The sequence below is a fragment of the Tubulanus polymorphus genome, chromosome 1, assembly GCF_964204645.1.
Source record: "Tubulanus polymorphus chromosome 1, tnTubPoly1.2, whole genome shotgun sequence".
Taxonomy (NCBI): Eukaryota; Metazoa; Nemertea; class Palaeonemertea; order Tubulaniformes; family Tubulanidae; genus Tubulanus; species Tubulanus polymorphus.
The window spans coordinates 29,598,605-29,731,123 of record NC_134025.1 but is presented as its reverse complement, the minus strand read 5'-3'; the positions used below and the strand labels follow the sequence as shown (position 1 = coordinate 29,731,123).

Sequence of the window (132,519 nt, the reverse complement as noted above, 5' to 3'; positions counted from 1 at the left end):
ACGACTTAAACAGCGAGTTTCACTGTATTTTATTTCTGCGATCAGAAAAATTAATCATTAAAACAGGTGTTAATCAGTTGCAAGTGCCTTCAATATACGTGTGTCTATAATCGGCATCAGAAGCATGAGAGCAAGCATTCGATGTATCCAGGGCAAGCACAATATTCCGAAAACTTCTGTTCTGTTATTTATCTAATTACTGAAGAGCTCGAAGCAATGCAATATCTTTTTTAAGCGGAGATAGAAAAAAAAACGATCTCTTTATTTTTATGAGTTTTGACAAACTTTTATTTTACACAAAGTCAGTTAAGATACTCAAAAAACGAAACATCCAATTTTAAAGGGATTTTGAATGAATCGGTGAGATTAGATGTATGAGGTATTTTACCCGTGTATTTTTACATCCGTGTACAAAAAAAAATTATTATTCTAGCTACGCAAGACTAGGAATGATTTAATGCCAGTGAGTCGTGATGCCTGTCCAGTCCAATACTTTTATACCAGTTTCACACACAGATAAAGGTCCATATTGATATTATATTGTGTCTGTACTAACAAATTTGCGCAAAAAATACACACTGGTAATTTATGATCAACTTGAACAATCAAAACTATAATAATCAGGTTTACTTTCTATGACGAAGGCAAACAAATATATTATTAGTCAGTTTTATTGCTTATTTTTTGCTAAATACCAATTATACGTTCACACTATCGCCAGTTGTTCGTCCATTCTAATCTCGAACAGATCGATTAAGAATGGCTGAGACCAGACATGTGCATTCACATACGATTTTTTGTCATCACTGATCCCTCTAGATGCAACACGGTGATTGACAGGCAAAATTTATATTCACACTCACAGAAATGGTCTGTTAAAAAATTGAAACGGACGAGTTTAGAACGGATGCAAGTGTAAACGCTAGAACCGAGTTCTAGGGAACGTAGTGTGAACGTTGCAGCTATTGCGTCATGTGGATAGAGAGGAGAGGTGAAAAATACTACGAGAAATATCAATCGGAAAGAATGAAATATTTAACGGCAGGGATGATGATGATGAAAACATCTTGTCGGTTATAAATAAAAATGATACAAACCATTCCTCAGGAATATAAAGCCTTCATATTCCATATATCAGTATGGATAAATATATAATAACCATAATAATAATAATCATTCTTATATTTCTAATTCATATTGTATATATATATATAATTGATATTACCATCATCATGCAACATTTCTATTAAAGGCATCAATTACGGAAAAAAATACTTCTAAATTTCTTATCAATAAATGTTTCATCTCTGGATGGAAAAGTATGAAAATTTTAACCACTGATGAAACACTCAGAAAGTCCTAAATGTTTCCTTGAGCTTATTGTTCATTCAACATTTTGACTTCATTCTGATAGTCATTTTCAGGAGAATATAATCATCTTCATTCCTGAACATGACTATAAAAGTGAATCTAAGAATATCGTTGAAATGTTTACTAACTGAAGGAAACTTCCAGATTCTTTAATCCTTGATACAGGATTTTTATCGTTCATTGAAAAAGATAGAACTGATATTTATAGATGATTTTGCCATTAATCACATCAGGCTCTCGTATAAAAATCATCAATCATCTTCGACAATCGAGTTATTAATTCATGTAATGTTGATATCTCTTTTTAAATGTACATTCAACCAATAGGTAGATGATAATGTTAGTTAGGTCGTAGAAGCTCCATTTCATTGTTTTGAAAATGATCATAGGTATTACGTTAGATTTCATGAGAATTTCTCATCAAAAAACTGAAATTCAGAGTATTGTAACATTACGATTACAGCCAAATAGAGACTATTTTGAAAATCAGTTCAAAATGATTAGATTTAAACATACAATTTCAACAAGCATTGTGATGCGTAGAATTCTGTTGTTTGTGGCTTTGATGATGGCTCTTAAAATGATCTTTACACATATATTAAAACCCGCTTTTAATTCTGTTAGTTATTATCGTAATAATTCTATATACAAAGTGTATACGCACTGTACACGTTTCTCAAAGTGGAAATTAACATTATATTTTTGTATTTGAATAATTGCAGTAAATGGTCTTATTATTAAAGAAAGAAATTGTTGTCGAAGATTCGTTGTCATTAGAAAATATCAGATATATAAATATTTAGTTAAATTGTACAGAGTATTGCTCAGAATGTGTTAGTTGTTTTGCTACAAATTATAATCTATTAGAAAAGCCATACTAAAAGGTAGAATACTTGATTTAATAGTTTAATAGTCGGTACATGGATTATTTTTGTTTTTCGAACTGGCACAGATTTCAGTGACATTTCAGATTTGTTTGAACAGTAGAAATTCTACCTTTTATATAAAGATACAAAACAGATTCTTTCACTTCAAGTTGATTTATTAGTTCAGTTTTAGCCTGAATGTTGTTGCGTAATATCGTAAAACGAAGCACTAAACATGTACTCTGAAAGTTCTGAATATTTCCAATAGTGAACAAGTGCCAATAATTCTGACGGTGTTGTAACAAAAGTAACATACCATTAAATACTTCACCGTTATTTTAAATGGATCACATTCAAAAGCACTTATTTCACCACACGATATTCGTTTAATCATGATTTTACTGATTTTTAAATCTTTGTTTTTTAATCCATCGAAGTTCCACCCGAAATGATAAATGGAAGTTTTGCACTAAATGTTTGAAGGAAATTTGATATTTTACTGTGTTTAGAAAATAGGATCTAAATTTTCCTAAGCTATAAAACAATTGGTGCTCAAAGTGTTTAGTGTAAAATCAAGAACACTTTTGTGTGAGTTTTAGATTTAAGGAACTTGTTATACACGTGTTTTAAAAACTAATTGTAGATATGAATAACTGTACTACAAATTCTACACTTAAACAATTTTTCTATTTCATTTGTGCCATCTACTACTAAAGGCTGGTTTTCACAAACGGTTTCAGCTAGCTTTTTCCAGCTAAGTGAAAATGTACCCTGGCCGGCTACTGGTCACCTGGACAATCGAATTTGAATACCAACCGCAAGCTTTTTCAAGTGCAGTTTCAGCGGAAGCAGGAAAATGCTAACTGGAAACCGTTCGCGAAAACCAGGCTTTAACGCTACTAATAGCTCTTTTTCAGATGATAAGATCAATGTCTCACGCAGTCCTTCCTTCATTATTTACATAGATATTGAAAATGGCAGCTATTTAAGAAAATAAGAAAATGATCATTAATTCTGGCTTGTCATATTTACTTGCGCGATATCAATTATGTAAAACATTGAAATAGATACACGTTTCATTGTAAAAATGTGTTTATCTGAAATATTTCAGTCGCAAATCATTTATTTTCCTATGTAATAAAATCAGCAAAACTGACTATGTATGGTATGTATATCGTATAATGTGAATAATTCTAAATTGTATATGTTTTTTATGCTTATATTATATCTATATATATACGTACTACAAGTGTATTTTGCTTAAGGAGTATTCATGTGTTTATTTTTTCAATGAATTGAAAGATGCAATAATCACCAGTGCAAAACTAAAACCGAATATAATTGTAATATTTACGATGACGCCGTAAGATGATGATGTTTTCGTTTTTCGTATCCTTCCGTAGTAAATCGCGAAGGTCTCGCAATATTCGAAAGGCTAACAATGCTGCAACTGTTTTACGAGTGCATCGAGTGATTGTACAAATACGGTCCATCTGATATGAGAAAAATACAGTCGAATTCATGAAACCCAGGGTTCAGTTTCATGAAAATGTTTAACCTTAAATTTATGAAGTTCGAATAGTTGTACTCATTGTAAACATGAAGTTGCCTATAGGAATTAAATCAAAAATTTGAGTTTATCTTTTTCATGGAACTGGACGCCCTTCAAAATCATCACAACTAGGATGACTTCATTTTGACTGTATTTGACTATGGTAACTTGTGAGTTGATCTAATATCAGTTAAAGGCTGTTGTTTCGGGTTATTTTGTGTCATTTTCGAGGCAGTGTTAGCTGTTCGCTTATTGGCTGTTGTATAAACATGATATAGAAATATTGAGGCTGTAAAATGAGCGCAACTGAATTATAGTCTCGATCAATAATAGGACGATGGTATGATATAGGATTGTTTGAATGATTATGTGCTCTATCAGATTTTGCAATCAGGAATTAGATCCAATTATGATGATGTTGATTCTGTCAGATATTTGAGAGAAAATAAATCATGAGTTTTTGATAAATCATGCGCGGGCTCAGATCCAGGGGTGGTGCTCCTAAAAACCCTTCATGTAACATTTCAGAAGTTGCTATCAGCTCTTCTCACTCGAGAGATTTTACATTCTTATCTGGTTATTGTCTCATGTTGCCAGCTTATTAGATTGTTACAGCCCGAGAGGCTGTGAATTGCATCTGAGGTTGTTGAAATTAAACAATTTAAGGGAAGGACCAGCGAACTCTCTGATTAATCATGCCGGGTAAGAGAGGTAATAAATATAAGGAGTGCCACCCTCTCCCTAAATTCTGGATCTGTCCCTGATAACGTGCGCTGTCATTCAGTTGTCGACATGTATATAATAATAATGGATATTTATATTGATATTTTCTGTGATGTCTGGTGATCCAGTAAAACAGTTAGAGATATAATAGTAGTAACGCGTAGTAGAGTCATTGTGAATGCGTGTGTCACTTGTGAGTTGGCAGCTTTCTTCTTCTCTCTATCATCTCTCTATTCATATTTCTGTAAAATGCTGTATAAATTCGCTTTTAGAATTGTTACTTCAATGATTGATATAAAAATGGCGTTAGAATCTTTAAGATAAGTTCGCACTTTTAGTCTGAAAAACCAGATCAGCGCACGAACGCTCGAATGGCAAAAAATGAACAAATATAAAATTTGTGTTATGCAGCTGTGATACTGCTATATTTTATTTTAGTTTTCAAGAAATTGCTGCGCTTGAGCATTTTTAGACAGGGTATCACTTGCTAATTCGAAATTTCAGTATTTTTTTAGGATTTTTGACTGGGTAGTGTCGTATACAATATCATAAATTTAAAACAATATGACATGGCATACACGATATAGAGAAAAAAATTCAGTGTATTCGGTTTTGTTTTTCTGTGTAAAACTGTTGTTTTAATCGTATAAAACTTTCACTTTTATAAATGAAATCTCTGGTGCCTGTTCAACATAACATCAAAAAAAGACATGTGAACATTTTACAGCGATTTCTATGGATTTTGAGCCATTAAAAACCTTTTATAAAAATTAAAAACGATTTTAGTCATCGTATTATAGGGTTAACTGCATTCGGACGATTGTAAAATGAAGGATTCGAAACCACCCCTTCATCATCTTCACCAGGTCAAGGGATTCGAAACCATTACGCAAAAGCTGTTCCCCCAACTGGTGGGAATCTAGACTGGTTGCCTGTCCCATTCAATAAGATAGAGACCGGTAAACCAGTGTACATAATGTTTGGATGCTAACAGGGAAGCGCTCCTGGTTGGAGTTTCTTGTCAATACTAACCTAATGGCTTTGCTCCATTGACTAGAAATACATGAAGTAGCCTTTTCCTTCCACTTGTAATTCTCACACGCTAGACATTTTTTCGGCAAATAAAGATCTTAATCAGTTTAAAGCCGTGAACGCATTCGCTCCCATGTGACACGGAGCATGACTGACAAGTAGGTGCAATGGACAATTCTACTATGGAAGACGGCATGCCAGTTGCCAGTTGCTAGTTGCCATTTGCTAGTTGGGCTTGTTGCCAATTGCTAGTTGTCAAATGCCACTTGCTAGTTTAAGATTTTTTCGATCCGTTCACGCTAGCGCCACCTCAATATATGTTTCCTTAAAGATATTTACCATAAGGCAAATCTATCACGTCAAATTAAATTTGATTTTAAGTACACAAATATTTTCGAAAAACTGATAATAACTGGTCACAACTTAAAGAAAAACTAAAACTCATTCATAGGAAATAATATTTCAGTAACCGGGGTAGTATTTTCTTGTCAGCCGTTTTGAACAAGTCGTCAAATTCATCCTGTTGTGCAAATCTTAGGCGAATTTATCACGTCAAATCAAATTTGATTTGAAGTAAAATCGTTTTTATCTTGTCATAATCAAATTTGATTTGGTCTAATTTTTTAATTTAACACGGCATCAAATTCAAATCGATTTGTCAAATCCTCAAATCACCACCGGAGGCGATTTGATACGATTTGAAGATGGTGGACTCACAAATTGTCAAAATGTCAAAACTGAAAGAGAAACCTGATACCCATTCATGGGAAATAATATTTTGAAAAGTGGGACAGTATTTTCTTGTCAGCTGTTTGGAACAAGACGTCAAATTCATCCTGTTGTGCAAATCTTATTTGATTAGATTACACGTGACTAGCAAATTATAATTAGGCAAATCAAATCTGATTTGACCAGATAAATTCGCAAACAATAATATCAACGCGGGTCGGGGTCGGGCTCGGGTTCAGACGGGCTTGTCACAATTTGATGGAGGAGTGGATGATACCAGTATCCCTATATAAAAAAAGATTCTTGTTTATATAGGGATATTGGCCCATCATCCATCCTCCATCAAAATTAATTGTGACAAATTGTGGCAGTCCGGCATTGTATCAACGGTGGTCGTGATTTTATTGCTGTCATCCACTAGGTTCTGTAAAACTCCCCACCTAGCCCTGGTGTTACACATGGTCCGGTACTACAAGGTGGGATTCTGGCGCTGGCAGCGCGACTCTCTCGGGTCGTGTCTCGATCTGCGGACTGAGAATGCATGAAATTTTTTATAGGCGGACCCCTGACTCAGAGATGAAAGTGGGGAATGTTTAAGACTATGATTTTAGACATCTAACACCATTGCACTAAACCCGGGACACCCCTGTACATCCTCTATTCAGCATCTGGACCACTCTGAATCAGTATCAGTAAATCCTGGGTTCGAACCCGGGACAACCCTGTACATCCTCTATTCAGCATCTGGACCACTCTGAATCAGTATCAGTAATTACTAGGTTTCAAACCCGGGACACCCCTGTACATCCTCTATTCAGCAGTAAATCAACCATGATCCCGACCTTCCAGTTAATCACCCCATAGCCCGAACCTACCAGTAAATTACCCATAGCCCGACCCTGCCAGTAGCCCCTGACCTGCAAAAAACCTGGGACAACCCTGTACATCCTCTATTCAGCATCAGGATCACTCTGAATCAGTGTCAGTAATGACTAGGTTTCAAACCCGGGACACCCCTAGTGTACATCCTCTATTCAGCAGTAAATCACCCATGATCCCGACCTTCCAGTTAATCACCCCATAGCCCGACCCTACCAGTAAATCACCCATAGCCCGACCCTGCCAGTCGCCCCTGACCTGCAAATTTTGCTCTCCTAAGCTCAGAATACGTTCATTTGACGAATCTGGTTATGAACAAAATATAAGATGTTGTGCTTCATTGATGTATCGTTTGTTGGATTTAGACGCTGAAATCACCACGAGCTCTTCACTTGAAGTTGAAAGGTAGAGGATTTTTGCCCATCCTCCCCCAGGGAGGGATGAACCTGATGGCATCGAGATTGCTACGGTATAGACTGGTTGCCTGTCTAATTGAAATAGAGACCGGTAACCAGTCTAGTGGGAAGCGAGTTCGGGAGTGATACCGGATCCCTGGCAAGCGAGGATACCCCTTCATTAACTTTAAGCCATTTTATGAAAATCAAAATCGATTCTTATTCTCCTGACCTTGTGCAATCACATGCCCTGTTAGTAAATGAATCGTCCAGGATTAAAGAGGAATATGCAGGATTCGAACCCTAGTTAGACTGGTTACCGGTTTCTACCTGGGAATATTGGACAGGCAACCAGTCTATCTCTTTTGTGTGGCGCCATCTGTCGTATGTTAAACTCTCATCATGACCGACGCAGGGTTTTTCAAAGTGAGTTTTATGCCTTATTGCTATTTAAATCGCTCCTCAAATAAGATTCTCATATATTTTCCTACTGGTGCTTGAAGTGAAGAATACTAAGGTGTATTTAATATGTATCAGTCATGTCTACATTCTCAGGAATTTACGGGTTTAAAGCGAGAATTTTTGAAAAAAGAAAACAAAATGGCCGCCGTAAATTGAGCGTCGTGGGGAGATTAAAGTGTTAATCAAATCGGTTTCATTTTTGATTGATTAATTTCTAGGGCACTAGTGCCGATCAAGACAACCGATTCGCCGATAAACGGAAGAAGTTACTGAAGTCAATGAAGTTTGGAGAAGGTGTTGACCGTAAGGTAGGTAACAAAGTAAAAGGAATAATAGGATGGAATGGAATAGGCAATAGGCCTAGGGTGGGTGTAGCTAGCTATAAGAGACAGAGGAATCAATTGTTAGCATATAATAAAGAGAATATTTGGATTTTAGTGCTGCAGTCCAAAATAAAATGTCCTCCTCAGTTCAGAATTAACTCTCAGTCATTAGTTTAGACCAGTTACAAATGTAGGTAAGAACCTGCAGTTGTCATTCTTTAATCTTTCACAACGCATTGATTATGATCTTATGATTTATGCCTTCACGGTTTAAGTCACCTCTCATCTATATTGCTCTTCTAAAGGGTTATGGTTCATTTTTAAGGACATCCCTGATATGACTGCATTATGAATATGAGATGTAGGTCTGAAAGATTTCAAGTATGACTAGATAAGTTGTTATGTTTCTCTACTAGAGTACTGTAAAAACGATAGAACTGTAAGTGAATAGATTTTGGATGCGATGAGTTCTGCAACGAGGTGTACTCCGCCTCTGGCTCTAGTAAGGGAGCGTTCACAAATTACGTACCTCAAAGCCTCCGGTTTTTCTGACCCCCCTTGTACCACCTTTGTACCAAATTCACTGACCCCCCTCTTAGGTACGTACCATCGAACCCATGACCACCGCCCCCCCCCCCCAATTATATTGATGCAAAGAATTAAGCAAGTATTGTTGTTTATTGATTTTATATACCCGGTACTAAAAGCCGATAAAATACCAACGCCCATTTTCATTTGAGTTTGGTACATAAAGTACGTACCAAGATTGATTAATATCCCCCTCCCTCAAAGTACGTACCTTTTTTGCTGACCCCCCTCCCCCATGTACCACTTTGTACCAAAATTCAGTAACCCCCCAATGGAGGTACGTAATTTTTGAACGCTCCCTAACTTCATAACCCAAATCAAGCCATATTCTGAAACAAGCTAGAAATAGGCTTAAAAATTCCTCCCGTTGGTTGTGAAAATTAAATAATGCTAATTGTTTGTAGGTCGATATGACAAAAGTAAATTTGGAAGTTTTGAAGCCGTGGATCACAAAGAAAGTGACGGAAATGCTCGGATTAGAGGATGACGTCGTTATTGAATATATCAATAATCAATTAGAAACCGATCAGGTAATAAATTCTTTTACTCGAAGCTTTTATTCTAAACTTGTTCACAGCGAAATTGAATGCTATTTTATTTTGTAGTAGTGTGGACAAATACAGCCACCAGAGTTTTACATAACGTTAAAACCTGCTATGTACAAATCTAAGATAAACACTAATTTTACTGAGAATTTCGATTTAAAAAAGAAAAACCTTTCTTACGCTCAAATTGTATGTAATTTTTGGTCTATCGTGAACGTAACTTTCAATCTTGAAATTTGCAAATAGCAGGTTTTAATTACATGATCTATTGACCACGTTGAAGAGTACAGTCTATTCTGCTATCAAACTCCATAAATCATAGCTTCTTTAATGAGTTTGTAGCCCATTTGTTTTGTTGTAATTCATGATGATGATTGAAAATGTTATATATCTCGATTGAGAACGTGTTATTCTGTTACGGGTAAGTGGTTATTGAATATTGATTGAAACGTGCTGCGAGGGGCTATAGCTTCATTAGGCTTTCAAAAGAAAACAACCCAGAAATATGATCCCCTTTTAAAGAGAATATTTGAATATACCTATTTCATAGTTTGAAAGCGGCTATCTTTGATTTTGATGAATCGATGTCAGAGACTCTGGTCAAATGGTTTGAGCACGGCGACTAAAATTCTACCTGAGTCTAACGCGATCCAAGATGGCCGCCTCGATTGAAATGGTGTATCGTTCGGTGAAGGAGCCGAGACCAGCCCTCATGTATGGCTTACTTCCGTTTTATATGTGGGGTTCGTGATACTATGAGGCCTGTACTCGGAGCTTTCGCCGTTTTAAAGATAAACTGATCATCATCGTGTGTCGCCATCTCTACAACTTACCGTACATATTTAGTTTGATAATACTGTATACTTATATATACTACGTTTTCCTTCACAATTAGAGGTAAAATAACAAACGTATGCGACCCATTGAACTGAACACCTCTCACAGTCAGTACAGTCCACTCAAGGACCGATCGAGATTCATGAATGAATGCATTTCCTTAGTATTAGCACAATGACTATATCTGGATGTTCCGTACGGAGAGGCCGGCCGAATTCACCGGCCCCATTGGTCACAGGAATAACAAATAATGGTTTGTATTAGAACTATTACTGTTTTTGTAGTCTGCATCATGTATATTTCGGTGTTGTATAAGTTACAAACTTATATGATATGATAAACGTATTTTAGATTTTATTTATAAGATATTAGTTCTCTTTAAGAAGAAAAAATTATGCAAAATTTACATTGCTGCTAATGCTAAAAGCATTTCATACTTTACGAGAAAGATTTCACATACCACGAGAAATAATTCTGATTGAGTTTTAAATGATTCTGTTCGGTTTAATGCTGATATTTTATTTACTGCTGTATAATACAGGGTTTGGAACTGTGGCTCTCGTTTGGTAAGCAAATCACATCATCAGAAAAAAGTGTGTCTTCGCTATGTTTTTGTGACTATTTTAATTACGATTCATTCGAGGGGAATTAGTCGAATTCCTTAAGTGAATCTATACAAGAACTGTATCGATTTGTGGCTCGGTTAATAATCGGGAATCGTTTGTATTTGTTTTCTCTCTTCAGTATCCCGACTCGAAGCAGTTACAGATCAACCTGACCGGTTTCCTAAACGCGAAGAACGCTCGAATCCTCGTTCAAGAACTGTGGGATCTTCTGTGCAGCGCGCAGGAAAATATCAGCGGTATTCCAGCTGCATTCGTCGAGTTAAAGAAAGAGGAAATTAAACAAAGACAGGTAACTATCGAATTAAGATACACGTCGCTAAAATTTCATTTGAAAAAAAACCTTCGAGTAAATTCAAAGTATCCACTATTGCTCTTGTGTTAAAGGCTGAAATGGAGCGAATGCAAACAAACATCAAGAGAATCGAAGAAGAGGTAAAGGCAAAAGAGAAGGAAAGAGAGGATGAAGATAAGAAGGAGCGGTCACCTCGTAGCAGGTAACGAAAAAAGTCATGTGAATTACATCAGGGCCAGTGAGAGTTAAATGAGTTGTGGAAACTAATCCATTCTTACAGATCGTGGAAACCAGGAATTTAGTGTATTCTGACTGCATTTTGAATCCTGGGTGTCTGGTTCTTCTTGCTGGTGACAAGTGGCACAAGGAACCTCTTTAAGAACCAATCCCCACTATGGATATCTGAAATGATTTGAGCTGGGATATTTTGGTCGAGGGTCTGAAGGGAAATATCAGGGAATTTTAGATTACTTAATCTGTAAGAGAACCATGGACGTTAAAACTGGCCTCTGATGTTGTACCTTATTATGAAATTTATTGGTATTTTGCCATAAATTAGATTTTATGTATGATATAAGGAAACGCAGCAGTAGAAGTAGGAGTCGATCACCGCGTAGGAAGGAGAATGATTCATCGAAATCACCGAAAAATTCGAAATCGAAGAGTCCCGAAAAGGAGAACGGCGAAAAGGAGAAAAATGGCGAAGGAGATGAGAATGGGAAAGATAAAGAGGAAACTGAGTACGTATTGAAAATAGTTTTAAAGGAGTTCATATGTCTTACTCGCTTGATTCCTTTCAAGTGAAGGACCCTGAATCTTATACAGATATGCTTGAAACTCTTTATTTAAATTTTGGTAATGTCCTTGAGTCTGAAAAGTGCTAAAAGTATTAGGGATACGATAAGTACTGATTAGCGCTTAATTTTAGTAAAATCCTGATAGTGCTGAAATTTTTTCAAGATATTTTGCGCCATAACTTAGTCAACATTTAACATTTTCTTTAATAATAGCTATGAATTTACTGAAATTTTAGGGGGAAACCTGAAGATGCAGAGAAGAGCAAAGAAGGTGAGAACACTGGAGAGAGTGAGAAGAAAGAAGAGAAAGCGCGGAGTCGCAGCAGATCGAAATCCCGGTCGAGATCACGCGATCGTAAGAAGAAACGTTCTCGATCGCGTTCTCGTGATCGTCGTCGCAGGAAGTCGCGATCGCGGTCTCCGCGGAGGCGATCACCGGCTCGACGTCGTAGATCGCCCGCGCGTCGTAGATCACCGTCGAGTCCTCGTCGTAGATCGCCGAGACGTCGCAGCAGCGTGTCTCCGCGACATCGCCGCGGCAAACGATCGATGGAGAAGAAATCGCGTAAACGAGCTTCATCTTCGAGTTCCTCGCGTTCAAGGTCACCTTCAAATAAAAATAACGATGGAAAGGTTCGTATTTTAGAAATGACTTCACAATTTGTAGGTGGGCGTTCCCTGTTCTGATGGATCAGAGAAACCACTCAGGAATGAATCCACAGGTGAATAGAGAAATTTCATAGTTTAATATGTTAGTTAAAATTTATTCATAATTCATGAATTGATAAAGAAATGCCTGGGGTCTGTTGCTCAATAGTTGGTTAAACTTAACCAGTGGATAGTTGACGTAGTGACAATTAAAACTTCAATGTTGCTATGGTATTTATCCACCAGTTACAACTTTGAGCAACTGGTCCCAGGTGTGTTTCTGTTTCTTAGTCGATACATAATTCATGGAAAATGAATACGTTTTAACATATTATACCGAGAGATTACTCTATTCTCAGCGGATTCATTCAGGGAATTTTGTGTTCTAAATAAAACTCGGTGGGCAAGTGGCCGACGTCTCAGTCGGTAGGTTCAGAGGTCAATGACTTTCATTTAGAAGCATTACACAGTAAAACTCTGGACAGAATGAAATAATCATTTAATGAATTGTATTTATAGAAATCGGACGATGGAAATGATTCTTCCCCTGATAAACCGGTCTCAGTGCAGAAACGACGTCACTACAGAACTCACAACGATGCCACTAAATCTGATAGTTCAGATAGTTCATCATCTTCTGAAGATGAATCTCCGAGAAAAGGTTAATATTATTCGACACCCAGCAAGCAATGATTCACCCATTCATCAGGAAATTGTGAATTTCAAAATAACATTTCGCAGTTCGGGAATTTTTGGAAATTTGACGAGGTTTAATGAACAATCCAATAGGTTAAGTCTTGGGAAAATAAGATGAAAACAGGCTTTATAACCGGAAACACTGATATCAGGTTGAATATAATGTGTTTGTAGGAGACAGACGTTCAAGGTCTCGATCACCGAGACGTAGAAGATACTCGTCTCCGAGACGTCGTTTTTCGCCACCTCGTAGACGATACTCACCTCCCAGGGGTAGATTCGATAATCGATTGAGACGGTAAGAAAACATGTTACAAATAACTACTCTATATCCAGGATTCTTACGGATCAGGGAATATCTGGGCGATTTCTGACTCTTTCCTTAAAAACCTGGGATTTAGAAATTTTGTTTTCTTGTTGTTCATGCTGGTGATGCATGGCGCGGGGAAACAGCCCCACTGAGAATATCTTGTAATTTAACTGTGGTTGCTCCTTTAAACTTGTCGCGGCATCAGGGAATTGTTCTAGTATTGGGGTCAAAATCAGGCGATGATGGATTCCGTGATCTGTAAGAAATCTGAATTTTCGTTGTTCTGTCGTCGTTTCTAATTTTGGATAAACTTTTAAATTGAAAAGGTACGATTACAGATTCCCGTCACCGCGTTATAGACGCAGCCCTCCGAGAGGTCCTCCGATGAGACGTCGTTCTCCTCCGAGACGCAGGTCTCCTCCGCCGCGTAGGTCTATCTCTCCGGATCGACGTAGACGTCGTTCTCCGTCGTCGTCCCCGGACCGTAGAAACTCTCCGGGCGCGAGACGTCGAGACTCGCCTCCGCCTGACCCGAGACGTCGTCAATCATCACCTCAGGCTCCTCCCCGCGGCCGGAGAATTCCGAGTCGAGAATCAGCTGAGAGACGCAGGAAACAATCAGAGTCATCGCCGGAACCTGTCGCTAGGCGCAGCAGCGCTTCTCCGTCGCCGAAAAAACCGATGAAACGTAGAACGAGCGAGAGTCCGGAGACATCAGACACGAAAAAACGGGTCGCGCATTCTACATCTCCTCCTCCGGCGGTTCCTCGTCGCGCTGCGCCACGAGGAGAATCATCCTCATCAGCCTCGCCGGAACCACCGGCGAAAAAACGTCAGTCCGGATCTGCCGAGCGTCGACCGGTTAAACAACGATCCGTCTCGCCGGCGGCAGCGCCACCTGCAGCGCGTCGTAAACAACGAGATTCATCGGCGGAGTCATCAGCGGCGAGCAGTCGATCACCTTCACCTCAACAACCGAGACGCAATAAAACAACTGCGAGAAAATCATCACCCAAGTGAGTGTCGTCTGCAGTAGACTGCTGATACCTCGAGTCTCACAGGAACGATTAACCTGTTCCTGGTGTCTGGATATCGAGTAAATGTTATATGAATATTTTTTTGTGTTACAGGTCTGCGTCGAGTAGTCCAGAAAAACCCGCTAAAAGACGACAGCCCTCAGGTTCTCAGAGTCCACCCCCACCTCCTCCCTCTCGCGGTCCGCGTAAAACAACCCCTAAACAGCAGCAGCGCGGAGGTAAAACATCACCACCTCGTCGCTCTAAACACTCACCTGCCAGGGGTCGATCGCAATCGGGTTCTCCGGTTAGACGTAAAACACAGCGAGCGGCGTCACCTACGCAGCGTAGAGGCAGCCCACCTCGTAAACCCGAGGTATCCCCTCCACCACCCCCTCGACGTAAACCAGATCAACAACGTAGACCTAGCCTATCTCCTGAACGTGCTCGTTCCTCGTCCGGTTCTCCGCCGCCCCCTCCTCCCAGAGCTTCACGTAGACAACGCGGCTCGAATTCACCTCCCGCCCCGAAACCCAGACGTCAACAAGCCTCCGCTTCACCGCAACCGAGGTCTAAACAACGCTCGGTATCGCCACCTACAGAGCATCAGCAGAAACAACGGTCGCCATCGAGATCGGTGTCACCGCCTCGTGGTAGGAACAGTCGTAAAGAGACGATGGATGTCGACGCGGCTCGTCGACGAGACATCGGCTCGCCTGGTAAACGTAAACCATCGCGTTCTCCGAGTCCGCTGAAAGATTTACCGGTTAAAAAGAAATCGAAGACTAGTAAAGAGGGAAGTGAGTCACCGAGCGCAGGTTCACAGGTCAGTCAGTTCATATATCCTTCTTTACAACGATGGCCACTAACCTGGAACACTCGGGGAATCAAATCAAGGGAAATTCAGGCAATTCCGATAATGCCCAAGCGTTTCTAAATCAATATGTTACTCACACAAAAAAATGAAAATGTTGAAACATTTGAAGCCAAGAAATTTCTCACAATCTCCATTCTACTCGGGGAATTTAGTGTTTATTATATGGGATGCATGGGAAAAGGACTCGCTGAGAGTTTAGCTAACTGAGTGTGATTTTTAGGCATCGGGCGACGGAAAGAAGAAGAAGAAAAAGAAAGAGAAAAAACATAAGAAACACAAGAAGCATAAGAAACACAAACATAAGAAAGATGCGAAAACTGCTGAGGATGGTGAAACAGGAGTAAGAGTTAAAAATTCTTTTCTATTCTTCTACAGTATTAGAGAGAGAGAGTATCAGTAGTTCGTTTTCCTCTGCAGGTTTATCTTTAAGTTGATTTCTTCGGTTTGTATATTATTTATTTCTGGTACGTTTCAGGCTGCGTCCGGAGATGAAAGTTTAGACGAAGACGCTGCAGCTCTGCGAAGGAAAGCTTTGGAAACGCTTAAACGACAAGAAACGGAAGAAATGAGTTCATGAGCGTCCGGTGCGCGTGCGTCAACAAGCAGACAATTCTTATTTGAATCATCGCTACCTGGTGTTGATTAAACGGCTTTCATTTCATAGAGTAACGAATCGATTTTAGAAATGAGATGATGTAAATAATGTAGAAGTTATTTGTGGTTCTGGTTCATTAATTTACATTGAAGTTGCTGGGAATCTGTAGCGTTGTCACTATTATAGCGTGTCTTCTGTCTAAGGTGCAGATAATTGTCGTGGAAAATGTACAGTTTTTATTATTCAGTCAATTTTCTCTATAAAGATGTATCGGTAGTAATCAAATTTAAAAAGATTAACGTTTTCAAGTTGATATCAACAATGTGTCATATGTGAAAACAAATGTGGAAAACAGCATTTATGAAAGCATGTTTGCATCAAGATGTGGCGGCGTCAGATCTAGCTCTACGAAAAAACTTTTTTGAGGTGAACAAATTTTAGCTCTAAGCGTCAAAACAGAGATCAAGATTCATGGAACTGGGTCTGATTTCATTTTGTACTGATTATGATTACCGGAAAATTTACATGAGATGTTGTTTTGTGATGTACATAAAAAACTGATCTATTGTAATCTGGATACATGTAAAATACTAACAATAAACAGTGCTCTTGTCTGTAAATATCTATGGTTTATATTTTATATGTGAATGTGGATTGTTTGAATAACACGATCCCTGAGGAGAGGAAAGGATACAAATCGACTAATGATGATCAACTTGCCTTTGCATTGACCATACTAAGTGAAAAATGATAATTATTTTGGTTCTTGACAACACCATTGGGTACTTAGTGGATTTTCATGCACTGATACAGTACTGGAATCTCGACAGACTACAGAAGTCTACAAAATATGTTCGTCATGACCGATTTCCCGATACACGCCTATCGCTTCCCTGAACCCCGTAAGGTGCTGCCGCTATGCTAGTCGTTAGCGGATTTTTCATACACTAACACTTGTCGACTGTGGCAAGTTTGTAATGAAGCAGCACATTGATTGCCAGAGTCAGTTCGTGTTAGTGTATGCAAATTCCGCTAACGATGAGCATAGCGGCAGCACCTTACGGTATTGATGCAGCACATTGAATGCAACTCAGTGCAATCCTCTATCGATGTATAGGCATCTGTACTGTTGGTGCAAGCCATCGACACGGCGTCGCAAGACCGAGTTTAAGTATAAGCTTTAACCGTGAACACAGTATCCGCAATTTTAACGGGCTGGGGCCAGTTGCTCAAAGGTTGTTTAAAGATAGCCAGTCGTTAAATACCATAGTAACAATGAAATTTCAATTGTCACCATATCAACTATCCACTGGTTAGATCTAACCAACTTTTGAGCAACCGGCCCCTGGTGCACATCGCGCCGCGGCTACCGACCGACCCCGTATCTCATCGGATCCGGTACTTCGATTACAGTCCTATTCTTATTCCTAAAACAAATGCTTCTTTTGACTTTCATTTCATTGTGAAGAATTCATCTCTCGGCTTTAAATGTGAGTATATTTTCTATAAATCTGAATCTTTTCTCTGACGACAAAATTCGAGTCTGAGGCGCATGGATGAATGAGAAGGAATTGAAATCTCTTATGTATCGGAATGCATTGCTGGTGTCGCAAATAGCAATAACGAGAGAGGAGACCGCAACTCCTCGACGCCGCGATACGCGGGAAATGCCGCTTGCATCGCTCTACTGCCAAAGCAACATTTGATATTGACTCAAATTTATCGGGTTGGTGCCGGTGTGTACTGATGATGTAGTGGTACTGATGCAGTGTGTGTGTGATGTGAATGTATTAACAATAAAACGGTAAGAGCAATTTCTATCGCATCAACATCGGTTCGTGTTTGCTGCAACACGATTTCATTCGTTCAGGTTTTTCTTCAAATTGTGATTGATGAAATTAATGATTAAGTACTAGATATATCAACGTCCAGATTGCTTCGTTATTCAGTGCGCAGCAGCGATGGATTTGGATTAAATACGTCCCCAAGAACATGTTTTTGAAATTGAATCGTCGATGCACGCTGCATGCGCTCATTTCTTAACTGAATAATAAAAATAACAAACGAATCATTATAGAGGATGGGAACATCTTTCACGGTCACAATTTCAATCGAATATTTCTGAATTATTTATCGAATCTTCTTATCAAATTTTCTCGGCGAATAGATCTCACACAGAGTTATAGGGTGTATTTTTCTGTCGGTTTCCAACATAGAGTACTTAGGTACCCACAGCGTTGTGTGATAGAAATACACGATAGGTTATTTATTTACACTTGTTTACACCAAATTATCTTACAGCTTTCTTTGTCTTAAAGGGTTTGTGTTACTATTCTCGATACACGGATAATATTTACGCACGGCATTCATTTATTTTCATAAATAGTTTATGACAGGTTGGTTATTATAGATGTTGCATGGGGAAATCTTGAGTTTGCCTCTTGGAAGGTTAACACAGTGTATACGCGACAAGTCTGAGTCTATTGACTGATATACAGCGTTAGATTCTGATTGATCTGCACTGATCTAATGTAATATCGTTAATTCAATATCTATATAAGCTTATAAGTAATTGCCATATGATTACAAGATATGCGTTTAGAATACGATTAGCTGATATTCCTACATGGCCACGCAACCTGGATAAGATATGGATACGACAGACGAGCCTACCGAAGCGCTATTTGCGGCTTATAGATCTTTGGATTATATTCGAAGAAAAACCAGACATCGATATTTAGAGATTAGAAGATATCTAAAAACCACAGAAGCAATTCCCATTTGTTGTTATGAACCTGAATTCAAGCCAGCGTGCGATGAGTGTAGTTATGGCCATTCTGGTCAATCAAGCTATGGCTAAAATTAAGTAGCCCTTTGACTTCTAACTCTGGGGTCCGAGTTGTAGATTTTGTGAATATCGACCGTGAATGGTGACATTCGAAATATCAGTTTGTATCTGATCATTATCTCTGAGATAATACCTCTATGTCCCGAGGACACATCTGTGTCTGTCTCTCCCATATCTCGTTTGCATATTGATCAGAAATCGCGAGCTCCTCAGAAGCGATCGCTCCTCAATAACTGGAGATCAGAATTTTATTTCTTTTCCGCGGACTTTATCGGTTTCACTTAACCGTTGATATCTCAATCGGACCTTTGAAGAAATATGAAATATATCATTCGTCGTTGACGTGACTGATCAAGTATCGCATGACAGATTCATAGATATGAGATAGAGATGCCTCATTGGATTTTTGATCGCCGGAAAAAGACCGCGATATATGGTATCTTACTTCGAATAGAGTAAATGAATTACATAGGTTTCCCTTTCGTGGTTGCGAGGTTAGTGAACGAAGCTCCCTGGAGATTATTGAAGATTCGATCGTCCGAATATCAATATGTACCAGGATTTCCGATTTACGTATACAGACATTAAAGCCATTCTATAATATCGTGCTATACCGTATCTACGTTTTGGTGATACTAATTTTTTCCTTCAAAGTAACTGGGGACACATCTGGTTCCGGTTCCATTGTTATCGGTTAAAAGCTGCGGGTCCAGGGGAATATATATCGAGTGATTTTCTTCATGAGAAATTCCTCAAACTTTGCTCGCATTCATATCTTTATCACCGGCAGTATATCCACATGGACGACATACGTATAAATCTGTTCATATTCTGTTTCAGTATTATTAGATTTTGTAATAAGAATCTGTAGTTATGCAGAGTATAAAGATAAAGATGTTACCTCGATAACCCGAATTCCTACATGTAAGAGAATATTACACTTATATATTTGAATTAAGTATCAACCGTTCTTGAAAAATATCCTCGTTCCACACTCTATATTATACGATTTTATATTTCCGAAATCGTAGAAATGCTACGCGGTTTGGAGATAATGAAGCAATTCCGGTTTCATTCGGAGAAATTTAAGAGATTTATGCCTTGTATTAGCTGCCGTACGTTAATGAGATGGTTATCAGTCAGTCATGAGCTATGTAGCTTTATTCGTATTTCACGGCTTGGTTCCAATAATTACTGGTAATTTCAATCAGCGAGAGACTAATGATTTCTCTACTAATCCTGATGCAGAACACAACAACGGATTTCCCATCTACTGGTGAATAATGCGCAACGCCGAAAACATCAACTAATCTCTTACTATCTTTTTCGGAGAAGGCGCGGTAGAAATTGATTTGATGAGTTATTTTTTACGGGGATCAAACGTCTTTTATTTCTTGACTGACGTCACAGCTTCTTCAATAAAACACGATTAAAGGGCGCATCTTGAGAGTTGTTTTTATGTCTTATATATTAGTGAATTTCATCAAACAATTCATGCTTTATTTCATTGCAGAAACATGCTAGCACCCGACCGGATCAATACGGCTCCCATACCGAGCAAAACTGTATCCCGTCATCGTAATTCAGTAGCGCTCCGAGCCAAGCTTCCGAAAATCCTGCTGAAGTTTCCAAGATGAAGAGATGGTTAACATTTGCAACTTCTGACAACAGAAAATGTCTAATATGGAGCGAATAGTTTATATAGGATCGTGATAAGATAATCTATTACAGCAATCATGAGTAATTGTCCGAATCCGTGCCAAGAACCGATGGACGAATACAAATTTATTGAGAATCTCCATGCTCAACTTACAAACTCTGACGCAGTCCAGCAGGATGGTCGCTGTTGCCACGAATGCTATGTCATTTTCGGTGCTTTAGTGTTCATGTGCGGAGTTTGCCTTATCGCATCAGGGACCATAATGTTAGTAGCGCCCGAATACTGGGCAGATTATATGTGGACAGCATTCTTAGGTCTGGGCGCCTTAATGACTATAGTCGGACTAGCCACCGTTTGCCATTGCTCAAGGAAAAAACAGTTACAATACTGCGAGAATTTTCCAGCAGAATTGATCGGTCAAACTGTTGTATTTAGAAACGAGACTTACACCGTTACGCCGAGACAATCCATATCATCTCAAACACAGAATAACATCATACAATTAACTAGATTGAATAATGATCGAAGAGGGACTCAATCTACGATTCAAGAATCTTTAAAACGGTATGTAACTCATTATCCTTCTTTAATGCTGTTGCTATATTTCCTGGTCGTCATGGTTGAGAGAAAATAGAGTATGCGAAAATAGATATGTTGATGAACTGTTTAGTTTTGAGATATCAATTGATATTCTTTGGGCTTCATCAACTACATCTAGGGGCTCGCTAAGACGCCAACCCCCCGAAATCGCCAACTTCACCCCATAGCCGATGAAAGCCATGTCTGGGTTTAAGAGGTTCTAATGCTTCAAAGAGGCACGTCCGGAATTAATAAACCCTGGGACCAGTTCACATTCCAACCTTACATGAAATAAATGTTTCTTTGCTTCCGTTAAACCATAAAATATTGATGCGGTCTTATGTCAATGCTCCGACTATTCATTGTGGAAAACCGGTCGTGTTATTTACCAAAGTTCACGAATCCCACTTGTACCATAATTGGAATTCTAGTCGCGAACCTCTTGAAATTCAATCTAGCTTGATTGGAGAACTTCAACAACAATTTCAAAGAGAAATGCTGATGACGAAGGCGCGTTAGGTTTTATAAGATTCAAGTGCACACGTAGTTTAGAGTGGATCAGATGCCTTGGATTGCACTTTTTAAGCGCAATGGAGAATTTACATCAGCATAAAACCAATTTTCAGAGATTCTTGTTTTTATGCGGCAACAACTCTTCAGCAAAACCGATCAACGTCACCCTTTAAGCTAATAAGGAGGTATTTTTATTTATTGTATTCATAGGTCAGCATTACTAATGGGTGACCCATCTCATCCGATACAGTTTGGAGCACCATGGCAACCGTTACTGGAAGGAGATTGCTCCCAATCGCCCGCGGTCACTGAAACTAGACTCACTAGTACGAGTGGAACTCCATTATTGCGATCTACCGTGTAAAATGTCACAACAGTCTTCATAAATTCAATGTAAAAGCGTCACCTCTTGCTTACGTGTACCTGGACGCAATCGAGCAAATACCTTAACACTTCATTCAATCAGGTTACAGAAACAGATCGATGCATCATCAGCAGCAGGTGGCCTGGAGGATGATGATGATGCATCTCCGATGGGAACAGAATCCGAGATTCCAGAAATTTTGACAATCGTGTAGAATAAGAACCCGTGTTATAAAATCTGCTATGAACTTGTTGTAAAATGATGTCTAGATATAAATGAATATGTTGGCCTATTATTGCCCTCGTTCTTATAAACCTGCGTGTAATTAATCAGTGAAGTGCCCTTTAAACACCTGCAGAAATGTGAAGTTGAAGGGCATCAGTGTGTTTAATTAGTTTAAATGCACAGGCTTGTAGAGAGCTTAGAGAGTTAATGGTGTTAAGAACTTCCGTTCGATCGAACTTAATCAGAATTTGATTACAGAATGCTTTAGAACTTTCTAATGAAGAGAAATAGCCTACAGGTCCTGTAACGATTCAGAGCCAAAACGTGGGAGCCAGATTCTCAAGTGTAAATATTTCCCATATATTGGGGGATGAATACTAGTAATTCCATTGTGAATTGTTTTTATACGTAACTTATGACAAATTGTCAGAACGTTCTGTTGTGAATTTTACCGCGATGAAATTGACGGAATGCATGTTTGCGTTTGAGACATTGAAAGTCCGCGTGTTAATAATAGAAACAACTTAAAACGATTGATTACTCTGTAATGTGCGATTTATTGATTTAGGCTCGTATGATAGCTACTGCACATTTACAGAGTAATTCAACGTTTACTCGTGAGGGGCGCTACTGTATGTCTGACTCTTTGATACATATACTTTTGTAAATTAATCGATATTAATCTGAAAATTAAACATAAAATTGTATACTATTCGATATAACCAGCAGTTATTTGTAAAGTGTTATTGTATTCGTGTATGAAACATTTCCAGGTTTTCTATGAAAACCTCGTAATGTGACCGTCGTGTATCGTTCTTTCTATCATTGTTTATCTATTAGAAAATTGTTCTGTGAATTTTTGAAATATATGTATATTAAGTTTTAACCAATATAAACTTCAGTTTGATATTTCAAGTAAATTGGATCCTCTTCGACCTTGGTGGACGCAATGTCAATGCTAGACTGAACTCCTTATTCTGGGGCTAGTTCAAGGGGTAGACATTGCCAGGAGGACAATGAAATGGAAAATAAGACTTTTTCTACTGTTAAAAAGGGCAAATATCCACGCACAGCCAAAACAGGGGTTTTAATACAAATTCCTCAAGCATGGGAAAATTTCGACAGGAACACAAGATCTGCCCCCGAGTTCCTTCAGTACACACGCAGATCCAAAACATCCTAATCGAAAATACCGGTAAATGAAACTCATTTCTTTCTTTTTATAGAGAAGAATCTGTATTTCTGTATAATATAGAAAATGTATAGTACATGATGAGGCATTGAAAAAATAGACAGTACAATAAATCATATCATACAGTAATAAATAGTAATCAATATCTATATAATTTCAATGATTATTAGTTCATAATACATTAAGTATGTAATAATACATCAATCATAGCACTTTTCGTAAAAATTCATCGATTCATTTGAAGTATCTAAAACCACAATATGTTTATATTACATATACCCGGTACTATTCACAGCCAGGTGATAATATTAAAAAAAACCCGACTACAGTGGAACCTCGTTACAAACAGCAAACTTCACACGACCAGAAAATATGTTCGTCCGGTATGAAATTAATCAATTAGTCTTATTTGGGACTAAATTCTATATTCTTTATATGGAGTTCCACTGTACTCGTTGTTTCCCCAGTGAGACAGGAATGAATCATGAGATTCACAAAGTATTTTCAAAGTCACGATTGCACAATAAATAGAATAATGAATTCAGATATCTATACGAATAGATAAATAAACGTGTTTCTGTTTGAGGAGCTGATTCCACAGTAACTGCATGAATCGAGTTCAATTAGTTAATTTACAGTCAAACTCCCTTCAATCGTCGTAGTTGGGATCACCATAAGCTGAACACTTATTCAACGCCAACTTATGGCGAGTACGGCTTCAAATAAAATTAACATCATTAACGTTGATTTTCTGTTTTGTTTACGCGGGTAAAATCTGAATCGACAATATTGCAGCATCTCCCCAGAAATATCCGTTTGACTAATTCTTGATGTGAATCGTCAATGTTGTGGGTCTCTTGACTACTGAGACAGTGACTTTTCTAAATTGATTACGATGAATCTGGGATTCCTGAAAATTGAAATTGAGCGCTTAATTTGAAAAAGGGCAGATTTTGAAATGCTCATCTCTTGTATAGACTCAAAACTGTGGAACCGGATCCAACAAACAAATCAACAGTTTTCTGAAAGTCATTAACAAAACAATTGTAAATGCATACAATATTCTGACACGCGGCACTATCACGAGTCGGGCATATAGATGGCGCTATCATCACGAACTGTACGGATCGTGTTACACCATATGTAATTCAATACTAGGTTTAATATCAGCGCCCTCTATCGATAAAGCGCCTTCTTCATCTAAATGAGACTGGTTTAATTCGTCGTCTTCATCAGTTCCGATCGCATCCATTTCACCGATACTTTCACCTTCTCCTGTATCTACTGCTATTTCTAGATCGACACCGGCTGAAATTGGAAAATTTCCACGATCAATGACAGGTCACCACTTTTATTAGAATTGCTTCTTCCTGATGTTGTTTTACCCAACTTGATCTGCTCATCCAGCCAATTAACACAGTCAAATACATAAGACATACCGGTAGATGGAAACTGTTTAACGAAAAGGAGATTCCCCAAGTTTTCCCCGATTTCAAGGTAAGTGGCGCTACCCCTAAATGAGTGATATTCTGAAAAACCCAACGGTCAACTTAGCTAAATTCGTTAAGACCGGCTTAGATGTATATAGATCCCTCCAATAGTATATATAGTATTGTAAATAGTTGATGTAACGTTTTCATTCTCTAAATTTTTATCACTTCAGTGTTGTTTTGTAAATATTTGTATATAAATGTGTAATAGTTTTCCTCCATATACCATGGAAATGGTTGGAGTGTAAATAAATCGTAATCGTACAGGGAATATTGAACTAGCCACGAAATGCTTCTAACTGATCGAATAGTGGCAATTTTGCGACATTTAAGCCGTTTACGAACAGCCATCATCAGTGACCAGTTGCTCAAAGGTTTGTTAAACCAGTGGACAAATACCAGGAGGTTGGTAGACTGATATTAATCTTAGTATTTCAGAAATATGATGTATGAGTATGTTAATGAGTATGCCAGAATAAACTGTTATATAATCAACTGTGGGTTTGCTCAAATGGTATTAACAAAATCTAAATGGCCATTATGTCGACGATCTTCCAGTTAACTTTTTCAACAGGAATTTCAATCGAGCTAGCTTATTGATATCGATGTTTACGGATAGATGGCGCCACGATCGACTCACCTTCCTGGTTTTCACCGGCTGGCCGTTTGTTTTGATGTGTTTTGATATGTTTGGAAAGATGATCGCTTCTCATGAATCGTTTTGAACACTGAGGACATTGAAATCGTTTTTCACCTGAAACGGATACAACGCAATAAACAGTTAAATCCTATTGATAACCGCAGCACAATAGAACACGACGAAACCTCACTTACCAGTGTGTGTTCTACGATGTCTCTGTAATTCATCGGAACGCGTGAATCGTTTCCCGCAGAATAACCAGCTACAAACAAACGGACGTTCGCCGGTGTGCCACCTTTAATTAAACAATCATCAATTAATTATCACCATTCATCGAAAAAAAATGCATTTATTTAACGAAGTCGATCTCGCTTCAGTCGGATCAGTTAATTAAATCTGGATTTTGTTGATCTATCGGTAATTCAGATTATAATTATGGTCGTCCACTTATACCAGGTACATAAATGATCGCATGATGTTTAATACAGATTTCTCATAAACTGAATGAATTTCATTCCTAATGATCTGAATTAAGCGGGTTCTACTGTTTTAATTGTACACGTTGAATGTAAAGTTTAAAAAAGAATTATTCATCGAAGTGGGACATCAATAATAAGTGCAGGTAAAAAAATGGTCACTTCACCCTTTGATACTGGTATCGTAGTTTAAATAAACGGACCAAACTTCAATTCACCCCTATCTATTTATTTCTGATCTATACGTGTATCTTTACTCAGTTTCTAGCAATATTTGCATTTTTTTTCCAAAGAAATCAATTTACATAGGTAGGCTATATTCTACGACTACCCTCACTGAAAGAACAAGCTCAAACCTACCTTAAATGCGCCCTCAAGTGAGAGGTTTTACCATAAACTTTATTACAGCCGGGGATATGGCAAATATGCTGCTTCTTTTTATTATCTTTATTACTGAAAATGAAAACGGATTCATGAGATCGGAATCTCTGCCCACGGGTTATTACGTACGCAGTAAGGGAGGAAGGTGCTAGTACAGTCCCGTCCGTCCGTGCTATTATACTTTACATACAAAAAAAGGTTGAAAAAAATAAATAAATGATCATCTAGTCTAATCTATTCCTGTCTAGGATGTACAGATGTTGAGGTAATGGGGCCTATATGATACGTGGTTTTTGATTTATATATCTGAAGGAAGGACGTATATCTATCTGGTGAAGTAGAGAAAGCTGAGCTATTAACACTGAACACAAATCGGGCAAATAAATATTATTCTAGGCGTACATGCGTATTATCATTATAAACCAACCCTTCAATATTCTATTTCTACTCAATCTATCCATGGACTCGAGTCCATGATCTATCCGACTCCAATACTCTATTTCTACCTTACATAGATTTGAATAAAGCAAATTAATGCCTGCTCATTAAACAGCTATCAATTGAGAGATTGAAATACATGCGACCTGGAGAAGGGGAGGGAAACATTTATAATCATATCATTAGAATTAACAGAGGTTATTTAATACGTGCGAAAATGACAGGCTGCACGAGGGAGAGAGGGAGGGAGGGAGAGGGAGGGAGAGAGAGAGAGGGAGGGAGGGAGAGAGGGAGAGAGGGAGAGAGAGGGAGAGAGAGAGAGAGAGGTATCGCCTGCATGGCTATATATACAGCAGGCTTACAATAAACACTCTTGAATTAACTGAATAAAGGACAGTATAATAGTTTAGTAGTAGACTCGGCTTGTCTCGATCTCGTGGGTGCAATAAATTTGAAATATCGTATTCTTTCTATGAAATATGAATTCAGGGCAGTTGGAGCAGGGATAGGTTGGAGCATGGATAGGTGGAGCAGGGATACAGGTCGGAGCAGGGATAGGTCATCATCATGATGACTTGTAGTCAGAAAATATGTAACATATTGTCAGACGGGGCACGTGATAATCTGAGGCGTCCATCGAATCCATGCAAGAGGATTCAGGGCTGTTGACTCGAGGCCAGTCGCGCATATCCTCGATGTCTCTACCTTCAAATTAATACTGCCTTCTAACCGACGGACGCCAGTAATAAATAAATCATCGATCACTTACCGTCCATCACCGTCACGACAGTTCGGACACGTACACGCAACACGACGCAGCCTACGTCCAGTAGATGGCGTTCCCTGATCGATATTTAAAGCGGGTTGAGAAGGACTCATATTACCGACGGGATTTTGTACAGTCGTATTCGCCGTGGATAAAACCTGCCATTTCGTCGTCCCATCGGCGCTCGTCTCAGGTATTGCCTGTCCTTAATCGAAATAAAACATTCACCTTATTAACATTTATAATTAATTGAAGACTGGTATATTCAGCGGGTATTGAGGGCTGGTGGTGACTTAATTCTATCATTTCAAGAGTTACAAGAATTCTCCCATCAAAACTTCTGCCAGTAACGGTTTCCATATAGACGAAGTGAGACGTTCGGACGAAATTTTATGAACCGGTTTAGTTTAGTACTTCAATAATTACTGATTAATATTCTATATATACTATTAAAACCAGTGAACTGATTTATAGCAGTTTGAGGAAGAATCATGGATCTCACAGATGAATCTAGCCTAGGCTTGATAGAATCTGAATGATATTTTTTTCTTTATAATCAAAGATTGCATATTTACAAGATGTTCATAAAAATATTGGCAACTACGAAATTCTTTTCTTCCGAAAAATGCTAAAAATAATTTTCTAACTTCATAAAATGGGCAAAAGGATTTCGTTCTCAAAAGAAACTGATTATAGAGAGGAAGAGAGAGAAGGGTTCACAGTTTGAAAATCTGTCATTTCATTAGTCACAACGAATTCATAGCTAAGAGGCAGTGTACGCGCTTTTGTGACAGAACGCACTTCGAAAACAAAGAGAACCGCCGAGTTTGCCGGTCGAAATAGGGGAGGACCATTAAGCAGACGGCGTTAGATCTTTGTCGAGTTGTCTGCGTAGCTCGTGGCTGTACACCTCCCCGGTTCTTCCCGACTCATTCAAACATGGCGGAGCTTTCATGAGAAAGGACTGCCTGCCACGAACGAATCCGATTCTTATGATAATGAAGCGTTTATAACGACCACTACACCGAGCAGACAGCCGCCGACTGGTGTAGAATACAGTATATAACATACCGCTCATTGAGAGCACTAGATCTACTGCGTTCGTTCGTTTGATATAACTTATCATAGCAAACACGTTACACTCAAACCTCATACTCGGTATAACATAACGACGTTAATTTCACACGTATAAATTCATGTACAACAATTTAAACAGTTTGGAAAATGTTTTCTGATGAAATCTTTAACGTTTGATAACGATATTTACAACTCGTAATAACAGTACACATAGACGCACACAAATAAAAAGGCCGGTCACCTGAGCTCCTCCCTCTAGACGCCCATTGAAATTTTCAACAAACAATTCTACTTCGTTCAAACTTCACAGTACGCAACCCTTTTTTAAATGTAAATCTAATTTCTAAATGATTTTAATCGAGAGGGTTTCAAGTTCTAACTGCTTTATGACGAGTGACAGCAGTTATTAAACATTCCTTAGACAAGACATAGATTTTAGAGTGAACTTTATCAAAAAACAAACCGAGAGTCTTAAGTCTTAAATGTGTATCGAGTCTAAAATAAAGCTTTTACGTAATTCGTTTTGATTTAACTGATAAAATTATTGAATAAACCTTTTTTTTGTGGGTAATCAAATATCTTTAAAATGGAATGAGGATCTTTTGTAGGGGTTAAAAATTGCAATGAAACTATACGAGCAAAGTACAAAAAAGAAATTTCTGATTTCACTAAAGAAGATGTTAAATTCTTTCATGTATTTCCTTCATCAGAAACTTACAGCCCAACTGCGATTAATATATGAAACTTTGATGCCTTTGAATAGAAAGGTTCTGGATGTATCCCGAGATGATACTCTCTTGAAATATTAGCCTCGATGATACAAATACCGGTAAGCAACATTTGAAAGTGTATAATGAAATAGTAAAATGATCGCGTCTCTCTCTCCCACTATCGCTCCTCGGCTATACATGAATATTGTATTAATCACTAGAGAATTTAACGCACGCCTCCAACATTAGAAACACACGACACACGCTATCACCGGTACCAGCTAGTCGATACGTCCACTGGTTACCATGGTGATAGAGGAGGCTGGAGTTGGCTCGACGACGATAGAAAGGAAAACCTCTGTCAAAGAAACGCGGTTTAACTTTCACAACGTCCGAAGAATCAAAAGATATTTCATCATTCGCTGAAACGTACTTTTTATCGACACCAAAAAACCCTGATTACAGCAGAACTAGTTGTATGAACGTGTGACGATTTGAATAGAATGCAAAGATTTGAAACAAATAATAGCTTTCACTGATCGGGGAATCCAAAATGACCTGATGCTTAACCAAAAATTGTCAATAAATCATGCGAGATATCTTTAATGTCAAAAAGAGGTTCCTCGTGCCACTTTACAGATAGCAAGAACCACAAGACACTAAAAAATTCAAATTCCACATTTTTTCAAGAAAAAGTCAGAATTCCCCGATTTGCCCAGAGCTGGAAGAATCCCAGAAAATAGAAAGATGTATAACTTACCGATGACCGGTGCTGTCGTGATCGTTTGAAGCGTTTGATTCTGACCCGATAACATCTGCACTTGAGGAGTTAATTGCTGCAACGTGCCGAGATTAGCCACGCTACCCGCGCCCGAGAACGGCAGGGTCGTCGTGCCCAATGTTTGTATCGTATTGCCCGCCGCGTTGAAATACTGCGGCGCCTGCGTTAACGTCTGAACTCCCTGGAATCCGTGTAAGTTCTGTAAACCGGCCGCCGCTGCCAGGTTCTGATGATTCTGCATCTGAAAGTTCGCCGCAGTCGGACGCACGTTTACGGCCTGCAGCCCGAACGGAGTCTGCGCGAGCATCTGTCCCTGCGGTATCTGAATCGCGTTCTGTCCGTTAATCGTTTGAATGATCTGCGGAGACGAGAGGATACTCTGCATCGGTACCGACTGTATCGGATTTGATACCGATGACGTGGTCGTGGTATCCGTTTGAGGCATCGAGATCGTTATCACGTTCTGGTTACTCGTTCCCGCCCCCGACATGCTGTACAACAAATTGTTCGCGGGAAATGTCGGTATCGTTAGACCGGTATTACCGCCGGCGCCCCCTGGTGGTGACGTCATGATTATACTACCGCCCATCGGACTGATAACATTTTGAAGCGCAGTGACCTGCGCTTGTTGCTGATTGGCTGCGTTTTCAGCGGATGTCTGCGATTGGTGAACATCTGATTTCGGAGTTGTAGTTCCATTATTCGGCTCAGTTGCCGCCTGCACCTGCTGCTGCTGCTGTTCCGCTGCACCGACTGATGTCACTTGTTGATGATTGGTCGGCGTGGCGACCGGGGTGTTCATTGTTGGAGAGAATATCATTCCGGCATTATTCGCTATGCTACCCATAATCATACCATTTTGAAAGTTTTGAATATTCGGAGGTCCGACTGTCTGAACGGGAACCTGTACGGTCTGTAACACTGTCTGACCAGTCGCCGTTGACACCGGAATTTGAACCGGAATTGTTTGAACTTGCGGAGGTTGCATTTGAATAGTTTGTACTAAATTCCCGCCGGCGTTCATCGGTCGAACAGAGACATTCTGTAAACCGGCCACGTTTAACACATTCCCAGCCCCGGTAAACGCCGCCGTGCCCTGAGCCAGGTTTGAAATTCCGGGAGTCGCGACTTGTTGAATATTACCGAGATTCAATCCGGGTAGACCTTGCATCGTGACCGGGGCTCGTATCACTTGTCCCGACGGGGTTATAAACGTTTGAGCGTTGCTACCTAACATGGCGGCAGCGGGTTGGGGTTGAGGCGCCGGGGTAGGGTTAGCTACCGGTATCAGATATTCTTGTCCTTCGATGTTGACAGTTTGAAATTGAGGAACCTGCTGTTGTTGAGGGGTAGGGGGTACGGTCATACTGAAACTGCCCCCAGCAGCACCACCAGCTGTACCGGTTATCACTTGAGTTTGTCCCGACTGGACAAACTGTTGATGCTGATTATTCTGAGTTGAAGTGACTTGTATCGCTTGTTGCTGTTGCCCGAGTTGAACTGGTTTTCCAGTTATATCTACGACATTAGCCGATGACAACTGCTGAATCCAATTCTGAGCTGAAGCCAAATCATTTGCTTGTAACTGAATAATTTGATTTTGTCCAACTATTCTTAATTGCTGCTGTTGTTGTCCCTGTGCACTGCTGGTATTTTGTTGTTGTTGTTGAGAGGCGTCTTGTTCAGCAGAGGGTGCACCTATTTTGCTACATGTGGCCGCCAGCAACGCTAAAGGGGACGGTTGTATGTCCTACAATAACGCAAAAAGGCGGGGTTAAAAATGAATCGGGTGGTGTGGAATTGAAACACATTTTCGCCGAATACACGCTTTAAATCGATCGTATTTACCTGTGAATTGCTCGATGGAACTAAATACTCCCTCTTTACATTCACTGTCGACATTTGGAAGCTTTTAAACGTCTAAAATGAAGGTAAATCCAGTAAAGTTTACCACCGAGAAGATCAGAGTAGAATGCACCGCCTCTCTACCCGAATAACACTACATCCGCGCGCACTATTTCTACTGATCCGTACAGTTTTTCCGATAACAAGAATAAACAGATATCTCTGACTAAAGGTAATCAAAAATTGATATCAGATTTCAATTTTATCGGTGATAAAACTAAAAGCTTCTATCCGTGAATTCGAGTTTGAACGTTCAACGCGGAACAATTTTCGACAGTGATTCAGCTGGAGGGTTTGTGCTTGATTGACAGCTCTCCCACTTCGATTAGAGCGCCAGCAGTTTCCAGTTCCCTTTTATATTCATGAAAATACAGCAATTCTTACGGCTTCACTTATGTTCCATGCACGAAAGGTGATGCCTTATAATCAGATTTAACAAACTTTTAATTATCATAATCATATTGATATTTCAAGAGGTGCGACGCCCGATGTAAACAAAGCTGGGGATACAGAAACTCTTTAATTGGCTTGGCCCACACAAAAGCACGTGGCTGAATAATTGATGAAGTAACTTTTCTCATTCCAGCAGCTATATTTTTGAGATTTCAGTTACACTACAACCAACTATCTAAAATTAGCTCGCCCGAATGTCATTAATGGGGATCGTCTAGCAGCTGGCAGGCCAGAAACGCCTTTAAATGAACGTTTTGCATGGTATTAGTGTTGAGAAATCACTGAAGAGGGCGCCACGTCCTGGTAAGGAAATAGGTGCCAAATACTGAGCGGTCCTGCAGTGTTTTTTTTTCGCAGGATAACTTTTCCACTGGTCCAAGCTTCATGGCACAGTTTTCCTCAATCAAACCATCACCCTGCTTCTCAATAATAACGCCAATTAAACCAAAAACAGCAACAATAAATTAAAAAGGGCGATATTTTTTCCAATTATTTATTTTTTGCTATTATTCAGAGGTGCCAGCACTTGGATTGCAAACACAGAATCATAGATACAGTCATAGAAGGTCACACCTCTAACTCACTGCCATTTTTTCAGAACTTAATCTAAACTTTAAAGGGAACAACAGAGTCATTTACATCAAATCAATCCATATACATACAGTAAACTTCATTATACATAGTTTTAAAAATACAGAATTTGTGCTGAATTTTCCCTCTCTATTTCATAAAGAGTTCTTCGATCATATTTTTAATCAATACTGAAAATGTCAAACCGAAAAAAAATACATACTTTTCAAGGTTAAAAAAACAGTTTGGTTTTGACGAGGGCCAAAACAGGTCGAAATGGTTAGAAAAAATCAATTACATTTAAAACCCACCCTAAATATATTAACCAAAGCTCTGTTATATCATTTAAACATTTCAGCTTGATACTTCCAGTGGTCCAGGAACATTATGCCCATTTCAATCCCTCTCTCTCAGGGATTGAGGCCACAGTGAGCAGCTGCTAGCTAGTGACATCTATCCACGATTAACAAAACTATCAGTAACTGGTGAAATGCGTATTATATGTCAACAAAATATACAGAAATAAATACTAAATATAAAACAGTTAGTGAAACTAATACTTTTACCATCATGGATTTGTCTTTTTATATGGAAACAAATATATTATATACATATATATGAATCATATGAAATTTCACCAAAATGAACTTTTGACATGAGTTCATTTTTGTTTCGATTTTTTTTCAAATAAACAAAATAACACTCGAAAAAAATACACGCGAAAACCATGTAGACCATGATGGCTAAATAAAAGAACAAAATGTGCATTAATTACATACATTTACATGTAATAAAACATAGAATGATCTGATCTACACCGAGTTTTGTACCGATCTTCAGTTTGAGTTATATTTCTCGATCACAACCAATAAAGCACTAATATTGCCAATACTACAATGAGTAAGTCGTTTGAGTCAGCTGACCAAGCACCGCAGTATCGGAGTCAATAAAGTCAATAGGTCGACTTGCAACGCAATTAGTTGCGACCGGCGGTGGTGTGTGACTACCTACTCTGTCAGTCGCAAGTCATCAGTCGGGATGCAGAAAGTAGCATAGCACATGCACCTCGATGGGTCATCGCGATGCGATCATTGCTGGTAGACGCAACGAATCGTGGTCGCAATGAATCACAAGGCACGAGTCACAAGTATCAGGTACTCAGTTTCATGAGGTCTCAAGGTCGAGTATTTCCAGTCAGATATTAGCTTTTCCCCACGTTGAGCTGATGATTATTTACACATTGTTTCAAATGTCCACAAAATCGTACGGAGTCGAATGAGAAGATTCCCTGAAATACAAACAACATAAATTAAAGATTTAGATTAAAACTGAGGCAGTTTTATTGAACTGTTTTATGGTATCGATATTTACCCGATTTCAATTTTAGCATCTGATTTATAGGATTTTTTATCCGAATGACCAGACTTGTCAGATTTTTCTCGTTTCAAAGAAATTTTCGTGTTGCGACCTTTGGAGTCATTGTCCGATGAAGAGGATTTCTTCTTACTCTCAAACGAATGAGGGCGTTTTGAGACCTGAAATACGCAGATTAATAAAACTTGGGGGTTATTTTCAGTTTTAAAGATTTTTGGCTCGACACTCTACATTGCGGAAAATCAGAAAATCGGGAGTAGTGGAGTACATACTTTTGAACCCGCCCTAGGGATGTGGCTTATCTAGTTATATTTTGAATTTCATATACTGTTTTAAATGTTATAAGTGCCTTTAATAGATATTTAATTTTTTAGTGTCTAGCGCTGAATAGAGCAATAATGATCATATTAATACTCACTTTTTTACTGATTATGCAAACAACATCTTGTAAAGTAAGAAAAACACCATATTCCTTTTTACACTGGAAATAACGTTTTCCATCCAGACATCCGTCATGTCTACCGACTGTTAAATGACAGAAACACTTAATCAAAATCCATCTAATGTTACAAAATTTAAAAAAACTGATGTAAGATCTCTGGTTGTAAATACCTGGCGCGTCTAACTCTAAACCGATGAATATTATTTGAGGTTGTGATATTTTATCTAAATGTCCGATATATCGAATAAATCCGGTTCGATTGCCTCGTACGACAACATGGTCGCCAACTTCAACATTCTCTTTCTCACTAAAAAAACAACAAAATCAAGTTAATGTTGAAATAAACAGTATTTTACGGTGAATTGCTCGAGACCTAGTCTACACAATACTCACTTTATAGGGAATTTCATATCATTATGAACAGATTTACCATCACAGTTCGCACATTTACAACCATGTATTAATACAACACTCTTACCAGGAACAGGTAATGACTCTTTACTGCTCTTTTTCGTAGATTTTGACTTTTTTGAACTGAAATTGAACGGATTTAAAACATTCCGCTTAATTTCATACAACAAACAAGTATAAATAATAATATCGATAATTGAAGTTTCAGAATCCTATTCAGTAGATTTAATAGACTGATTAATCTGAGTTTTTTTAGTATAATATATCTATACATATCTCCCTCCAACTGAATCAGTCACTGTACTCTAATAGTCAGCTGTATATTTTACCTATGTGGATGGTGATTGGAGTGGTCAATTATAGGCAAGATTGCATGGTTAACTTCATCAAAATATGATATTGTAGTTTCGTTTTCCATATGTCGATTGTCTGTATATTGTCGTGCTAAATTATTCATCTAAAATGAAAAATATACCAGAATTCAATAATTATGTTATGTACAGCCCGGGGATCAGTTTCACACAAATGGATTATTCTTAAAAGTCGATTTGAGGTGATCTGAATACAGGAAAAAATTAAATCTATGCAACCCTTTCAGTGCTGACAGTTTTGTACCCTAAAATGCTAGAGATGATTTTAGAATTTTGGAAAATTCTACCTCAGAACGCAGCATAACGGGCATGCCGCTCTGTATAGTGAAACTGAGTCCGGTGTTCATTAAATATTTCATAAATTCGAACACAGCTGAAGCAAAACCAGCAGTAAGTTTGACAATATTACCTCTAATTCTTTCAATCGTCCGGTTAATATTTCTACTTCCATTCTACAGGCTCCTAATTCTTCAGCAAGTCTCGCGTTAAGTCTTACAGCTACAATTTAACAGTGAAAATGAATTAACGCTGATACTGATGAGGTTAGGGTCTCCTTCTACCTGCGATCACACGAGCCAGAGATAAAGCCTCCATCAACCGTTCACACCAGTGCCAAACGAGTCGGCGCCTGTTTGGCCCAACCAAAATGGGTTGAAATTATACCGTATGAATGCTAACTGGTTCTGGAAGTGACTCACCTCACTTGCCACAGCATCATTTTGATAACATTTTACTAACGAGTCAGTGATTTACGCGGCTGTCTAATAAGACACGGGACTAATTTGACTCGAATCTAATCCGGACCAGTTTGACTCGGGCCAAATCATCATTCGTGTGATCGTGGTTGAACAACAAACTGAAGTTGTTGGTGCCAGTACATGAATATTTGCTTACTTTCTCTAAATTGTTCCTCTAATTTATAGTCGGCATCGGAACCAATTATAGTACATTGAACTTCTTTCGACGTTCGAGCGATAGGACTGAAAATATACAAACACAATCAGAGCGTGATGTAATCTTGTATTTTCACACATTTCGTACTAAATGAACTATCGTTAATAGGACGTATGAGGGAAAAAAAACTAATCAAAAAGTACAATGATTATTTCACGAAACGCCTCGGAGAAATGTGAAAATCATCATAAAATCTGACAGAATCGACAATAAAAATCACAGATTTTTAATTTAATATCATGGGAACGTATGAATCGATATTATTATAGTGCGGTCATGTTTTAAACGCTCGCTCTTTCTACAAGTGCAATAAAAGCCATTCAATTAATACATTCATTGCAGATCACACCACGACACCGACAACCAACGACGACACAGTTGAAAACTTACTTCAATTGTCGGTTATTTAGCAATAAAATCAGTGAACCGAACTCTATATACAGATATACATAAATAACGCGGCGTTGAATCGTAATTTCAACTACTTCACTGTGATTCATGTTCGCAAATTTCAGGGCGAAATATAATCGTATAAACATTGTATGAATTCGCTTCGATACTGGCGACTCTGGTCAAGCCTCTGTGAACGAAATCGTAATCTTCTCGTTAAGTAATAACTGACTTTTATGATCTGCCGGGGGTTTGTTTACGCCTAAAGCTGGCATTAATTCTATGAAATGAACTAATAACAAGTCTAAATCAGCGGGTTATCTGTATTAATTCAAACGATACCATTGATTCGAGTTCAGGGACAAGTTTTATAGTCGTAACTAAAATAATGAGAAAAACGAGAAGAACTGGAACATTTCTATAAGACAATTCAGTTAATAGCCATTTCAGTACCAACTTTAACGTTTCTCGGTAAAATTAACTTGGCAACATAAAAACATTGAAAACAAACATATTTTAAGTCTTTATAAGTAGAATTGTGAACAGTGAAACTGGCTTCAGTTACGTAGATCTTCATAAAACTATTTCATACCCAATGAAAGCAAATCATAAAATAGTTTTCCCAATTTTTGAGGCTTAGAAAATATTGAGTTTAATCAGGACTTTTGGCTCTCTACTCATAAACAATGTGAATGAAAGAAATTTAAATATGTTCATGCCAAGAATAACAGCTTTAAGATACGAACACAGCTACGCAGTTACGATGAATTTGGCAATGAAATGAATTCAAACTTTTAAACAGTTGTCAACACTTGATTTCATACTGCTCTGATGCACTTAAAATGATCATAATCACTATTAGACGATTACCACAAATATCTCCACAACAAGCCTATTACTTTTTTTTAAATGTCATAAAGATAAGCTTCAGGTGGCGTGATCTTCTACTCGTATTCAAATCAATTAAACGAGTGTCAATAAAATTCACAATATTTTGGCAAACTCTCAATATTCCATACGTGTTATTCTCTATTTGAGTGTTTACTGAATCAATTATCAATTTAAGGTCAAGAATTAAGTTCAACAATTCTATTTGCCCGACATAAAGATCATTTCATTAACAGCTGAATTCAATGTAACTTTCCAAAATCGTAAGTCTAGACTTGATTTACAAACTATTTACAAATATTTTTGAAAAACTTTCCGACATTCTATGGAAATTTCCATGGTCTTTATTGATAAAAGTCAATTCTATCGTGCTGATTAGAATCATGGGTCCTCGAAAATGTTTTTTCAATTGATATTTCAAGTACATGGTTGCGAGATAAGAAAAAGTGGCGTGATGTTGTCCGCTGATTGTGAAGTCACACGATTCCGAAGCATCTATTGTTAAATCTCTTGAAATGTTTTGTTATTTAAAATCAAGATGATAAGATGCCGGTGGCGTGATCGCAAATTTTACAAATCGAAAACATGTTTCAGAATGTCGAGGACGATTGGTTGAAATTCACACATAAATCATGAGACATTTGAACCAGGTCCATGGTTACAATTTCACTATAGGGTTAAATTACTTACCCTTTGAAAATCAAATTTGTTCATTTCTTAACATTATATAATTACTAACTAAATTACTGCATTTACTTCACAAAATAATAATCTAGTACATTTGGTATGCTGGGATACAGTGAAAATGGGGGTCTATATAACCGGTAGAAATTACCTGACAGTCGCTACAGTATCATTAGTTATATCAGGTAACGAGTGTTTTCTATGATGATGTTTTTTAGTTGATGTTGTCGAATACTGTCGTTGTCGTTGTTTCTGTCTATTTAAACTGTCTATTGAACTGTTTGGCGATGACGCACGCGGCATCTTGTCGAATTGTGGCGAGTTACTATGGAGACTGCTGGAACATTGGCTACAGCGCGAACAAGGACGGTAGCCCTTCTCCTGAAAAATCAAAAACCAAATTTTATTCCTCTCCTCTCGCAGAGGTGAAAGAAGCGTATGAAAATTTTCTGCTTCGAATAAACTTCAATTTCCCATTGAATATACGACTAGCTAAAAAAAAAACACTTTCGCACTCACTATATAGGGCCTATATCATTTTTGGTACTTATTGTGTGATACTCTACATCCATCTGACTCCTGCTTGTTACCATCCTCCCTCTGCAGGGACTCGAACCTGATGGCATCGCTACACTCAGCCACGGCACGAACCCCTGCATCAGTAGACCGGGTGCGCAGGTACATGCGCAGCTTTCCGAACGAAAACTGGCGGCACCAATCAGATTGCTCGTTGTATAATCGTTGAGGCAAATTTCAAGGAAGAGCTATAAATGGGAAAACCCGGGCTAAAATAAAACGGGATGAAATACTCTACCCTGGTTCTGCTACTCTGATCACTGCTGCAGTAATTAGCGATAGTTGGTGGAGTTGGACTGGTTGATTGACTCGTTCGTAAGCTAGCGGTCTGAGATCTGAGCACGTCATTCTCTCTCGAAAGGTTCGTCAGTTTCCTTTCCAAACTGAAAAGATGAAAAAAATATCTATGAAAAAAGATTGTCATCTAAAGTAACCTCTAGTTTCAGCGAATGTCAAATAATCAAAGGGCAAAATTTAAAGGTGACTGAATTTAGTGGGAAAATGATAAACAATAGAAAATAACCAGGACTCAGTCATATAACGCTCTATAAATATACATTTCTGAACAACTAGCAAAACATTAATGATTTTTTATAGGCCCGGTATTTGATTTATTTCCTCGAAAATTCATTCATTCTAAATTTATGTAGCTGCTCGAATTTGTAAACATCGAAACGACGAATATTCAAATGAAAATGTTTGCCATAAATTCGGGACAGTAATGGCCGAAGCGGAAGAAGTGAAATTGACGCGAAACGAGGCACATCACTCACTCACTCGAGGGGCAGACCCGATTCACATGTCTAAAATACACAGCAAATTCACATATTTACATACATTGAAATGCTTACGAGGAATTCGCGCTATTGTATTTGAAGAAGTTATCTAAATAACTAATGTGAACATAATATAATCATGATTCAACCGAATAATGACTGCGGACAACGCTTTCGGGTGATATTTTTTTTCAATACTAATAAACAATTCGAAAATGTACTCTAAAAATAACGTCTGTTTGTATACAATCCAAATACCGATAAAAGCTTTCGATTGAACGAGCGAAACATTGCGTACGATCTTTCGAAAATATTCCGCCGTTGAACGATAATGGATCTCGCGAAGACAAACGAAATGAGGAGAAAAAAACGTACGTTTTTCTGTCGACTAACAGGTTGGCGATATCTGCACATAACGGAACAATGCCCTTTCTCGTGCTGTTCACCACAAATGCCACAGCTTTCGACGCTATTTCTTTATCTTCGATTAATTCGCTTAAATCCGTCGTTGATTCTTCAGTTTCTCTTCGACCTATAAAAATATACGCAATAAAGAATATCAGGATCCAGTTCAGGGTCTGATCTAATATACCCGGGACAAGTAGGTTATCATTATCACTTGTCCGCCGGGCTAGTGAATTTTATGTCACAAAGCTTTTTTTCCCACTCGATACAACGGATGATAGTGCCACCAATTGACTGCCTGTGTAGGGCAAGTAGTTTTTGGAGGGGGCAAGCAAAATTTCAGATATGCTTGCCCCCGGGGCAAGTGGCTTTCATTCCTAAGATCGGACCCTGCAGTTCAACATACAGATATACATAGTTCATTGAAAATGAGAAGGTTGTCACTTTCCCCCATTTGTAAATAATTTTTCGACGTTTAACACACAAAATTGCCTGAGTTCAGGTCAACAGCTTATCCGAATTCCCACAGTTTTCCAGGCTTAAGGATATTTTTTAAAATTCCCTGCATTATTCGTGGATTTTTGCAAGATTTTTCCAGATCAGCATCCACCCTGATCGACTTTCATGAATTTGAACTCAGGTGTCTATTTCTTCAATTATCGGACTCATTGGTTACACTCCAACCTCCTTGGTTAAAAAATTGGAAATTGACTTATTTCAACTCTGAGGAACAGGATGCAGTTCTGCTCTGTGGCTGCATACATTACAGAATAGTGTAATATATGCTATTCTTCAAAGAGTCAATGATCCAAACAGAATGAGATCCTGAAAATATGTCGGTGGTCCCCAAATTTTGAAAGTATCCCCAGATATTATATTTAGCATCCAGCATAGTTTGAATTTGTTCTTATTGCATAATTGGACACCCGAGAAATCTGCACTACCAAACGACGCCACACCACACAACACCGCACCACGCCAAGCAACGCCACATGACACGCTGCCACACCACACAACACCGCACCACGCCAAGCAACGCCACATGACACGCTGCCACACCACACAACACCGCACCACGCCAAATGACACGCTGCCACACCACACAACACCGCACCACGCCAAGCAACGCAACATGACACGCTGCCACACCACACCACACAACACCGCACCACGCCAAGCAATGCCACATGACACGCTGCCACACCACACTACACCGTACCACGCCAAGTAATGCCACATGACACGCTGCCACACCACAACACACAACACCGCACCACGCCAAGCAACGCAACATGACACGCTGCCACACCACACCACACCACACAACACCGCACCACGCCAAGCAATGCCACATGACACGCTGCCACACAACACCGCACCACGCCAAGCAACGCCACATGACACGCTGCCACACCACACAACACCGCACCACGCCAAGCAACGCCACATGACACGCTGCCACACCACACAACACCGCACCACGCCAGGCAACGCCACATGACATGCTGCCACACCACACAACACCGCACCACCCAGAGCAACGCCACATGACACGCTGCCACACCACACAACACCGCACCACACCAAGCAACGCCACATGACACGCTGCAACACCACAACACACAACACGCTGCTGGTCTGTATGAATCATTGTAAACAATTCATTTAAAAATCTCTCTTTAAAACGCGAAGAATAAAAACAATGTTATGACTGTTGCTGATCAAAGAACGAATTCAGACTGAAATTGGAATGATGTCGATAAACAAAGAAAAAATTGAAACAGGGGGAAAGCTAGTTTCCCATTTCAGTTTCAATCATATCAAGTGACGAGACCGATAAAAAAGGCTGCTGATAGATATTTCACTAGATAAACCACTTTTTCACTGTGCCTACTGTGTTCGAAAAAACACTGATATTATCATTAAACATCCGGACGATGAATCAAACATGGGAAAACTGCTTACATTCATGAGGAGCATGGGTTGATCTGAGAGGGGTTGATCAGAGAGGGGTCGATCTGAGAGGGGTCGATCTGAGAGGGGTCGATCTGAGCACTATTTTAGAAGGTCTTTCTACAATAAGATTTATCAGTGAAAAGGTATATTTGGAGTAAGGCTTCGCTTTTGAAGATTTGTAGATGGGTGAGATGTATTTTACATCACTTCCAAGTTGGAATACTTATAAATCCTTTCAAATATGCGAGAGGAGTTTATAATATTATACGTAAGAAGGCAGTAAAGAGTTTATTCAGAAAAGGGCAATTGAAAACATCCGAGGGTCTTGGGCAAACCCCCGCAAGAACAACGGATCAGCGCCAGTACAGAAATTATCATCTCCCGTACACAAAACCTTCAAAATGAGGAATTTCCTGATTTTTTTTCAAGGGATTAAAAAGCAGGCAGTAAATATATCTACAAGTAGCAGGAACCGGAAAGGTTTAAATAACAGATTTATGGTTGCATTATTAGTTATGTACTATATCTATATGGAATGCGTCCAAACTGATCAAAACAAATCAATAAATTGATGATTAACAGTAACGCACAGCAGTGTGCTGGTGCAGTATTCCTAAGTGTTATTTTAAAAATTCTTTTGCTAAAAACCAGTGTTTTCTCCAGCTATATTCAAGAGATATATTATACAGTAACTCGAATGTTGATACTTCGTCCTAATGAGGTCTTACTATTCATAGATTATTGAATGAGTAAAACGAAAAAAACAAGTTTACATTGAAAATGAGATCCGATGAAGAAATACAAGGAACTCGAAATGAATTAATCATCACTGAAAATATAGTTTCCTATCCTCGGAACGTAGTTAAATATATTCCGATAACTCCCAATCCTATAATTAACCCATCCAGGAATATATAATTAGAACATTGCTTTAAACGAGAATAAATACAATTTTGTACAATTGATATAAAGTGGTTTTTGTCACAAGGGTCGGGAATAGACAGCGCTAAGATGTCATTTGCTGGTCACTGGATATCAAACATTACAGGTCACACAGTACACTAATTCGATACAATTTTTTTTAAGTACAGTTAATACTAAAAAAGCCTTAAACACCACGAGTCCGTTTAATAACAATTATATGAAATCCAACACTAAGAATGAAAAAAAGTTTCCTAGTAGGGCTAGTCAATGTTCATGAAGAGGTATATTACGATAGGCCTAGTCGGAACGTTGAATATAGGCCTACAAGCTAGAGGAAACTTTTCAGACTCTATTCTTTCATTTCTAGCGCGGTATTCTATTTCTAAGAGAAGTTTTATCTCGTGATATTAATTCATTAATCGTCTCGAATTTCTACCTGAAACCGAAGGTAAACTGGGTACATCAGACAACGTGCCCGTCGATCTTCCTAAACCGCTCGAGTCTAATCCCTGGCTCATATACGGTCTATTCCATTGTTCCACTAATGTAATTCCTACTGGCATTCTGAGATAGGTCTTCGGTCTATTCGCTCTCAAGATCAACAGCTAAACTGATAAAATATCAGAGAGATAGAGAGAGAGAGTACCGTACATACCGTATGTGACCTAATACACGAACACTTCTCTCCGATCGATCGATACGACTAATTAAATGATTAGCCGTTTATAAATACTAGTTCCGACTTTATTGCGCTTATGATTTAATCGAATCGGATTGGCACGATATAAAAATACCGGGAGCGATAGAAATCGCAGGTTTTAGGGTAGCAACGCTGTGAAAACAAAACTGATCGGTTCACTAACTAATCAAAGCTAACAGAGGTCATTTCCTTACGACAGAGATTCCGATCTTAACCAGAATTTACCCGTTTTCCGCGGGTAACCTACAATATTTTACATATATTCGAATGATTCTATAGAAACTGGCGCTCTACAGATCAGTCGTTCCCGGAGACAACGAGTTTTAAAGGAGAAAGTTTCAAATCTCGAGCAAGCAGCATCACTTTCGTATTCCAATTACATTCCTCCTAAATCGGTAATGTTTATCTCGTTTAAAGGTCCTGTAGGCACATTTTTATCCTTTACACTACATAAACTCAGTTTCTTATTGGGCAACTGCCTAAAAAAGGATAAAAACAATATCCCAACTGTGCAGATTTAGGAGTAGCTATGTAGGCCTATGACTACAAACATTTCTAATTGCCTATTTCTCAAAATTGAAGCAGTTTTGGACATTTTGTTCAAATTAAGGGAGTTTCAAGCACTTTTAAAAGCATTTTCCATTTAGGAGTTTTTATTTTAAAGAAGCAAGGAGCCATAAGGACACAGACACAGAAAAGTTACTTAGACAATCAGTAAACTGGGCCCGAACAAAGATTTAAAAATACCTTTAGTCAACGAGAATCTTACTCTGTTTTTACCTAGGCCTAATTGATGGATTATATAATGAACAGTTGTTGGAAACAATGCTCAACTCATAACTCAGGAATTTCAGGCTAATTTGTTGCTCGTGATTAACGAGATTTTAATGATAAAAATAGAGACGAGCTGTCAATCAATCTTAAGATTACTAACTACCGCTTAAAACAGCATCGTCAGATATTCCTCTACTATTTTGACAGGTATTCTCGGAATGGTAACATTCTTTCCGAGTTGCGCAAGGTCTGAGTTTGATTTTAGCATTTTAAGTAAAAAATGAACTAAAAAACTGATTTAGATCAGTTCGTAGCGAGATGATTGATTACATCGAAAGTGAAAGTCATAGGCATAATCTACATGAGGAGGTTCAAAATGAGGAGGGTTTTTAATAATGTTGATATTATGGAATCGAGATTAAAACCCAATTAATGCGAACAATAGAAATTAATAGAATTCAAAATTGAAAAGGAAATAGGTTGAATTCATACAAAACTTTCAAAATGAGAGGACTTATAATAATACTGAGGATACAGCTTGAAAAGTCCTGTGTTTGATAAAGAAACGTTAGTGACTACTATCACACTAGCATCATCTGATAAGTCATCTTATTACTGAAGTCATCTCCATTTTTAGTCCAGGTCAATATTTCCAATTCACTCTATTCAGTGAAGTCATTATTTAGACTATTGTCACAATATTGAAGTCGTCTCCATTTATCAATTCCAATACAAATTACTAGGTTAATTATAAGTAAGTCATTACTTGGATAAGTCATCCACATAATGATCATGTGAACTAAGACAATGCGAGTTGGACTGTATTAATCCGTATAGCCCTAAACTCACCACTAGAATCGGTAAATCCTGCGTTAAAAATACCCTGTCTCGCCGCGATGCCAGGCAATTGCCTTAACTGTAACGCCGATATAAATCCAGACATTACACATGTAATAATTCCGCGAACATGATATTCGATAACTATTTATTTTCAGGCACTATCGACGCCTAAATCGTTACAAATCACATAAGTTTTCAACCGGGACGTTGTCTTCGCCGGAGTCTCTCATATATAATATTACATTTGGGTCAAAGCTCGTAGACAGTACCCACAAAAACCCTATTTCAAAAAGAAAAGCTCAACGCGCACAGGGTGGCATAGAGCTTTTTGTGAATGTACGCATAAATTTCATAGAAATCTCCATTGAATATTGTCACTGTGTCACTATTGAAAACAACTACGACGACCAATCAAACACAGGCTTTAAGCTACCTTCTGTCAAATTGTAAAAGAACCATAATTCATGTGATATTAAATCTTCTTATCGAACTAGGAAGGGCTGACTGACACTGGTTTAGTTGTTGTTTTTTTATTTGTTAACGCGATATTTTTGGATTAAGCCTCCAGACAATTCATTGTCTGCGGGAACTAGGCCTATGATACTTTTCGTAGACATTTGCATATGTTTTTTTTTCATTTTTCAAAAACTTCAAAACATAAATTTATTCAAATTTTTTTTTTTGGAAAAAAATCAAAATCTTTGAAAATGGTAAAATACATTGCTGGCTAACAAAATCGAGATCAATTTTTCGAATATAAAAATCGAGTGAAAATCCAGCTGCCCTATTTAAGACTGCCTTGGTTAGAAAATATGCGTTGTTTTATCTAACAGAATATAGTTAAAAACATAAGCCTAAACAGGAAGCTAAAAATCAGGAAATGATAAAATTCTTAAATAACATGAAAAATAAACTAGGCCTAATAAAACAGTGGAAAAAACAGAAATCTAAGCGCCTTCGGCTTCCACATTTAAAAATGGAGTACCGGTATCTAGTTTTAAACATTTTTTTGGGGGGCAGACCCTCCACCGGGCTTTGCACATTCTACGCTCGCCGCTCACACCTCTGACCTTTCGAAAAAAATCCACTAATCCCGCTGCCTGGTCGCACCAATTCACTGTCACTGAGCCCAACTAGGCTACTACAATCGGCGGCTTGGCCTATTTCCTCAATAATCTAATCACATCTCTTCCTGATGACTTTCTTTATCTTATCTATATGATATCTTCTAGATATAAGCGTGTGATAATTACTGAATGACAACACACTAGAATCTGAGTTCAATAGATCAAAAACAGTACTAATCTAATTTCTCAGGTGGAAGGCATTTTTTATGGATCATATTTTTCAATCCAAAATACACACAAATCAAATGATTTCACTAAAACAACAGGCTATACTCACTGCTCAGCTGAATGTCTGATAGGTTGATATTATTTTGCCAAATGTTCACCCACGAACTGCCGCCTCCTCCTTCACTGGAGGGTGGACTGCTACTCGAGCCAGTACTGGTTTTCATCTCGATGCTGAACATCCGATCATCCAGGTCAAAACGAAGCCATCTTGAAATATGCGCAGGGTGTTGATTGAAACAGCGACTAGAAACTGGTACTGGCACGTGAGTGTTGGTGTTTCGTGTGTTGGCCAACCTCCCTCTTTCACAACTGAAAACCCAGTACTTGTTTTTCTTCACAAAATCTATCTAGTAAATTGAAACTTCTTTATGTAGATCTGTTTAGTTTATTAGTGATGGTTTGGAATGCTGCACGGTGGCTATTAAGAGCAAGAGCACTTGGTGCTCGCAGTATTCGATATTAAGGGATCGGAGCCACCCGCTATCGAGTTATCATCTGCCGCTAGATGGCGACTACTGACGGTGTCTCTGGGCAATAATGGCTGGTTTAGTGTCTAATTTCGTGAAGTTTAGAGGTCAATTTCGGCCCGTTGCAGCTTCAACTTCACATTTACTGAGCATCAAAAGAAAAAACGAGCAAAGCAGAAGACATAGATATGCGACCAACAGGTAAATATAGACTGACAATCCCGAGGAAAAGAGCTGAAAGTGAAAAAACGCAGCTCCAGCAGGGTCTGGCAGGTCAGGGAGGGAGCTGTCACAATTCCAATTGATTGATAGAAGAAGAGAATCGAATGAATAAAACCAAATAATGACCAGGTCCAGTATCAGTATCCCTATACATAATAAAGAAAACTACAGGGCCCTGTTTTATAGACGGGTATTACCTTTAAACGGGGGCTAAGTGAATTGAAAATGAATTTAGTTAGCCCCGGGTTAAAGGTAATACCAGTCTGTAAAACCAGAGCCCTTACTGGAGCTGGTCATTGATCACATTAGTTTTATTCGTTCACTATCAATTGTGACAGGTCCCTGTTGAAAGAAGCCATATTCCGCTTAACATCACTATCCTGTCTCTGTCACTGCCAGTAAGATCATACCTACAAGAAGTGGATGAACCTCCGGAACAATTATGGTACCAAAAAATGTTTCTCTGTAGTTCCGTTGACAGGTAATTCAATTTTTGGTTGTTTTCATCACTTTCAGCAGCGCAACCAAGAAATCAACTGATGATGATTATGATATTATTATTGTTGGTGGTGGAATCGTTGGATTGGCTTCGGCTCGAGAACTTATTCTTAGGCATCCGAATCTTAAATTTGCCGTCGTTGAAAAAGAGAAACACCTGGGTAAGATTAAACAATCCATTCAAATTATACGGGCTTGTCAGATCAAAGATTTTAGTATTACTATCCATAAGAGGTATTCAATTTCTTTCATAGACAGTGGGAAGGGTATTGATTTTAGATATTTGATTAATATCAAGACCTAAAAGAATTCCATGAATGATTATAAGACATTAGTTGTGAAATCGAGCAGTTGTCCGATGAATTGCTTTTATTTCTAGTGTACTACGAATAAATATGTTTGAATTTTTTGTTCAGCTATGCATCAAAGTGGTCACAACAGTGGAGTAATACACGCTGGAATATACTACACGCCTGGATCTCTGAAAGCGAAACTATGCGTCGAAGGAATGGATCTGGCTTATAAATACTGCAACGAAAATAATATACCTTACAAAAAAGTTGGAAAGGTCAGTTGAAATCCTGAAGAAAAACAATCCGATAATTTGTTTTGCGGCTTTTTGACGTGTTTCTGTTATTGTTAAAGTTGATAGTTGCCGTAGAACCGGATGAAATCCCCAGACTCAACGTATTGTGGGACAGAGCTTTGAAAAATAACGTTAAAGATGTTCGTTACGTTGGAGCTGATGAAATCAGAGAAATTGAACCAAATTGTCTGGTAATTATCATATCATAGGATAGAATAATCGTCAGTAGTTTCTATCCCAAATTTCCTGATATTTCCCGGATTCAGATCTCTCAAATTCTCTGATCTGAAATTCACATTTCAACCAAAAGATTTGTTGTCCAAGAGTTTCAGGGTTTCTCTGAGTGGTTCTTTGAATGCTGTGAAAGTGTCAATGTCACGCAGAGGATGGGGTCAATTTCTGAAATGCCCATCTGTTAAACCTGAATACCATATTTCATCTGAATACAAATTGCTTTACCTCTGGGTCACCGGAACAACAGTTCATTACCATTTAGACTGTCGTTCGAGCTTTAATAGTAAATGATTGTTTAATATGAGATATTTCGTGTTTTTTCAGGGATTAAAGGCGATCCATTCTCCGCACACCGGTATTGTTGATTGGCAGCTCGTATCGCGGTCGTATGGAACTAATTTCAAAGAGCGCGGCGGAAAAATATTCACATCATTCGAAGTTGCTAATTTTAAGATGTCGTCAGACCCGGAATATCCAGTCTCAGTAATCGATAAAAAAGTACGAAAATTGATGATCAAATTTCTAAAAATTGAAAATTACCTTCATTTCATGTATAATTCATTCATATTTCAAGGGTGTTAATTTGAGGTGCAAGTATTTATTAACGTGCGGTGGTTTATATTCGGATAAATTAGCGGAGAAATCAGGCTGTAACTCAATACCACGAATTGTACCGTTTAGAGGAGATTATCTTCAACTGAAGCCGGAAAAGTCAAACATGGTGAATGGAAATATCTATCCTGTGAGTAACTTTATGTTGTAACTTCATATATGCAAATTTTCAACGACCCTTTTCACAATATTAAGGTCTACAGTGCGAACCTCGTTTAACTCAGACATAACCAACTCCTTCAAAAACAAAATCATTTTGTCTTCCTACCGTATTTTCTAATTCGTAGCTCAGTATTTTCAGGCCAATTATTCCCGTCCAATTTTGTCCAAGCTAGGCCAGGTTTACCGGTACTGTGTATAAAGAGAGGCAAATATTTGAATGGCCCTAAGAACATTAGATTTAATCATTGATACTCATTCCAAACATCTGTCTGTCTGTTTCAGGTGCCGAATCCTCAGTTCCCATTCCTAGGAGTTCACTTTACACCTCGAATGGATGGTAGCGTCTGGTTGGGTCCGAATGCAGTCCTCGCATTTCGAAGAGAAGGCTATAAACTTTTAGATTTTCATCCGAAGGAATTCGCAGATGCGATCGGTTTCGGGTAAGATATTTATCTGTGAATGTTTTATGATACATTTTATCGTAGACTGCCTGGATCCGATCTACGTGCGCGATGATTATTGATTAACTCAGGGCCTAAAATGTCTATGTGAAAAAGATAACATCTAACACGGATATCACTAAAGTTGGATGCATTCTAACAGACTTTAGCGGAGCCTTCTGTATGCAGGAATTTAAACATGTTACCTGTAATCGATGTATTGTGCATTATGTACATAGGGATTTTGTACCTGTGTTCCCTATGCATGTGTATGAATATTGTGTACGATTCCTTTTATTTCAGTGGTCTTAGAAAACTGGTTTTCAAGCATTTATCATATGGACTGGATGAAATGTACCGCGGAATTAATATTTCTGCGCAAGTGAAACAGTTGCAGAGATTCATACCGAGTTTGCAGGTTTCTGATGTTATTAGGTAGGATATAGGATCATATCCTGAACAGGGTCCGAAAAATCAAGGCAGTGAGGGAATTCCAACTCTTCTTGAAAATCAGGGCAAAGTGTGGGAATTTTAGTTTTTGATGTTGTGTTGTTCTTGCTGGTGACAAGACTGACACATTGATAAGAAACAGGCCACGCTGAGAGTAACTTAGTGAGGGAATTTTAGATTGCCTGATCTGTAAGAAACCTGAATAAAATTTCCACTTGTTAAATCGTTGTTGATTTCAATCTCTTTCAGGGGATCGTCTGGTGTTCGTGCGCAGGCATTAGATGCTGCTGGGAATTTAGTCGATGATTTCGTATTTGATGGGGGAGTTGGTGAAATAGCCGGACGGGTAATACATGTACGGAATGCTCCATCGCCGGCAGCTACTTCTTCATTAGCAATCGGTAAAATGATCGCCGATGAAGTGAACACTAAATTCTCGCTGTAATCATTCAAACTGACTCGGGTTTTTCTCTAATTTCGAATCTTGTTATCAAATTATTTTCGTAACTTTATTATACGAATGAACAAAAGAAAAGACTTTATATTTTCTGAATAATGTCTTCACGTCTATGAAACTAGTCTATATATTACGAACAATATCTTCTTTTATTTAGATAAGAATTCAGTAATCTCATATAGAATATGATTATTGTTACTTAGTCTTAGATCTCTAGAATTGTTTTTTCCTTTGTTTTAATATTTTCCATGTGCTTCATTCACTTAGCTTTCTGTATATTATTTATCCTGGATCTATTTTCCACAAAAGACATTGGGTGTCTCAAATCAACATGACATTACAATAGAACTGTGATATAGTTGAATTAACGAATTCTTGTGAAGAATTTTGTACTCTGATTCGAAGCGCCAGTAATATTTTATGATAGTTGTAGATTACATTAGATATCTGTAAGTTGTCTATGCAAATCCATGTTTCAATAAAATTTTATCTTTACAAAGAAATGGTTTGACATCTTCTATTCTCGTGTCAGGGTTAGAATTTGACTGAAGAGTTTACATGGGAATGAACGAATAACGATTACTTCTTGTCTTGTTCACATCCATCGGTGAAGAAACATATCGCGCTGCCTGACTGCTCCATAAGGTGCTGCCACATTGCTCATCCTTAGCGGATTTTTCATACACTAATATGAAACGAACTCTGGCAATTACCGTTGACAATTGCCAGAGTCGACTCCTGTTAGTGTACGAAAAACTCGCTAACGATGTGCATAGCGGCAGCACCTTATGGTATAGTGATATAAGAAGGATACCTTTCGGAATCTTGATGTTTAAAAAATTACAACCTTTAGACTGGCTAAATTTATCAAATTAGGTCTAGATGTATATAGATATCTCCGGTAGTGTGTAAATAGTATGTTGTAAATAACGTTTGTTATGTTTCAAAGTGCTTTTATCTACTGTTTTTGTAAATACTGTTTTTTTCCTCCATATACCATGGGAATGGTTGGAGTGTAATAAATATTCATATTCGTGATGCAGCCCCCGAGGATCGTTAATGACTCACTCTGCATTTCAACTCAAGGAATCTTCCACTTTGAAAAGTATTACTTTGTCTTCCTTATATCAGAATCTCTTCCACACGTGGACATCAAACCCATACTAAATAACATACATGTTCAATATATTACATTAAAATGTTTATTTTTGCTAAATGCATATACAAAAATGTTCTATATGTCTGAAGTAATTCTTCGACGATGTTTGCGAAGAGCATCATAATTAAGTTTTGAATCCGTTCGGAGGCAATATCATCAATAAAAGATCGCGACACCATGATACATAAAAGAAATAAACTATTTACATTCACTGCATCTACAGAGGATGAACATCCCAGGATTTTCGAAAAGAATTCCAATGCATTTTCATATTTACAAAAGGAGTCAGTGAGGAATGCAGTTCGGACGCACGTGTTCGTATTCGATGACTTCATAGCGATCTTAGATCAAATCAGCAACTAAAAAGAGAGACACAGAGACAAATATAAACACAGGAGACAGAAAAAATTACCGAGTGGCCACTTTTATTTGACTTGCTTGAAGTAAAGAAATATATATAACTGATATTTCGACACTTACCGTTCATGGGCATCTCATCAATCTGAGTCGAGTAATATTGCTCGATATCTCGCAGAATTCTGATATCATCTGTTTTAACGAAGTTGATCGCTACTCCCTTACGTCCAAAACGACCTGATCGACCGATTCTACAATCAAACACAGAGACACGTTGAAATAATGACAATAGTTCCAAATGTAAATTCTGTTCAGATGCAGTTTGATTTCGAAGATTTACCTGTGAATGTACAACTCACGATTATTCGGCAAATCGTAGTTGATGACAAGCGACACTTGTTGAACGTCTAAACCTCGAGCCCAAACATCTGTCGTGATCAGAACTCGACTGAAATATCAAACAACAGAATATAGATTAAGTTGTCAACATGGAGCGGTAATTTCAAAATAATCTCTAAAATTCCGTGCGACACATAGCTTAGATTTTTTCCTGAAAACAATCTCAATTGCGTGTGAAAGAGATTTCAATACAGAAATCTAGAAATACATACCTAGCACCTGATCGGAATTCTTTCATGATTTCCTCTCGTTCTTTCTGTGGCATGTCACCGTGCATCGACGTTACTGTGAAATTAGCTTCTCTCATTTTATCCGTCAACCAATCAACCTGAACGAATGAAAAATTATACCATTTTATAAATGACGACACTACATCACAGACGAACCTAGTTGATGGCAGTTCTATCGGGGTTTTGTATTATCCAAATGTGGATCTTGCAAACAGCATCAGATCCACAACTCAACTGGAAGTCATCATCATAAACGGCGTTGTTATAGATCATGGAATCCAAAATTCCTTGACAGTTCCCAGACACTTGACTAAAAATTCCCTGATTTTATTACACAAGGTATTTTCAGTGGGCTGTGTTTTTATTCTCAAGGGGCTCCTTGTGTCCAAAGTTCAAATTGCTTGTTTTACCCGAATTTCCAAGAAGAGTCAAAATTCCCTGACTTTCCTTGATCTAATCAACAAGTATCTTGTATATCGAATGAACAGATTTCCTGTATTTCACTGAGAGTGTTAAAATATATACCTTTCTTTTAGTATTACAGAATATAACTGCCTGTGTGATAGTTAATGTGTCGTACAGATCGCATAACGTATCGAACTTCCATTCCTCACGTTCAACTGCGACGAAAAACTGTTTGATTCCTTCAAGCGTCAATTCATCACTATAGATATCATAAAATCATTCACATTTCAAGAAAAAAGATATCATAAAATCTAGGGAGCGGACTGGTTGTTTTAGTCACTGACCGTTTGACGAGAATTCTGATTGGATCGGTCATAAATTTACTGGTCATCTCAAGAATATCGTGAGGCAACGTGGCAGAGATTAGAATCACTTGAGTTGCCGGTGGAAGGTATCGGTAGACATCATAAATCTGTTCTTTGAAACCTTAAATATAACAAACAAATTACCATAGGACGGTGCTTTACTCGAGCATGCGGATTGTGGAACCAGTTTGTTTTAGAGCAAGACAAAATTATTCTACAGTAAAATCTGCTGAATCTGGATCAATTTAATGCGGGTTTTTTCTCATCTGGACATTATTTATCTATGGTCCATATGTGCATAAATGTTTGAAAAATAGGATGTTGAAGACAGATTTATCATAAACAGGATAAATTTCATCGGTCCCCAAAAGATACAGATTAAGCAGGTTCTACTGTATTGAGATGATGTTGTAGTTCTACCTTTGTTTAACATCTCATCCGCTTCATCAAGAATCAGCATCTTTATTGATCTCGTTCTTAAACTTCTCCTTCGAATCATATCTAAAATAACACATCATATAAACATCCATTTTATCATGATCAGTCCTGAAGTCTATTTTTTGTCTGGGTTGGTTTGTTGGGGATATTTCTCTTAATTTTTTGAACATTTTCTTCAATCTGGTTTTAATAGGACCAGCGAAACTGTGTAGTCTGAATAAACAATCGTATCTATATCCATTTTGCAAGCATTGCCAAAAAATCTTATTACAAATTATTGGAATTATTCAGAAAAAAAATTTCCTACCAAAAACTCTTCCAGGTGTACCAGAAACGACGTGCTGCCCGTAATCAAGTTTCCTCATATCTTCACCTACGTTTGTTCCACCGATGCAAGCGTGACATTGAACATTCATATAATCACCTAAAGCCAACACGACCTACGCAGAACAATTTATATCATATAGACCTCTTAAACGACTAATTATACAACAATAAGCCTACAAAGGAAAAAATACTTACTTTCTGAATTTGTTTTGCTAATTCTCTTGTCGGCGATAAAACCAGCGCTTGTGTTTCTCTCACTTGAGTATCGAGACATTGTAAAACTGATATCGAGAATGTGGCTGTTTTACCAGTTCCAGATTGAGCCCTGTTGACAATTGAATAAATATGTTAAACATACAATGGCAAAGTGTTATAGATTGTGCTGAAGGCATCCATAATAAGAGTTTGAATAATCACTGATAAAACGCTTCACTATATCTATATTATGACAATAATCCCAGAGAATCCCACAATAATATGAAATCCAAAAATGTTTCCTTAAGAGCTAGTAGTTTATTCAATGTTTCGACTACAATCCATTAAGTCATCTCCCAGGTCTACTATAGAATTTTTTTGTTAGTGAGATGAATTTGAATAATAATGATTAATTAGACTCAATTCATAATAGTTAGTGATACATAATGCATTGTGAGATGAATAAATACAAATGGATTAGGAAAGTAATTCCAAAGTTTATTTAGGCTACAAAAGACGAAAAGTGGCCGATTTGGCATTGGTAAATGTTGTTTGATTTATTGTTAGGCTAGGACTAGGTAAGATACTTACTGCGCAATGACATCTTTTCCTTTCACTATTGGTCGGATGGATCGTTGTTGAATTGCTGATGGCTTCTCAAAACCTGAAATTAACAGGAAATCGTAGTAGAAATAACCTCTGCACAAACGGAAAATACACAGACTAATTGAGGTAATTCATCATTGTCATAAGAATTATCGGGTCATTTTTGATGAATCTAAATATTTCTTACCGTACGCATAAATACCACGAATCAGCTCTTCTCTCAGAGACATAGAATCAAACGTCGGGATGACCTCAACATCTTCTGAAGTCTCGAATTCCACGTTTTTTAAATCGTCGTTCATAACTCGACGAGACGCCATCGTGCAGATTCACTATGTGTCGTATTTCAGCGGTCGATCCGTAAGCACGACATGTTAGAACTCGATCACGTGATATACCTATTCGCGGTAGAATGTAAACTGAGTAGAATCTCGATCATCCAATAAAATACACCCTCAATGGCACTGGGAAGGAGTTCAGTTGTTTACATACTGCTGTAATAATTATTTCAAAATTTCGAATTTTTATTTTTAATCTGGATCTTTTAATATTGATTAAGCTCTAATTTCCATAAAATAAACTTTATCGCTGGATATATGATGATTAATTATATATTTGAAATAGAAAATATATGAAATATATGCTTTTTTGCTACAGCTGTTACAAACATTTGTGCCGTGGCTGCTGAGGATGTTCGTTCCGCATCACTGCGCTGCTACTGGCTGGAGCTCCTGCACTGCTCCAGCAGTCAGTCGTAGTTCTAATGGTTGATATGGCTTAAAGCAGGTAAGAAATCTGTTTATGTATTGTGGCAGTTGAAACGAAGGTTGGTAAAGTGCAGATCTGCACCTCTCCGCGTAAATAAACGGTTCAATCAATTACATTAAATATCATTGTTTCAGATTCAAAATGTCATCAGCAATTTCATTTCATGCCATTGGTTAATTTTAAGATATCTTCACTAGATAGATTTTAGCCTGGATTCTGTCATTCAGTAGATAGCAGTGCCTTGACTTTTGTCCCAAGGGCCAAGGGCCTAGACCGCGGGACTGAGCTTTCTATAATCTACGCTGTTCACATCATTCTAAACCTCTGCTCTTGAATTGGTTGGTCTTGAATAAGATTTTACGCCGAATGTCGTTACTTGTCTGTTGTTAAAAAAGTTGTTAACTCAATTTTCCAGAGGGGCAAACTTTATACTCCTGTAGTGTGTGTGTAAGCCGCCTGCTGGAGACCAGACGGATTGAAGAGTTTTATGAATGATGATTGATCAGTGAAATGTTGGCGTGATGATGAATGACACTAATACCTCCTACACTATTACAGTAGGAAGCATTAACAATGTTACACTAATAACTGCTACCCCCGAGACTGACAGGCAGTTGTATATATTACGTAATGATATCATCATTCCTGTTGATGTCATCATATTTCTGTTTGTTTGCGCTTTTTATATATTCCTCGGCATTCGATTATGGAAGAACAGGACTCTAGTAAGTACTGCCTCCTCGTAAAGGTATCGTGGTGTATGAGATTTCTCTCCGCTACAAGACTCCAAATCTCACCACTTAAAAACTTCAAATCTCTCTCTCAATTTATTTCAGAGTTCGGTAATTGTTTTAAAAACCCCAAACAGCACAGATTGTCATCCATATCTGATAACTATTGTCACTAGTTACTTGCGAGGTATGTTTGTTTGATTCTCACGCTTGTTAAACCACTACATGCTGCTGTGTAAACTGACCCCTTATTCTTCTGTCATGTACTGTCTTTTTGTCATGATTTTTTCTCATCAATCGCTCAAATTTTATTTAGTTGTATTATAATCGTATAATTCACTATTTTTCCTTATACAGGACCATTCACTAAGGGTAATCAATCGATTGAAATGTTCGCATGTTTATTTCCGAGGTCTCGGGAGATCTGAGAATTTATTCTAGTCAAGAGAATGTTCACATATATACCGTAAATTCAGCCCACTAGATTCGTACAAGCATAAAAATATAGAGTCATAGCCATCTGATGCAAGTCACAACACCATGTTGATTATACCACCGCATTGTTTGATCAATAGACTGTATGCATATGCAGCACATAATTAGTCACTCGTGATGGACTGAATATAATAAGTCTCGATCCTGAATCCTAATGACTTGTCGACATATCCCTAGAATTATTTCCTGTCTGCCAAATTCAAAATAAAATGAGATTGCTCGTTAATATCTGACCACGAACCGATTGAAGTCTTGCAGGGTGGCCACTGACCTCGGGGAAAACTCGGGGAATAAAAAAATCTAGAAAAAATCAGGGAAAACTCATGGAATTTGACAAATCCTTGAAAATATCAGGGAATTTGGATAATGCTATTTACCACATGTTTCTTTATCACTTAGAAATTCAATGAAAAGTGAATGAATTGTTGCTGTTAAACCAAGAAATTTCTTTAATTCACTGGGAATTTGTAAATGGGCGGAAAGTGGCCACCTTGGGTTAAATCAATGAAAATGGTTTTCATCGTTTGGGTACTGCATGATTTTTGAAAATTAATAAGAAATCTCATCAGGAGTTGATGGAAGTTCATGTATGGGTTTTCGGTACTGGTAACTATTCGAATATCTGTGTCACAAATAATTGAATTTCGTTATTCGATAATTTTTCAGGTGCCAGTTCAATTTCGCCGAGAATCAGTTTGCGAATGATTGGATCCGATGCATCGAGCGGTGAATATAAGATCACTGGACGCAACGGATTGAAAGACAAACCGTTTCAGAAAGGCAAACTCGATATGTTCTACTGTAATGGACCAGGTAGAGAAGATTTTTCATATACATTTTCCGCTTGATTTTCATGTATTTTGATTATCATTTCATTCCTCTATTCACAGATAATCTCGGAGTTTTAGAATATGTTGAAATCAAACATAAAGGCCCCGATAACTGGTGAGATTCTGTGATAATTAAACGATTGATTTTCTTATAAAAAAAGTATTTTCATGAAGGACTGTTTTCTACTTACCGTTTTTAGGTATGTCACATGTGTTTCTGTGCAAGATCTCGACACTAAATTATGGTACCGATGTAAGGATAGTAGATGGTTGAGGGCCGAACCGAATGAGGAAAATATTCACCAGTTTCCGCTTACAACTCATTTACCCCCTGAAGGAATATTGAGGTACATAAATCATGAGTATGAGACACAGTTTTAAATGAGCGTGGTATCATCAAATCTTTCCCCCAATCAACCATCAATTACTCTAGTATTTCCATTTCCATATTAATCCCTGTATAGATACATACATGTACGTAAGGCCTTAATTGAGTAAGCATGTCTATCTCTCTCTCACTTGTTTTTTCATGCTCATTTAAATATAAGGAGCCTCGGCCACAAAGTATTCAGCCTTTGGCTATCTAGACTCCTTCATTGCGTCACAATTTATAGAATATTCTATATATTTATATCATCATTGATACAATAAAAAATGAATTCATTCATTCATATTTATTTTCAGATATGTTCTATATTATTTCCTCGAACAGATGGGTGATATGCATATATGGATGTCGTTAACGCAGTGGCAGTGCCCGTGTTATATGCCGACGTTCGCCCGGTTTTTATTGTGCGCTCATTTCTTGACGTCGTTCATGTTTTTCGCCGCGATCGCTCGTTACGCCGATATCTACCGTGGATTTCGAACGGGCTTCGCGTTCATTCTGCTCGCCGCTGTTTCCTCGTGGATTTTCGAGACTCTGTTACGTTTGACGGAGCCGCGTCGGATCCGTCGAACGCCCGTTCACACGGTTCGTTCGTGCGATCTGTTAAACACGACTGTTCAGTCGTCGGCGTCGTCGTCGACGAACAGCGTCTGCGCGAACGCCGGCATCGTTAAGTTACCGTGTTTTCCCAGCGATATTTCGGCCATCGCGCACGTTCCCGACGGCTGGGAACGAGAAGATAACAATAAAACTAACAAAGACGATTCGATAACGAAACAGACATCCGGAGCAAACGGATCTGTCGGAGCGGAGAAAGAAAAACTTCTCCCGAAATCGATATTGAGCAGCGCATTGATGAAAGCTTCGTCTCCGAAACCGAGCGGTAAACAGCGTCGCCCGGTGCCGCCACCTCCCAGAAAAAAACAAGAAATGAACGGAAACGTGGTCGCCGCTCCCGGAGCTGAAGAGAATGAGAATCTAAAATCAAACGACAACGATGAGAAGCAGTTCGTTAAAAAGATGCCGCCCGACGACGGAAGCGTGGTCGCGATGAATCGAGGAATCGATGAAGATTATCACCGATTGTCATCCGATGAATCGATTGATGACGATTCGTCGATGCCGGATCCTTTACCGAAAAAAACCTGGGGACGAATGTTGTGGGATCCGATAATAAACGCTTATAGTCGTTTATCGGGAGCATTAGCTACTGAACCAGGTGAGTGTGGAACTGGTATCGGACTGCTGGATAGTCCGTGACCGGACTATGGTTCAGTTCTTCCATTACAGATATCCTCAAAATGGGCTTTGCAGTGGCAGTCAAATAAAAAGTTAACTCGTTATGAAATACTATCATTAAAACATGTAAAAATTAATTTAATGAAGTAAAATATGGTTTTATATTTCAGAGGAAGTTGTTGTTGAGATGCGTAAACTAGGTGGCACTCCGATATCGAGTCATCGGTTCTCGATGCAGCCAAGCGTGACGGCATCCGATCTGGAGAGTTTCTATACGGCTCGTAACAGCTGGATATCGGACGACCGCAGTTTGTCGTCGTTCACGTCGTTTCGAACGGGTTCCGTTATAAACATGCGATCGTTGCGAGACGCCGTCAGTTTCGAAGAGTTCAACTCGGTGATAACTCTGAACGAAGAAAACGACTTCGACGGTCCGATCTTCGCGACGTACATGCTCGAATCGGAATTATTAGATATCGAACTGGAGGCTCGTAACGCGCGACACCGCCCCCTGCCGTATTTCATTCATTACGTATCGTATATTCTACTAACATTTCATATAATCGGAATGTTTATAGCTACGCCGCTATTCGGAATTTCTTTATCTAATGAAGAAGTCGTCAGTTGGCTCGGTTCGTTATTTTATGCAGTAATTATAGAAGCGGCGATGCTGGAAGTTTTTAAACTGATCGTTTGCGCCGTCGTTTCGTATTTAATACGAGTTTGCTACGACAGATTTAAAACTACGTCGAAACGCATTCAGTTAGAAGATAATTCTGTCAATACAACGACTGCTAATGCTTCCTAAATATATACGTACAGTAGACTACGTTTACTCCGGAGTCAATTGCCTCCGATTATCAAGGGCAGACGTAAGTGGACTCTCCGAAAGATTTCTGGGATGCCCCCAAATGATAAAATTGTTATCATTTTCGAATTAACAGTATCAATTTTTTTTTCATCTCATAGACAAATTATCTCCTTTAGGAGAAGCTCCAGACATTTGTTTGCCCGAGATCTGCCCTTGATAGCGTACCAAGGACAAATATTTCGAAGTTGCCGAGTTCGATTCATCATGATAACGACCAATATCTGCTCCCGAATCTGTTATAACTCGGAGAGAATTGATTGGTCCCGTGACATCCGAGGCAAGCGGAGTCTACTGAATCTACCGTAGCTAGAAATGACATCGCTTTAAATGCATTTATTAGTATGTACATTTATGATTATATACAATTTATATACAAGGGGCCGTTCATAAAGTATGTATTTCGGGTGGAGCAGTTAAAACAATTGCACACTTCTTCCTATGTACATAATGCTGAATGACAGTACATGTTTTGTGAATGGCCCCTAGTCTCAGCACAACCTGCCTACAATTCATCTATAAAGTTTTCCTACATTCCAATTGAACCCAGCTTAAATGAAAGAGCAATGAATTATACATTCAAGTAATGCATGACTCTCAAGAATCTCTCATCCATGAATATAATAACTCATGTAATCCCTCACTCTGACATTAAACATCTCCTTACCAAGGTAAGTATCGTTTAATTTTCTAATTTATTCATATGGCCAGTCTAAACTACATAGTTAAAGGAGTAAAGCCTGTATATAGTGAGGCATTCAGACATTATTTATACACTAATCAAAAGTATTGTACATACAACACATGACATAGTGAGGAGTATAAGTTAAGTATTGTTGGATATGTTTCAGAATCTTTCATGTTTCCAATTGCATTTTCTCAAAGCATTTAGTTTTGTCTTCCAGGTTGGTTAAATCTTGTGTTTGCTTCTCTGTCTCTTCGAGATGGTATATAGTGTAATACAGTATTTTACTGTAATCTAGGTCCACGGTATTGATCTGTATTTTATTTCTCCTATACAAGGCGTTTGTCTCTGGTTTTTCCCTTAAAAATGTTTATATAAGATTTATTATTATCATCATTTCCTGTAGTTTATTCATATAGTTTTTATGTAGAAATTTTACGCACTTTCCTGCTTAAAATAACTACGCTTGCCTCGGATTATTTTCATGCCCGGTGCGACAAAAATTCGTGCTGGTCCTGCAAGATCCGAGGCAAGTGCAGTCTTCTGTATCAATCAAAATAATTAGCTCTTTATCTTTTGCTTAAAATATCAACTTCATGCTAAAAACTCGGACATCTACTGTTACCAATGATCCATTCCAGTTATTTCGACGTAAACGCAATTGTTAACATATCATTCTTTGTTGATGGTTTTTCCAAGTTTTCACGTTCATAAAATTTACACCTTTAATTTATCATAATCTGATGATGTACGATGACAATTATTATTCCTGTATTGTGGAAAATAAAATAACCCTGAAATTGAATAACAAAAAAGTTTGTTTTTTTTTCTCGTATAACAAAATTTATTTTTCTAGAGTATAAATAAATAAATAGGAAACTTTGCCGCGATTGATTCACTCGAATTGGAGGATATAAGCATTAAGGAATATCTAGATGAATAATTCTTGTTGTGCTCTAGGATCATACGGTAAAATACTTCTTTGATCTTCAGCGCATCCGCACAGTTCACACATCATCGTGTAATGTTGGAAATCATCATCTACTTCGAACGTATATTCATGATTAGCGATAACATGATTACAATCAGCGCATGTATCTGAAAAAACAAATTCATATTTATTATCTAATGGTAATCAAAACTCAATGATGATTTCGGCGTGCTACGAACTATCACACCAGACTGCATTCACAATAAGACATCTCAAAATCAAATGTTTATTGTTACTATAATATTTATCCGCCGGTTTTCTTTGAGCAACTGTACCCTGGATAACCACCACTCTCTTCGATTGCCACTCTCATACATAGAGTCTACATTCTTTCTAAATTTGATCTTACGTTCATATTTTATGGTCTCTTCATTGTCTTCTTCCTCTTTTATCAAATTAGTGGTCTTGATCTCTTTACTCTGACAATCGGCACATCCCGCATAGTTCAATCTATACGAACCGCTTTCGATACAAATATTTTCCTGAAATAAGAGTTAATATTCAAACTCTACATGTAACCCTATTAAGTGATTGAGAACGCCGAGCATTAGCCTCAGCCCGCAAGATTATTTATTTATTAATCACCGTATAGTGTCGCCCCCTAGCCTATCAGATTTGGGTAGTAGCCTATTCAAATACTTGATTTAAAGGATATCTGTTATAAGTATAAGACTTACACGATTCGGATACTGTTCCTTTACACATTCGTTACACATATTTGGAGTCTAGCACCATAAACCAATAGCCACCATCCAAAATATTCCTCAGTTCAGTAGTACTCTGTGACTTAGACCGTAGAGTGTCCCCCTCTCGTGTCAGTTCAGTAAACTAGTGTTACAATATTGTAAATCATTTCTAATCTCCGTTTTCAAATACATTAGTTATATCATGTTTCTAGAATTTATAGTGTATTGGTGTAAATCATAAGCTACTTGTTTCTACTGCAAGGATCAACAAATTAAATTGAATTGAACGGAGTCAGACTCGGCAGAACATGCTCAGACTATTCGATGACATTTTTAAGAAGTGGTAAATGCGTTCTAATAACAGGTTGATGCATTTTTAAAGGTGATATGTGAACTCAGTTGGTGATGTATTATTTGTATCTGTTATTTGCTTGTTGCGACACCCCATCTTGGGGCGGGGCAGCTCTCTCACTCACTCCCAGTCCTAATCTCCCCCGCCTTTCCTTTCGGCTCCTCACACACTGACACAGTCTTACTCTCTTCTTTCTCGTCTGATCCATTCATCCACCATCGACTATCCGACACAGTGTGAGTCAGTGTACTCCATTAACCTGTGCTGCAATAAGATCCACTGTCTGTCTGCAAAACATTTTTCACAGATATTTCACTGCTTCAAATGTGGAACATTTCTTCACTTATTTCTTTCTTCACAATCAGTAAACTCTCACAGCAATCGTGATTATAATCAGGAAATTGAATATTATGATCTACCACATTCGTTGGACTGAATTGAGTGTAGAGATAGTGGAAGGCCTACCAGTCAAATTTAACCTAGAGAGTTAAGCTTAAAAAACAGCGATTCTAATTTTAGGCTAGGCCCTATCAACTGCAAATGATGGGAATGTTTGTTTGTCTCAGGAACCAATAGGCTAGTTTAGATCATGCCATTTCTAAATGGAAGGTGTTTAAATGCTTTACTTTTCTATTTACAGTTTTCTGTTTTAAGAAAGTCACAGAAAATCCAAACATATCAAAATGTCAGCTACACAATCGGCTAGACAGGTTCGTATTTTATCATTGATAGTTATGACAAAAATAGCTATGAATGGAACATTATTTCCTGCTCTTAATTTTACAGACAAGTCCAGACATGTTGAGCAAAGAAGAGAAAGAGGCTCTTCTCAACAAAAAGATGGAGGAAATTCGAAAGAAAAACGAAGCCCTGAAAAAGAGACACGAGGTAAGAAAGGAGTTGTAATCGCGTCGGTTTTAGTTACGGTTTTGGTTTAATCGCAAAATGAATGATTCTGTCTTCAGGAGGTAGAAGCTGATCGTAGAATCGCTGAAAGTGTTAAAGGTGGTTCCGTTCAACTGGCTGAAATAGATTCAAATTCACCAACTCACAGACGAACCCCTTCGGCTAAAAAAGAAATGAAGGTTAGAATATCCGTCGACGATAAAGGCTTTTATCATTTTCATTCCGAAAAAATCGTCGAAATTCTAAATCTTTCAACATCAAATTCAGGGCGTGATAAATGAAGAAAGAAAAAAGGCTCAGACAAAGTCTTCGGGACGAGGAAGACAGCTCGATAAAATGACTAAAGAACCGCTTAAAGCATCGGTAAGTTTTAGTAAAGAATCTTAGTTGTAGAATAGCGTGTATACTCTCATGCTGTTTGAAACCATCTCAAGGCCCTAGTTTATTGAATAATGAAATTTTCTAAACATAAAAAATGAAAGTTCAGAAATTATACTACGTTTTGGAAATTCTAAAAACAAAGGTGGAGTTCTTCAATAGATGTGGGGGGCAAAATAATTCTTGTGAACATTTTGAAATCTATCAGTTACTACCGTGTTTTCTCATTGTTACTATGCGATGGGTGTCACTCAGTTTGAGGATAATCATTGTTAACTCTTTGAGATGTCTGTGAAACCGGGGCAAAGGTATAGATTAAAGAGATAACCAACGAATTGATGAGTAAGTGGAGAATGCAAATTTACAATATAGATGAAAGGTAACATTCATTTGAATATTTGTTTTTTAGGAGGTGACAAAAAGAATGAATGATAGTGATAAATCAGACGTTTCTATGCGACCCAAACGACCGCAGATGATTCCGCGGAATTTCAACGAGCGCGACGAACGACATTCGCCGCAAAAACGATTCCCGAGTGGCGGCGATCAGGATCAGCGTTCCTCGACGAAACAGGATCACAGAGCGTCGGGAGACTGGGATAAACGACCTCAGATGAGACAGACACGAGACGGGGAATCAGGCGTCAGACGCCCGAGACCCGTATCCGGTCCACCTCAACACAACAGACCTCCTCCTTCACCTAATCAGGAGGTATAAACTCTTCTTATTACAGGATTCATACTAGTGATGCATCGAAAACTCTGATCTTATTTTAATCTGATCGTGATGTGGTTTGTTTGTTTTCAGGGCGGACCTCCTCCGGACCCGGTTTATAATTTCCTCGCCGATCGAAGTCGTGATAACGCGTTCAGTAATAATTCAGAAACGGAGACGGCAGCGACCGAGAACGACCGAGACGATAAACAACAATCGGCCAATAAAAGTCGCCGTCATCCGTCCAATTTCGGAGGAGCAAATTTTGATAACGTGCCGAAACAGATAAACCACGATAGACAGGTATCGGCTTTTTGTCTATTAATCAGGGTCCACAGTTCTAGATTAACTCTCACGTTATTTGATTTGCAAACAAACTAAGGTTTAATGTCATGCGCAATACCCTTATACCCGGGGGGCTCCCGATAAAACAATTAACATGATTTTTACATAACCGAGTGATTTTCAGCGCGGAGCGAGGAGAGGTGGAAGGGGCGGTCCTCGATCGAAGATGGAATTAACCGTACGAATGACCGGTCGCGAGAGACAAGCGTACTCCGAGTGGAAAAAAGAACGAGAACAAATTGATTCATCGAGAATCGAAAGACAACGAAATCAAGAAGGAGATTGGAGAAGAGAATGGGATCTCGATAAAAACGAGGGGTAAGTAAATCATTCTCGACCTTCGAGAGTGTGAACTTCGGAACAGATTCAGTGCCTGGTATTACACCCCCCGCCTATCTAGATGGTCCATACTTGATAACCATTCCTTCAATTTTTGGTCATCCAGACTGGTTTTGAGGGGTTGTTCAGAATAGCAAATTGATTAGAGATTTTATCATGTGATTTTGTTGAATTTGCATTCAATGTTTTTTAATTGCAGGAGCGATGACACGAAAACTGAACCAGCTAAACGACCAGGTGAGTTTGTGCATTTCTCAGTTCCCTTTGTGGTTCTGTGTATTCGTATAAGATCATTAGTACTGAATATGACATACTTTATGTTACAATAATAGGTGTACAATATCAGAATACAAGAGGTAATTTCAGATACATATTATATATATATATATAATGGTATTAATGTATAAATCAAACTGTTGTCAGATGTCATCTCTTCATTTATTTCATTTATTCTCTCGCAACTATTACTTTTCATCGTTCATCATCTCTTCTTTATATCTGTATTTCCTAATTGGATAGAAAATTTGAGAAAAGAAAGTTACTAAATTTCAATACGAATATTAAGATACCGGTAATATTTTTGTGGATATCTCCTGCCGTATACTGATCGTATGATTTTTGTGTATAAAGCTGGCCGCATTGGTAGTGGTCGTTTTGTGGGTAGCAATTCAGTAAGTCGTGATGTACGTCTTCGAGTCGACGTCCCGGTTAAAGGTATACTTCATACAGCTGCTTCAAGTGGTTCTGTGTTTGTTGTTAGCTGCCACTGCTGCTGCTGCTGCTGCTGCAGTTGCTCGAGTCGTTTATTTAGGAAATGATGATTATTTTTCTTTCGTTTACAACCGATTCACTTTTTATTTAGTTCCATGATCCTTATTCTCTACTAATATATTATTTCTATATTCCACCCGATTTGATACAGTAGACGCTGTTTATCCCGTAGTCGATTACCTCGGATTATCGCGTGCCCCATCGCGTCAATATATTACAAATTTTAATGATCCAATTCGTGGTGATAATGACCCATCCATGCGCCCAGAATCTGCATATCTGGAATGAATTAACTTGTCCCAAAAAATCCGAGGCAAACGCAGTCTACTGTAGAATGAACCATACTGTTTTCAGCAGGCTTATATCTCGAAATGCTTGTCAATTTAAAAAGAAAAACGTTTTCCTTAGTTGATACTTGCATGAGACAGATTTATTAGAAAACCTCATGCATTTTGTGTTTGAATAAACGGCATGTATCTCTTAAACTCTTGACGATAGATTTATAGATGCTGAAGTATCAGATCTCGATAGTTCGCCTTTCATGTTTGCTTATACATACATTATTAGTATAGCATTGTATTTCCTCGTTTTAGCACCGAATTTACTAATAGCTGCTCAATGTGTATTGCACACTCATAGTCAGATCACTGTCGCTTCGTTAGAGGTCGTGGACAGTTGCAGTTTTGATAGTTAGTTCAAAATGTTGTGAAAATTGTTGCTAACATTTCAAATGATGGTCTGAATCTATTGGATGTGTCTCTTATAAACCTCTGGCATTCCAACTGGGAACGAAACATGGGGCTTATTATAGATCATTGAAAATCTGAGTATAAAGTATAAGAAGATCAACCTTTCAATTATATCATAATATTCATCTTCAGGAATACTGTATTATCAGGGTGTTCCTGAAGATGACTATTAGGATATTGTCAAAATGTTGAATAAACTACGACTCAAGGAAACATTTCAAATCTGTTTTTCTTTTGTATAGTATGATTTGATATGATCCTTAACTTGTATATTGATGGTTGTGATTTTGTGATTTCAGTCGGTTCCGGTAGATTGCCGAGTCCGAGAGGTCGCGGAACGAGTGTACCGGTGACGTCTAATCGAGGTCGAGGTCGAGGAGGTGCCGCGGTGACCGGTGATAATACATCATCGCGTAGTCGAGGATTTTCATCGGGAAGCGACGACGGGCGAACGATCGAAACTAAAGAACGAAAATTATTCGTTAAAATCGACAACGATTACGCGAAAAAACGATCGCCTCCTCAAAGAGGGGGACACGGTCCTATCAGCCCTCGCGGGGGTCACAGTCCAATCAGCCCACGAGGTGGAGGGGCGATATCGCCGAAGAAATCTGGTCCACGGGCTCGAGCAGGAAGTGGACGGTTCGCCAGTCACAGAGATCAGCCAGTCTTCGATAGATCAGAAATTCTATCAGCGTCTAGTCCGCCGGGAACGGCCAGTGTCCGATTTGCGGCTGAAAACAGCTACAAAGAAAAAACTCCCGAACACGAAATAGATGAAAACGCGGATGAGAAATCAGAACAAGCCGCGATGGTGAAACAACCGGATACCGGTAAAAAGAGTTACCATGACGATTCCTTCTACAATACAGACGAAGAAGATCTGGATATCGAACAGTACAGACTAAAACTAGATATCGACGGAAATCTAATCACAAACAGTGAACCCGATACTCCTGATACTCCTTATAGCGTAATGACTACTCCCGTCGATCATATGAAAGTTTTAGACTGGGCTGCCGACGTCGAGGCTAATTTAGACGTCGAAAACGCCGATCGCGAAAACCGAGCTCGCATCGAAAATCAAGATGAAGATGAAGATGATGATGATGATATGTATGAGGATGAATTGGTCGAAGAGGTTTACGGAGACTTCGATGAGGAGACGTATGAGGAGGAGGTTGAGGTCGATGATGAATACGTGGATGAGAGAGAAACTGATGAGCCGGTTGATACAGTTGATGGTGAGTTAACTGTAGAATGTGAGAGGGACGAAGAAACTGATCTAATTGATGAAAAATTAGAAGAGATTGATGATTCAGTGGATGAGAATTGTCTGAGGGATGAGGTAAATGATTTACCGATATTAGAAGGAGGAGAGGGAGATGAAAATGATTTATTGGAGGATGGAGGACAAAGTGGAATATTAGAAGGGTCTGATGATAATCTAGCTGGTGAATGTGAATCTGCTGTTGGGGCTGCATCGGTTGAAACGGACAATTCCGTCGAACAGAGTAAAATAGAAGACGTCTCCAGTTCTCAATCGGTTGAAGAGAATATCGATATCAACGCTGCTGCATCTGCTGAATATATACCCGACGATGAATCGAGTATCGATGATAAATGTGGAGCGTCATCGTGTCAACAGGGGGAAGCACCAGTCTTGACGCCCTGTAATGAACCAGGAGCGAGTAGCCCGGAAGATGAACCAGAAAAATTGATTTGCGACGAAGCTTCGTCGGTGGATGAGACGGAGCCTGATTCCGGAGCTAGTGGAGATGTGGATCCGGCTTCACAACAACCCACTGCTGATAGTTCCATATCTACTGACGCTGAAACTCCTTCTACTCCTCCTGGTGATGATCTACAGCCATGTACTGATAACTCAGAGGCAAGTCTGGATGTTGAAGGAAGCGAATCGCCTTGTGATAAACCAGAATCTATTGGTAAGTTATTTATTTATTTATCTTTTTATGAATATAATGGTTTCACGTATGTCTAAAACAGGTGTGTATTGTTCCTATTGTGCTTTATCGCACATGTCGCGAAGTTGATGTGTGCACTATGAGATCTCTAGATGGTGCAGCCATCTGGCGGTAGAATGTTGTAATTATACTGCTGAGATTATCACTTATTTTTCAAAAAAGCGTTTCTACTCATAGGAATTAACAAATTATCATAACATATATTACTTCTATTTTATCATAGAAAATATGTGGATGTTTATTTGAAAATATTGTTTAAACTACTTAAAAAGTGATTATTATCGACCAAGTCTAAAATCACCGATGTGGTCAGTTCAACTGGTCAGGTATATATGGTTGTGTTATACGATATGTCGTTGTCACAGTAGGTAAATTCTATCCTGTGAGATTATTCTCATAAGATATTATTTACGAATGATGTAGACCACGGGTGATGATTCTGATGAATTACAAACCACGGGAGGAGGGAAATGACGCTCCCTCTATCCTACTCTTCTGACTCTACTGTGACAGATCCCCATCATATCAATACTAAGAATAGACTATTTTCCCTTTCTCAGAGGTGTTGTCCAACGAAGTACAGGCGTGCGGTGAGTTGAGTGAATCAACTGATGGTCTGTGTGATCAGGTGGTGGACACTACTGCCCAGCATGCCCCTGTTGACGAATAAATGAATATGTGTTTTTGACCATGTAAGTATTACAATAAATCTTCAATCCCTCAAATTGTAAAACCATAAAAGTTCTGATAAATCTCAGTCACTGTTAATTATATTTTTAGGAAATTGAAGGGTTTAGAAACAGCCTTGTTTCCCAGTAGAGCTGTAAGGCACTGCCATATACACAATTATACTTGATGATGCAGGTTGATGTCTACCGTGGGTGGGAGAGAACCTCACTGATGTCTATGACTGTGTATGAATTTCAACTGAGATTATGATCAGTTAATGTCCTCTGTATTACAAGTTGGGTTATAGATCCACCAATGAACTTTTTGGATTTTCTAGGTATAAAGGAGAATGTAATTATTTTCCCGGTGCCCCTCATTTTTAAACATAGATATGAAAATAAGAATAAACATTTGTAATTTTAAGGTTAAATGTGGTGGTGACAATTTGTGTAGGCAGTTGATAGGCAATATTCCAGTATCACTATTCAAAACAACCTCCAAAATAAAGCAATTGTTAATATTTTCTAATCCAACTTATAATAAAGATGATATACCCGGTAGCCTAAAGCCATATATATATATATATATATATATATAAGCTGTAATATCACTGCTTTAACAAAACTCTTAGAGTTCAACATATTTTAGATTGATTCAATACCTGTATATAATTTCATTACGATGTGTTATCGATACTATCGATTGTGTTTAACTTATATAGGATATTGTGAGACATAAGTTCAGTCAAACCAGCTTAAATCAGTTTTTTTCAGAACTGAAGACTCCATTGCAATAGGTTTTAGCTAAGCAAAATGGTTTGATGTTCTAAAGAGGCAAGATCGAAGTCTCTGGCTTACTCCGATGTGTTGGCGCTAGATATTAAATTCATTAGGATACTGAGTTGAGGATTGTGGAATTTGGGAAGTCTTTCCGAATTCTTAGAGAATTATTCGCCAGCTTTCTTGATAATAAGAAGAATTGTGTGGATTGTGTGTTTGTTTTTATGTCTTTTCAGTATGTTTTGTTTGGTAAAAATGGTTTGTAAATATTTTGTATTCCTAATTTATTGAGAATCCAGGCTTTTTAACCAGTAAAAAATGTTTTATTTCGCTATGAGCGCTTTAAAGTGCACTGGTAGACAGCCTTTGTGAATTCAAATTTAAAAAAAAAAAGGATTCTGCCTCATGACATCCTATGTACTATGCTACTAGAGAAGAGCTTTTTTGTTATAAATATGTATATTTCCTTAATCCCCCCATATAAAAGTGTAGGTTTTATGCCAAAAGATTGGCTGATATATGGAATGTTTACTGATAACCATTGTTTTATAAACACTAATATTAAGGAAAGCCACGTTTTAGTAATATGTATGCATTTTTATCACTGTACGGTATTACAACAGTCTGATTCAGTGTCAAAACATTTATTTCATATCTTAATGAATTATAAAAGTTATCACATTTTTAGGAAATGATCAAATTAGATGTGATATTGTATGTAGTGAGAGTATAGTTGACTACAGTAGTGTGTGACTCTTCTAACTAAAAAGGTGCTATTTATTGAGGGTGAGTGTTTATTATTAAATGACTTTAAAAACTGTAGTAAAAGCATTTTCAAGTATTAAAATAAACTAAAAACAGGAATATACGTGTATTCGATTTTATTGGAGCTGCGCACTTCAGAATGGGAATCTTGGAAATAAGATTTTATCCCACTTAGAAAAGTATGTCCCGGCGGGAATTTCAGTTCGCAAGTTCAGATGGTATATGATGATGATATGGCACATGCCTACACTGTAGCTAGGAATCCAAAACCTGTGTCCACGGTTCCTAAGTAAGATCTTTACTTCAAAAAGTAATGTTTTATGATCAAAGATGATGCTCGAATCAATATGTTTCACCTTCAATAAATGTAAACAGTGAATCCTACCCCGCCAGCGGTATCCTTATAGGACCGTCACGTGCTGCTTCTTTATATTACATTGACGGTGAAAATGTGAACTAAGCCGCATGGGTTATTGCAAACTGTGGCATGCGAGTAAAAAGTTAGTTCACACTTCAACTGTCAACGTTTTATCTAGGGGCAGCACGTAACGGTAGATATCCCTGCTGTCGCAAGCGCATTGAAAAGCGACACTTCGGTAAACGAATCTGCATTCTTAAAATGTGTTTTGTGCTATATCAAAAAATTCGTTTTGCAGCGATTGTTTTCTCGTCTGTGATGCTGCCCTGGGGCCAGTTGCATAGTCATGGCTTAGACTTAAGACCAGTCTAAGACCAACTTAGCCGGCGGCGAGTTTCAGCACTGGGGTTCGTATCAAAGGTAGGTAAGTTAGTTACCTAATCGTTGGTGGTAAGCTTTTTATAATCGGATGGGCTTATACCAACGAAAACTTATCCACTTTTATCGCATTGTGATTAAATAAACTCAATTATTATTATTATCATTTACTGAATGGTTTTTCTTATGAGTTTATTTTTCTTCTATCAGAGGACCGGCATCAACGATGACATGACTTATGTAGGCTTAAGCAAAATTTAACGCTTAATGCGGAAAAAAGTGGAAGGTGGCAGTTTTTCACTTAGTGAATTGCTTTAATACCTAATCATGACTTGTCTGACTTATCACAACTAGTATCCTCATGGACAGTCTGACCCTGTACGCATGATTTGATACCGCCATACTCTTTGACCAAAATCAAAAATGGAATAAGAGTAAATTGGAACAAGAAACGAAATTCTAATATGGACTTTCTTAAATTTACATGATGATGTATAACATAGTGTCTCGGGCTCTATCGAGATCTGGTGTAATATGGGGAAAACTATGGACTGTGGATCTTTTAGAAACTATGATTACGTCTCAGCACTTTGACAAATCTAGAATGATTTTTAGAGTCTAGTCCTTCTTTTGGTGTTAACATTACATGATTAATTACATGAGATTTGTGTTTCTCTTGTAAAAATCATTGTTTTGATTTTCTTCATGCTTTCGGTAAATGTAGCCGATGACCTCCTGATCGTCTCTAAGGTTCGAACCCAGTAATTACTGATACTGGTTCAGAGTGGCCCTGATGCTGAATAGAGGATGTACAGTGGTGTCCCGGGTTCAAGCCCAGTAATTACTGATACTGATTCAGAGTGGTCCTGATGCTGAATAGAGGATGTACAGGGGTGTCCCGGGTTCAAACCCAGTAATTACTGATACTGATTCAGAAGGTCCTGATGCTGAATAGAGGATGTACAGGGGTGTCCCGGGTTCGAACCCCAGTCTTAAGATTTAAGACCATCTTTCGGACTTAAGCCACGACTGTGCAACTGGCTCCGGGCCGGTTCCATAGTCATGGCTTAGACTTAAGACCAGCCTAAGACCAACTTGGTTCTATAGCCAACCTAACAACTTAAGACCAGTCTTGAGATTTAAGACCACTTTCGGACTTCGGGCTTTAAATTTTTCTTCAGTTTTACCGAACTTCCATTAATCCGACTGAGTTTACTGTTTACTGTCGCTCATTTAAGATGCCGGGACATTTTTTACTTTTAGCTTTAGGAGAGTAATATCAAATGACGGAGGTGACTGAATCATGACTAGACGAGAACTACTGGTCCAATTCAGACGGCATTGTCCGAGTGGTTTGGATCAGCGACGAACCATTGACCACGATTCGGGTGTTAGATATGTTTGAATATAACGGTTTAGTTCATAAACGTTATATCTTTCTGGGGTGTTAGATCCACAGTGCTAGACCAACATGCACTTGAATTAGAATCGCCCAAAGTTTGATTTTAACTTCCTTTCCGGGCGGAGAGAAGCGGCCCCAGACGAACGGAATAAAATTCTACAGAGGTAATTAAAACATATAAATCTTATCTCCGTTTAATGTAAGTGTGCGTATTGAATTCCTCTTGGATTCGATTTGGCGCTGATTTATACAAATATTTCGATCGAATGCGCATATGTCAGTACATTTTGATATGCACTTATTCTTGAAATATTGCGGCTTTGGTACATAGTATCGAATTTCAGAAGGATACTAGTGAATTTTACTTAGACAGATGTACTATCGTTATTTTCCAGGCCCGTTGATTAAAGGAAGATAAATATTTTGATTACGTGTCAGTGCGTTGATGCGCGGTTTTCAAATCTTTGATGACGTTCTGTGCACATTCCGTTTATGTAGAAAATCAGAGATACAACTCTGTGATTATGCACCGAATATGAAAAAGCTTTGATAATGTCGAACCCGATTTTGATGATCGTAGTCCATAAGCGACAGACCCTGTACTTAACTTTTGAAATTGTTGATGAAAGTAACTGTATTCGTATCACAGTTTTTTTTTGGCTTGAATCGTTGCGATAAAATGCCGAGTGAATAAACGCTGTAAATGTGGTATCGACAACAGGTCGAATAAGTCGCCATACTTTAGAAATATTTTCATTTCGTTGGTTGCAAAAATATGCTGTAACTAAAAGAACTTGTTGCTGATGAGGACTTATATTCGTTTTGAGTGAAATCCAAGTAAATACATTGAGCGTGTGGTTGTCAAATGGCTCAATATTTTCAACCTTTTTCTAATTTATTCATAACTGGCAAAATTCAAAATTCATTTGCTCAATCACGAGGTATAAAATAATTTGGTTTTCGTTGGATAGATAGAATCCATATATTTCATTCGTAGATTTCAAAATTCTTAATTTCGCTGGTTCAATTTTCTATCTTATGCTTTGGGTAATTATTCTGAATCGGCGACGGCAGTGACAAAATGGTCTCATTAAATTCGCTGTGCTCGGATCCAAATCCGAATCTGACCGCGGCGTATAAATCCAAAATAACTCTTATTAGAGTTCTTCCTTTTCCGAGTTAGCTTGCTTCTGTGGGCTGTGAGACGACGGGTAGAAAAAGAGTGGTGGTGGTAAGGGGGTGGTAGCCCTTAAAGTGAATATGCTGGTGACAGGGATGGCGAAAGGCCGCCCGGGGAGGACGATAGCATCAGGGCATCGGACGCTCCTTTACTGAACCGCGGACTCTGGGGCCTGAGAGTATCGTGTGTATGATCACTTACTCGATAGGGTGGTCATGTGCGTCATGAGATACGGGTATTACCATCCTAGCCTTAGTTGTCTGCGGGGACGCACCTTAAAACAGTTTGAAAAAATCACCTCGAACATGTTTAAGCATAATTCACGGGCGAAGTATCGAAAACAAAGAAGAGGTGTCGGTCGTCTTTATAAAGCGCTGGGAGTGAGTTTAGCTTGGACAAGGAATTTGATAATTTAGTCATTCGAAATCTCTAGTTTTAACGGATAAATGAACGGGTGGAATATATGAATATTTTATTCGATCCAATTCCAAAAAGCTGCCTCATCGTATCAATATATTTTGTGGAATTAAAACGTTTGCGCTTCGTTCGGAAATAACTGACTTATTCAGGAGTGTTGACAATTCCTGCTTGGATCCGACCCTAGTCATTTTGAAATCCCCAAAAATGAACACGGCTTTAAGAATATTATTTCACTGTCTATTTATAATGTTGATTGTATTCTGAACAAAATATATTTCTCAGTTTTCACTATTTTCATTTGCCGCTGCCCGACTGAGGATGTGTCGGTGAAATACTGTCTGATACGACGTACAACAGAATCGACCCTCGAGACACGACCTGAAAAACTGAGAGACGAAGCACATTATCATCCGAAATGCTGCATAATTTCTACCCGGTAAGATAAACCCGACTGACCAACAACTGCCGTAGCACTCGCGGCCTGGCGCTCCGATCTGAGTACTTCTGATTCTCCAAAATGCAAAAGTGGATGATCGGGTACAAGTTACCACACGAGATAATTTTACTGGGATACTCGATCTATACACATATCCCTGTGTTCGAGATGTCGGACCATTGGTCAGCGACTGCCGCTCAGCTGCTATATCTTTCTATTTATTGATGCGTGATTATTCTCGGAGCCGCCCTAGTTCCCATCACAGCCGCCAGATGGAGATAAATGTAATATGGTTTCCGGGTTCGAAGTTCGCTGATAAAATACACATTAGATTGTCAAAATCCTGTCATACAATTTACGCATTATTTTGAATAGTGGTAATTATCAGATACAATGATTGAGGTTGATTAAATGGAGGGATCAGTGAAGTGTTTTACTGTGGGTCCATCTCATGTTTCTAGCATCCGTATCTCTTCCATATGAATCGATACGGTTTCTTCGCGACGTTTCTATCTCAGACTCAGAGACTCACTCAGTATCAGCATCTCAAAAAACAACGAATACCAATCGACCACTATCCTTCCCTCATTTATTATATTCTTTTCTCTACCAAGAGAGGCCCAGATTATGTAATAAAGTGTCTCGAACGACGGTACTGTAGTGTGTGCAGATTCAAAGTAGTGCACTCAAATTGACAGATTGTGTTCTGCACAATAATGCTGGCCCAGATTCGAATACTGCTCTGTCTGTCCGCTCTATTTTCTTGTTCTCCACACTTTCCTTGAATTTTATAAGTTGTGAGCTGTGTAAATTAGTGAATCAGAACATGTGCAGAACCATTGTTAACTGGATCTAATGCAACACTGTGACATCGCTCTATATTTCAACTTCATGGCCACTGATTTAGAAGGCATTTTCAATGAGTTGTCGTCAGTGGTGGGTGCTTAGCTATTATCATCAGGCCTAATCGGATAGGTTTTTCGAAAATATCCAATTGTGTTACCTAACCGCAGTCAGGTGACTGACTTCAGACTCGGGGCTGTTTCCACAGTCATCATGGCTTAGAGGTAACCGGTGTAAGTCCATCTTAGTCCTATAATCAGTTCTATAGTCCAGTCTTAAGATTGAGACCACTTCTGTTCCTAAGTCTCGACTATGGATCTGACCTCATTAACTCTTAATAAAGTAAACCAAGAACATTGTTTATGTATTTTCAAGTCAGGGATTTTCATGGAATCTTTATTTAGCCTAACTGACTAGAGAACGTAAGAAATATATTAGTGCCCCGGCCCCACAACCCTAATCTTCATAAAAAACTATCTGTGCCAACATTTCACCTCCCCAATTTTCACTGGTTGCTCCTTTACTTTGGAATAGATCTGTTGACTCTTCACGTACCGTGTTAAATATGTCACTTGCTTTCATTAAAATCAAAGTGTTTTGTGCTCAATTCAACCGTATTTCTGGAGGATTGCATATCTGCATTTGAACTTAGTTTTACATGAAAAACTGCGCAATACAACTGACTATTACCGGTATAATTATTATTATTATTATTATTATTATTATTATTTTCAATCCTTGATGACACTAGCACCACGTATTGGAGGAATATTAAAGATGTTTGAATTTGTTGTGTTTTAGATGCAGATTTAAGATGAGTGTATGGAAAAGATTACAGCGCGTCGGAAAGCGAGCCTCAAAATTCCAGTTTACTGCTTCTTATACCGAATTAACGGTAGAAACGACCAAAAAATGGTGAGAAAAATAATTAAAAAATGATTAAATGCGTTTGAAGATGATACCTGAATCTATGACCACGAGTAATTTTCATCCAGGAATCAGTTCAATAGCTGTGTTTCGGCCATAAAGTCAAAATCTAAACTGTGAAAACTGCAGGGTTCTGTGTAATCACTGAACTGCTACAATAAACTAGGCTGAAGTTGAATCTTTTCCAACTTCTAGAGAGTGATATCTGATCAAGAAAGGTTTCAATAAATTACAGAGTAAAATGGTTATGGCTCTGAATGTAGTACTCTCATCTCTAGTAGATGAAATGGTAATGTAGAATCAGGGTGACTCAGTGTGTCTGCTCTGATGCATGGTGTACCTGTCCCTCAATGACTACTTCTCTTCAATGAATACTTCTTTCAAAGTTTCCTTTTATGTAACTTTGTTTATACCTGGTCACGGTACCATATTTTTGATGAAATTCTGTTTTTTAAATACCAGTGTTCACTCATTTTCGTTATGCTAAATCCTGCCCCTGCCTGTGTTAACAAAAACAATTAAAATCAATTCAGGAGAGATCTTTCCGGTATTTAAGAAATATGGATAACGCATGAAAAGACATAAAAGAATTGTCATAATGAAAAATTGTCATCGAGGACTAGAGGTGCTGCCATCTGGTTGAATTTCTCTAAACTACCGCGTTCATTTTGCTCTACATCTCTATTTTTTTACCCGAGTATCCTTAGTACCATATGGGCTGAAACAGTTGCGTCGGTCGGGCTGCGGTGGCTACATCTAATATCATATACAACACATGTTAAAATTGTGTCATTAAGAGATGTGTTGTTTATAGTTCTACAAAGAAAGCCGAAAGTTTGAACACAAAATGAAGACAAATGTATTTTCAATAAGTATTTAAAAGATTCCGAAGCCGTAAATGTATTAATGAGGTTGTCAGCTGTTCGGAACTGTGAATAGAACTGCCGTAAAATAGGCTTTGTTTCCGCGTTTGATAATGTGAAATGCAGGTGGCTTCACCTGGCCGGTATTATACGATGCACAGGTTGTTCGTATCCCCCGGTTTGAAATTTATAAAACGATCATTTCGTATTAAAGAGAGAGGGAGATGTCGACCGGACGGGTGGCCGCGCGCGAAAACGCCACGGCTGCTAAATATAAATAGGTTTCTACTCGCTGTCAAAATCGACCATTGATGTTTTATGACGTTCTATTCAAACATTTAACTGTTTTTATTATTGTTCGGTAACCGTGGGCGTTTAAGATTATCAAACACAAGCTGTTTTCATGTGGCCATCTTCATCAATGTCACATATCATCTTTATATGAATATGTTTGTCGAGTTTTCGCGTACTTTTGGATGAATGTAAATTATGATTAATGATGTACGTACTTATAAGTTTAAAACATGACCGACAACGATGCAACAAGTGCTCGTAATCCGACCTATTCCAACTTGCAAGCTGTGTATTTATGAAACCTATCCCTAATGATGACCGTTTTAATTCTAATTCATTAAGTCTTATCTCGATTTGTCTTCGAATAATAAAACAGACCTCGGTAATTTTTTCTAAGCCGATGCGCCACGTGTGGACGACTTTTTTGATGAGAGCTTTTTGACAATCGTCATCGATTGAATTGTCGAAATGGTCTTGTATTTGACATCTGTCACAAGTATTAAATGGATTTAGAACGGACTGTACAAGTTTCCGATTCTGATATCTTTGAATGGTTTTATATTTTCAGGCAGCCGAATAAGTTGAGCATTGTTTGGACGAGGAGAAGCAGAAGAAAAGGAACGCAGGTTAATAAAACCATTTGTAAATGAAAGAGATGTCGGCCACTCACTACTGCTTCCATTTTACTAAACGACAAACTTCCTTCGAATATTTACCTCATAACTCTGGAATTCTGAACGAGTCTCTTGATTCGCGGCCCTGTAGGCATTCTTGTGAGACTTCTGGACCTATATACACTGAGTTCAATTAGCCTCTCTTTAGTTCATTTTCAAAGTTTTAACGTTAGAGCTAAAACAGTGGAATCAGACTTGATTGTTGATGATTATAATATTGAGATTTTTGATTAAATATGTAAAATGTATGCCCACTCTACACTGATTTTCAACTCATCTTACCCCATGCCCGTTCAGCATTACGTGTTTAGGGAACTGAACCCTCCCTGTGATGGTTACCGGTGCATTCTTTAATGGCTCTATTTGTAAATATTTATTTTTAGGCGCAGTTGTGGCAACCGTCGTTACAGAATCCGTATCGCGGCACGGTTGAATGGACCGTTCCCGAAAACATCGAAATAACCGTCACTTTATTTCGCGAATCGAGACAAGACGAATTCGAAGATAAAGAATGGACGTTCGTTATCGAAGATGTAATTATTAGTCACTGTAAAGTGCTGCCATCGCAATATTCTGTGGCTGATTCTGGAACTGAAACCTGGTCGTTCGTTCCTTTATAACTCCTAAAATTTGAAAAAATTTGCCAGCGACTAATTTTTTCGTCATAATTTGAGAAATTACATTTGATTCCTTGGGAATCCTTAAGTTTTTGGAAAGTCCCAAGAAATGTTTTAAGAAGTAATTGGTTCAGTCAGTAAAAATATATAGTAACTCGCTATAATTTTGTTTACACGTATGTGGATCTCATTAGATTTGGAATTTTGATAATATCTCTTCATGATAAAACTGCTCAAAGTCCTCAGATTCTAGAATCTCCAAGTATCACGAACCCCTAGTACAGTTAACTTTTTACGGAGTGGAATTTCAGATTTATTTTGCGTGTAGGGAAAATTAGGGAATTTCGACTATGTAATGTTTTCAGGGAAAGTAATATTTGTATTGCGATTATTTCCAGGTCGATAAAAAAGGTCATAAGAAAGTGTTAGCGAGTAAAGCGATCAATATGAAACAGTTTGCTCATCAGATTCCGACTCAAACAGATCTCAAAATTAACATGAAACCGGCCACGAAGAAAGTAGTATCGGCTTCAATATGTCTGACATTGAGCTGTGTATTTATAAGAGAAGGAAAAGCAACGTAAGTCAAATAGATTTCTATCATCTCAGATGTTTTAACAATTTCTGAATATATTTTGCGTCAGATCAATACTGTATTTGTGTTATTGCAATATCATATTACAAGTTTATTTTTCTGACCCAAATCCCTTCTTCACAGAAACAGTGAACATTTCTGGGATTTAGATCTATTTAGATTTATGAATCTACTATTGTGGGTTTTTAGATAATTCTTATACTACTATAAACTCTACAAGCTTTTTCAATTATCAGCAAAGCCTTTAACCCTCATCAGGCACCAAATAAAACTTACCTCGTACCCTCTTGTCTCTGATTAAGTATGAAGCTGGTCTGGCATACAAAATGGTGCCGTTTCTATTGCCCCCTGTAAATCTGTTAACGCTGTAAATCTACTTTGTTGATAAATGAGTTGTTATTTTCGTAGAGATGAAGATATGCAGAGTGTGGCGAGTTTAATGAGTTTAGGTAATACAGATATCGGTAATATCGATGATTTCGATCAAGACGACGTCGAAGTCAACGCTGAGGAAGCGGAGAAATTCTCGGAACTCGCCGCGAAACTCGCTTCAATCGCTAGAGATGATGAAGATGAAGATATCGACAGTGAGTATTCATTCTATTGGTCTATTGGTTAAAAAAAACTTTTCTCAAAATTTTAGGGATGAAATTTGTCCGTAGTTTGTGAAGGTCATCATTAGTTCGTTCGGGCATGTGTAGAAGTGATGATTTTAAAAATTGGGATTCAAATACTCAAGCTTACCCGAACCTAAACCCTCTGTCAAGAGAAATCCCACAATAACGAAACCAAGATCGAAAAATTCTATATCAGAATGATTGTATTTGAGGAGCGACGTTTCGGCTAACAACTGTTAGGTACGCCTGATGAGTTGTTAACAGTTGTTAGCCGAAACGTCGCTCCTCAAATATAATCATTCTGATATAGAATTTGGCTTTGTTATTGTGGGATTTCTCTGGTCATCATCATACGCGGATATTTCTCGTCTAAACCCTCTGTACCTTTTAGACCCAAACCCTGAGGACCTTTAGAACCTAAAGATCTAAATCATATCTCGAATAAAAAAAAGCATCGACACCAATTATTTCACCATTAGTAAAGTGAATGTTGATATTGTCTGGAAGGTAGTGTAGTATCCTATTTGTCACCCTCGAGCACCGATGATTATAAACCATATGTCTGTCTGTATTTACTGACAAAAGGTCTGCGTCACCCTTCTTAAAAAAAGGATTATTCAGACCCTGGAAACAGGATTTGTACACATTTTGGAACAAATGGGTTGCGTCGAAATAGTAATAAATCCAGTTTGTAGCAAACACTTAAATAAACAGGATAAGATCTGTAATACGCCTGTAGCATAGTTGCCTGTGTCACCACCGTGTCTCCTAAAATACCACACGGACAAATTTCATTTTTTACACCAGACATCTGGGTTATAATGGAATAAATGTTTTTAGTTGGCTCCGAAGATGTAAAAAAGTGCTGCCGGGTGCTGGAGTATAGTTAGAATCGGGTTCTACTGGGTAGGGGGTATCGGTTAGTCTATTATCAACTACTTAATGCTCACAATAGCTAAATTACAATCGCATTGTTATTTCCATTTACGGAATTTACTTTCCGCCTCGCGTTGTGGCCCTTAACGTAGCTTTCAGACCTCGCGGGATTCGTTATACAATTATCGGCGAGTAGAAATTTCGCGAATTCGTTCAACGCTCGGTGATTGTTTAATAATGCGGTTTACCGGGTAAAAGTGTCTTTAGTACAATTATAGCTGAACCCTAATGGTCGAAACTGTCATTTCTGATCATTTCTTATTAATTGATAAATTACTCGCTGATTGCCGGGTTTTACTCTTACTCACAACACGCCTTATGACAATTATATTAACGATCTTACAGAACTTGCTCTTCGACACTTTTTGCCCCAGTAATTCTTCGCACTAAACCGGCAATACGGCAGTTTCCTCTTTACCAGCCAAATCCGAGAATATTACTGTCTATTTTTGGTAAACCTTGTAATTGTCTCGTCTGGTCAACTCGGTGAACGCTACGGAGTAAGACTCTAAGGAGTCTACTGTATCGGGATAGTTTTTATCAATAATGAATGACACATGATGAATATAAGGTTTCCTAGAGTTTTCTTCCTTGTACTCAACGTTTGAATTATGTTTGTTTAATAGAGTGATATTTATGGGTTTAATGCATCTGCCCGCGTTACTATTACATCATCAGTTTAACAGTTTATCGCGCTATAAAATTCATTTTACAAACCAAAGAAATAAATGGAAATTTACTTCTCAGCTGCGAGAAACAGTTTACGGTTGAAATGATGCTAACAACAGTTTAAACAAGTTTATTACCTTCACACCAGACTACAACTACTACTATTAGTACCTACTCTATCTAAGAGCTCAACTACTTCTAAAATATCAAAATACTCCCAAAATCAGAATTATTTCAATGAAACTACTATTTTCGATGTCAAATTACACAAATTCTGAGGAGGAACTACTACAATTATGTAGTCCGGTAGTCTGGTCTGCTTTGTTACGACTTAATCATTTCATGCGCGAGCATGTCACTCACTTCAGAAGCTTCGAAGTGTTTTTTGAAAAGTGTTGTTAAAAATATTCTCGACGTTTTTCGAGACCTTTGTTTGAAAACAGTTAAAGAAGTATCGTCCTCCATCAATTACGGGGCCGCGTTCTCCAACTGGTTTATCGATTTCGATCCAGGAAGTTTAACAGCTCGAATGATCGTTCGAAGTTTTTTACCGTTTCCTCGCGCAATCGTTGTCAATTAACGAACTACTCGCACCCCGCTGTTACGTCTCTTTGTGCGCCGTATTTTGCCAGCCTTAGTTTTATTTTTCGACATTTCTGATGAAGTGCAGGAAACTGTATAACGCTTGGATGATGAAACTCGACGCGACTTGTCGTCGTCATCGTCGAGATCACTGTGAAAAAAAAAAGAGTTTACAACATCGAACAAAAAAATAGGCAAAATCATTGAAGCAAAGAATGAATTAAATCTTAGGTAAATAGTTCAGGTAACTGAAACAGGGTGGCTGGAAATCAGAGAAATCGGTGAAAAGTCAAGGACATTTTTTTTCCTTAAAAAGTCAGGGAAATAGTAAGGGTACTTTGTATAAAATAGGCTAAAAATGAAGGAAAAGTCGGGGAAATTTGTTGAGATTGCTATATCGCGTGTAAAATCAAATAGTTTCCATCAATGTCTTACATATTTGCTGGGTTAAACAGGGTTCTTATGGATCAGCGAAATCAGGAAATTTTTTTTTTTTTCATTTCAGATGAAATGAACGGCTCGGTTCCTTTTGAAGTGACGGAAAGCGATGCTACGAATCCATTTTTAAATAACACCGGTCCGTTCGAATTACACGATTCTCCCGAAAACGACGCCAACAATTCGACTGACGACGTTGCGTTGAAAAAATCACGGTCGGCCAGCGAACCACCGGCGCCATTAAAACATCAACCTCGAATCACGCCTAAAACGTCGTTCGACGAAGGAGACAAGAGATCTGCTGCGGCCGCGGCGACGTCGAGATTGTTCAAGAAAAACTCGCAGAAACCGATGACGTTAGCGCGATTATCTACACCTCCGAATTCAAATCAAGCCAGTCCGAAACATCAAGCAGCGCCACCGCAGAGAAAATCACAAACCCTCTCGCGGATCATTAAACCGACGTTCGATACGAAAAAGAAGCGGCAGGCGCCGGCGCGACCTGTATACGAGGGTACCCCTCCTTCTACTCCACCAGACGAGAAACAGTGTTCACTCGTTAGACCTATAACTCCTCCTGATGAAATAGACAAATCAGAAAATGATTTAAAACCGGCGTTAGCGAGAAAACGTGGCTCGCAAAACGTCGATATATCTGTGTAAGTTTTCATTTGAAACCTCTTGAACGCCCTGAGTGCAATATTTTGTTTATACAGGGTGGCCACTGACCTGGAAATCATGGAAAAGTCTAGAAAAATTAGGGTTGACTCGGGGAATTTGACAATTTTGAACGGATTTTGAATTGAATTTTGTGTTATCAGATGGAAAAATCATTCCTCCATTTTGTGAAATAAATCATGTTTAACAATATTTCTATATGACCATATGTTCCTGATCTGTAGGCATGGTAATGTATTGTTAAACTTGAATCAGCTGCTTCCGAGATTTTTTGGGTCAGGCTTATAGACCTACCGGTATGCACTACCAAAATTGTGTGTCCCATGATTTAATGAATGGGCAAGATTTGTTGTTTATGTGGCAATTTCTGTTTTTGCTAACGAATATTTTTTGAACAGATTTCTATACGGTGATCAGTGTATTTTGTAAGTACTGCGTTGAAGTGTTATTCACGTTTCAGTTCACCCCATCCCTCGTTTGAGTTATCGTTTTAAGCATGATTTCCGAGAGACTATTCCGTATAGATTTAAGTTTCATTCTTTTAATTATGTCCAAATTCCGAGCCTTGGGTCCCCGGGTATTACTAGTGTTCCCTACACGCTTTGTTTGTTATTTAAGATGGGCAGCTCAATGGGATCTGTACGCCGGGCTTTAGGCATGTTCGCAGGGGTCAAGATTATTATCTTCCACAGAAATATTAGCTCATATTTCACGCAGAGCGTGATGAAGATATGCTTTATAAGGCGCGGCTAATAGTTGAGATTACGAGATAAGAGAATGAAGAAATCCGTTAAATCACCGGAAGTCTCCTCTTCATCAACGTGTGAAATCTATTCAACATTATCAACTCATCGATTCAAACTGGTTTATACTAAACTCGTGTAGAGCATTGTTATGTTTTTCAATAAGCTTTGAATTATGTTACACTAATGAACTAAAGCTTCTGAATACCGGTACCTCTCTTTAGTGAAGGAATGATGAGTCTTGTTTTGTACGTTCTAACAATTCCCGCTGATAATTAAGTTGTTAAATTAACTTTATCTTGTGAGTGATCGCATTTCTCATACTCTATGGTTTCTTCGCTGAATGTACTATTAGTCAGATGATGGTTATCTTTGATCCCTTGTTTATTTCCAAACTGCAAAATGCATCCGACGACTCGGAAATTTTGAATACGAGATATTTCCATATAAATCATACTCAAAGATGCTGCAGTAATGTATTTAAAAATCCATCAACTCGACCTAAAATTCTCATTTGATGTTAAGAAAGTTTCAAGGAATTAATTTAACATCGAGATTCTTCTAGGAAACTTTTAGTCCCCGTGATAGGATTTTTGATCGTTTTGTTTTGAGATGTGTAATTTATTTTCGTTGTAGTGAGAATACAGAAAATGCTGGAACTGATTCGCAGAAGTCTTCCACGAAACCCGATAAACAAGGCGATAGGAACGCCCTCGAACCACTCGATCTTAACAAGGTACATTCGTAAAATCATTGAATTTCTGCGATGGAAACTTTTCACTTTCAGCAACCGTATTTTATTTGGAGAGAGCGGGAGAGAGGGAGTGGGAGAGAGTGAGAGGGAGAGTGGGAGGGAGTGGGAGACAGAGGATATATAGCACTAGTTATAGATATGATGTAGCGTTGTTGAGTAATAAGATTATCGAAGTTAATTATAAGATGTAACATAGTTGTAAATTCCCTGTAGTTATAGATGGTACGCGCGGATTATCGAAGTTGACCGACACTTGTTTTACGGTTGTATAATGGATCGAGTCAGCTGGGACTGATGTTCGCTTCGGGCTGCCGATATTTCTAATCCGGACTGCGATACTTCACGTGTCCTCGACGGTCGTCGATTTCATCGTAACTATTCATCAATCATATTAATCAAGAGTTATTATCGACTAAAATCTGGCAGTTATTGTCAATTTCTGAATCCATCCTCGACTCAAAACTCTTACAACTGATACTTCGATGTTATATCTCACTTGTTCTGTGTTCAATGATAATAATAATGATGATAATCATTTATATTTTTTTCCATAGTGTAATACCTATGATGTGACTTTCACAATTTACACAAAATGAAACAAATGTTTAAATTCAAAATGCGACATATACTCAATATAAGTTAGATTAAAATTGATTGTTCGACTAGATCTAACACAAATGGGCCAAACATTCATTTTCTTTTAACTTAATAAGATAAAATCCCACTATTAACAGATTAAAAGAATTTACAAACAAGAATTTATTTTTTAAATCTAAAATATTTAAAAGACACGACGTTTCGATCTCACCCTAGAGATCATCGTTACACCTGACGATGATCTCTAGGGTGAGATCGAAACGTCGTGTCTTTTAAATATCTTAGATTTAATAAATAAATTCTGGTTTTTAAATTCTTTTAATCTGTAAATAGTGGGATTTTATCTTATTATCCGTTCACCACGTTTGAGTGTGGTTATCGTTCTATTCTTTTAACTTAATAGTTAAATATGGTAAAGTCTAGTAAATGCATAGTAGATCTTCACGCTGAAGCTGAATTAGCCCATGGACGTATAAACTAGTTTATACGTCCATGATTAGCCCTTGCATCAATAGATAAGTAAGCGTAGATAAATAATTGATGGTAGAAACGTCGATTAATAATGAAATTCATGTCGTGAAATTTTCCTCGCTAAAATTTATTATGGAATATTTAAGATGAATATTTGGATCGAATGTCGATGTTTTGTTGCGAGTGGATGTGTATATGGTATATTATTTTCGGGGTAGGTTTAGCCGACAGGCAGTGTTTATCAAGTGAAGTGATTATAGTTACTGCAAGTGTCATTACCATCATCTCATGAGTAACAGGATCAACTGAAGCAGATTATACTAGCGGCGACTGCAACGGAGCTTGACGAGAGCACGACAAATTGGATTGGCCTGTCATGTGCGTGGTGTATGCCGGGTGCATCGTCGTCGTCGCCAGTATTCCGGAAAATTGATAAAGAAGAAGAAGGGTATTAACTCTAATAGAAAACGAATGAAGGGAAGATAGAAGAAATATGTTTGCTCGTTCATCTGGAAACTTTCAAATATGACATGAAAAACTGGAACTTTTTTATCTATGAACATTCTGTTTGTGCCTTTTGAAGAAAAACTGAGAGAGAGTATCTGACGTTTTGACTCAAATCTACGAGCCATTTTCAAAACTGTCTATTCAATTTTAGAATTTGAAAACAAGAATTTTTCGAAACGTCAAATAGTCAGTAATTCTTCTTTTGTGGTTTTTTCTTCAGTTGAATCAGACTGTCTCTTGTCTATTGAAACTGACTCACTGTTACATGTCAGTTACATACATGAACCTGGTACTCCTGTACAACTCTAGTTGTTTTTATGTTGGTTTCTTCATTTTATAGAAACTGTTGAACTCTTTATATTTTAGGAAATCAGATAAAACTTTCAAAATAGTTTTTTGAAAAATACTTTTCCCATAGTACCTCTAGTTTTCTAGTTATAGGGGGTGACATTGTTTAACGTTCGTTACAGGAACACCCCCTCCTTTTGAACCGGAAGTATTTTGGACACAGTCGAGATGGCCGATGGTAACAGATGGCGACTTTTTGTCAGTTGCAATTTTAACTGACGTTTTCATTGTTACATATATATTATGGCGTCTTAAGCTACAGATGGAAGGATTCTCAGCTACAGATGGTTGTCCCGAGTACCTTCTGACACACCTATCAGTTTCTGCTTCATTGCTCACTGATTTCACTGTATGGTCAATGATTTGTTTAGTCCTCACAGTGGTCAGATTGCAGTATTTTCGGGTGGCTTCTCTGGTCAATGTTATCCATTATTCGCTGTGACAGACAGGAAAGTCTTCACTAATACTAATCATCACGCGCTAGTGAACTGTATATTTTAATGCAGCCCACCACTTATGTACACAAACCAATCTGTCCACCTCTCTTTCACGAGGTCATCAACTCGTATCTCCACGCGTTCATTGCTGATAGTTGTCAGCTTTTCAAAATATCTCCGTCTAATTTGCGGTAATAAAAGACCATTCATTTTATGATTGACAGCGGTGAAAATCATCCACCTTCGACCGATAATAAAATAGACCCTCGAAACTTTCAATCAATTGATGAAAACCCCAACTGTTAGACTTAGGGGGAAACCTCACCGTGGATTCACTTCACTAAATATTGAAAGAGAATGTTTTAAAGTTTATCATAATTCTATAACGATTTACACTCTAGGCCTTACTTGGAAAAAGACTGGTAGAATTAGTCTCGAGTTAAGTTCCGGGCTACATTAAAAAATTGCTGTCTCTTTTTAAACCTGGTCATTTACTAAGGTCACAATGTAATCGATATCACACTGTTGCAAATTAATTCCAGAACCGATGTTTAATTTTTGCAATACCATCTTTACGGGATAGTGTGCCTACTTCTATTAGAAACTGCAACGATCTTGAAATTAAAAATACAAGATTGAAAACTCCTCCTCATCCTTTTTAATGAGCATTTACGCTAACGTTTTATTCTATTTAACCTATCTATTTATTACGGAAGCCCCTAGGTGACATATGAGATAATTTTTTTCTTAATTTCGACTTATTAAGTCGAAATTCGACATAATAAGTCGAATTTCGACATAATAAGTCAAATTTCGACTTAATAAGTCGAATTTCGACTTAATAAGTTGTATTTCGTGTTAATTAAGTCGAATTTCGACATATTAAGTCGAAATTCAACTTGTTATGTCGAAATTCGACTTAATAAGTCGAAATTGTGAAAAAGTTTTCTCGTATGTCACCTAGGGGCTTCCGTAATTTATTCTACTTTATTCATCCTATTTTATTTATGTGTTTTCTTTGTAACGTATCGATATAAAAGTGTGTAAACTGCTGTGGAACGTAGTGTAGTGCGTTGTACAATAATACACGTTATTATTATCATTATCAAACATGGAATTTCTGATAGAATGATGTGATAATAATTTCGACGAGTTTATAGTGAATTGTTTGTCATTTATTCACAACAAATCAATTACATTAGTGATCTGTGTGTCAGTTATACGCCTCAGTAAACAACAGGAAACCCTTTGATGTCTCGGCGCACTGTCTTACAGATCGCCTCCCGGTCGACGACGTTCATTTTACCGATCACCGCGTGTAAATTGTTCGGTCACGCTAAAAATGTCTGCGAAATCCATCGGCGTATAATTCGCGGGGCGATATTTAGTGTCTTCCTGCCCCCGAGGGTTCAGAATTAATCCCGTCTTTCTGTTGAAGACGCGAGAGTGAGCGCGCTCAGCTCCCTGTGAATTCAGACATTGTTATCGAGTCTTCATCATCTTCGACACCTCGTCATATTTTTCAATTTATTCTAATTAATTAAGAAATCTTTATTGCAGCCTGGCAAGTGGCCTTACTTTCTTACTTTTCCCTTTAGAATATTGTGTTTTCTCTACATATTCCTCGTTTTACTAATAACTCGTTTAGAAATGATAATAATAATATATTTATTAAGATTAGTAATATTATTTTTATTTATTAGAGTATCTATGGAATCTTATACGTTTCACACCCGACTTTAAATGAATGTGTTGAAAAAAATATGGCAATACAAAATAAAATAGCTTTCTAAGTTTATTCACAAAACGCCTTTCTATTATTGCTTCTAACCTCTGAGATGTCATAATTTGTGATTGTATATTTGGGATATGTGCATCCACCCCTTCCAGTCAGGAATTTTCAAAGGCTGTTATTAATTCTAAAAAAGGAAATCTCTGTGATACCATAGTTATGATGTAGGCAAAACTAGAAATTTATAAATCGAATCAAAATGCCCTTACACCAACTCTTCCAGCCCTTACTAGCCCCCTGCGGGATTTGAACCTAGGACTGTCATTTACAAGCCAAGCATGTTAACCGCTAGACCATAAGAGTTCTTGTGACAAGGTTGAAGTTGTTCTGGTCAGTGTTGTGACCAGTTAGCTGTGGTGACCAGTCACTCGGTGTTTTGAATGCTCTATTCACTAATGACACCCCTTTTATTCTCTGTTTCTTATCAAGCTGAAAACGAATTGCAATTCTATTAAAACAGTTGCTGTCATTGTTTCTAATGTAATGATATATTTGTTTATTTTTAGACTCAGCCGGTTGTCAATCACAAAAATACTCCTAGTCAAGATCTAATCGATTGGTGTAAAGATGTAACTAAAGGTTATCGAGGTGTGAAAGTAACTAATATGACGACATCTTGGAGAAATGGAATGGCATTTTGTGCAGTAATTCATCACTTCAGACCCGATATACTGTAAGATTTTATAAATGCCGCTTTTCTCAAGAATTAAGTAAACAATTTATCATTCTTGGCCCAGTTTCACAAAAAAGGTTAACCCCAAAATCAATCTAAGATACAGGAATACTGAATACTGAAAATGACTATTCACATAAACTTTGAATAAACTACTAGCTACTAGCTCAGGGAAACATTTCGCATTTAATTTTTCATGATAAGTGATCTGACCGAGTGCTCTTTTGAAAATCCACATTATATTGGCTTCTTATCTACACTACTGATCTTGATCCAATATGCCCTAAAATTACATAAAAATGAACCCAAAATGGACCCCGAGACCCCTACAAGTGATAATGACCTGTAGCGCTCGGCGGGACACCCACCAGGACACCCGCTACAATAATAAACCCCCACTTTCATCTAGTCTAGATGTGCCCCTGCACCATATCCTGAATGGTTCGGATCTACGCTATTTTGTGTTTACTTTTCATGAATAATCCTTTGACATATAACATCAAATTTCTTACCATCAAATACAAGGCACACGCCGTGTATGATGTATACATATGTACTTGTTGTTTGATGATTGTATGAGATGTAACTGTAATTAGGAAATCAGATTTTTCTAATCCCGTCCGCCAGCGTCATGTGTCTTTTATCGCATTGTCTGATTGTATGCGAAAGGTTCGCACGTATCTCTTGTACTGATTGAAAGTGCGAAAATTGAGATGTTTCAATCATCAAAAATTAATCAGAACCACGTTTCCTTCATGTTGCTCACTGGTCACACAGTGTGCAACATCTAATCACGCCGGGCTTTTTGTTCATCAGGCAGGAGGTTGGGTATTACTGGGCGATTAATATTACCATTCCACTATCGCTTTTGTTTTTATCAAAGGTAGAATTTTGCTTTCAACGTTACATCTTGATAACCCTAGCTCAGGAAGCGCCTAGCGTCATCAAAGAGACGCAAATCTCTCGTGGGGGGAAAAATATAAATGTCTGATGATGATGTTCGGAGTGGGGAGAATCTTCTCTCCTCGGTATGTGTGGCTGGATGAATGTTCGGGGAAAAATCGGCCACTTTTTACGCCGCTTAAAGGAAGAGAAAAAAGATTTTCCTGTTATGAGAATACGTGAAAATAATCTCGAAGATTGCAAAATGTTTTTAGGAATTTTCGTTTCATTTTTTTGTTCATGATATGAATGTTTATTAATTCTTTTCTTCAGGGATTTCGACGCACTCACTCCGCATGACATAAAAGGGAACAACAAAATTGCATTTGATTCGTCTTCGGCTTTAGGCATTCCTCGGGTTATAGAACCGTCCGATATGGTTCTATTGACCGTGCCGGATAAACTCAGCGTGATGACGTATTTATATCAGTTACGCTCGTATTTTACTGGTCAAACTTTAGAGGTACAACAAATCGGAAACAGTGTCACCGAAAGTACGTACACGGTCGGCGACTTCGACAGCGACGTCAACTCGAGAATAACGAAGGAAATGTACGGCAAAGAAGTGAGAGACGTTTCAAGTAGCGTTTCGGTCGAAACGACGAGTAAAACTGAGTTAAAAACGGCGCAGAAAATGGTCGATAAACATCAGATCGTCGACGAGGATCGAACGACTTCGCTGCTTCGTAAAACTGACGAGCAATTAAACGATAGTAATAAAGTTACGATTAAAGATGAAAAACCGCAGTTAATGACGAGGAAACAATTGATGAATCCTTTCGATTCCGACGAGGAGGAAGAGAATAATGAAACTGGTGATGTCGTCGTCTCGACCGAACAGCAGTTTGAGAAGCGGTTTGTACAAACAAGACTAGGGCTTTTTAGGGCTTTTCTTTATTACTTCGAAAATGGATCTACCTCTGTTCTGCAAAAATCTTCAAATCAAATATGAAATTTTTTTTTTAAATTAAATTTTATGTTTTTTTCCTGTTCCAGATGCATTCTAAAACTATAAGAAATTTTTTCAACATTTTATTCTCTTCGCCCCTCCAAAATTTTTTTTCTTCAAAAAATATGTACTCCAAGTGATTAGAAGAAAAATGCCAAGGCATCGAAAATGAAACCCCACTTTAATCTACACAGGCTTTTTACCTGGACCTACCATTCTCACGAGTGCCATATTGATCCGTGACACAGGTCACCAGTTTGGCCCACCCAAATACAGTCCATGTGCAAATTATTCGGCGTGAATGCCAAAACCTGGTGCCTGGTCCGGGCCAAATCATCTCCATGCGATTGTGGTTTAATTATTTAAGATATTCACATTCTTTACTTGTGCTTCTCATATTCTTACAGAATACCTGCGCCTGATGATAGTAAGAAAGTGACGAAAGATTCTGAAGTAAATATTACATTTGTTATGATTAAACGTAAACCTTGTCTAACTCAGACAAACTGGGACCGGCGAAAGATTGGTCCATTTTACGTGGAAATCCTACGTACAGATTGGAAAAAAATCTTAGGAAGTCAGAAATTATTTTCGTTTTTGTCAGAGTTAGTCTAAAGTCATTGTCAGCCGTGTCTGAGTTAGGCAAGGTTTACTGTATATGACAATATCTGTGTAAATGTAGATGTAAATAGAATCCTACTCTTCGATTGTAAGTATGATTAAATAGAGTTCACCAAAATGGTTATTTTAGTTCCGAAACTGACCGATGAAGGGCATTGAGAACTAAAAATCCCAAAATATTTCAACTAAAAATATTGAATGAAAGATCAAGTCATTCTTACAATCGTGGGATTTTATTTATTCATATTATGTTTCAGTATTTTATCGAGACTGTAGTTTAACCTTTGAATTTACTGAATCTTGTAGAAACAAATTTTGAAAGAAGGCGCTGAAATGACTTCTCCGCAAGGTGAAAAACCACCTCAGGTTAGTTTTCGTTTTATACCGCGAAAATAAATCTTTCAATAGAGGTTTAGAGGAACTCGCAGTTCATAGATGAAACATCATTCACGGTGCGGGAGGTTTTAATTAGTGTTGATTTGATGACATTTTTAATCAAGTTGAAAGCATATTCATAACTAAAGTATCCCCTGCTGCTGGTGCGGGTGTAGCCTTTAAAACCCGACAAAAAGAATTCTCTTAAGATTGAAAACGTTCGGAGAAAGAAAAACTTTTCAGTCCGGTCGCGACAGTACCCTTCAGGCTGTTAACCAAAGCAGAAAAAATGTACCCATGAGTAATTTATGACATGCTCTCTCGCGTTTCATCAGAATCTGGAGGATTTCAGCGCGTAGTGCTCGTACCCGTCAGGCGTATATGCCTAATTAATTTGCAGTTTGGTTAGCTGATTGGTAATTAGATGAAACCTGTAAATGCTGTATTGCGACTCGCCGACTCGCGGTACTGCTCGTAATTCTGGTCACCTGAAAGTGACAGGTTTAACTTGATTAATCGTAAATTCCCCCGTAGCCAGGTTACTCCATGCCATCACGCGAACGCTGGTTACTTTTTGGTTTGAAGCTACCGTTGGGGATTTTTGTTTCCAAATTTTCCTCTTCCGAATTACAGGAAAATTAATAGAAGAAAGTTGAAGAATCTAGTGAGAATAAGTATTTTAAGTTTCTAGAAATGGTCCGTTTTAAATCTTCTAAACTGGAACGGACTAAATTAAGACCGTTCTCAATAACGACGTGTGAACGCGACTATAGACACAGAAAGAAAGTTGATTTCGTGAAGAATTTAGTGACAATATCGAATATGTTGTTTTTATAATGATTGATACGCGTTGTTTGCAATGATTTATTGAAGCCCCCCGTTATCAGCACACTTTCACGTTCATAATTTCATCTTAAGCCTTGACAGACTTCATCTGGCAAACCGGCGACAATATTTGCTAATCTTACCGTGCAGAGAACGTAGTTTGATTACTGTCTGCAGTAGATGATGATGTATTACCCATCGTAGCGTTGTATGACAGTAAATCTCAGCTGATAACACTGTACCGCTTGTGTGTGTTCACTATAAAATTCATATCGAATTTATTAATTTTTCATTGATCCCGTGACTAATCACCGGCAAAATGTCTCGTTCATTCTGGACATCAGTTTTGCATCATCCGCCAGCTAATTAATCTTTTTGTTGTCTTCGGCAGTTGATGGTGATTCCGCGTGCCCGGTGAAATCATTAATGTCGTCGTCGGCTCAAAAGATTTTAACTTAAACATATATGTATATAATCTAGAGATGAAGTTTGGAGGATTTCGAATATGGAGTATTGAATGTAATTAAGTTGTAATCTCGGTGTGTGTGTATTATTAGGACTGACACAATACTGGGTGGAGGAATTGGAGAGTTCTAATCGCTGACATTCGGCCGCGTTGTCGAAGAAATGTTCGGCCCATTTACGAATTAAAAACTCATCACCACCATCATCATCATCTGCGCTGATTTCAGTCTTGTTTCATTAGTAATGAAATGTGATCTACGATCTATATTACATATATGGTAGGGTTTTAAATATAGGGATCAGTTCTCAACAACTAATTAATCAACTTTACGTGTATATTTCGTACGTACTTGTGAATACTGATAATCCATTGATACTGTGCGTCGCTCGCTCGGTCCGTTGATTAAAATGTTTGATATTTCTAATGTTTAAGGGCGATGGATTTGTTTAGGTTTTATCAGTTCTGATTAAAATGTGTATTATTATAGCTTCATATCTGATGTATATCAGCAAACTTGTTCAAGTTCAGAAGTTCATGATGAATAAGTTTAAAGGTTTTTATGAAAATTACGAATCACGTAATGCCCGGTAACGTTGTATTCCTTAACTCGGACAATGTTTTCTGGTCTCTCACATTTTTGTTCCCGATGAAGTGAAAATCTACGATCAATTGTAGTGATCGTTTCAATTGTAGATCGGCAGGAAGTTTCTGAGGTCGCGTGTGACACGGTTTTTCCCCTCGGCCACCGATAGCGAGCTGATTGGAGGACGTCCTTTGACCTTTTTCGCATCGTCAAAAAGCCGCGATGCACCTCGCGTTCTCTTGTCGATTAATCTTTACGAACGAACGCTGTCTCCTCTTGTGTCGGTCCATGACAAATAATTAGCCACTGATGATGAGTAAGCCGTTCTCGCAAGCCGCTTACCAAATAAGCTTCTTTCTCAAGTATTTTCATGGTCTGCGGATGATTTGAAATTTTGCTGCAGCCGTGCAATAATTAGTTTCCACGATTGTCTTATTGTTAGTTGTCAATTATATTACGTCCCTCGTCTATGAATATAACCTTAATTTGTCTGGATTTTCAAGTTTCGCCAATATTTACCGTACGAAGTCCCGGTCGCCATAAGCACCATGTACTGGAGACGCGAACTGGTCTAGTCCCCTTTTTATTTGTATCTAAGCTGCTTTGCTCGGTTTTAGAGTAAAGCTGCAGGAAACAGCTGATATATAAGCACAAAATCTCCTAACAAAATGTATTGTCTTTGAGCTATGCTGCTAAGATGCTTTGCATTTGCCGGGCTTAAGACAGGTTAAATAGAAAAGCCTGCCCGAAACCTCAGATTTTCATTCTCACTGGAAACAGTCGTCGGTTTCAAACTGTTTTTTGATCTGTGTCTAGGAACACATTTTATTACAGTTATATCTGATGAAGCTGATAGGCATCATCGGCGTCTACCGGGTAGTGTAGTTATTGTTAGTTACTAATTCGGAATAATAGCGCTGTATGGACAATTTCAGAAATTCGTTTCTAAGTCACCTGTGATTCACCTGTTTGAAGGAATATATAACATCGTTTTAACGGGAATGAATTAAACATCTCATTATCATAATAAATATCGATAGGAGACCGCTGTGTGTATGTGGTTATTAGTGGATCATACTCCTTCCTATAGATTCATATATCGGCATCAGATGCTCGAAATCAGGTATTCAATTTACCTGTTTATGTCATGTGCTTCTTTTAGTCGTATATACGATACTGATGATTATTATAATGTTATGATTATTATTATAATTTCATGCAGATGAAATTCAACGGGGTTCTGCGCGATAATTACGTGACTCATGTATAACCTTTCTTTATCCACTTCTCATTTCATTTACGCATTATAATCCAATTCCTCTCTTTTTCGAATTTCTTATTACCTGTTAACAATGCCTTCACCTCCCATGAAGCTCGTATATCTTAGATGTCCTACTTCTTTCAATTACAATTGCAATTAGTTTTTTTCTCCGCAAAATTACAATTGCACAGAACACAAAACATAGGTTCATACATTTACGGATTAGATACAAACTAACATTATTAATTTTCAAAGATCGTTTCGAAAACATTGTCTTTTTTTCAGCCGAAAGTTCGATCTCGTCATGAGGAACTTAAAGAGAGAGCCAAATTCTTATTGGAACAAGCGAAAAGAGACGCTTCTACTTATAAACAAACAACAGCCGACTCTAGTCAAGATTCCACTATAACCGCTACAACTACTTCCGGTACTGATGATGAGAATAAAGAGGTAAATCATCATCACCCATGGCTGTTTGATATGCACTAAATTTGGCCTGACCAAAAACGTCAGACCAGGCTTGTGTCGAAATTTTAATATGGGTCAGGCCAAATGCTAACTGGTGCTGGAAGTGTCTAACCTCACCTGCCACAGCATCATTTAATGTTGAATGAGTGATTTATGGTGAACTTGCTCTGTAATTAGGGACGGGCCAAATCTGTTGGAACCGGGCCAAAATGCCTCTGTATGATAAGATTTGTATAATTATAGTACTAAATATAGAAGTTTTTGATTTGTAATTGTGGAAATATCTGTTCCGCGTTTGAGTAAACAATCTGCCATAGTTTTTTCATTTTCTGTCTGAAATTCTATTTACTTTAGTAGATACGTGTGTAATCGTGTGTAATCGTGTGTAATCGTGTGTAATCGTAAGTTTGATATTTCACCTGAATATAGAAGATATAATGATTCGTGTATTGTAGATTCAAGGTTCCGATCGACAGAAAGATTTAAGGGTAAGAGCTCGTAAACTGATCGCTGAAGCAAGAATTCAGAGCGGACTCAAAATGGATGACGGCTCATTTTCACCAACTAGTCCTAATCAGTCAGGTTAGTGTAGATCATATCGCGTTAATTACATCTATTAATCGTGCTTTCGCTTCATTTTACTCCGTAACATTCCTACGTCGGTTTTATTCGACCAGAATTTCATTTGAGGCCGGTTTTAAACAATTGCAAACGTATACATGTTTGAATAAGGAGAGAATATGTTCGGGATTGATTGAGAAAAATCTCAGTCTTAAATGTGTATATGAAAACCTAACCAAAAGATTATGAAATATACATCTGCGTTCACATATTTAGAACGTTCTAAGCATTTGCACTAGTGATGAGTCTATTCTAAATTTCTCCATTGAACTATGATTGTATTAATTGCTGTTGTTTCTTAATATTGTGGTTTTGGTTTCGTGTCTTCGTGATTTGCTTGACAAAACTAGAATGAATTCATAACTCTTCGGGCGAAGATAACGCGTAAAATTTGAGTTCGTTTTTTTAGTTTTCGCGGCTTAACGATTAAAACATCGATATTGACAGAATAGATCGAAATATGTCGCATGTTCTCATCCCGAAAAAAACCCCGCGAGCGAAATAGATTAGAAGTATACGCGCGTCTTATATGGCGCAACAAACCGTCAAGTTTCACGGATTATCAGAGAAAACTTAGACAACAATCGTGCGAGGTGTGAAAGGGGTATAGTTCTGTTTGACGGCGATGCAGTGCGCGCTGGCTCCGAGGAAGGATTAACTATTTCCCTGTGTGACAAAGCGCCACCAGAACCATTTCCTTTTCCAATTTCGCCAGCGCACAGGTGTGCAATCCATTAAATGTAAATTGTTTGGTCGAAAAACAAAGCTGCGCCGAACATTACACAGTTTGTGGTAAGCTTAGTGATCGGTAATCCAACGTTTTACATCGTGTTCTCGTTTTCTCGGAATTCACCTGCCGTCGGCCATTTTAATATACATCGTCCCCGTATCCAACGCCTTTCATTTTTAAATCGTTTCTTAGCATGAAACATAATTTAGAAAGAGAAACGTTGAGTTGGGAAATAAGTTTATTCCTTACATAGGAATTCTTCAGGCAACTTCAATCGGACAACTTCATTATAACCATCGGGAGCAGGTCCAAGTCATATCTAAGACTATGAGCGGTAGGCTTTGCTTTATTTGGACAATACCACTCTAGACAATACGGTAAAAGCATTTTGACCCGTGCCAGGTTAGGCCTGGTTCAATCGTTCACACCTCTGCCAAATTGGCCCATGCCTGTTCGCCGTGGACCATAGCCCATAGAATTGACTCACCTCGCTTGCCACAGCATCATTTTGGTAGTGTTACGGTATGAAGTAAGTGATTTACCTGTGGACGCGCTCTCTTATTAGACACAGGCCAGATTTGACTCTAGTCCATGGTTGGATCCGAACCAAATCATCTCGGTGATTTCACTGTATGATTGTGATCATAAATATGATATTTATAAGCAATAAACAACAAGTTTAAAGAAGATGAACATAGTCGGTAATCAGTAGGATGCAGTTGTACGACCTGCTTAACATTTACCTGCCACGAAATATTAATTATCTTCTGCCTGCGATGAATGATGTACGTTTTCGGTTTAATGCCATCATGTTGGATTGTTCTCAGTGATTGTGACAGAACGCTACAAATCCTTACAGAGTTTAATTAACTTTCTCGCTAAGGCGCTTACCGCCGCCGATCATCAGCTTATTTTTGCCGATTCTGACGACTTCGGTTTTGGTTCAATCGTCATTTCGTTTAGCTTTGTCGCTTGTTGTAGTCACTCGCTCTACCCCTCGGACCCCTATGACCCGTCCTACCCTTCACGTTATATTCAGTTTTATTATTTGTTTTCAGTGAGATTTCGGAAGACCAGTAATATCAGATTTCACCGTTTTAAAAGACCCGGTATGCTTTCACACAACTCCCTGCCACATACTCGATACATGCACGTCTTCGAAGGTTGAAGTCGCTCAAAAGTTGGTTGAATTGAACCAGTGGATAGCTCATAAAGTGATCTACCAATTGCAGCTGCGTTGCTATACCATGGACTTTTCTTTTTTCGAGTCCATGCTTAAACCAACTATTGAGCCACTGGTCCTACTGAAGGAAACCGTAATAACCTTAATTAACAATTACATGAATGAAATTATAACTTAGAATGAAGTGAACTAAATCATTTAAAGCTCGCTATGAAATGATATTTAAAGTTGAAAGTTTGTTGCCTTTATCGCTGTTTTTGAAGTGATAGTTTTCTAGTATTTTGCTGTCAGTGTCGAAGTGAATGTAGCATGGTTCATTATTGCTGATGTCTCAATTAACCTAAAATAGATCGAATGAATGCATTTTCTGCACTAATTACTGATTATCAATCCTCAATATCGCTTAGATATCTTCTATGATTAAACTGAAATGTACGTTTTACTGTAATTCATTTTACCTTTAGGTGTCGGATAAATGGATCCAGTTCTGCAGTTCATGGTTGACTACTAGTGTCTACTGGAGGCAACTGTCAACTCGGGACTGTCGTACTGGTTGATGATTTTTAACCCCGGTTCATTGTTTGTTCAAGTTATACGTCGATAGAAATATTGTATATATCGTTGTATTTGTTTCACCAACAGGTGAAGATTCCGGTCCTCAAACGAACTCCACGAACGTGAAACTGAAAAAGATCATGTTGACGAGGCCTTCGTTGGCCGCGTCATTAGCAGTGACCGCTTCAAAACTGGGTTCAAACGACCCGGAGATACAAGAGCTAGCGGCTAGACAGGTAGATATCAATTTTATCGCTCTGAACCCTTTCAGTGCGTCTACACCGCAGTGCAGTGTATAAATCAGTGATAGATTTTGCTAGTACACTGCACTGCGGTGTATTGATGTAATTAGTAATTAGTAATTATCTCTCTTGAAAAATGGCAGCACCTGTCAAACATAGTGAAATAGTAGAAACTAACGATACACCGCACCGTGGTGTAGGCGCACTATAGCGGTATTCCCGTTATTCAACACACTAGGGTGGAATTTTTAAAGATTTTCAAATTATCTCCAGCAGTATAGGGTATTAATTGATCAGCACTGAAAGGGTTAACGGAATTATTGCTTCTGGGACACCAGGGTTCTCACCGATCAGGAAAATCAGTAAGAAAATCAGGGATTTCAGTCTCTTCTCATCAAAACCAAGGAAAAATCAAAAACACTTTTGATGTCTTGAACTTGTTCTTGCTGGTGAAAGCACAGCCGCCACCGATAGATAGATAGATAGATTTATTGCTCTCAAAATTTACAAATTTGCGCAGAGCAAAAGCCAGTTACAAAATACAGTATAATACATATTACAGACAATGAAAATTGACAGTACATACAATTAGTGTACACGTATGAAACGAGGATATCTTGTAAATCAACCAGGGAATTTTTTTGTCGAGATATTGTAAATATCAGGGATTCCCAGATCTGTGAGAACCCTGAGTATATGACTTTTTTGAAGTTGATTTATGCATGGACATATTAACTAGGTTATACATCCGTGATTGATGGTTCAAACTTAAGATGAATAAAGAAATGATTAAAACTGAATAAAACAAGCTTATATCCCTGTCCTGTATAAGATTGAAGCTCTGGCCAGATTAAAGTCTGTTTTTAATCCACCGCAAATGTTTATTTAAAAATGCAGTATAGATATAGAAAATCAATCGGGTTTTGTAAAGTGTTGATGAGGTCATAGGTGGAAACGTTGGTTAAACGATAAGGCGATGCGCGCACCTATCTCTCCTTCCTCAGAGTCGTCGATTTGTCGGTTATTAAGTAGACATAAGTATCTTATGCAAATGAGTCGTTATAAGTCTTGCCGATGATGATGAAAGTCGACGGTTTTTTTATCCGATAATTAATCGCGGTAAACTGCGGTCAAACATCCCGCAAATTTTGTCGTCCGATAACGGGTTATATTGAATAGCGTCGGTATCAGTGAAGAGACAGCGCTCAGCCGTGAAAATACCCGTTAATTGGCGCTTTTTATGATGAATTTTAGAAGCGAAATCGCGCCAGTTTAAAGCAGCGTTTATCGTAGGAAGCAGTAATGACCCGTTGCGGGAAGGTTAATGAAATTAATAAGTCATCTATTCATTGTTCAGCGAGGCAGTTGATTTTATAAACGCATCGGTGATTGTTGACGATTTCATCTCAATTTGCGGCTGAATTCGATTATTCTGCATCTATTCAACGACGTTAATGAAGAGTTTTCTATCGTGATGATCGCAGTAGACTCTGTTCAAGTATGATTTTTTTTAGGAAATGCGAAAATCTACCTGGCTTGAGAGCGATATTTGAGTTGTACGTTACTGTAAACTCTGCCCGTGTCAGATCTTTTAAGAGTGGGCAAAATCTGTTTGACATGAGAGCGATATCTGAGTTGGATTGTACTGTAGACTCAACCTAAGTCAGATCTTTTTTGACCATGAAAATCTGTCTTGACTCGAGAATGATATTGTAATATGAGGTCAGAAAAACATAAATATTGCGGTAACCACGCAAACATCATCTCTCCTCTCAGTTAAATGTTTATCTCTCTGAGCACAGTCCGCTCGCTGTATGCGTTGTGGTTTGTCAATCTGAATTTTTCCCGCAAAAAAAGAAAATATTCTTTCTATGAAAGTCGACGTGGGTAGCGTGCTCTGAGATATCAGAATTGCGCTCGCTCGAATACTGATAAAACCCGGACGCGAAGCCGCATAAAATTAATAGATTATATACGTGAGTCGGGGTCCGGGGCTCGGTAATCCTTGAGTAAACATTTTACAGAGCGAAGGGTGTGAGGAAACACGGTAATGTCACAACTAAACCGGCGATATCACTTACACCAGGGCATCACACAGTAGATTACAGCTTCATCAATACTGCATTAAAAATTGAAAAAGTGCTAATGTGAATTGGAATCGGTTACAGATTAAACATTGTCCGGAAGGGAAATAGTCGGTATCACTGAATAATTTATATACTCAGAAAATCACTGGTTTTTATAGATAAATTCGTGCCCTACATTAATCAATTGGACGATGATTTAATTAATTGTAGACAATGGTTTGTTTTCAGTTTATTGTAAATTTGCTGTGTGAATACATCGTAAGACGCCTTTGTTTGTGGTAGAAACTTGACTTCGATAAAAGATCGAATCGTATTTCATGATTTTTACCCCGATATTGTGACGTGAAAGCGTTCGAAAACTCGTAATTAGTTTTGAATTTATATAGAATATTGGACATTTCTCACACCTGTGAGATGGGATAGGAGATGGGATAGTTCTGTTAATTATACAGATCAGAATTCAATAAGCCTCGAGGCATTGTCATCTAATGTGTTATTAGTCTGCCTTCTATAAAGCTTATAATCATGTGCGATGATAATCAGGTGATTTATGGAATGACATTTCTATTGCCAACCCCCCCTTTCAGTCAACCCTCTCAAAGATATAGGGTATCTCGAAAAACAATCCCTGTCAGTGTTTATATGGAACCAAACTCCTCTCAGCTGAATCTCAGAAATAACACCCCTTTTCAGCTTAAATCCTCGCAGAAAACCCTCTCAGAAGTAGGGTATCTCAGCATATTGAGAACCAACCCCTCTGAGCGAACCCTCTCATAGAGAATCTTAGAATTCATCCCCTTTCAGCTTAAAGGGAGTCGAACCCTTACTAATTCCCTCATTCTTAGAGAATCTCAAGTAATTGAGTTTGAAACTGATGAATTTTGTTTTGCGTATCAACGGTAACAAGGAGATGAAATTTTGACTGATCTTTTGAAAATTTGCTCAAAGGCTGTTGAACCCCGGGGTAGGCCCATAGGGGTAGACCCAGTCAGACCACGTGTCTATCTTCTGAAGACAGGTGTCCCCTATAACTAGATTACATAACAGCTTTGTTTGATATCTGTGGTCAGAGAGAGAGAGAAAGAGAGAGAATATTATACAACTAATTTCAAATTCATATCTTCACAAACCGATGAGTCATTGTGTCACCACTGATATTTAAAACCTTATGAATTAGAGATTTGATATTCAATACTGAATCTAAATCTGACGAGGAGCGAATTATTTTAAAGACATTTTATGAGAATATGCTTCTACGCGTGTTTTTTTTCTTTTAGACAATAGTTTCATTTCGGGTGGATTATTTCCATCCGAACTTCGCTGGAAATATGCGCCTTGACAACTAAGAAGAAGTATGTGACCCCCTGTGGTCACTAGAACACTGTATTGTATAACGCAGTCTTAATCTGTGAATAGTTAAAACCCTTCAGGGGTCAGAGTTACAGTCAGATGATCTGATCATCATCTCCCGCACCACCAGACGACCGACCGATGAGACTATTTTTTGCGCCGGTGTTTTTCCATTGTTACCGTTGCCCGGACGTGATCAATTTATTTTCTCGAGTTCAATGAAAATATCCCGCTGCGAACGCGTCGCATTTTCCGGCCGGACTCGAGCGGACGACCGGGGCGAGAACGGTGTCGTCTTTTCTCATGTTGCATCTAAGACAATACAGGAGATTGATTGCTGTCCGTCGGTGGTCGGTTCGTGTCACACCTGTACGAGACCAGCGAACGTTCTACGGTACAACACTGATTACCAGTTAATCTTATTGATTCATCAGTAAAGCTGCATTTTCATGCTTGTTTGGTGGATGGAGATTTGTTGATTCAGCCGGATTGTCGGTGTTTTTTGTGTTGTTATTTAATGAAGCTAAAGGCGTCGGGTCCCTATCTATTTATTCATTAACCCCTGTGCGCGGTGGGGTTAAATTCGCTGTAAATTATAAACTAATTATCAGGGGGGGGGGGTGCCTTTATGAAATCTGTTTACGCAGCTTTTTCTATGTAGAGACCCTGAAACATCTTTTTGGAATAGTGGCTCAATGGGGGAATCTCTGTTTGGTCTATGAATAATAATGAATGAGGTTATTAAGATATTTGCTTGCGTATAGACAATACTCTAACTGTGAAATCTGTTTATGCAGCTTTTTGCGGAAAAACCCTGAAACACATCTTTTTGGAGTAGTGTCTCAGCGGGGGAATTCTCTGTTTCATCTTTGAATAATAATGACTAAAGTTAAATGCCGTTGATGAAATTTTCTGTCGTGTTCTAAAGATGATATAAAATTCAACAATGTTTCCATGAGTTTCTGATTCATTCAAGGTTTCGACCATATATCCTAATAGTAAGTCATCTTCAAGAATACTAGTGAATACTATTTTGTATGGCAGTCAATCTTTTGAATATATTAGTCCAATTGTCAGGAACAAACTGCCTAAATCTGTGAGAGAAACTCCATCCGTTGATATTTTCAAATCATATTTTGTTCTACTCTGTATTGTTTTACGATGCATATTGTATACTTAACGAGTTCTTTATACGGTGTTTTATATTGTGAAGCGCAGCAATTATTTTATAGATCTGCACTATATAAGAAAATATATTATCATAATCATAAGTGTTCTGTCAAAATGATAAGATATAAATCCAGAAAAAAGAGACTGATTAAGTAATAAGATGTAATAAAAACTCGAAAACAGAGTAAACTATGAACTATGAAACAATTGTTTCTATGATACAATTTCTTTTAATGATATTTTTCAGACTGACCCTTGCGTAGATACGCCCGATTCATTAAACATCGATAACGACGTTCCCAATAAGAAATTGATAAAAGTCGAGTCACCGAGAGGTAAAACTGGTGAATGTAACATTCTGATTCGCGAAGAAATATGAAATATTAAAGTTGTGTTTTGTAATTGTTGTTTCAGTGCATAGTAAACATGATTGGGACAGCGATGGTGAGAGTTCATCTCTTTTATCTGATAATGAAGGAGAGGTATCTATCTGTTAATCTATAATTTACCGCTGATAATTTTACGATTTAGAGGATATATTTTCATCTAATTTTCTTGTCGCATTTCGCTCAGGATTTACTGGATAAAAGTCAGTACGTTTTGACTGAGATGTTGTCGTTAGAAAGAGAACAGAAACAGATCGACGAACAGGCAGATAAACTAGAAAAATCATTACGTAAAGCTATGAATGAAGGTACGAATCATGTGACTGACTAGCACGTGCTGCCACCACTGATTTAACACGCGCTATAGGAACTAATATGACATTGTTCAATATTCGAAATGTTCTTTATTTGTCTCAGTGAAATATTGATTATTTATAATATTTATATTATATTTCTATTACTGTGAAATATCCCTATGAGGTTTGTTATACCAGGACCAGATCGAAGGTGCTAATGAGACTGTATTTGCCTGTAAAAGGGGCAAAAAATCTTGAACAGGGTATCATTTCTAATCCTGACAAGGGGAGTACTGAAGACTTTACGTGAACCTAAAAACGAAGAGAGTCCTGCCCCAGACAATTTTGAGAAATTTAATTAATAAGAAGTCATTATTAGTGCATTATAAGCATTAGACTTATCTAAATGAGTTTAAAATAGGAAATCTAGACTATGTGGAAGATACACTTCATCTGCTTTAGACTTCTATACAATCTCTATGGAAATGGACAGTGAAAATGATTTACCAACTGTATATCTGAATTGATCTCGTATAAGGTCCGATTGCCCGGGACTGTAGTTACACTCGTGAACTCGAGTAGCAATCTTGCGTGAAAGTTTCCATTTGGCAAGTGTTTGCTCACCATTAAAGGTACAAGAAAAAGGCCTTGCTCGCTGTAAGTGGTACGAGAGATACAGAAGTAAACCACATGGCAAGAGACCAGCTGCTCTCTCTCTCTCTCTTCTGTATGGAACTGTTCAAGTATTCCAATCGATAGATGACACAAAGAGAGGAATGTTGTTGATAATGTTACCATTAATGGTTACGAGAGACTTCGGTTTAACTTTGTCAACATTGCCAACTGTTTTCACTGATATCAGTTCCCATTTACTGGTCTATCTGTTCTTTCATCTGTACTGTCACCCACTCGCAACCCTCCAGCTATCTTACTTCTCAAAACTCATTATCGAGATTCTCTGAAATTCAGCCGTTATGTAACCGAGTGCTAATTGAGTGATAATCAACAAGAATGATCGTAATGTTACATTTCATACCTTTTAATCCAATTTCTACATAAATGTTAAATCCTAGTTTCTGCAGTATTTGCTGATTCTACATTTATGTATTTCGCTAGTTTTTGTGCAGTATTTACGGATACCGTGTAAATGTAACCTCCAGCCGCGTCATTTATTTATCATATGAATTATCTCCTGTCTTTCCGATTTTCCAATGTCTCGTGTCGGGCTAATAATGATTGCGATGCGTGCGGCAGATTTCTCCGTTATATGGGTTCATCGGCATCTGCAGATAAGCCTAGGAAACCTTTGAATATCTAATGATGGGAGCCCATACACAATTGAGTGTGCTCATTTTGTGGTTGGCGCAATTTATTTGTGTTATTTCCGGTATTTATTCATTTGGAAGCATCTAAAAGCACAAATAAAGTCATCTCCGGCTGAAGAAAGCCATGTTTTCAGATATTTGCCTCAGTTGATGTAATGTATTTGTATTATCTGAGGTTATCTAATACTAATATAGAATAGACATGTGGGCGTCCTATTGTCACATCGAACCCTCTACTGTTACCAAATGTTTACTGAGTTATTTAGTCACACTTTTGAATATCTAAATTTGGCTCGGGATCAAATCGAAGAGAATCTGATACTTTGTTTATTGTGAGTTAATCTATCCCTACTTGATACAGTATCACAGGAAGAATGTAACTATTGATGAAACACTCTGAGTCTGTGTTTAAACGATAACTCAAAATCTCACTATAAAAGTGAATAACTAGAGTCTGAAATATTTCCTGGAGCTAGTGGTTCATTTTAACGTTTCGACTATATCCTCATAGTCATCTTCGCTAGAGTTGCAACAATATTCAGTGAAGAAACAATTCTCTCTCGCGTTACTTAATTATTGTTTGATTATTATGCTTGTTCTGGATTGTAGATATATCTCATAATCTTGTTGTAACTGTGGTATTCCTGAAGATGACTGATTTTAGTCGAAACATTGTGAAACTACTAACTCGACGATACATTTCAGATTTTGCTCAACTTTTCTTGAGAAATATCTGCTGAAGATTTCTATTTGATGTACACAGAGAACCCAATTCTAGAAAAATCTGTTGATGAAGAATTTTGTATCGAGTACTCATAAATGATGTTGTTATTTCTAGGTTTGAAAGAAGATGAGGATCGTTTGATGCAAGAATGGTTTTTATTAGTGAATAAGAAGAACGCTCTTATCAGACGTCAAATGCAACTGAATATACTGTAAGTAAATACAATATATCGGTGAATACATTCTGTTATCATAATCTTCACTCTAACGGCTTATCATTAGAAGAGTCGCTTTTTTCGGCGCGGCATACTTGGGTTTCTAGCGAAAAAAAATCAACACCTTCGTCGTAAGGAAGGATGAAATCTTAGCGAGAAAAAACGTGACCTTTGCCTCGTGAATACGACGTATCTGTGTTGATAAGTAGCTTATTCCTTCGTATTCGATAAGAGATCGGGAAAAAAAGACGCGGTAAAAATGACGTGCGAAAAAAAATGCGGAGAAGTGGATCATCGTGAAAAAGCTTTTCAAGTATGAATTGTCTCGATTTACCTGTAGATATCGGTGTTTAGCGTATCAAATATCAGTAGTTGTGAGCTTGTAATTACTGGTTATAATATTACATGCATAGAATACTCGGATTATATTGAAATACTATAAGAGAAAGTCTTCACATTCTGCTCTTCTTGCACTAAACGGTGGTGAGTTCGTTCTAATTTGGTCTGTACCTGGAACAGACCAATTTAAAACCGTACTTATTGTTACGAATTTTCTGGGAAAAAGTTTGAATTGTTCTCGAAAACATGGAGTTTTAGGATGAAGATTGTTGGTTGAATTGTTTCTATGAAACTGGTCTCAGAGGAGAATCCCCCCCCACCTCGTTATCCCAGGTTTCGAGCTGTTCATTTACTCGTTAATTAACCCACATTTCGCGCTTATGTCTTGGGTTGATGACAACTTCTTAGAAATGGCAGGCAATAATTGAATTTTCATGATACATTTTAATTATGTGTGTCCTGCCTTTAGAAATACCATATTGTATGGTCAGTTATATCATTAGATGGGTGTGTGATCTGGTGTTGTAGCCATGTTTCCAGTTAGCTAGACACACCTCATTGTCAGTATGGTGAAAATTGGCTGGTTTCTCAAGATTGTTTGCCTTTCCCAGTTGATTCAAGTAAAAGTGGTTTCATTAGGTAAATTGATGGTTACATTATATACAATTACTAGATTAGTGTTAATCCTTGATTCAGAGCCATCAATTGTGCGAACACCTTTCCTTATGTAATTGACTATAGTTCACTTGTTTGTATCCCAAGTACTTGTTAATTTAGGTGAAAATAATCTTCTAATTATATGTTTTACCAATTCCCAAATGTCGTGCTCAATTTCTTGTTGCCAGATGAACTTGATGGACTCGTATCATGGCTGGTCAAAAAGTTTAATATATGGTTCAACCCTGAGGCATAGGTCATTATAATGATAATGATAATTTTCTTATATAGCGCAGTAACTGTTGAAATCACTGCACTTAAAAAAAAATATTAACACTTAAAAATTGTTGAGATACACAAAAACATTGCATATCAGATAGATATAAAAAGATGATTACACTTAAAAATGTTTTTCTTAAAAACTATGTTTAAAAGCATCAATAAGTGCCATAGTTGACAACTTGAAAACTTTTACATTACTCTTCAACTCATCTCAGTATTTTTAAGAGCAAAAAATAGAATTTGGTACGAAGACACTTCCGAAAACTGATATAGCGAAAAAGAGGGACTATAATGGATCGGTATTAAGCATGGAGACTGTGTAGAATATAATCTTGCGCGATGCTGTTCTGTGAAAGGTGATCAAAATGATTCATATTTAAGGCCGTCGGGGACGTTACATTAGGGGAATATAATATCTTAAAGATTTCGTCGGTGAAATCGTCGCGACCCGGCACCGCAATATTCTCATATCCTACGTGATCCTTTAAGTGTTTTAAAGCTCTGTGATTCATCTGTTCAGTAAGTTTAGAAAGCTTTTAACAAACTTTCAACCGAGACAAGATTTAAGCGTAACGCACGACGAGGTCTCGGTATTCCCGACCCTCAAACATCGATCGCGGAATACGCCGGCAATCCGACCCTAATATATTTCATTGCGATTTGCGACTGGTAAAGAAGGAAGTCAGAGTATTAAGAAGCAATCAAGACAGGGAATTGTCTACCTGGGGACACGTCCTGTTCGCTGATGTATCCGCGTCTTAACGCAGCAAAAACTCCGGATATTACAGATAATGGATGTTACAGGCTTTCATAGCGTCGACCCGGGGTAATGCCCACGCCCCCTGGTGATCGCGATGAAAGTGACGACCGGTGTTCTCAGTATGATACAAACGTTTGTTGTACCGGTCGTCTGAAATAATTAATTAGTTCGACGATTTGTCATGCGTTTCGATGATGTCATTGACGGGATGAAGTCGAGTTGAAGTCAGAGAGTGGCGTCTGTCCATCCATTGTAAACTACTGTTACATTGTGTACCGAATAATCAACACTGTTCGTGGGGGGGGGGGGGGTTGAGGGCATTTCATAATTAGTCGCTACGATCTGTGGTTAGTCATTAATAAGACTAATTAATGAAGTTTTCCTCATCTCAGCGGTCGGCAATTAGAGTGATTAATTTTTCACCTTTCCTTTTATGAAGCATAATTCTTACTCAACAGATCTTTACAAATTTTCTACGTTCGACAATAAACAGTCAGTATTTACTGAACATATCTCTGATCAAATATCTCAAAAGCCGAATGTTTAACGATTAGCTTTTCATGAGATCGAAAACATTGTTCGATACGATGAATTCGTCGTTCCCTTTTTAAAGATATCGATTGCTTTTGAATTGAGTAAAAAAAAAAAAACTAAAGCTTGAACATTGCCTGAACTAACTGGTAGAGTGGTTCGTGGTTGGCGTTAAGAGTACAGTTAGCTGTGTCACCTGTTCGAGATGACCAACTGGAGTGTTATACATGTTCTATAGAACGGCGTGTGATAAGAGGACTGTGTCATCTGTTTCTCGTGTCACGGCTTTTATTACTCTCATCGACAGTTACCGATGTGTACAACTGTGAACAAATAGAATATGTTTCCATTGTAAATATATTCCGAATTTACATTACAGTAAATATATGAATTTAGAATTACACATCATTATCGTGTTGGTTATACAGTAGGATTCATTCGTGATCCGATCAACTATAGGGATGTTTGTTGAAAAATGTAAATGCAGTGAAACTCCGTTAAGGTGTCGTAGCTGGGACGATCATTATGTCGACACCTTATAAAATGAGATCATTTACCATGAGTAAATTGAACTGGAAATGCACTAATTCGGACTCGAAAAGTTGTGACGTCTTCAGTGATGTGACGACATACCTGAGTTTGACTTTAATAATAATAATAATGATAATAATAATAATAATGATAATGATAATATGTGTCTTATATAGCGCTAAATCCAGCCAGGCTGCTCTGAGCGCTTTACATTTTCGGTATTATTACCCCGGCCAATTTTATACTCTAACATGTATCAGTCATCTCTCCCTGGGGAGAAGTAACACCGAGCTCAGGAGTCACAGGTACCCATTTACTCCCGGGTGGAGAGAGGCAATGAGGATAAGTGTCTTGCCCGAGGACACTACGGCAATGTACGGGGTTCGAACCCACGACCTGGCTTCCCACTCGGCCACACCGCTCCACTTAAGCAATTGCAATACTTAAACAATCATAAGGCAATACAGCCATCCAACTCAGATATCATTTACAAATAGACTAGTTTTTGGACTACTATTGAGATCATATAGGCAATGAATATTTCTCTGAATGACGACCACCTCCCCCTCCCCCCTCCTCGGTGATTTTCCTGAACTGATCAATGAACCGCTTTTTATCGCTGTATAATTATAGTTTTATGCGGAACCGAAAAAAGTTGTGTCAAAAGATCAAACATTACTCGAAATGCTTCTTAGTTTTCATGACGTGCGCACAAAACAGGCATCCGATTAAAGAATTTGATGACATTTTTTTCCGGCGGTGAATGGCTTTTTTGAGTGACGCTCAATTTGTCTACTGCGTGCTTGAAATCGTATACTTTGGCACATAGTCGAGCATTGAAAGCGTCTGATAGCCTCCAATTAGGCTTGTTGACTAAAAAGAAAACCAGCGCTTCGTGCAAGACAGAGTGCTTTAAGTCGATATGGTTTGTTTGGCGAGTATTTGTCCAATCCGTTTTTTATCACTCGAGTATCCATAATTCATTGAGTTAGTGATTTTGAGTGTACGCGGGTCCGCTCTAGAGGTTGTCTCTCTCTCTCTGACATGATTTGAAATTGACTGAGCTAATATTATTCTACACGAAATGCCAGCTGTATTGGGTTCCATTGTGTCTCGAAGATAGAGACCCCTGCGCACGGTTTGACTTACCGATTCACAAATTATGAATGATGTTTATGACTATTGAATAAGGTTGTAAATAATGTGAATAACTCTTTCATTCTACTACGCCGTTTAGGTAATTAATCATTATATTCAAAAGACTTGGAAATTTTTATGGGTGTATCTAGGAATTTTTGAACGGGATGGACTCCTGAAAATTGGGATGAGCACTTTATCTGAAGAGGGTGGATTTGGGCCTTTTCTGGCCTTTTCAGTTCCTTTTGATCATTTTGGATCTTATTTTGGCCTACTTTGGACCATACTACACCTAAATATGCCCTTGATATCATACTTTATCCACCATCCTGAATACATATCATCTCATTAAATCATTTGTCTAGCGTTTTGCGTGGCCTGCTTTACTACAGGCCTGTTTCTTCTTAATCATTTACTGAAATAGATTAATGGAAGGCTTTTCACAAAAGGCGCAGTGAGGGTGGAATTTGAATGTTTACCGAGACCATGGGGGTAAGGTTTGGGTTACCTAATGGCTATACTATACACTAGCACAATGACTGTGTCAAGAAATACTAAACTATTCCACAAAAACGTATTTTATATCAAACAACTGTGAGGATATTTACTTTAAGACTGGTCTTTATCAATAGAAAGCTGGTTATCTATTGTTTTGTATCCATTACGAACCCACCCCAAAAATTGGCACTCACAATAACGGAATTAAATCACACAAAGAACTAGAAAAGCGTTTGTTCGTAATAGAAAACTACTCATCAAATATAAACACGCATTCATGTTCTATTGTAATTGACAAGAAATTAGAAATGTCTCAGCTATATTTTGCTTCTGATTTTTTTCCTCATATTTTCAGAGAAAAAGAAGACGATCTCGAAAGAAGATTCGATCTTTTGAACAGAGAACTGAGAACGATGATGACAATTGAAGGTACGTATAAAAAAAACGTGATGAAGTGGGTTCAAGCTGTCGGTCACTGGTCTGCACAATTTTATTTCTTGGTCAATGGCTTTTCTCAGGCCTCCCTTATATGGGGGGGGAGGGGTTCCTCGAACCCGCTATCAATGTCTCGAGTGATGATCAGCGAGTTGAGGGGGAGAAGAGATCACAAACTTGCTGATAATGTCCAATTTTGAGGCTTGAGCAGCGAAAGAAATTCATACGTATTTGAGTAATATATATTTTCAAACAAATGCGCACACAATATTAGCGAAACAATAGAGATACCCATCAATTACTATCACTGTCACTCTGTTCTTCAACTAGTGTAACCGAAGTGGCTGAAACTACCGCATCACGCGGCAGCGATAAGTACCTCGATACCTCGTTCAAAGTGAAAGGGAAATTATACTCGAATACCCCCTACTAACGACGTCTAATGAATATTACGATGGCAATTAGCGGTGAGATTGGCAGCATTAAACGAGTCTGACGGACAGACGGACTGTCGTTGTCTATCAGACAGCTGTATGGTTTCAGACGTTCCGTAGACGACGACGAATTTCAACTCGTCACCAGGATCAATTTCGCTGCACAATTTTCTCGTTTCTGCCGATATCTCATTTCATATCATCATATGCTTGCTTAAATCCACATGACGACTATAAGCAGCTTACGCCATTCGGGTGCTCGCTCGGTATCACCATTTCTCGGGCGTTCATTGTCGTTGACAAGCAATCATTATGGATGAAGATGTACGCATTGATTTCTGTATCACGTGCAAATATTTTTCGCGATATTCCGGCGGCTTATTGAGTCATTCTCGTGGCCGCGAAAATCTTCGTAAAACTTTCTTTTTGTGAACAGTTTAGTTACGAATGCGTGGTGACAATTGGCGCTGATAGGGGCTGATGGTAGATCCGTTTGGACGGAAAGGTCTTCTATTCAATGATTTTTCATAAATTTTACATAAATCATCCCATACTTTTAATATATACAGGTCACGTATCCAATATAGAATGGGTTGGGCCATTTAGTCAACTTTTTAAATGTATTTTTATATAGCCGCTGGATTTATGGACAAAGATCTGCATGATTTACTAGCGGTAACATCGGTCTCAATGTGTCACTTTATTGTTTTTAGTGAATATATTCCAGGTAGCGTTGGTAAACACCAGCTTCGATAACAATGATTATTATAATGAGTTGAGCCTCTATTACTAGTATTTATAACCGGTATATGGGTGTTTAAATGAATGCATGCATTTGTTTGAATTAAATAGAAATATCTGATGGGAATATGAGTATTTACGATATGTAACAGTTGTTTGACTTCTGTGATTGATATTCGTGTTCAAATATAAAACCTGCTGCTCGCAAAAATAGTCATGAATTCATAAAGATTATCCGAAATAAATGGCATTCCCAATATCATGTATCATTATTATACATTTTTATCATTAAACATTGTACATATATCTATTGAAAATGTTTTCCTCTTCAAAAAATTGCGACTGAACAAAGTTTTCTAACCATCCAGCTCAGCTTATCACTCTATAATCTCTCTATCAAGTGGGATGGATTTTGTCCGGCCCGAAAAGATCTGACTTTAGTGGAATCTGCAGTACCCTACAACTTATTTATCACTAAAATTTTGCCCTCTCTTCCTACTAAGAAATCGGATATGAGTAGAGTTTTGATATTATAGAACAATTGAAAATAATGAACCGATTTTTTTCGTGTTTTAGATTGGCAGAAAACTGAACAGCAAAAGAGAAGAGAACAATTATTACTGGAGGAGTTAGTGATTATAGTGAATAAACGTGATGAATTAGTACAAACTCTCGATTCACAGGAACGAGCGTAAGTTATAGAAACATCAACCTCATTTCCTAGAAACTAGACAAAAAAGAGAGAGGATTGAGTGAGAGGAGAGAGAGAGAGATATAGAGGAAAATAGAGTTGAGGGAGAGGAGAATTGAGTGAGAGATACAGTTAAAACTTGATTAATCCGATTAGTCGAGTATTTCATCTGAAGTTACTGGAAAAATTCATTTATTCATCAATCACAAACATTTTTACCTCAAACTCGAAAACAGAAAATGCAGCAAAATTCTGCAGATTATTGACAGTGTATTAGACAACATCTGACCAGGTGCTCGGGTCGGGTTATATTTGAAATAAAGATCGAATTAGAAAAAAAAGTGAACGGTACTTCAACCTACGCTTGTCCAGGCAGTTTCCCTTTTTGAAGAATAAGAAAGAGGATATGTTTGAACATACTGCTGCTGCTGCTGCTGCTGATGCTGTATTTAAGAAAGTTGATAAGAGCCAGTTGTTCATGTTGGACCAGTTAGGTTTGTTTGAAGCAATTATTTGCACGATGTTGAATTAAAGTACCGAGGATTAAGTTATTGTCAATGACGGATTTTATTTGTCATTGAATATTTGGCAATTCTTGTCGCGGTGGAGTTCAGTTCATTCAATGTAGAATTGGGCTAAATTTTCACTTCGGTTTCAACACAAAACAGCGTGTTGTGTCCAATATTCGTCGCCCGCAGCTAAAAACTGATGTAAACTCGGATTTCAAAGAAACTGGAAGACGACATTCTCGGACTCGGAAATTTCTTCCGTCGTTTTCAAACGATGCCAGATGACTGAGGAATTTTCTATTGTCCGCGACGAAAATCGTTTCATTTTTAGCATATTTCCGAAACGCGTTACGAAATATTTGGTTAGTTCCCGATTTGACGAAGACGACGATGACGGAGATGATGCGAAGATTTTGCGAAAATCCGATTTTTTTCTATCAAGCGTTTCATGTAGTTAGCTTTGAGGCTTTGAGTGATTTGATGTGTTAATAAGGGATGATCCGCGATCAACTGATTTTAAGCTACTGATAACTAAATGATTCTTTCCTGAGCTTTCTTGAATGGGGATGGCTTAAGCTGTGATCACGCTAGCATTTTTGGTGTGGACCAAAGACGTGAATAGAATAAGTGCGGGGCAATTTACTCAAATTTACATTTATCTTCTGATCAGTTTGATTTACTAGAAATATTAGATATTAATGTCCCGATCAGACTATTCAGTTAATGCCATATGTTTGTAGGTCATTGAAGGACATTGAATTTAATTCAATATCACAGTTGAATTTTAATAAGGCAATTATGTAAGATAATTCCATGATTTAGTATTTCAACCTCATATATATGCATCATAAGCAAGGCATTGCCATAAAAATAGGTAATAGAAATTTTCAGGTTTGACTTGGCATGAAAGATGAATAGAATGCGATGCTGGTTCTTTCATTGTGTGACAAACATGATGTGTACTTAAAACTTGCTTTTTATGGCTCTGAATTTTTAATTTGTTTCGGTAACTTATGTAGCTATTAATCGGTGAAATATGCCGAATTTTTTAATCGCACAATAGACTGCGTGCATCAGTGTAGAAGTTTGTTATATATATATATATATATATATATATATATATATATATATATATATATATATATATATATATATATATATATATATTTCACAGGAGTAAATGTCACTAGAATTCATTTCATTGATTTTAGCTTGTGGTAGTTTTGTATGAATTTGCAAATAAAACAGCCCCAGCCCCAGCCCCAGTTTTATTTAGTGAACTGCGCTAGATTTCCTTATTGCTGCCGTTTTGCCGTTTATTGAATTTTTATACGCTGATTTTTCATTCTTCGATGAGATGTTCTTCGCGATAATCTTCTCTCATACGGAAAATCACCTACAAATTACCTTTCACGGAGGTTAGGATGAAATTGTGCGCCCGCTTTCCTCGCGTTTCCATTTAGACAGGAAATGATTGACAGGTCTGCGTTCGACATTTCGCGACCAGTTTCCCCCTATTGATATTCTATGTATTATGTTTTTATTTACTTAAGGTGGAAATTGGTTTTCTCGCTCGCCGCACCTTTTTATAGCGAGAATTCAGATGATTCGAGTTTAAATAGTTTTCTAGTCAGTAAACTCCCGCCTTTATAGTTGGCCTTCTTACACCGATATATTCGCTGGACATCATGTATTATTCGACTGTTCTCGTGGTTTAAATGAAGCTATTCTATATCTGTGGATTGTAATTATTTTCTGGTTTTGTATCGTATAATTTATCATCTGTCCGTCTGTTATTATTTGACAGTCTTTCAATAAATGTCATTATTACTGTCATGTTGACATTGAGAAGTTGCCGGTTCCCATCCTTATAAAACCAGCTATAAGCTCTGCGGCATGTTTTTGTGTGGATAGTTCGAGCCAGATTGGATGTTATTTCTTACACATATCACAAGATGTCTCCACAAGGATTGACGCGATCATCGTGCTCGTAAATCGCGTTCGTGCTGTTGCTGGCTGAGCTAATTTGGATTGTACCTGGAACAAACTGTTTGAGAACAGACGAAATCAATGCTGTGCGTCCACGCACGTTTTTATCGCTGGTCCTGCTACTAGACTCAACGTTGTGATAGACTCGAAATCGAAGCAAAATTTCTGTTCATACACAGAATTCTGCCGATTTAGAACAGTCCTGGTTCGGTCTAAATAGGTTTATTAAAAACTTAACTGGAATGGTCCAATGAAGAACTAGCGCGAAAGCTTGGTCCAATCTAAAAAATAACGCAGTGTGATCAGTGTTGTATGATGTATAATACAAATAGACAGCGTTAGTGAGAATCATCTGAGTGACTATCATTCATTAATAGACATTTAATCATTAACCAATAAAGCTTTGAATAGTGAAATTTATACTTGAAATACGAATGAAGAACAGCTTTTTTAGTCGAGTATGCGTGAAGCACTGGCAGGTGAATGTTGTTCAATTTCTGAAACTCCTTTTCAAACGAAGTTTGAGATCGGCAGCTGAATTTCATTCCATCGATAATTTCCCCCAATTATCTATAACGCGGATTCTATTCTTATCTTGTTGTACAAAATGACTGCAATATCTATTGTCAGACACGTTAAGTTAAAAACTATATGAGAATTCTAAAATGATGTATGATTTATTTGACACGCTATCGGTAGCATTAATTTTACCATATTGAGGGTCACAGATGCAAAACCTGCAAAACTCAGGTAATCAGAAAAATCTAGAAAAAAACAGGGATATTTGATGGATTTCGCAAAAAAAAATCAACTCAGGGAAGCTGGATGCTATTGACCACGTGTTTCCAATATGTGATTCGTGAACTATATTTCTTCATAGAAATTTTCAAAACTACTACGTCATTTATGAAGCATATGGCAAGCATGCATGTTGCTTACTAAATAACAGAACAATGTCATTTTATACACGCAGCTAAGGAATGTCCCAGATTATCCAAAGTGAATATCGTGAAAAACATCACGGAGAATTTTATGCCTCACTTTCTAACATCATTTTCTAATATGGCAAGTACAGTTTCTCGAAACTAATTCTCTCTTTAAACGTTTGTCTGAAATGATAATTTCTTCTAACTAAACTACATATATATATATATATATATATATATATATATATATATATATATATATATATATATATATATATATATATATATATATATATATATATATATATATATATATATATATATATATTGTGATTTAATTGTGATTTGTGATTAATCTGAAATCAAAACATGATAGAATTCCTTGTTTGAACTCATGAATATATTTCATTTTCATGATCCGTTATAATAACATCAATAAATATCATTTATTGATAACTTATATTGATTCAGCGAGTGATTGTTCACACTTGATAGATAATATTCATTAAAGCAAATGGACTTTTAAGGTGATAATGATGGCACGGTAGTACAGTAGTATAGACCGGGCTATTCATGTACTATAGAAACCCTTTTCTATATTCATTAGCCTAGTATTAGGGATATCTGAGTCAGGATATAAACAGGGATATAAACCAAGAGTCTGGAGGGATATCTGGGGCTGGTGATAGACTATTGTTAACAGTGGTCGCAGTCCCTGTGAGTGTAGATACACGGATACTATGAGTCTGCTGGGTACAGTAATACAATGGAATTGGGATGCAGTGATATCAGGGTTCTGGATACCTGGATACAGTGATATCAGGAGCCTGGATACAGTGATATCAGGAGTCTGAATACGGTGATATCAGGGGTCAGGATACAGTGATATCAGGAGTCTGGATACAGTGATATCAGGAGTCTGGATACAGTGATATCAGGAGTCTGGATTCAGTGATATCAGGAGCCTGGAGACAGTGATATCAGGGTTCTGGATACCTGGATACAGTGATATCAGGAGCCTGGATACAGTGATATCAGGAGCCTGGATACAGTGATATCAGGAGTCTGAATACGGTGATATTAGGAGTCTGGATTCAGTGATATCAGGAGTCTGGATTCAGTGATATCAGGAGCCTGGATACAGTGATATCAGGGGTCTGGATACAGGCATACCGGGAGTTGGAGTATGTGGATACTAGGAGTCCACTGGATACAGTGATATCAGGGGTCTGGATACAGGCATACCGGGAGTTGGAGTATGTGGATACTAGGAGTCTACTGGATTCAGTGATATCAGGGGTCTGGATACAGGCATACCGGGAGTTGGAGTATGTGGATGAGTCTTGGAGTCGGGATATTAGGAGGTTAAAGGAATTGATTTGTGAGTTTGTTATTTCAAGGTGTTTTACTGTTTGTTCTCACGATACACTGTTCACACACAGTGTATCGTTACATGTCAATGTATCGTCATATCTTACGGCATTTATCATCAGCGTTCTCTCAGTGTTCCACGTTCAGTCGTGTTGTTTTAATTTTTCGAACTGATGTCTGCTTCGGGATTATTCTCGTATCGGGTTACTTCAATTTTCTCATCCCCGATGCTTAGCGGGACAGCTGATTAAATCGTATTTGAGATTATCTCAATTACAATCACTGCTTTACGGCGTTTATCTCATCAAATTCGTGTGACAGGATTCTATTTAACGAGTGAATAAGTGTCACAGGCTTCACTAGTATCTCACTCAATACACACCAATATGTATTTCGAGTGTTATAATATTTTGCAGTGTGTATTTTGAGGCAGTGCAAGGTTTAAACGATAGGTATATTTTGTATTTATGCCAGGTACTCGTGGTCGTCGGTCTGTTCCCTCTGTTGAGGACATTCCCCGAAATTCAGATTATCGATAAAAGAAATAATCATAGGATCTCCGAAGAAAAAAATATGACGCGAAACAATTCAAATCGATTACAGATCAGATTATTGAAAGCTAGAACCGAAAGCTAAATGCAGGGTGATATATCACAATTAAAGCTTGGAGTTATCGTTTGAATTCAAATGATAACTCCAAGACAAGAGCAATAGATCTAGAAGTGTAAAGGACGGCAGGCTCAGTTCCAGTCATACTTGGTGCATTAATCCCGGTATGTTGTTTATACTATTCGTTGGAGGGGCCCCTTTACTGCCTCCCAATACTGCAATTCTGAATCTGATATTATTATTCCTATAACCGGTCCGGGCAAATTCATACTAATTTTCATGTATGAATAAATACATCAAAATTTCAGTTGTAATTCAGTTGTAACTGCTGTGAAGGATTAGAGGCGTCAGCGCTTATTTTAATGTCGGCTGTTATTGTATGGTATTCGTAATCGAACGGGGAACGAACGTCACCGTATTAGTAATAAAATGACATTTATTTCTGGTGTCAGTTTGTCTAAATGGCGAATATTCGTCACCTTCTGCTGCAAACCTATTGTCTGAATATAAGCGTTTCACGTTTTCTTTTAATTGTATACCTCTGATCGGCCGGCTTAAGTCTTATGTCGACAAATAAAATAATGACTTTCGCTGTTGAGCCTTTTGTACGATTTAATCGGGTTCTTCATGTGGAAAATTAGTAAAGTATTGAAAATGTTTGCAAAAATGTGATTATCAGCGAAGATCTGCACACGCGCACCTTCGTGCACCTGCCAATATTGTGTGATGAATACATCTTATACTGATGAGGAATCAGTAATGTCTCCAGCGCAAACCCGAAACGCGAGAAACAAATTGATGCTTTTTCTACGCGTGTTGTTCCAGAATTCGCATTCAGTAACATTAATGGGTTTAGAAAATTCTTTATAGAAAGCTAAAATAGTTAAATACAGTAGACTCTGGTTACCACGGATTCTCTCATGAGGAGGTCCAAGAATTCCAGACAGTTGGAAAAGGGATCATCACAATGTTTGATAGTTTGTGTCGGGCTGGACACAGCGATAAACGCAGTCTATACACCCAAGTTGGTGTATCGTGTGAAAAGGCTAGATGTTATCCTGTTCGACTAAATATGAGTACTTATTAAACATAGAAAATGAGACTGTTCGTTATTTGATTGATATTTGATTAATGATCTCTTGTCCTGAGGAGGTTCATCTGTATCGGGTCTAATCGCGATTATTTACACAGATTTGTGTCGGTTTAACACTAACATTTACACGTCGAAGTGGAATTATTCGGCTTATAAACCCCTGCCGTATTGGTTCTTAATCTTTACTACAATCAAATAAATCTTGACTTGGATTGGATCAGGATATTGTCACTGGGTTTTAACGCTATTCGTCGGACAGTTAAACCTATTAGTATAACACGCCACATTTTTGTAGGCATCAAATCCGTGTTGTCGTACTTTGTCGGCGTAATCTGGCCTCGGATTCGCTTCACTTTCAAACACGTAGATTTTCATTGACTTGGTCGTGAAATGTTCAATGAGGTCCCGACGAAAACTTCCATTTAATCCCCAAGGCCCGATTAGGTTCTTTTCACGGTGAATACCGGGATTAATCCTTATAAATTCTAGTTCATATTTCCCACACAGGGTCTGCCATGTGTGCTGTATTGTCCAAAGTTTTACCATGCCTGACTGCAGAAGCAAGAGGCTTCGATGGCCATTTCTATTTCATGCTTCATTGTTATGGCACCGAAATCCCTGCCTTCCGTGCCTCTTGGCTATCCCTTCTAGTGAATACCAAGTGCACAGTAACTTGCTTAATTACTATCACACCGCCTTTATGGCATTAATCCCCAATTTTCGTCGAGCACCCTTCGCATAGTAGCGAATTGTCCTCAACTTCGACGAAGCTCTTACGGTTTTATTCGGGAACTTTGAAGAGAGAAGTTAGACGGGCCTCTTCGAGGTGGGCCTCGGTCGAATTGCTACTTCTCAGCCGCGCTAGAATGGCTGACAGTTGCTTGTCGATAATTGACATGGCTTAACTTTCTAAGGCCGAACAATATGATATTATGATGGTAACTGCCGAAAGCTGCCGAGGATTAATTTTTCGTTCGAATTCAATGAAAACTGTTGCCCGGATAATGGAGAACGAAGCCAGATGTGCCGTCCGTGTTTAAGCCTCGAATAAAAGAAAGTTAATACTTTGATATGATATTGTTGTAAGCTTGTATTATATTCCTGTAAAATACATTTTGAAAAGTCTTCAATGATTGATTTTTTTATGTAGAAAACGTGCTACGTGATTTGTAAAACAACCCTTCACGGTTCGATGTCCCTTTGTTATTTTTTTCGTCAATTTTTTTCAAATTTAATCCTTCGTCTTCTGACTTTTTGGCACTTTTATTTGAGTGGTTTATTAAATGTGAATGGTGTTCTCGAGAGCCTCTGCTGGCTACACCGCGTCAGAAAGGAACGCAGGACTAAACCAATATATAACAACCAATTAGTTTTTCATCTTTGCCCCAGGTGTCTCGAGGCTATTTAGTTTTTTTATACCGAGGACTCCACCACGCGGATTCTGCTAATCTCTATTGCAGCATCGAATGATCGAATGAAAACCTCTGGATAATGACTAATAGAAAAGACTGTGCTCGGTGGCTGCAGGGTTTTTCATGCGGTGGTCTGAAAGATTCTACGCTGGCTTTCACTCGTATTCTTCACGTATCACGATCGGATACTTGTGAATTTCTTTAACCGTGAAACAAGCAGCTAATTTTGGAAGTCGGGCATAATGAGGTCGTTCTCTCTTTTTTTTTGTCGCCAGGATAATATCATCCGAATCTTTTATGTCGGTAAATCGGCTGCAACATTTAGAAGAAGGCTTAAACAGCCACCGAATTATTTCACCTTGAATTCATTCGGTTTGACCAGTAAAACATTAGTGAGCTGGATGACGAGAGTCGTCCCACGAGAGAAATTTATGCGAAGAAAATTTGTTTTAACGGAACCACAACGTTTCTGCTGTTGACCAACAGCCATTATCAGGTGGAACATTTATATTTACCTACAGTGGACACGGATTAGAGTGTTTTATTCGACTAACTAAAGTCAGCTGGTTTGATATTAGTGTCTGATAACCTGTGTAGTGATATCAGTATGGAGAGTTTTGAGACTCTTGTGAAGAAGTGCCTCTAGTGGTGTGTATCTCATTGCAGTCAAAAGAACCCTTGAATTTTGTGAGAACTCGTGAAGTTCTAACCGACACTTCTGCTTCATTTTCGAGCGTTTATAAAGTGACTTTTTATTCACTCGATCCATCAATGTCTTAAAAAACAATGTTGTTTTCACTCCGCGACTTGTGGTCGTTCTGGCTATGACTGATTGCTGTATTATAAGTTACAAGCTTCGGCAGATTTGAGCAAACAGAAATATCCAATTTGTCATCGGCTAATTTTTGGACATCATTGTTAGAAGTGGCCGTAAATAGCTAACTAGCGCCTATCTTCCCCTGTCCCGAACACATTATGGAAAAATTCATTCACTAGTGAATTCATTGATCTTTTTTTCATCAATGCTGACAATGTTTGCTTAAACATTGCATTAAACGGAATTTTAACCTATGACCACATCGCTTGTTTGCCGAGATCAATTTCATTCCGAACCAACAATAGCGAATGCGATGGCGTTCTGGTCAAATCCTAATGTCAGAAAGTTCATTGTGTCGATGTTCTCTTCGTGTTCTGCTAATGGCCCGACTCCGCAGTTCGGGCTAATGGCCCGACTCCGCAGTTCGGGCTAATGGCCCAACTCCGCAGTTCGGGCTAATGGCCCAACTCCGCAGTTCGGTCTTCGATCTCGATCTTTCAGCGTTTGACGCATTCGCACGAAATAAATTTTCATTGAATTGATCGTTCCGAGTTCTGACCTTTATCGGAATCAACTGCGGCCCCATAAACAGTTTTCCGTTTGAGAACAGGTCGTTTGGAAAAGCTATTTCTTGTTTGATTTATTTACTTAGTTTTTGTCTTCCGATTCTCACTGCTTTCAGTCGAGTGTCGTTGTTTTTACAGTCTCCGGAGACTCTGTCGATTATACATTAAAAGCACGAGTCTGTAAAATGTAACATTGTGTTTAACTGTATCGGAGAGAGAGCGAGCTGTTGACGCTATAATAATTGATGTGTTCAACTCTTCATCTTCAATAATGCACGAAATTATTGTGAAATTAATAAACGAGACCAACTCGTCATGGGAAGTGTCGACATTTTTGCAGGATTCGAACTTCTAATGGAATACCTGTGTAAAAATGCTTAGGAAAATATCTAATACACACGAGTGACTGGGTATTTGAGTGGTTTCATTGAGGTAAAGGAAAGACCGGAAAGCATTAAGAGAAATCTGACACAGTTAACATATCCGTAATACCGGTCGGGTCTCGTCGTGTCGGGTGCGAATTAATTAACGACGATTTTCATTTTAAATCGCTATAAATTCAAACGAATAACGAACGTTATTTAACGCTTCGACTGATCTAGAATCGAAGCGACGTTTTCTATTTGATATCTGCGACGTTCTGAACTTCCTCTCGCAATTTCGTAAGAATTCAATGATGTAATGATTTTCTCATGGTTTTCTTGCGGTGTCAATCTTTTATCAGACGACATTATTTGTCGCTATTTAAGAGGGCTATATCTATTATGCATGGTCGTTAATAAGCGTTGTTCGCGATTGGTCTTTGATGTTGATGGTCTATAGATCGCCCCTAGCACTGAAATATTGTCGGATGGGTCTCTATATAATAGAGTTTTTATCTAGCATTCAAACTGTTTTCACGAAGTTTATATGCCGAAGATAGAAAGCCCGATACAAGCCATTAGCGGGATTAGGCTCTTCGGTGACAGTAAAACTAGTCTTCAGATTCTTGTTCGGCTTTAATTCACCGTGTAGGAATCCCTTTCAACACCTTCTTCGATAAATCATATTTTCATACAGTGAAAACTAGTGTACGTTTGTTTTTCTACAACTGCAGGGCAGGCTTTACACTTACAACTGTCTATTGTACGGTCGTGTCATTCGGGTGTTAAAATCGAATACGTTTTTGCATTTCCCACACTTGTAGTTTATGAGATTATACGACCGGGTTTTCATATACTCTACTCTTTCACAATGATCATCAATTATCGGTTGCAATAAAATCTATTACGATTTGTGTGAGTGCATTTTATGTCTATTCCGTGTCGTTTATGAGACCTGTGCATTTTCTGAGAACTTTTGTTGACTTCGAGACTCTTCGTAATAATGACTAATTAGGACTGTTTGAATTATTTTGATTTTGATTGAATATTTATATGAAGTGGCCAGGTGTTTGACTGCAACATTCAATCCTATAGACCTACCGCTAATAAAAGTCTACTTGCTCGAAAATAAGACTGTGTTGTATGGGTGTATGAAGTGAGCCCCGAGGGTTGAGAGGTCTTGATCAATCTATTAGATATATCCAATAAAAGTGCCCTAAAGCTCCCCCACTGGTTCAGTCTCTTTACTGCGTGATATTTAGTAAATCGACCGTGTATTCTTGCATAAATAACTCTCTGGGCGACTTTTATACGGCACCTCTTGAAGTTATGAGAAAATAGGCTCAAAACTGCAGGATCTTCACATCAATAAAATAGTTTCAATTGAATCAAGTGTAATTTCGACTTGAAAAGACGTAGTCACATAATTGTCTAGGTTGAAACTTAAATGCTCTTTTGTGGTTAGATCACTATAGGTATAGCACGAATTCGTGTAGGTTTTTTAGATTGTATCTCAGCATGAAGCCCGCGTCGAGTGGGGACAGTTTTTAGTTGCCAAGGATTCATTTCGTCTTCAACTTTTACTTTTGAAAAATAACAATCGTCTATTTGCGTTTATTTTCAGGATCGAAGAGGATGAAGTTATGGAACGCGAGGTGTCTGCCAATATGAAACTTCGTCAAGATAAATCGTGTAGCGTGCAGTAGGCTGAATAAAAAAGTGAGAATCGTTTGTAAAAAATAGTGCAATAGATGGTATAAATTTGGGCCATCCTGAAATTATCAATGGTGCAAAAATAAACTTGCTCTCGAGAATAATGATGATGTTACTAGTGATATCGGATGAGGAATGTTTGTTTAGATATTCGACAAACTTTTTTTGAATTTTGTAACTTAAAGATGGTGCATGCTGGTAGACCAGGGCTTGTTGCTTTTTCTATAGCCGAGAACTTACACGATAAGCACTGTACGACGACTCGGAGCATGCTGCATTCACATCCCGATTAATGTTCCTTTTCTTCTTCATATTAAGACGATGGTTTATTTGAAACTTGTGATATGACGATACAGGTGTTTACTGAGTGATGGTGTATATATTTTTCACGTTACGTTATTTATTCATGAAATAAATGTTTCATTCTTCCGTTCATGATGTTTTTGATGTTAGATATTTCAGTTCGCTATAGATCGGCCGTAATTACAGCATTATTACCCGTGAAAAATGCCGTTCTTTTTTGCCTTACGCGTGATTCCCATATCACTATAAATGCTACTTATTGCATTCATTGTCTAGTCAAAATGCTTTTCATGTATCGAGCGCCGAAGTAAGACGCAAATGATTAGAGAAACTGAAATGAATGTGTTTTTTGCTGATAAAATACGGAAAGACACTTAATCACTTTCTGTAGCGCTGCTAATGTCACTTAGGAATGAATGATAATGACTTGTAGACCGCACTGACGCTACCGGTCAATAAAGCTATCCCCCTCTCCCTAATTCAACCTCCCTTGGAAATTTACCGAAAATATTAACATTATGAATAGATTGCTATAGTTACATCTCTGATTATTTCGAGTTAATTTTCTACATTATTTTGGTGTTTTATTTGTTGAAAGTAAATATTAGCGCTTCCGAAATATTGTGTTTTCACGTAAATGTAAATGTGCTTGTTTAATAAAGTCTGAAACTGTACTGATCTATGTAGTTATCGTAGAACGTTAGACCCATGTTGTTTGACTGTTGTTATCCAAGCGTCCCCGCACTTATATGAACAATCGGTCAGATTCCCGATGTCCTCGTGTTGTGAATAGTACATGATTTATCGGTAAATCTTCGCTACGCTCATAAAAACTGCTTTAAACATACTTAAGCCAGCACTGGCGAGTGAGTTGTGTCATCCATACGCGCTTCCCACGTCATCAATTTATTGTTTTTTCAAAATATAATCTCGATCTTAGAGATCGAAATGTTGATTCAGTGCTCATGATTTTTTTTTTACTGCAAAACGGTTTAGATTTTGTTGTAATACGGATATTGAAGCGCAGCTTGATCGATTACAATGTAAACATGTTTATTTCGCTGCCCATTGAACAAAATGTGCGTCGAAACATGAACTCGATGTCACTATTTGATTTGATTTGTTTTTGTTTACTTTGATATTGTATTGATTATGTATGACCCCAGTTCATCGAATAAACAGCTTTATTTGTTAATAAGAAATTGTTGTTCAATATTTTGCGGATCGAAGCGGAACCGACTTGCGACTTCCGGACTTGTAAACACGCTGATGATGGCGTTGACGCACTTCCGGTTGGTCACTTTCTGACTCGTTTAACAATCATTAAAGCCCGATAATTATTTCTCATTGTACGCGAAAACACTGATGTAATTTAGAAAAGTAATTAAATGTGTTTGAAGTTGAGTTAATGTCACCCGGATTCGAACCCAAACGTATATGGATGCTGAATAGAAATTTCAATTCAAATCCTCACACGATTGCAGACGTCATATATTTTTGTTGTTCACTCTTTTACCAATCGCAAATTTTTAATTCGTTTTCGAGATGCGGCCTTTCTTAACGCATTAATTGTCGTTAATTCGGCCGCAATATGAACGTGTGATCGATCATTCGAGTGAGGAGGAAGTATTGCGGTATCGAAGACACTGTTTTAACCGTCTGCTTCGGGTGTAGAAAGGAAGTATTGATGGGCGCTTTCGACGGCGAGAATTGTACTCGTCGGCTGTGGTAATTTTTCCTTGCCAAGCTATAATCGGCTTAGACACTGCCGTAATGTGCTCACAGACTGCCATCTCGCTTTAAAGGAAATGGGTAGCCATTGTTCTAGAGAGTATAGTAACATTCTTTGCCATGGGGATGTCTTTTCCTTCTCGTGACAGTGACCGATAGGGTTTATTTTAACACGATGATAATAAACTATTGAATATACGTTCTTCAGTCGTGTCCGTCGTCGGGTTTTGTTTTTTTTTCTCTCTAAAACTAATGTCGCTTAACAAATCGTATGTGTTTAAATCAAAAACAATACCTAAGGCAGTTTCTGACAGCCGAATGAAAATGCGCTTTCACGAAATTGTTTTCACTCGTGGCAGCGATCCCACATCCGACATCGCATGCGACTGCCACGACGGTCATATTTATTAGATGGTAAATACATGCGATGCTTCTCCGTGATTTCCTATCAATCAAATCATTTAATACACTGTACAGGAGTTGGAACTTTTTAGTAGAAAACGCGGTCATCGCATTCATTGGATGCGAAACGTCGTGGTCTCAAAATCTTCAAATATTCCCGAATTCTGCGTGACTTCTTAATTTGCGATAAACCTGCGTTGTGTTCATTCATTTAGGTATACAAGTTATTAAGATTTAAGCGCTATATACGTTTATAATAGACTGACAGACCAATACTTACTCAATCGAAAGTTACTAAAAGCTGCCGGAAATAATGATAATGTTTCTGGCGCGACGGAACATTGTTGCTTGTTTCTTTGACTTCATCGTATCGTTTACAACTTCATGAACTTCGATAATAAAACGGCAGGAGTCAAATGTAAAAGATTAAATACACCGCGATCTCGACCGATAATGAAACTGATATTCGCGAATTTGATAAACAAGACCAAACAACCGACGATTTAGCTTTCTAAATCGATAGAGACGGGCGACCAGTCGAGTGGAAGACTCGGATGTTACGGTTGATTGTTGAGGCTGCATTGATCACCGCGGAACAAAGAACTTAATTTTCTGTCTAATCTGAAAATTACTCCTAAAATTGCTCCCGCAAACCATCACCTGCTCAGCATTCGGCCGGGTCAGTTTTTGTATTTCGACGTTTCAACTAAAATGTGCCAACATTTGTTAGTTTTGCACACATGGCTTAGGCGAAACGTTTTAAATCGTTCATTATGTACAAAAGTCTTGTAAATGAATTGAAAAAAAGATATGGACAAAAAACCGGGCGGCTCCAACAAACGTCTGGTATCATTTTCCCCTTCGAATTCCAACCCTCTCCTACTGAAATAATAAACATATTGTTATACCTTTGGATCATTGCTTTCTGTGTAAATACTTTCATTCCATCGAAGGCGATGGATTTATTTGGAAAAAGCACAAATTCATACTTATAGCCAGCTGTTAGGACTAAGTGCAGGTGACATCAAGGGTCATTATGTCACCGGTCAACGCGTGAAACTAATAAATGCGACAATGGCCCACTCATTCCCCTTCCGGATATTTTTGGTTTATAAACAATGATTTTCCTCTACGTTCAGAATGTCCGCTGATGTAACAAATAATCCCAACTCAGTCAATAAGGCGTTGATTTTCTATACGTCAATAACAGGCCTTTCGTCGCGCTAAATTACAAAATAAACAAATTCCCGTCGCGCTACGTCGATGAGGTTCTTCCCGATTTCAATAGGAAAATAAATTAAGAAAATTAAAAACTAACAACGTTGGCGGCGACAATAGAGAAGACATCTCCGGAATAGAATAGACAGAGTCGCACGTGTGAAAGACATTATATACCTCTCAAAGGACCTTAAATGAAAATATACATCGAGCTTAAGTCGATTCCCATCGCAGGAATCTGTGTGGGACTCTCCCAAATTTGGATTTTCATAAAATCACTAGTGTTTTATATGTCTTTTATTGCACTGTATATCGCCTACGCGGGGTTATGTACTCGGACACTTAACACACATTAACGTAGGGTAGAATTCTTTATCACAAGTTAGGAGCTGATAATATTAAGCTACTTCAGAACGTTCTTCCTTGGGCCAACGGGTGTTTCTCAATTTCTAGAAATCATCATCAAATTCGCGAATTCGGTATAAAATTCAGACAGATGGGAAAGCGTCGCGTTAAAAAATCAACATCTTATCTGTGCATGGCCGACAAATTTAATTGGGATCGGCGACAAATTAAGATTCATGTGATATCCAGGCCAAATTACTGGTAACAAAAACCATCGACTGGCCGGTTGAATAGAGTATAAAAGGGTGCTGGTCCTTTACTCAGTCAACTGTGGGCCAACCGTCATATAACTTAATGCATCATCACGTATCTCTATTTACTTACATTGAAATGGAGCCGTGTGAGAGGCTGGCTGTTGAAATGGATCTGTGTTTGTGGCCAAGTTTTTGTATTCATCGCCGTCAAAATTGAAACCCTTCTACAAAGCTCCTTTAAACAAAGTATCGCTCGTAAAAAAAGTGATCTTTGTATGTGACTAAGACCGGTATGAAATAAATTGCGACAAATCAAGTTTTCCATCGATAGAATATAACAAAAGTTGAAGCGATATACTGGGAGGTATTGTTCCCCTAAAAATCACCACATCGTTCAGACTGCATGTTTTTTAATTAATTTGCCGACCGATAGTCGACGAGTTTAGAGAGGGATTTCTATGATTTTACGACAGCAGTCCACGATTCAACAACACTGGCCGATTTACGTCAAAATCCTCGATCTTGGATGGTTGGAGTTCGGACTTAAGTCAGTCATGGTTGAAATAAGTCAGCCCTGGTCTGGGGCTGATACACATTCAGAGAGTCAGTCATCAGGCCCTCTCAAATCCCACAACAGGGCTGTTGAATGTTCATTGAAATACATGTTAGACATTTCAACATCGGTGCCTCAATATTCGTAGGGAAAGTACCGTAAATAGGTCTTAATTGAACGACTCGAACCTTCAGAAGCAAACGATTAAGAAATTGCAAAGATCAGATGAGATTGAATCGGAGTTCTCAGGTGTTGTAGATTGTAATGACACGAGTAACCCCAGACAGGCTCGCGTGTTCATCAAATCCTGTCAGCTATTGCGTGTGATACCCAACACGGTCACTAATGTGCTAAACGCACCTATCAGGCGATATTCCTTTATTGAAGTAAAAGATCTAATTTTCCAGCAGTCAATTTGCAAATTGATCTCCAAATTGGATGTCAATGAGTGTCGCTAAAACATATGATTTATGAAGAAAAACTACCGCATTGTATTTCCAGAAAGGGCAAAGGGTGTCTTGTCTTCAGATTCAGATTCAGATCTAAGTTTATTGCTCCAGAAATTATACATTTATTTCGAGTACAGGATATAGAAAAATAAACAGTTTACGGTTATAC

General features: G+C 38.1%; 9 protein-coding genes across 18 annotated transcripts; 5 read left to right on the top strand and 4 right to left on the bottom strand.

Annotated features, from left to right (window-relative positions):
* Positions 1–7,932: 7,932 nt before the first annotated feature.
* Positions 7,933–16,768, top strand: LOC141899226 (uncharacterized). Of its 5 annotated transcripts, none has more exons than XM_074785414.1 (13): positions 7,933–7,973; positions 8,228–8,317; positions 9,325–9,450; positions 11,047–11,217; positions 11,313–11,422; positions 11,799–11,960; positions 12,254–12,650; positions 13,185–13,326; positions 13,536–13,659; positions 14,010–14,687; positions 14,802–15,513; positions 15,785–15,904; positions 16,040–16,768. In XM_074785414.1, the coding sequence occupies exons 1-13, from the start codon at positions 7,950–7,952 to the stop codon at positions 16,139–16,141; spliced, it is 2,958 nt and encodes a 985-aa protein (XP_074641515.1). In that variant the 5' UTR covers positions 7,933–7,949; the 3' UTR covers positions 16,142–16,768. The 5 variants fall into 5 exon arrangements, with proteins under 5 accessions (XP_074641515.1, XP_074641508.1, XP_074641532.1 ...); XM_074785407.1 differs by having other exon boundaries at positions 13,998–14,687; XM_074785431.1 differs by lacking the exons at positions 7,933–7,973; positions 8,228–8,317; positions 9,325–9,450 and adding exons at positions 9,451–9,551; positions 9,715–10,555 and having other exon boundaries at positions 13,998–14,687.
* Positions 16,769–23,634: 6,866 nt separating this feature from the next.
* Positions 23,635–32,282, bottom strand: LOC141904386 (uncharacterized). Its single transcript, XM_074792974.1, has 7 exons — positions 32,148–32,282; positions 30,279–32,049; positions 27,735–27,936; positions 26,507–26,599; positions 25,865–25,965; positions 25,671–25,784; positions 23,635–24,848 (listed from the first exon to the last, which is right to left on the bottom strand). The coding sequence occupies exons 1-7, from the start codon at positions 32,199–32,201 to the stop codon at positions 24,673–24,675; spliced, it is 2,511 nt and encodes an 836-aa protein (XP_074649075.1). The 5' UTR covers positions 32,202–32,282; the 3' UTR covers positions 23,635–24,672.
* An 864-nt stretch (positions 32,283–33,146) lies between these two features.
* LOC141908707 (uncharacterized) lies at positions 33,147–43,977 on the bottom strand. Its single transcript, XM_074798861.1, has 12 exons — positions 43,815–43,977; positions 40,469–40,625; positions 39,556–39,700; positions 38,893–39,122; positions 36,720–36,805; positions 36,235–36,323; positions 35,784–35,911; positions 35,437–35,577; positions 35,214–35,350; positions 35,020–35,126; positions 34,599–34,762; positions 33,147–34,515 (listed from the first exon to the last, which is right to left on the bottom strand). The coding sequence occupies exons 1-12, from the start codon at positions 43,939–43,941 to the stop codon at positions 34,473–34,475; spliced, it is 1,554 nt and encodes a 517-aa protein (XP_074654962.1). The 5' UTR covers positions 43,942–43,977; the 3' UTR covers positions 33,147–34,472.
* Positions 43,978–47,578: 3,601 nt separating this feature from the next.
* LOC141909072 (L-2-hydroxyglutarate dehydrogenase, mitochondrial-like) lies at positions 47,579–51,603 on the top strand. Its single transcript, XM_074799418.1, has 9 exons — positions 47,579–47,715; positions 48,253–48,395; positions 48,651–48,802; positions 48,880–49,011; positions 49,379–49,552; positions 49,629–49,796; positions 50,111–50,268; positions 50,572–50,703; positions 50,968–51,603. The coding sequence occupies exons 1-9, from the start codon at positions 47,585–47,587 to the stop codon at positions 51,161–51,163; spliced, it is 1,386 nt and encodes a 461-aa protein (XP_074655519.1). The 5' UTR covers positions 47,579–47,584; the 3' UTR covers positions 51,164–51,603.
* A 774-nt stretch (positions 51,604–52,377) lies between these two features.
* Positions 52,378–56,009, bottom strand: LOC141899109 (eukaryotic initiation factor 4A-III). Its single transcript, XM_074785265.1, has 11 exons — positions 55,844–56,009; positions 55,642–55,714; positions 55,051–55,180; positions 54,836–54,968; positions 54,511–54,591; positions 54,070–54,211; positions 53,846–53,984; positions 53,303–53,418; positions 53,032–53,139; positions 52,815–52,942; positions 52,378–52,693 (listed from the first exon to the last, which is right to left on the bottom strand). The coding sequence occupies exons 1-11, from the start codon at positions 55,974–55,976 to the stop codon at positions 52,677–52,679; spliced, it is 1,200 nt and encodes a 399-aa protein (XP_074641366.1). The 5' UTR covers positions 55,977–56,009; the 3' UTR covers positions 52,378–52,676.
* A 309-nt stretch (positions 56,010–56,318) lies between these two features.
* On the top strand, positions 56,319–62,415 carry LOC141906713 (uncharacterized). Of its 2 annotated transcripts, XM_074796027.1 has the most exons (9): positions 56,319–56,442; positions 56,840–57,149; positions 57,261–57,342; positions 57,513–57,527; positions 58,317–58,463; positions 58,541–58,595; positions 58,681–58,827; positions 59,165–60,087; positions 60,278–62,415. In XM_074796027.1, exons 2-9 carry the CDS (start codon positions 56,946–56,948, stop codon positions 60,913–60,915), a joined length of 2,211 nt encoding a protein of 736 aa, XP_074652128.1. In that variant the 5' UTR covers positions 56,319–56,442; positions 56,840–56,945; the 3' UTR covers positions 60,916–62,415. The 2 variants fall into 2 exon arrangements, with proteins under 2 accessions (XP_074652128.1, XP_074652130.1); XM_074796029.1 differs by lacking the exon at positions 57,513–57,527.
* Positions 62,416–62,495: 80 nt separating this feature from the next.
* On the bottom strand, positions 62,496–64,037 carry LOC141909455 (protein Churchill-like). The gene is made up of 4 exons (XM_074799854.1): positions 63,874–64,037; positions 63,329–63,479; positions 63,001–63,133; positions 62,496–62,758 (listed from the first exon to the last, which is right to left on the bottom strand). Exons 2-4 carry the CDS (start codon positions 63,365–63,367, stop codon positions 62,592–62,594), a joined length of 339 nt encoding a protein of 112 aa, XP_074655955.1. The 5' UTR covers positions 63,368–63,479; positions 63,874–64,037; the 3' UTR covers positions 62,496–62,591.
* On the top strand, positions 63,641–72,172 carry LOC141909419 (uncharacterized). Of its 3 annotated transcripts, none has more exons than XM_074799852.1 (13): positions 63,641–63,719; positions 64,330–64,399; positions 64,476–64,577; positions 64,655–64,774; positions 64,863–64,958; positions 65,383–65,685; positions 65,782–65,991; positions 66,158–66,351; positions 66,572–66,609; positions 67,003–67,086; positions 68,192–69,838; positions 70,438–70,569; positions 70,668–72,172. In XM_074799852.1, the coding sequence occupies exons 2-12, from the start codon at positions 64,373–64,375 to the stop codon at positions 70,545–70,547; spliced, it is 2,931 nt and encodes a 976-aa protein (XP_074655953.1). In that variant the 5' UTR covers positions 63,641–63,719; positions 64,330–64,372; the 3' UTR covers positions 70,548–70,569; positions 70,668–72,172. The 3 variants fall into 3 exon arrangements, with proteins under 3 accessions (XP_074655953.1, XP_074655952.1, XP_074655954.1); XM_074799851.1 differs by having other exon boundaries at positions 70,658–72,172; XM_074799853.1 differs by lacking the exon at positions 67,003–67,086 and having other exon boundaries at positions 70,658–72,172.
* A 2,190-nt stretch (positions 72,173–74,362) lies between these two features.
* On the top strand, positions 74,363–128,575 carry LOC141904268 (EH domain-binding protein 1-like). 3 transcript variants are annotated; one of them, XM_074792862.1, is made up of 23 exons: positions 74,363–74,392; positions 76,111–76,264; positions 77,915–78,022; positions 79,760–79,817; positions 80,249–80,398; positions 80,881–81,062; positions 81,486–81,664; positions 84,387–84,978; positions 86,377–86,476; positions 91,153–91,319; positions 92,535–93,116; positions 93,618–93,663; positions 94,138–94,197; positions 97,627–97,791; positions 98,265–98,391; positions 100,986–101,134; positions 105,995–106,082; positions 106,162–106,229; positions 106,321–106,441; positions 108,593–108,689; positions 113,783–113,856; positions 115,614–115,728; positions 127,007–128,575. In XM_074792862.1, the coding sequence occupies exons 3-23, from the start codon at positions 77,922–77,924 to the stop codon at positions 127,086–127,088; spliced, it is 3,303 nt and encodes a 1,100-aa protein (XP_074648963.1). In that variant the 5' UTR covers positions 74,363–74,392; positions 76,111–76,264; positions 77,915–77,921; the 3' UTR covers positions 127,089–128,575. The 3 variants fall into 3 exon arrangements, with proteins under 3 accessions (XP_074648963.1, XP_074648955.1, XP_074648947.1); XM_074792854.1 differs by having other exon boundaries at positions 77,909–78,022; XM_074792846.1 differs by lacking the exons at positions 74,363–74,392; positions 76,111–76,264 and adding an exon at positions 76,544–76,641 and having other exon boundaries at positions 77,909–78,022.
* Positions 128,576–132,519: the final 3,944 nt, after the last annotated feature.

Coding starts and splice junctions, on each gene's coding strand:
- LOC141904386 (XM_074792974.1), bottom strand. CDS start 32,201: ATGTCGACAGTGAATGTAAAGAGGGAGTATTTAGTTCCATCGAGCAAT. Junction 32,050..32,147: donor TTCCATCGAGCAATTCACAG/GTAAATACGATC, acceptor GCGTTATTGTAG/GACATACAACCGTCCCCTTT. Junction 25,966..26,506: donor CACTTGAGGGCGCATTTAAG/GTAGGTTTGAGC, acceptor GTTTAATTAAAG/GTGGCACACCGGCGAACGTC.
- LOC141899109 (XM_074785265.1), bottom strand. CDS start 55,976: ATGGCGTCTCGTCGAGTTATGAACGACGATTTAAAAAACGTGGAATTC. Junction 53,985..54,069: donor ATCAGAATTCTCGTCAAACG/GTCAGTGACTAA, acceptor TGATATCTATAG/TGATGAATTGACGCTTGAAG. Junction 53,419..53,845: donor TCTGTAATACTAAAAGAAAG/GTATATATTTTA, acceptor TCATTCGTTCAG/GTTGATTGGTTGACGGATAA.
- LOC141909455 (XM_074799854.1), bottom strand. CDS start 63,367: ATGTGTAACGAATGTGTAAAGGAACAGTATCCGAATCGT. Junction 63,134..63,328: donor AGGAACAGTATCCGAATCGT/GTAAGTCTTATA, acceptor CTCTTATTTCAG/GAAAATATTTGTATCGAAAG. Junction 62,759..63,000: donor AGAGACCATAAAATATGAAC/GTAAGATCAAAT, acceptor TTGTTTTTTCAG/ATACATGCGCTGATTGTAAT.
- LOC141904268 (XM_074792862.1), top strand. CDS start 77,922: ATGAGTGTATGGAAAAGATTACAGCGCGTCGGAAAGCGAGCCTCAAAA. Junction 106,230..106,320: donor TATCTGATAATGAAGGAGAG/GTATCTATCTGT, acceptor CATTTCGCTCAG/GATTTACTGGATAAAAGTCA. Junction 108,690..113,782: donor CAAATGCAACTGAATATACT/GTAAGTAAATAC, acceptor TCATATTTTCAG/AGAAAAAGAAGACGATCTCG.
- LOC141906713 (XM_074796027.1), top strand. CDS start 56,946: ATGATGAATGACACTAATACCTCCTACACTATTACAGTAGGAAGCATT. Junction 58,596..58,680: donor CATAAAGGCCCCGATAACTG/GTGAGATTCTGT, acceptor TACCGTTTTTAG/GTATGTCACATGTGTTTCTG. Junction 58,828..59,164: donor CCCCCTGAAGGAATATTGAG/GTACATAAATCA, acceptor ATTTATTTTCAG/ATATGTTCTATATTATTTCC.
- LOC141908707 (XM_074798861.1), bottom strand. CDS start 43,941: ATGCCAGTAGGAATTACATTAGTGGAACAATGGAATAGACCGTATATG. Junction 39,701..40,468: donor CTGTTAGTCGACAGAAAAAC/GTACGTTTTTTT, acceptor TCATCTTTTCAG/TTTGGAAAGGAAACTGACGA. Junction 34,763..35,019: donor TTTGCATAATCAGTAAAAAA/GTGAGTATTAAT, acceptor TGCGTATTTCAG/GTCTCAAAACGCCCTCATTC.
- LOC141899226 (XM_074785407.1), top strand. CDS start 7,950: ATGACCGACGCAGGGTTTTTCAAA. Junction 11,423..11,798: donor GAGCGGTCACCTCGTAGCAG/GTAACGAAAAAA, acceptor GTATGATATAAG/GAAACGCAGCAGTAGAAGTA. Junction 14,688..14,801: donor GCGAGAAAATCATCACCCAA/GTGAGTGTCGTC, acceptor TTTGTGTTACAG/GTCTGCGTCGAGTAGTCCAG.
- LOC141909419 (XM_074799852.1), top strand. CDS start 64,373: ATGTCAGCTACACAATCGGCTAGACAG. Junction 64,959..65,382: donor AAGAACCGCTTAAAGCATCG/GTAAGTTTTAGT, acceptor TTTGTTTTTTAG/GAGGTGACAAAAAGAATGAA. Junction 65,686..65,781: donor CTCCTTCACCTAATCAGGAG/GTATAAACTCTT, acceptor GTTTGTTTTCAG/GGCGGACCTCCTCCGGACCC.
- LOC141909072 (XM_074799418.1), top strand. CDS start 47,585: ATGGCTGGTTTAGTGTCTAATTTCGTGAAGTTTAGAGGTCAATTTCGG. Junction 47,716..48,252: donor CATAGATATGCGACCAACAG/GTAAATATAGAC, acceptor CATCACTTTCAG/CAGCGCAACCAAGAAATCAA. Junction 50,704..50,967: donor CAGGTTTCTGATGTTATTAG/GTAGGATATAGG, acceptor AATCTCTTTCAG/GGGATCGTCTGGTGTTCGTG.